Below are 144,179 nucleotides of genomic sequence, written 5' to 3' on the forward strand. Positions count from 1 at the left end.
ATCAGTAATGATTGTCTCTGAGATTTTTCTCACTATGTCTCCTTCTGGTCAAACATGTAGGTAAAAGAAAAATGCCTCTCAGGTAATCCATAATGGGATAAACCATTGGAAAAACTGGATGGTAGTCTGGCAGAGATGAGTTATAGACCAACACTCCACAACTTATACCAAGATAAGTTTCAGATGTGAACTTGATTTGGAGCATGACATCATAAGCAAATCAGAGGAGCATGGAAGAAATTACTTGTTTATGTAGATACATTTACAAACACACATATATATTAATATCATTGTTCAGTCATTTCAGTCTGGTCCAACTCATCATGAGCCCATTTGGAGTTTTTCGTAGGCTTAGAGACCATGTTTCTCTAAGTTGTACCTACTTACAAAGTTGTTAGGAGTAAGATTACATGAAAGACTTTGTCAACCTTGAACTACTATATAGATGATAACAATGATGAAGATAATGTGAGAAATGCTTGAATCATCAGGAATTGAAAATGTAACCTAGGCTTGAAGCTATTTTGCCTTCCTTAAGGGGTGGAGTATTGGATGACCATTCTTCAATGAGGAGAGAGAGTCTTATGAAACTGGGCTTGAGTCTCATATGTTACAAGAAAGAGTATTTTATTTTTTTAACATTTTATTTAATCGATTAAGAGAATTTTTCCATGGTTACATGATTGATGTTCTTTCCCTACCCTCCTCCTACCTCCTCCCATAGTCAACAAGCAATTCCACTGGGTTTTACATGTGTTCTTGATCAAGAATATTCCCATATTATTGATATTTGCCCTAGGGTGATTGCTTACAGTCTACATCTTCAATCATATCCCCCATTGACCCATGTGATCAAGCATTTGTTTTTATTCTGTGTTTCTGCTCCCACAGTTCTTTCTCTGGATGTGGATAGTGTTCTTTCTCATAAGTCCCTTGGAAATGTCTAGGATCATTGCATTACTGATAATAGAGAAGTCCATTACATTAGATTGTACCACAGTGTATCAATCTCTGTGTACAAAGTTCTTCTAGTTCTGTTCCTTTCACTCTGCATCAGTTCCTGGAGGTCATTCCAGTTCCCATGGAATTCCTCCAGTTCATTATTCCTTTGAGCACAATAGTATTCCATCACCAACATATACCACAATTTGTTCAGCCATTCCCCAATCAAAGGGCATCCCCTCCTAAGAAAGAGTATTTTAAAGCAACCAAGGTACTACCAGCTATATCTTGTCTTCCCATGGGATCTTTTATATGGACTTCCCAATGTATCTGTGTAAGATTTAAGCTCTTACTTAAAAAAAAAACACTAAATGGGGGGCAGCTGGGTGGCTCAGTGAATTGAGAGCCAGGCCTAGAGACTGGAGGTCCTAGGTTCAAATTTGGCCTCAGAAACTTCCCAGTTGTGTGACCCTGGGCAAGTCACTTGACCCCCATTGCCTAGCCCTTACCACTCTTCTGCCTTGGAGCCAATACATACAAGATGGAAGGTAAGGGTTTTAAAAATTAAAAAAAAAAAAAACATTAAATGCCCATGGACATTTTGATTTAAGGGAGCTTACGAGTAGCTTCTTGTCTAGGATTTCTGGTGTTATTTCTTTCTCAATTCTAAACACTACCAAGCTCTCTGAAGTTTATATGTGGAGTGTTTTTTTAAGGTCACTACCACATTAAAAGATATAGAATACCTGATGTGGTTTTCTTTAAGGGATAAATTTTAAAGAATGCTTAGCATGTGTTCTCTCACACACAAACATTCAGAGTCCCAGCAGGCTGCACCTGGCAAAGAGAACAGGCAAACAGATGCCCCCCAGAGCTGGAAATTATGCCACCACCAGATATAAGGCTTCAAAGAAGTAGAAAAACTAGAAAACTAATTAGAAAAGGAAGCAAGTTGGGAAAAAATGACCTTGAAGGGGAAAAAAATTGACAGATGAAAACACTAATTGAAGAAAAATAAACTTTTGTGGTGGAGTAGTATTTCCTGAGGAGAAGGAAATCAAGCTTGTCATACAGCAAGATATATTCTGGGGTATATGAGATATATGAGGTATACTTGTGAATAATGAGGATGAAATTGGAATCTCTAAAAGCAGTGGCATCATACTAAAAACATTATGAAAATCATACCATTCCTCTACCATTCCTTTACTATACATCCATTAGAGTTTTGACCATAAGCTGCCAGCCAGAATTTGCTAAAGAAGTTCCTGTAACAAGAGGAAATTTAGGATTTCCACAGAGAAATGCTTGAAGATAATAATTTTCATTCTGCTTTATAAGTAAAATAATTCAGGGTATGTAGGGGGAGTGAGTGTTATTATGAAGCCATTCCCATGGAATAGTGGGGCCTTAAAAAACTGCTACCACCCATAAACAGGAAAGAGGAAAAAAAGAGAAAATTTTGGCTTTATTTCTGTTATTCTAATCTCAAGCGCTGTTGTTTCATATTCTTTTTAAAACTGAAAATTAACAATACCAATATTTGGTATTTAGCCAGTTTGTTGCAAGAAGATGCCTTACTTTCTGACTACTTCTGATTATTATGTTGAACATAAACCTTCAGGCCCAGTGAGATAAGGATTCATTATAACCTCGAACTACATCCCTTGTATACTTAAAGATCCTTTAAATATAAAAAGTCAATCAACCAATAGGCATTTATTTATCATCTACTGTGCCTGACACCTATTATTTTGGATGCTAAGGATTCAAATAATAAATAGAATTTTTCCTTCATCAAAGTGATGGTAAGAAGATCTGGACATTTCAAATCTTGATACTTACTAGCTGTTGAATCCTGGCCAAGGCACTGATCTGTCCTTGTCTTCAGTTTTCTCATCTGTAAAATTAAAAGGTTGAACTTGATGATGGCCTCTAAAATCCCTTCTATTTCTAAATCTATGATACTGTGAGATTATGCAAAGATTTGGCCTATTTAGTCAAATGTTTTCTAGGAACAAAAGATTAAAAATAATTTTTATTTATTTAAAATTAATTTCATTAAATTTATTTAAAATTTATTTGCTATTATCTAAGGTTATAAGAATTATGACACTACCAAATAATAAAAATGGGATGGACCAGTGGAAAAGTAAGACTCTCTAAGCCTGTTATCCTATAAAGATTTTGTGAAGACAATAGGAGTGCATGGGGTGTGCTAGGAGGACCAGCATCTTTAGTGTTGTGTAATTAGAATTTTGTAACCTAAGACTATATTTCCCATCATTCCTCTTTTATCCCTATGTTACCTCCTTACATTTTGTAGATTTAGTGTAACCCTGCCCTCTAGCTCTTTTTTCCCACTTTTGGGTTCTGGGATACTATTCTTTGCTCAGGTTATACTTTTCCTCTACTTCAAGTGATTATTAAAAATCTTATAAAATATAATCCTTGGAGTTAGTGGATATTAATGTTTAATATTATAGTGTGAAGGCTTGCCAAATCCTTTTTAGGGCTGCTTATCCACATTTGGGGTCCACATCTCATCCAACTGTCATCTTTGGTTGTAACAAGTTGTAGCATGCATAGAGTCCACATCCCAGTAAAATGGACTCAGCAGATGGGCTAAACCACATAGAGAGTAACAAGAATCTCCAACCTGTCAGGGCGGTGGAGGAATATCTATCCCAAGCACATGAAGATTTCTCCCATTGGTATGAGAAAATGAGAATAATTTGTTCCAGTGGCCATGAAAGTGACTGAAGCAGACTCTGTGGAACACTTAAGACTTGGCCAGATGTTGAACATTCCAAGGTCGTCCATTGCATCCTGGGTCATTGTCAATCATCTTGACTTTTATCTTGCCACTAGACTTTGATGACTCTGGAAGAGAGAGTGAGACCAATGATTTTGTGCAACTGCTTCACTTAAATCCTTTAAAAATATTTTGTTTTCCATTCAATTACATGTAAAAACAATTTTAAATGTCTGTTTTTTAAAATTCTGAGTTCCAAATTCTTTCCCTCTCTTTATCCCTTTCTCCACCCCATGAGGCAGCAAGCAATTTGATTCAGGTTATACATGTGCAGTCATGCAAAACACATTTCTAAGCCTCACAAATCCAATTCACACACAAGTCAAGACATCACCCTGCGATGTCATTGATTCTCTTTAAAAATGAACAGGAGAAGGAAATAACTTTCCAAATAAAAATCATAAGAATTATCATCACTAATATTATTATTATTGTTATCATATGATTAACTAGAAGGGAAGTCAAGTTGTATTAGGAGTCATGAAAGGATGAGAGTTTGAATCCTGACTTTAAGACTTATGTGAACTTGGGGCAAAATCACTTAACCATTCTGGGTCTCAATTTTCACATTTATAAAAATGAAAGGATTGTTACTAAATGATCTATGAGTTTCTTTCCAGCTATGTGTATATGATTCTATGATTACCTAAATCCAGACTCTGCTAGGTGATATTGGACAAGTCACTTAAACTCTTTGGGCTTTCTTTCATTCAACTTAAATAGAGTAAAGTCAAATCTAATCATCCCTCCCTGTTACAGGGAAAATACTTCGTAAATTTATTTGTCAGTAATATAGTATCTAAAGGTTATTCTGTTATGTCTTACATGGCTGACTCTTCTTCCCACCCTCTATTTTCTTACCCTTTCTTTCAGGTAGTTGGGTGAAATCAGTGTTTGCCACTACCTGTTGGAGTAAGGAGGAGGGATCATGTTGACTCATTGCTCTGGAGGGACTGGGTTAGGGATGCCCAAAGACCTTTCAGCACCAGTCTTAAAGATTGCTTATGCCTTCTGTGTCTTGTGTGTGGAGTAGGTTAAGAGATTAGGATTACTGAGTGGGAGCTCTAATTATTTAAAAGCTATGGTTTTACTTCATGGAATTTTTACATTATATGTGAGGATTGTGGGGCAAAGAAAATGAGTTCTTTTTTGGATATGTTGAATTTGAGATATCTATAGGATGTTCAGCTTGATTTAGCAACTAATGAATAATAGATAGTTGGCATAGTGCTTAGTATTTCAAAGGACTGGGGAAGACATTCATTCCTTTTGGAGATAAGTAAATAGGCCTAGAGAAATAAAAGTGACTTGCTGAATGGAGCTTATTATTGAATCATTCTTATAGCAGTGGTAAATATGATGTGAATACATTATGGTACACTCTAAAAAATGACTCTACTCAGAATCTGAAAAACAAAAACAAAAAACAAAATACTTTTCCAATTTCACCTCTTTCTTTAGCTAGTTATATGATTTTAAGCAAATGACCTAACTTTTTTGACCTCAATTTCTTATCCTCTAAAATGAGAAGATTTGACTAGATGACCTCTAAAATGCTTTTTGGTTTTTAAATTCTTTGATTCTATCATATCCACCTCCTGCTCCAATTTACATGTATGGGTCTCAATCTTGTCTATTTATCCCAGAAATCTGGAGTCATAAGGATGTTTCTTGGGAGACTACTTGAAAAGAACAATGGGGAAAAGACTAGAGGGAAAGAAATAATGGTTGTTGCACTAAATGGGCTCCACAAGCTTTACTCTCATCTTTTTATGATGTAGCAATTATTAGTTCTTTCCCCCCAACTTGTTATTTTTGATGTTAGACTATAGTAGCTCTCTGAGAAACTTGCTCTCCAAATGGGAAGATATCACCCAAGTAGTACCAGAGAGAGACAGACAGATAAGACAAATAGAAAGAGGCAGAGAGGAAGAGACAAAGGCACAGAGAGAGACAGAGCCAGGCAGAAAGATGGGAGATTCTGGAAATAGGAAGAAAAGAGAAGAGATAAATTTGGAACAGTGGATTTCCTTTACCTCATTTTCTTTTCTTTTCTATAAAGCAGATGACTGAGATGATCACATTTTGGCTTGTCCAGGCAAGAGTTTTTTTTTTTTTTAACCCTTACCTTCCATATTAGAATCAATACAAAGTATTGGTTCTAAGGCAGAGGAGTAGCAAGAGCTAGGCAATTAGGGTTAATTGATTTGCCTAGGGTCTGGGCTAGGAAGTATCTCAGGTCAGATTTGAACCCAGGTCCTCCTGACTCCAGATCTGGAGCTCTATTCATTATGCTACCTAGCTGCCTCTAGGGGAAAGTTTTTAATTCAATTCAATTTAACAAGCACTTATACTTCCAGAAGGTACTATTGTAAACTCTCATGATAGAAAGGCAAAAAAAACTTATTGCATTCTGTTGAGGTGCAAAACACACACACATATACATGAATACATATACAAAATATATGCAAAGTAAATACAAAGTCATTTTGGTTGAGGGAGCACTGAAAAACTGGGAAATTAGGAAAACTTCATGGAAGAGGTCAATCTGAGCTGAAGTATGAAGGGAGCTAGAGATCACTGAGGGTAGAGAGGAGAAAGATGGGAATTCCAGGAATGGGAAAATAGCTAGTACAAAGGCAAGAAGTAGAAGATGAAATGTTAGGCATAAGGAATAGCAAGAACGTCAGCTAAGCCAGGATGCAGACTGCTTGGGGGAGGGAGGAAGTAAAGTGAAAATATTCTGAAAAGATAGTTTAGAGCTAGACTGTAAAGGACTTTAAATGGCAAACAAATTTAATTGCATTTAAGTGGGGACCAAGAAAACCCATGCTTAGGTCAGATCTTAGGGGAGTTCTCTTTGCATCACCAACAATTACATCTGGGAAAGTCTTCAAATATCTTTGTCTGTCTGAATTGTCTATCTGTCTGTGGCTATATCTAGATAGATATGGGCATATAGTTATATATCTATATATCTTGTGACTAGATGTGGATAACAAGTATAGGGTAAAAGCATCACTCAGATCCCATATAAGCATTCAAAAGTACTAATGCAAATATTGGGTATATGACAGTTATTTTTCATATTAAATAAAATGCAAAGGTTTTATGAGTATTCATTAGTGATGTAAAAACAAAAAGAAGAGAAAGAACATCAAGGAAATATACATAAAACAGCAGAAGAAAGTTCTACTGGGAATGAGCAAGTAGGACATTTTGTTACTATTATGTTAAATTTAATATATAGTTAAATCAATTGTATTAGAAGTTTATGGTTTCCTAATTATCTGTTCTTTGAATATGGAAATATACAGAAAGGATTTTGATATTTTTAAGATACAAATAAATTAAAACATTTTAAAGATACAAAGGACCAAAAATAAGATGTAAAGAATCTGGTAAATAATCAATCCAAGTCTTCCCATTTTTGAAAGAATCATACATTTCCACAGGGTTCTAAATATCTCCAAACTCAGTTGGGGCTCTCCAGAAGGGGAATGGACTTATGGCGGCCAATGTAGATATTCCCCTGAATTTTAATGAGTACTTTCCCTAGACTTGGAACACCATCCTGTGGGTTAGAATACACTTAAGAGGGGAAAGTGTGACAGAAGCTGGCACTAGGAAAAAGTGCCAGGCTGAAGAGTATGTGAAATTGATCACCTCGATGGGGGAGGGGCCCCAGGAATGGAATTGAGAGGAGGAGAAGACTGGCTGGAGGGGAGAGCAGTGAGGCCCTTAGTTGGGAGAAGTGGAAAAAGACTTTCTCTTGAGGGTTAATCATTTTTCCTGCTGGTGACTGGACATATTTCCCCCCAACACTTCCCAATTGAAGGGACTTTCTGAAGAGAAACCTGAGCAGACTTTACCTCAGCACCTGTTGCCCAGGGATGAGTCAACCTGACTTTCTCTTAGGGGGCTCAGGCTGCCAAGGCCTGAGTCCACCCCCAAACTTGAGGAGAGAGGAAAAGGGTTTAGATACAGACAGGGACTCCATTTTCCCTCTTTCCTTTTCCCATTCTTCTTGCCCGTTACTTCCTTTTGTATTATCTGATTAACATTAAAAGTTATCTGTTCCTCAAGCTGAGTGTGAGTGAACGGATTAAGGGGAGACCTTTTGGTCTTTGGTAGTGGAGGGGGGATAAGAGGGACAAGAGTGAATCTGGGAGAGCAGCTTTAGCTAAGGAGGGAAGGAAGAAGGGGGAAAATCTCCAAACCCCCTCTCCTCTCTCTGAGCCAACCTGTTACATCTGCTGTTTCCCTTGAACCCCGCTTTGAGAAGGGGGTTCTCCTCTCTTTTACCCTCTCCATACAAAAAGTACAAACTTCCCATGGGGTACAAACTTCTCTCTTTTATCTATTTTTTAAAACAGTTGGCACCCTGGATTTACAAGAACCCCTTTTACTAAAAAAACAAAAACAAAACAAACCGTTAGTGATGAACTGTCACCAACTGTCATCAACTGTCAGTTGTGAAGTTGTCGTCAATTACAACTCCTGAGGCCAGCAGCCTTTGTCATTGACTGCCTAGCAGTTTCCACACAGGATCAAAAACATCTTGATTCCTAGTGGTGGGGAGAACAAGTCAGTTACCAACTGCCCCTCTGGTCAGTTACAAAACTGAGGGAGAGAGTCTATTGTAAAAGGGAAGCTGTAATAGTGCTTGTGATAGTCAGTGATAGGATCTAGCCATCTTGTATTCTATCTAGCTAGATGCAAACCTTGTGGGGACAACAACCATTTTTTAACTGTTAAGTCCTGGCAGTTAGAGCCTAGAAAATATCTCATGGGAAACATGTTACAACTAATACTTTGGTCTTCTGTGTTAGGAATAATTGCCATTTATTGGGGCTACTGTATCATTTATAATACAGTGGCAGGGATAATAGACAATGTTCTGGAGACATTAACCAATATGACTATGGGATGGACACAGTTGCCAATGAATTATCTAGATGTAAATTACCTCTGGCAAATCATACCCCAAGTCTATGTTGTGTTCATGGTAGTAACTAACATCTTAAAGAATATCAAAGCTGGTGCCAACCTGATCTTCCAAAAGAAAACTATACATGCTCTAGTCATTGATAATAGATTAGAGACATTGTTTGGTCAGATTCCTATTATAACTGAGATGTACCAGGATTACATGCAGAGAAAACAAGGCATGGGGAAAGGAACTGACGAGGAGACTGGGGATGTGATGGGACAGATTTGTTACTAATACTAATACTGGGACACCATTAGGTGCAGTAGGGGGAAATGACCTTGCCTATAACATACAGTAACCAATTAATGCATCTGCCAATAATCTTGCAAATGCATCAAAGGCTCAAACGATTATGCCTTTGTGTGATATAGCTAAGGTCTGATAACTCTGGCATTTTACATGGAAAGGTTCATAAGTTATTCCCCACCAATGACTTGGAGTTTTTATGTAAACATATGCCTAAATTTTTATTAAAACCTCATCTCGCAATTAAAGAACTAAAGAGAGCATTTTGCCTCTATGAACCAAATTTTGAGGATGTAGAAATTCTTTTATCTGAACTTTTTACACCCCAAGAACATAAAAATTTTATTGAGCAATCTAGAAAATATTCTTCACTCACGACTGGCCAGAAGTTTTTGAGGATCTGGATTTTTCTAATCTAATATCAATGGCTTATCTAAGAAAATGCCGTGAGGACCTATTTCAGGGAATGAAGCAATTGCCTGAAAGACCCAATGCATGGGGAAAATTGGACAGATTATCCCAAGAAAATAATGAACACCCAAGCACATTTATTGATTGCCTTATCAAAAAAACTGAGGGACTTTTAGGTTTTAACCTTGATTCAAAAGAATCAGAAGTACATGTGAGGAGACAATTTCTCAAGGGCTGTGATAAACACTTGAGGGATTCCTTCAGGAACTATTGCCTAAATTTGACACCATCTCGCTTAATGAACTTAGAGATATTGCGACCTATCTTCATGATAACAAAGTAGATCAAGAAAAAGAAAAGAACGGTCTAAAGAAAAAGGTCCAAAAGACCTCTGAAATATTAAGTCAGAAAGAATTAGAGAAGTTTAAAAACCTGGCTACAATAAATACATTTAACAGACAAACCACACAGTATAGACAGGCACCCCAAAGTCAACAGAGGGTGCAAAGAGATACCAGAACTTGTTTTTTGTGTTCTCATCAAGGACACATAGTAAGAAACTGCCCAATGAAACATTGCTATGAACAGGGCCAAAATAAGAGAGATGGGAAAGGTCAAAATGCATATTATTGGGGAAAAGTATATAATAACAAAAACTATGGGAGACTCCAAGAGCAAGCAGTGTTGCTCTCACTGCAGACTTACAGAACAGGAGACCCCAGACCTGAAATCCATGGAAGTAGCAATAGCTTCTGGAGCAAAACCCCTTTATTCAGAAGTTGTAGTGAGAAAGAAGCATTAAACTGCATGATGCCATGCTCTAGAATTATCTAGTAGAAAAAGAGACGAATTTATAAAACTTTAAAATTTTATTGGTGGAGAAACAAATAGTTGGGCAAGATGCCAAGGGAAGCAACTTAAGTACAAAACAAAAGTCTAGACTTGAGGTGGAAAATGAAATTGCATAGATAATAGCATACATGAAACATGACATTTGTGGTTCACAATACATGGATACACAAAACTGCATGTAGAAAAGCAAGGAAGAGATTAAATCCTTTTTGGAAAATTTTTTAGCTTGCAGAATGGACCTAGACAGTGGAAAATCAAATGGGGCTGGAAAATCTTTCAAATAGCAACTTAAGTATCTAGACCATTCTGACAACAAAGCTAAATGAGACACTGTTACAAGAGACTTTGGAGCTGATACATTTCTATATCTGAGAGGGGAAAGAAAGGAAAATGAGGGGAGAACTAACTTAAACCCCAAAGCCAAAGACTTTTCCCCAAAAAATCCTATAACACTAAAAGATACCGGTCCTGGAGATGGGTCAATACAGATCAATACACAAACATCCAATGATTTTCTATTCCCTGAACCAGAGACTGCAAAACAATTTAAGGGAGTGGGAACAGAAGAGTCTTTGATAGTGAAACCTCATCCAAGCAGTTCTCAAACTGAAATTAATACAAACACAAAGTGATACCTAGTTAATAATAGTGGATTGAATGTGGGTGGAATAGTGGAAGAGGGGATGGTGGATTGCACTATAACATCTACAAAACCTGAAACATCTACTAGTTATACAAGTATATTACAAACCCTGGGGCAAGAAAGTAAAGATGATAATAGGAAATCTGTGTATGTAAACACCATAATAACTAATGTATAAGAAACACCAGAACCATGTCTTGGGACAGAAGTAGGAGAACAAACTGATATGGGGGCAAGTGGATCTGTATTTTAGTCATTCCCAGAAGATACCACCATAGAGGGAATGGTTTCTATGTCAACAGATTCACAAAAGAGAGTAAATACATAAGAACCTGATCCAAAAGATATGGTAGACCTGTGCACTTCAGTAACATAATAGCAGATCCACAGGAAGCAGTAAACCCACAAGAATCTAATTTGTTACCACAGAACACAGAATTAAAGCATATTACTGGTCAACAGCTAGAAAAAAATTGGGGAAATATAGAAATCACTGAAATAGGGTCAGACTAAGACACAAAACCTGATTTAACAACACCTGACACAGAATTACAACAGGTCATTGAACAAAAGCTAATGAAAGACCTAGAGAATACAGAAATCATTAACCAAGAGTCAGACTCAGACTCAGATGATACAGTACTAAATGGAACAATAATAGTTGACTAAAACAGTGATGAAGAACAGGAACCCTATGAGTGCATTAAACTTTATGATAAAGTTCACAAAGATTTAGATGAGTCGGACACATATTGGCATAGTGAACACCTGAATCCAGGACAAACAAGCTTTTCTGATTCTGATTCTGATGAAGCAATTGAAAACATAGGAAACTCTTTATCAGTAGAGGAAATACTATATATTGCAGGAGTCAGTAGTAATGAAGACTTTTGTAAGAAATATAACTTAGGGGACAGTGACACTGAATTGGAAGTAATATGATAGAAAACTTGGTTACTAGGACTGGTTTGAGTTCTATAGGGTAGCAAAAAACACAAAACCTTATAAGAACCCAGATTGGTACTAGGCATAGGATCTGACACATGACCCACAAAACAACTTTAATCAAATCAGAAAAAAACCCTAAGCCCATAATGACAAGCCTTGGCCGAACAAAAAAATGAGACAAGTCCATGAACACCAGTAAATGTAGATGAGAAAAATCTTCCTTCCTTCCTTCCTTCCTTCCTTCCTTCCTTCCTTCCTTCCTTCCTTCCTTCCTTCCTTCCTTCCTTCCTTCCTTCCTTCCTTCCTTCCTTCCTTCCTTCCTTCCTTCCTTCCTTCCTTCCTTCCTTCCTTCCTTCCTTCCTTCCTTCCTTCCTTCCTTCCTTCCTTCCTTCTTTCCTTCCTTCCTTTTCAATGAGAAAATATCCTTAAAGGGATGAGTAGAGATGGTAACAAGAATAAATAAAGAGGGTGGAGTTGTGAATTGATCCAACCATTCTGGAGGGCAATTTGGAACTATGCCCAAAGGGCGCTAAAAGACTGTCTGCCCTTTGATCCAGCCATAGCACTGCTGGGTTTGTACCCCAAAGAGATAATAAGGAAAAAGACACATACAAGAATATTCATGGCTGCACTCTTTGTGGTGGCAAAAAATTGGAAAATGAGGGGATGCCCTTCAATTGGGGAATGGCTAAACAAATTGTGGTATATGTTGGTGATGGAATACTATTGTGCTAAAAGGAATAATGAACTGGCAGAATTCCATGGGGACTGGAACAACCTCTAGGAATTGATGCAGAGTGAGAGGAGCAGAACCAGGAAAACATTGTACACAAAGACTGACACACTGTGGTACAATGGAATGTAATGGACTTCTCCATTAGTGACAATGCAGTGATCCTGAACAACTTAGAGGAATCTATGAGAAAAACCACTATCCACATCCAGAGGAAAAACTGTGGAAGTAAAAACACGGAAGAAAAAAACAACTACTTGAATACATGGGTCAAAGGCATATGGTTGGGGATGTAGACTCTAAATGAACATTTTACTGCAAACAACATCATTGAAATAGGTTCTGATCAAGGGCCCAATGAAATTGCATGTTGGCTGCAGGAAGGGTGGGTGGAGGGGAAAGAGGGAAATAAAGTGAGAGTTGTAACCAAAAAAAAAATAAAATTAAAAAAAAAAGAATAAATAAAGAGATCAGGCTTGAAAGAGAGATGGGCTACTTCATTTTCCAAGATTAGAACAAAGGATGAGTACAGGTGGAGATGCAGAAATGCCTTGCTGTGTGGAGTAGGACAGAAGAATAATTTCCATTTTCATAGTTAAATAGGAAGTAAGGTTACTTTTTCAGGCAGAAAGGATAAAAGATGATACTGAGGGCTTGAAAAGAAAATTTGGAACAGCCACTTGAGGGAATATGCTAATCAATTAGGAAAGTATAAAAAGATTTCTGTGCAATAGTGAGAACCTAGTTACATGACTTCCTCCAGTGGCATTCAACACTACAGGAGGAGGAGGAACATAGAAGGCAGATTTGGGGGGTAGAGGTGGCTGAGGGCCTAGGAAAGAAAAATCAGTAATGATGGAAGGAAAGGCAAAGGAGTCATGTAGAGAACAGTGCACTGTTGAAGCTATTAAATACAGGATCAAGGCTATCATGGGAGAGGGAAAGAGGCCAGAACAGAATTGATTGATTAAAGGGCAAAAAGATAGAATGGAGACTGGAGGACTGGTCATTATGGTGAGAAGAAGGATTAATATATGATTGTGTGACTTATACATCAAGCTTCTTCAGTTTTTGAAATCTGGATTCTAACCTCCTTATTCAACTGAAACTGCTATTGATGATGTTTTAATTGGAATATCTGCAGGCTTTTTGTCAGTCCTCATCCTTTTGAACCCTCTGTCAATCAGTCAAAAAAACATTTATTAAGTCCTTACCAATATTCCAACAATATGTTAAGAGCTAGGGATATAAAGGAAGACAAAAATGCTAACCTGGCCTTCAAAGAACTCACATTCTGATGATGGAGAAAGCAAGATATATACGGAGTTAATGGAAGTAATCTCAGAAAGAAGGCCCTTGAATGGGGCAAGGGAGTGAGGGTCCAGAAAAGCCTTGTGCAGAAGGTAAGATTTGAGCTAAGTCTTGAAGTCAAGGAAGTTTAGAGACAGAAGGGAGGAGGGAGGGTGTTGTAGGGATTGAGGATGGGGGAACGAGGGAGGGGACAATCAATAAAAAATCACAGAGTTAGAAGATAGAATGTCATGTTCAAGGAACACCAAAGATTTTGCTTAGCTTATGATCCCTCCCCTCCTGAGTGTTCTCATCTTTCTGCGTCTTCGTGCCACTGTTTTCTCTTCATTCTCTTTCTACCATTTTGGCTGCCATATTTTTAGTCTTCTTTTGGGTATTGTCCTCCCTTGAATATGAGGTGTTCTGAAGGCTCTTTCTTTCGGTCCTCTTTCCTTCTCTATACACTTCCTTCTCTCTGTGTATAAGGGCTCAAAGATCACTTCTATGCCAATAGAAAACATGTTCCAGTCCTCAAGATAGGTAAGTTGTGTAGTGGCTAAAGTGCAGGGCTTTGGTTCAGAAAGTTGTTATTTAGGCGTGCCTGACTCTTTGTGACCTTATATGAGATTTTCTTGGCAAAGATACTGGAGTGGTTTGCCATTTCCTTCTCCAGCTCATTTTAAACGTAAGGAAATTGAGACAGAGTTAAGTGATTTGCCCGAGGTCATACAGCTAGTGAGTGTTTGAGGTGATATTTGAGCTCTAGGCTTTCTGACTCCAGAACCCTTCACTGTGCCACCTAGATCATCAAGAATACCTGAGTTCAAATCCAGTCTCAGATACTCATTAGCTGTCAGACTTTGAGCTAAATCATTGTTTGCCTCAGTTTCTTCAACTATGAAATGGAGATAATAATAGCACCTTCCTCCTATATCTGTGAGAATCATACAAGATAATATTTATGATAAACTTAGCATAGTGCCTGGCACAAAATAAACATCATATAAACACTTATTCCCCGATTCCTTTGTTTCTCTCCAGAACTCCAGTCCTATATTACCAACTGCCTGTTGAGAATTTCCAGCTAGATTTTTTAAGGCACCTGAAACTCAGGATATCAAAAAAGAACTTATTATCTTTTCCTCTGAACCCACCCTTCTTCCCAACTTCCCTCTTTCTTTTGAAGGTACTTTTGAGGCTCCTCAGGTTCCAATTCCAACTCTTGACTTTCCCTCACTCCCCACATTCAATTAATTGCTAAGCCTTGTCAATTCTATCTCCACCTTCATCTAGGGCTTCATTACTTTTTAGCTGGACTATTGTAATAACTGCCCAATTATTCTTCATTCCTTAATCCTCACCTCCATATAGTCTCTCCTCCACACAGCTGCCAGTGGTTTTAGGTGTGACCAGGTCACTCCCCTACTCATTAAACTCTAGTGGCTCCTGGTACTCTGCAGGATCACATATTAACACTCCTATTTGTCTTTCAAAGCCTTTCCTTAACATTCTGGCTTTTACCTGTGTTTCAAAATTTATTACACAGTATTCCCCTTCATGGACTCTATTGTTCAGTCATTTAATTGTGTCCAACCCTTCATGACTCCATGGACCAAAACTGTCCATAAGATTTTCTTGGAATGGCTTGCCATTTTCTTCTCCAGTGGCTCTAGTGGATCTGTTTTATGTCAAGCGATCAGGGTTTTAATGACTTGCCCAGAGTCACATAGAAAGTATCTGAACCTAGATTTGAACTCAGATCTTCCTGACTCCAGGCTGGGTACCCTATCCACTGTGCCACCTAATTGCCTCTGCTCATGGACTCTGCATTTCTGTTTAACTGCTCCACAGAATGCCATCCCTTGCCTTTTCATTGTACATCTCTCCTGTTTGGAATACAGGTTCTCCTCTCTTCTGTCTTCAAGAATGCTTAGTTCATTTCAAGTACCATCTTCTACATGAGACATTTCCAGATCCCTCCCAGATTCCCTCCCCTTCCCAGATACCAGCCTCCCCTAGAAACTATTTTGTCCTTATGCCTATGTACATATTGTTTCCCCAAAGAGAACTTCTACTCCTTGAGGGTAAAACTAGCTTTTGTTTTTGTCTTTATTTCTGTCCTCAATGTATAACATAGTGCCTGAAATATAGTAAGTCCTTAATAAGTGCTTATCACTTGGTTGACATGTTTTGTTGTTCAGTCATTTAAGTCTTACCAGCTCTTTGTGATCCCATTTAGGGTTTTCTTGGCAAAGATAATGGAGTGGTTTATTATTTCCTTCTCCATTTCATTTTCCAGATGAGGAGACCGAACACTTTCCACCCAACTAAAACTAGATCTGAACAATTGGAAAAACACTGATTACTCATGGGAAGGACGAGCTAAAATAATAAAAATGACCATCCTTCCCAAATTAATCTACTTGTTAGTGCCATACCTACCAAACCTCCAAGAAACTTTTTTACCAAATTATAAAAAAACTATAACAAAGTTCATTTTGAAGAATAAAAGATCAGCAATATTAAGGGAAATAATGAAAAAATGTGAAGGAAGGTGGCCTAGCAGCACCAGATCTCAAACTATACTATAAAGCAGAGATCACCAAAACCATTTGGCACTGGCTAAGAGACAGAAAGGAGGATCAGTGGAATAGACTTGGGGTAAATGACCTTAGCAGGACAGTCTATGATAAGCCCAAAGATTCCAGCTTTTGGGACAAAAATCCACTATTTGATAAAAACTGCTGGGAAAATTGGAAGACAGTGTGGGAGAGATTAGGTTTGGATCAACATCTTACACCCAACTCCAAGATAAATTCAGAATGGGTGAATGACTTGAACATAAAGAAGGAAACTATAAGCAAATTAGGCAAACACAGAATAGTATACTTGTCAGATTTTTGGGAAAGGAAATAAATATTTTTAAGACCAAGCAAGAGTTAGAAAAAATTATAAAATGAAAAACAAGTAATTTTGATTATATTAAATTAAAAAGGTTTTGTACAAACAGATGAGGAGACTGAAGCAAATAGTGTGAAGTGACTTGCCCAGGGTCACACAGCTACTAAGAGTCTGAATACAGTTTTGAACTCAGGAAGGTGAGTCTTCCTGACTCCAGGCCTGGTGCTCTACTTTCTGTGTCACCTAGATATCCATTGGCTTGTTATATTCCTATATATCAATATAAGAAGATTCCCTTTTATTTAAGTTTTTAATGTGCCACAGAAAAATGAACTTATGCCATCTTTTTAAAGGTTTCCTACTCCTTCAGTGCCCCTGTTTGATAAGCCAAAATATTCAGGCAATTCTCAATGCCCATGAGATTCCTGGGTAGGAGTTGAGATCTACACAATGGAGTCATGATAAAGAAATCTAAGAGACACTCTATGTGTTACCTCCAAAAGCTTCTTTTGAGCATCTAGCCATGAGGATATAAAATAATTCCTCCTTTGTCCATAGGCTGGCTTTTGCAGTTATCAGAATGAGTCCTCTGGCCCCATTCCTGGTTTGCTTGTTAACCTATGGAGTAAGTCATCATAAAAAGTGGTGAGTGGAGGGACAAGATAAAAGGAGGAATATAATCAGTGTGAAGCAATGGCCCTGAGTCTAAAGAAGCACATGAACTAAGGAAAGAAGAGGTTCTCTTTAAAACCAGAGACTGCACACAATGCAAATGATCCCATATGCAGCTGCCACTGGCAGGCAGCCACTTGCCTCCAAAAAAGAACAAAATCAAAGCAACAATTCCCTGTCTAACCCTGAAGCTTAGTGACTTCAAACAAGAAAAAAGAAGTGACAATATTTTCCCGCATGCTTCCCCCAATGAATGCTTCCATCTCACTATTTTGTGCAGATGACCTCATAATATGCAGTTGTTAGCTTCAAGATGCCCTGCTCTTTCCAGAGTACCACATCTGGTGCAGGGAATTCCTACCTAGGGCTTACAACATCTGAAATCATCCATTTTGTTGACTTTGGGGTTCTTAACCTGGTGCCCATGAATTTGCTTAACAATTTCCTTTTCAGGCAACTATTTCAATATTGTAAGTTTCTTTTGTAATCCTATTTATTTTATTTTATGCACATAAAACATAGTCTGAGTGGGGTTCTGTAGGCTTTACCACATTACCAGTAAGTTCTATGACCCAAAAGAAGGTGATCATTGATGCAGAGAAAGAATAGTGGCATTGGAATCAAAGGATCACAAGATCACCGAATGATATAGAAATGGGACCTTAGAGGTAATTTTGTCCAATCCTTTCATTATATAGGTGAGGAAATTTCTCTACCTAAAGAAGTGTAGCCACTTGCCCAAAGTTGCACAGATATCAGGTGCAAAGACAGAATTATAACAGAAGTCCTCTGATTCCAAATCCATGGCCTGTTCAAATGAACTATTATGGTTAGATGGATTTGAATTCTGGCTCTTCTATATATTTAGCTGTATAACCACAGGTATTCCATTTAACCTCTCTACCTCCACTTCCTCATTTGGAAAATGAGGTTGGTAAATTCTAAATTTCTTTCAGCTTGATATCCCATGATCTTTTGAAGAATGGATATTTCTCATACACTCCCATGACTACCCTTTGTTATTATCTAGAGTAAATAAAGCCCAGAGAAGGGAGCCATACTGACTGTTACTATTTTAGTACAAAAAGCCCTGGAAATGGAAATGGCAGACTTGGGTTCAAGTTCCAGCTCTGTCTTTTATTAAGCTTTACTTACTCCAAAGTCCCTTTCCCTTCTTAGTCTGTTTACTCACCTGTAAAAATACTTTGTAAACAGCAATAGATGAATTACAATTTTTTTTTTTGTAGTATGCAACTCTTCCAAGTAGATCAGAATCAGATTATTTTAGAGAGATGCCCTAATGCAGGAATGGTGAAACTTTTATAGACTGAGTGCCCAAACTGCACCCTCATGCTACATGTGAGCCATCCCCTTACCGCAGACAGGAGAGGGAGGAAGCACTCCCATTGGGCTGCCGAGCAGAGGGGAGGGTGATGTGAAAAAAAATGTCCTCAGGCATAGTGGAGAAGGGGGGGGGAGCAGCCCTGCTTTGGCACATGTGTCATAGGTTTATCAACATGGGGCCAATGTAATAGAAAGACTGGTATGGTAGATGTAAGTTCAGTAGACATAAGTTCAAATCTCATCTCCCAAACCACCTGTGTGATTTTAGATATAATTAATTCTGATCCTTTATTTCCTCATCTGTAAAATAGTCAATAAACATTTGTTAAGCACTATGTGCCAGGAATTGGTGCTGAGCATACAAAGAAAAGCAAAAGAAAGGTCCCAATCTCAAGAAGCTCATAATTTCATGGGAGAAACAACATAGAAACAACTCTGGATGAGCAAGATATTTGCAAGATAAATTGGAAATGATCAAAAGAAGGAAAGCATTACCATTACAGGAGAGTCATTAAGGGTTTCTTGTAGAAAATGGGGTTTTAGTTGGGACCTGAAAGAATTCAGGAGGCAGACACAAGAAGGAAGAGTATTCCAGACACAAGGAGCAGCTACTAAAAAGGCTGAGTCTGGAGACAGAGTGTTTGCTGGATTGCAGAGTATGTGGGAGGCAGAGGTGGAGAGAGGAATGAGGTCTAAGAAGAGTGACAAAGTCTAGGTTATTAAGGGCTCCAGAGACCCAACAGAGGATTTTATATTTGATTGTGCAGATGACAGGGCCCCATTGGAGTTTATGGAATGGGAGGGGAGGGGTTATTGTGACATGTCTAGATCTGTGTTTTTTCTGAAGATCAGTTTGACAGCTGAGTGAACTGCCTACCTCAAAGAATCTTTGTGAGGAAAGCGTTTTAAGAATTTATAAACATGAGTAGTCATATTTTTTCATGAGAATTCTGGTCTACTTTGAGCTTTTAGTAAAGAGTCTTTCATACTCCAAGTGATAAAGATTTTTTTTGTTCATTTCTATCAATAACCAAGTATTCCTAAACTAAAATGTTTAGTCATCCTTGAGTCTTTGAGGAAATCAATAAACCCTCTTTTTCAATGTGTTCTTATTTTATGAAAAAAATTAACTAATTTACAATATTTTTCTATGGTTACAAGATTCATGTTCTTTCCCTCCCTCCCTCTCCCCCCATAGCCAATACTCAATTCCACTGGGTGTTACATGTGTCATTGATCAAGACCCATTTCCATATTATTGATATTTGTACTAGGGTGATTGCTTAGAGTCTACATCCCCAGCCATATCCCTTCAACCCATGTGATCAAGCAGCTGTTTTTCTTCTGTGTTTCTATTTCCACATTTCTTTCTCATAATGTGGATAGGGTTCTTTCTCACAAGTCCCTCAGAATTGTACTGGATCATTGCATTCAATAGGTGTTCTATCTGCTTTGTGTAATAGAGAGAACATATGACTGAGATCCGTATTCTAATGACCCAGGATAAGTTGGTTTGCCTTTTATGTTCCTTTGTTGTTGTTCAGTCATTTTAGTCATGTCTGACTCTTCATGACTTCCTTCGAGGTTTTCTTGGAAAAAACAGTGGAGTGATTTGCCATTTCCTTCTCTTGCTCGTTTTACAGATCGAGGCAAACAGGGTGAAGGGACTTGCCCAAGGTCACACATTAATAATTGTCTAAGATCAAATTTGAACTTATGAAGATGAATCTTTCTGATTCCAAGCTCAGTGCTCTATCCACTGTTTCACCTTCCTTATTTTCAATGAAAAAAAAAACAAACGATGCCAACTTATTAATACATGAAACCAGAAGTTACCAGTCTTTCTGCTATACTAGATTGTCTCTCTAAAGTGAGCTGACTCTTACCTACTTGGAAGGTTTCAATACCATATGAAATCTAATAGAGATGGTCCTTTATTTAACTTTTTTTAAATCTAGAATCATATGATTCATTTTTTAAAGAAAACCTGCATTAACAGAAACAATATAGTCTTTCAATATTCTTCTTCAGTCACACCTTGCCTGGAGAATTTGTGTTCATTTCTAAGGGCCACACTTTAGGAAGTCTTGACAAACCAGAAAATTTGCAGGTCTCAATGGCCACGGTGGTGAGAAGACCTGAAACTATACCATAGATAAATTAGTTGAAGGAGGTGGAGATGTTTAGTTTAAAGGAAAGAAAATGAAGGGAAGACATGAAACCTGTCTTTAAACATTTGAAGGATTGGTCATGTAGAACAGCAATGACACATTCTGCTTGGCCCCAAAGGGAAAGACTAGGAACAGTGCAGAAGAGAAGCAGTTTGGGGTTTAGTGTTTGGAAAAATTTCCCGTCAACTGAAACTGTCTAAAAGTACTGCCTTGAGTTCCCCATTATTAAGGATCTTTAAGTGGAGGCTTATTTAGATTTTTCTTCAGGCACTGGTGTTGGCTGAGATGAGTCCTGAAATCCCTTTCAACTTTGGGATACTATGATTCTATGAGATGAACTTGGTCTATTGCCAAGCTCCAGAACTCCTGAGATTTGTAGTAACTTGATCTTGACTAAATGTGCATTATGTGGAACTAACTGTTTGTACTTGAAGCAAGTGAAGCATCATTCTGTGAATGGGGGGGTATAATAAAAATAGAAACAAGGTGTTATTTAGGACTGCATATTCTTTTTTGGTGGGATACTGGAATAAGTTGACTACAAATAGTCTTTTCTCTAAAGGACTGTACTAATAGCTACATGATAGATAAATATAAATAACTGTAAAGTCAGGCAGGAATGGGTTTTTGGAAGACAGGAATAACTCCTTACCATAACATTAATAATAATTATTGTCCTCCTCAGGACTACCTTTTAAAATTAGAATTATTTTTCTTGGTTCTAAATAACTCCTTTGCAAAAATTTTAAGAAAGAATTCTCCACATTGATAGCAGGTACTGAAGAATGGTAGCATACTAAATTTGGATTGGTGGGACTTTGGAGTTCTAAGCTCAGCCCAAGTTCTCCAGTCCCAAGTGTCTTGGGTTCTGGAAGGATTGGCTGAACTTCCAGTTTTCTGAGTTCACACTGAAAGTCTGAGATCTCTGATCAAATGATTCCTTCTGGTCTGATGGCCAAGTGAGAATGAACATTCAGAGTTCACCTAGATTTCCTTATATTTATATTTTCCTTTAATTCTAAGACTGGTCTGGACAAGACCTGATCCATCTATTCCTTTTATCCATGCAAAAGATTTATTGAGTAAACAAATATTAATAGATAGCTTATTATATAACCCAGAACTCATCATTATTCTCCCCAAATTTTCTCTTCCTCTCATTTTCCTTATTTTTGTTGATGGTAGCACCATTATCCTTATCAGACTTCTAACTGTGAAGTCACCTTTGACTTATCTTTAGAGTAAGATTCCTTCCTCTTCAACTCTTCCCTTTTCTTAGTCGAAGTAGTTAGGTGGCCCAAGTTCTGGGCTTGGAATCAGGTAGATTGGAGTTCAAATCTGACCTCAGATTTTTACTAGCTTTGTGATCCTGGGCAATTTAATTTCTGCTTCAGTTTCCTCAACTATAAATTGAAGATAACAATAGCACCTGCCCTCCAGGGTTGCTGTGAGGATAAAATAAGATACTATTTGAAAACTGTTTACCACAAGGGCAGCTAAGTGATTCAGTGGCTAGAGAACCTGGTCCTGGATTCAAATCTGACCTCAGATACTTCTTAGCTGTGTGACCCTGGGCAAGTCACTTGCCTAGGTTTTACCACTCTTTGTCTTTGAACTGATATTTAGTATTGATTCTAAGACAGAAGGTAAGGTTAAAAAAAGTGGTTACCACAGGGAATGGCACATAATAGGTGCTTAATTAATACTCCCTCCCTCCTTCCTTCCTTCCTTCCTTCCTTCCTTCCTTCCTTCCTTCCTTCCTTCCTTCCTTCCTTCCTTCCTTCCTTCCTTCCTTCCTTCCTTCCTTCCTTCCTTCCTTCCTTCCTTCCTTCCTTCCTTCCTTCCTTCCTTCCTTCCTTCCTTCCTTCCTTCTTTCCTTTTTCAAATACATCTTAGCTTACATTCCCCCCTTTCTGTTCACTCAAATGCTACCTTAGTTTAGCTCCTTATTACCCCCCTCCTGGAGGTAATAAGCTTTTAATTGTTCTCTTCCCTTCTAGTCTTTTCTCTCTCCAGTTTATCTTCCATATAGTTATCAAAATGGTCTTCCCAATGTGTTCCTGGTCATGGCATCTTATCATTGCATCCCAGAGCCCTACCACAGTTCCTTGCACAAAGTAGGCATTACAAGTAGTTGTTGAATTTGAATGGCACAGCATAGGACCAAAATGAATTGATAAATTTATATTTTTAAGTATATACACACCTGATTTCAAAAACTTGGATATAAACTCAAGGATCATCTTGATGATGGAGAAATAGATTAAAGTGGGAAAAAAAATAAAAAAAATTAAAATTAGATACATCCTTATAAGCCTCCTCTACTTCTTTTGGTTCAAGACCTAGAGAGTACTTTTACCCTATTTAGGGTAATTATATAGTGCCTACTATGTGCCATCACTGTGCATATGAATCAACTAAGTGAAACAGAGGTCAAGTGATTTACTCAAGGATGCATAGCTAGAAAGGTTCTAAGGCCAAATTTGACTTGTTCATGATCATAAAACTAGCACATATCTGAGGTTTTGAATCTATGCATCTTCCACTCAGCTGTCAAATAGTTTTTCCTAAAATTCTAGTTTAACCATATCCCCCTCAATGCTTTCCCTTCTCCCAACCATTAAAATCCACTCCAGTGGCCATTTACTGCTGCCAGAGGCAAATAAAAAAAGCCCTCTACTTTCTGACTTCTTCCTACCTTTCCAGTCTCCTTAATTCTTACATCCTTCATCCCTCTATGCAAGAGGTCTTTCCTGATTCTTTTAAATACTAGTTCTTTCTCTTTGTTGAGTATCTTTAATTTATCCTGTACATGGCTTATTTATATTTAGTTGTTTGCAGTTGTCTTTCTCATTGGACTGGGAGCTTCTTAAGGGTAGGGACTGTCTCTTGTCTTTACTAGCACTAATCACAGTGCCTGGAACACAGTAAACACTTCGTAAATACTTGCTGACCAATTGATGAGGATGCCTATTTCAATGGACTGTTAGGGAGGCATCTATTAATACAAACTACCTCTGTAATTAGTGCCACACAATCACAGGGGAAGAAGTAAAATGATAGCTGCCTATTTCTTCCAGAGTTGTCGGTCACCGTCCTACCTAAAGGAGAATGCCTTGAGCATCCTCTTCTTCACCATGGAGTCTTTACTGTCCAGATTCTTGTTCATTACAGCATGGGTCTCTAGCAGCTACAGGAGAAAGTCAGGGTACAAAAATGTGACAGCTGTTACATGGATGTGTCTTCTAAACACTTCAAGTGTAAGGAATGTCTGGCGTGGAATCTGTCCCATGTGTGTTGAAAAAGATGGCAGATATTAATGCTATCTGGGTCCCATTGGAGAATCTGATCCCACTGAAAAGTATAGGATATGCCTACTTTGAGTCCATTTAAGAGACAAGAGTGCACATCACAAGTGATATTTCTGTAGCAAGCATGTACAAGTATCACCAAGAGTGAGAATTGAAGAGTGTGGGCTGCATGGAACAGTTTGTGAAAAAATTCATAACTGCCAGATTTTCAAAGTTCACATTCATTTCACATAATTTAAAATCTTATGTTGTATACTTTATGCTTTGGCAGCTGTTGCTTGCGAAAATATGAAGAGAGACATTAGCACAAACCCTGCAGGCATGGTGATGAGAAACAAGTTGTAATGGCGACCTGGTGCACCAGAGAATTGAATGTCATTCTGAAAAGGGGATATGGAATTATCAAAATTTGTAAAGTTTGGATGTTCTACAAATGTCCACAAATGCTCAGTTTCTTTATTTATGTGTACCTGCACTAGAGTTGGGAAAGTAGCAGATTTGGGGGATAGCTAGGTGACTCAATGGATTGAGAACCAGGTAGGTTCTTGATTCAAATTTAGCCTCGGATACTTCCTAGTTGTCACTTATCCCATTACCTTGCCACTCTTTGGCCTTACATACATTATCGATTCTGAGACAGAAGATAAAGGCTTAAAAAAAGAAAATCCAAGGTTTCACCAATTGGTGTAAGACAGCCTACTAGAAGGAAGCAATAAATAAAGGATGATGATACAAGGAGAATATAAAGGTTGGCTTCCAATGCAGCCATGTAAACCCTCCCAGGAAGACCAGATTGAAAATCTACTTTTGAACTTATTGTGGAATAAGTTTAATCAATAGATTATCCATCCATCTCTACCCCAACACCACCATTATGAGGAAACTTTTAGCACTTTTCAAGGATATTATTTCATCTTCATATAGGATTTCCTACCATGACTTTTTAGAGGGTGCCAGAGCTAGAGGTTGATGGAAATAATAGAAGGATCAATTCATGACATAAAGAACTTTAAACATCTTCAAAGCTTGCTTTGCTACTGGCTACTAATGCATGAAGCTTTCTTTACAAGCTCTTAGATAATTTATAAGAGCACTATGATCTAAATTCTGTGATTTTCATTAGTGAATTGGGGAAGTAGGATCCTGAGATTATTACCTAGATAATCTAGTTGACCAGCTAATTACAAGCAGGAGAATATAGATGGCACCAACTGGCTCCATATCATAGGCTTATAATACCTAGGATGGAAAGATTATTCTGAAAGTCAAGGAAATTACATCAAATTTTGTAAATAACATGAAAGTTAATATTGATAGCCTAAATTTCTTTTTTACTATTATACAGAGAGTGGGCTATAATGACATAGCAGAATGGCATTTGTGAATGATAAGAGACATTTACTGGATGAAAAAGGCTGTTGAAAAAGATATAACATGTGATCTATGAGAAATGGATAATAATTATGACTTTCAAAATATTCTTATACTCAGGAAACCTTTTCATGGGCAATATCCATTTTCATGTCTCTATTAGCATGTATCTGATATGGATCAATGCCATTTTACAAAAAATTATTAGAATTTTGCAATAATTCTCCTGAAACACTGGAAATATTGTTTGATATTCTAGCTTCTGGCAGACACTGTGTGCCAAAATTGCCCTGTATTACCAATTTCCAAACATCTTTTTTTGTTGTCTCCCCATGACATTTAATGATAAAGAGCTTTTTCTGTCAGTCATATCACTGAGGTGATTGTAGATGATTTAATGGATGTGACTTATAACAATGATGAGCTCAAAAAAAAGCTCTCACCAAATACATACCTCCAAATAATCTCAAATCTCAGTATGGTTTGTGTATTATTAACTTATCTTGTATATATACTGTCTCTCATGTGGAATATCTATCCATCATCTATCTCTCTTTCTATCTATTCTCTCTATCTATCCATCTATCTATTTTCTTATCTATCATCATCATTATCATATCTTTGCCAGTATAAAAGGAATTTTTAGCATATCTTTCTTTCTATTGATCATCAATCTATCTGTCCATTTGCCTTTAATTTATCATCTAGCTAGCTTCATCATCATCATCATCATCATCATCATCATCATCATCTCTATTCTGCCAGAGTAAAAGGAATTTCAACCTTAATCTGTGTACCAGATACATGATTTTTCTTTAAATCCCCATGACAAGTGACAAATAAAGACTGGTTCTACATATGGTTCTACAAACATATTCAACCTGGAAAGTTTCCAAAAGGCCTCAAAGAAACTCTATATTGGTATATTTAAATTCATCCGCACTCAAGGAATACTGTTTGGAACTGCTACATTTGCATCGTACTGGCCAGCTGTGTAAGTTCCCAGGGAACATCAAGTCAGCCTCTCAAAGTCCAAGAGCTAGATCTATGGCATTGTTCTCACAAGAGTCAGCATTTCAGTAAATATGTCCCAGTGAATATGATGAAAATGGAACTCTTGCTGTAATCCCACCCTTAACAGAATAAAGCCACACTGCCAGTGATTCTGAAGAGTTACAGTCTGCCATTGATTTCAAGATGCTGAAGGGGGATAGCCAACCATCACTGCTACAGAAATGTTTTTCAAAACTGGCTCAAGCTTATCAAAAGATTGAGTAATAAGTATATAACTCTTAAAAGATTCATTGAAAAATGAGGTGGTTCTCTGAGACTTCTGCTAAGTTTAGCAGTCCTTCTGGTTATTAATTTTTGGTCAAACACTGATGAAATATTCAGTGAGACTGTACCTAGTGCCTCTCTCTGGATGGAACAATTTAGGAATAAATCTATTACTGGTAAAGAAAACATGGTTGCCAAATAGATGTTGATATTGAAGATGCAATACTATGATTAGAATTTTATGATGATGAAAAGATAAGACCCTAAACTTGTATGTTTCATATTTATAAAGGGGAATAAGAAAATGAATTTTTAAGACTATTTCTATCTGTGTAGCTGGCATCACCAAAACCACCCATGGTAAAAAATGCCCTGGAATGGGACACTGTTGCCCAGGAAATTTTGAATAATGTCATCCACTACTATGTAAAAAAACCCCAGAATTGCTCTTGACCAAATTATGACAGTCCAAAATCCATTGTCATGCTTAGTATGTATTAAAAGCCATTGGTACATAGGTGATTGCTGTTTAGGCTTCAAACATGGTCTACTTGGCTTACCTTCCTGCATAGATTGATAAAGATTGGCCAGTTTTTATGAGGATACTAGTAAAGCTGTATACCATTTTTTTTTCAGTCTTGGGAACCATACTCACAGGATAAAACTACACAGGCTACACAGGCTGTCTGAAAGTCATGTCACTCAAATGTGACAGTGGTTGTAAATCATCATTACTAAGTGTCCTTCCCGGTATCCCTGAAGAGAAGGTGGATGGTGATTACACCTAACCTCTGAACAAAATTCAAGAGAAAATATTGGCGATCACTTATAGATCTTGTCTTTTCTTCCCATAAAGCTCATGATTTGGCTATTGGTAGTGTGGGTTTTAGGAGAGAAATAAGATGATTTTAGATTTTTGCTAGAGTGAAAAAATATGCCAAGATAATTAATTTCTAGTTGTTGGAAATACTTTATTATTCCTACAAATGAGGTTCATGACAAGATGAGTCTATAAAGGGTTTTAAATTGCTGACCTATTAGCCTAGCACATATACAATTCTATACAATTCTTGAAATCCATTTTATCATTTTGATGAGCCTCTTCAGGATATAGGTTTACAATTGTGTTAAAGAATAGCTTTCTAAACGTAGTGGTGCAGGGAAAACATAATGCTAATTACAGGTAACAAGACAAGCATTCTGTCTATTCTGAAATACAGTGTTTTTAGAATTTTTCTCAAGAAGGTTATGAGAGATTTAAGAAAAAAATAGGTTTTCTAGTGAGTGTTCATAGATGTCAAAAAATTCCCTCTTTCTGTTTTCAACTAAGTAAATGGTCTGCCACTGCTTTCTAGGTTTGGTATTAGAAAGGTTTTGATCATTATCCCCAATAATCTCTGGAATAACTGTCTTCTAGGCAGATGTAAGTCATTCAGTCAATAAGAAATAAATGCTTACTATGTCCCAGGCACTGTGCTAAGCACTAGGGGTAAAAGCAAAAGCAAAAGGACTAAGTGGAATTGAAAATAGCTTCCTGTAGAAAGTGGGATCTTAGCTGGGACTTGAAGGAAGCCAAGGAAAGAGATGAGAAGGGAGAAGATTATGTGCATGAGGGTTATAGCCAGGGAAAATGCCCATATCCAGGAGATGGAGATGGCCCTTTGGGGAAAATACAAGAACTGTCTTTGTATGTAGCATCGGTTCAATAAAAAGGTTGGAAGGTATTGCATGTCCATGGTCTTGTGCATGCTCTGTCTCAGGTTAATCTCTACATCACCAAATGCTCCCAATGTAATCATCGTAGCAGTATTAAGTCAGGGCTTTGACAAAATGTGTCTCTGTCTTCAAGCTCAAACATTTTTGTACAGGACACAAATAGGAAGGGAGAAGAATATAACATTGGCGGGATTCTACATGGTTCACTAGGAAGTCACAATCATTCATGTGCTTCCCAGACGTCTATACAAGATTATATAGTCTCTCAAATAGTTTCTGGCCTCAAAATCAAATGCAAGGACTTGATGGGAGCTTGTTGACTACCCACATACCAAGCCACAAAATTAATTACATAACATTTGAAGTTGAATAGAATTTTCAGAAACATCATTCCCACTAAAGACATCATTATTAGTAAACTTTAGAACTCCTTTCTTAGGAAACTGTGGGGGGAAATATTATCCTGATTATAGACCTGGTTGTCTTTTAGGATGCTGAGTGCTTTCATCAATATCCAGTCCACAGGATACCTAGAATTGGATATAAGCAAGGCTTATTTTTGCTCCAAATATATACTAGTACTGTTCAAATTCTTAATAAAGACAGATGAGAATTTAGTCAGATGCCTAAAGGCTATTCCCTTTTTGATGGCCCATACCCTTGGAATGTCAATATCATCAGATTTACCCAACCATGCCCTTTCTCTTACAGTTAGAGCCTACTATCTAGTCACTGCTCTTAGCTCCACCCCTATAGACCTCTTTGTGCATGAGTCCAGGACAGAGAAAGAAATAGAAATGTTGTTTTTTGTGACTCAGTAATTGCCTAGCAAACAGCAATGTCAATAGGCTCAACTTTTCATTCAAAGGGTAAATATCTACATACATATCTACATACAACTTATATCCCATTTTGAGACATTTATATAAAATGTTATAAAGGCTATAAATACCAATAATATTATAATAATATTATTATAATAGTAATATCTTTCTTGTTTAGTTCAGGAGCAGAGTCCTAATGATTTCATAAAAAAGTGTTCAAACCCTCCTCTTTTTTGCTATCTATCTTATTATTATTGCCCCTTTTTACTTTGTAAATCCCCATTCATAAATAATGAAACCTACAAACCAAAATATTTGTGGTCAGTGACTTCTTTATCAGGCATTCAAATGAACTAATCAAGCTTTTGAGAAAAGATAACTTTTAGCTTTAATATATTCTTTTCAAGTAGAATAATGTTGAGAAGGGGTAAGTAAAAACATCCTTCACTAGTATGAGTTCTTTCTAATGGAAAGATCAGATATATCTTTCACTCTTGCCTCACTTATCCCATCTGTCCATAAAGAGTGAATGCAGTGACATGTTGAAGTCCAGTTGCTGTCAACGCCATCCATACTAGCTACTATAACCTCCTCTCTCACCTCTAGTTCCTCTTTCCAGCTCTGTTTCATCCTCTCTCTTACCTGCCCAGCTCCCAAACAAGTTCTGTATTCTGTGTCCTCTCATTTATTTTTCCCAGTGCATATATCCCTCTCAAGATAGTTTCCTCTTGCGGTAATGGAGAAACACTGCTATCCATTCCATACTGTTTTTTCCAGAAATTTGTACATTCAGATACTGGAGACCTTTGTTTTTCTTAAGAAAGCCTTTGTCTAGTGCTAAAGGATTTACCACTTAGACTCCTGGGTTGCTTTAATGGCCATCAGATTGATGACATTCTTGTTACTTTCTAGCTTGATTTCCATATTCATTCCAAACTTTTTTGTAAAAGACAGGTGTGTCTGCTCTTGTTATCTTCTTTCAGATATTCTTGATTTGAAAAAGCATCATTATTTCCCTCCATTTTTATTACTTCATGATATCCTGGTATGTCTTAGTAAGACACCCTTCCCAGCCCAGGCAAAAACTGTAATGAGTGTGTCATTACAGTAGTCAGTGTTAATTTATTGAAAACCAAGTAAGGAAGGCAATTATGCTTTTGTTGATGAGACAGTCACTCAGGGTCAGTTAGTTGAAAACAAAGGTAACAGAATAATTGTTCAGTGACACATTTGTTCCTCTATCTAAATCTGTATCATCTTCATGAGGATATAGCTTGTTTAAGTTGGATTTTATTCAAATCTAAACAATCCTCATCTCTGCCAATTATGTAAAATTCTGGTCCAGAGGAGGGTATATTTGGATAGGATGGCTAATAGGGAGACTTGAACATTAAGCACTTTCTTCAATGCAAGTTTGAGTAGTCACTTGCTAAAGCACATTCCAAAAAGTCATGACAAATTCGTTAAAGCATCAGTGGACACAAGCCATCACTATTTAAAAAAAAAGGTTACTCAATTAAGCAAACATTTATTAAGCACCTACCATGTGCCAGCCATTATGCTAGGTGCTGGAAATAGAATTCCAGAATATGTCACAACCTCTACTCTAAAGGAGCTTACTCATGGTTAATACAGATTTTTTTGTATGATTTCATATTTGTAATAGGCTTTGTATTTCTATCCTTCTCAGGAGGTGGGGGAGGGAATGCTGGGGAGAGAGAATCTGAAGTTGAAAATAAAATAAAATTGAATAATAAAAAGAGAAAGGTGCTTATATTGTAAGATATAACGCCATCTGAGACTCTAAATTTTTCTTATATCAAATTATATTCTTCTGTATCTTTCTTTTAAAAAGTTTAGCTGGTGCAAAGTATTTGATGAACTTTGCAGTCAGTTGATCAACAAACATTTGTTCATGCCTTATTATATACTGGGTACTTTGCTAAGTTTTAGGAATATATGTAGAGAGACAAACACACGGCATTTGGTCTCAAGAAGCTCATATTCAATAGGGAATGTAACGTGAAAAAAGTTGTACATACAAGATAAATACAGTGAAAATAGAAAGTAAACTCAGAGGGAAGGTATCAGCAGTGAGGGTTGGGAGAACACCAGGAAAGACCTGCTGGAAAGGGTAGGATATTGATTTGAGTCTTGAAGGAAGTTAGGGAAAAGAAGAGATGGAGGTAAGGAGGGAAAACACTCCACACAGAGGGGGCTGCCAATGAAAAGGTATGAAATTAAGAGATGTAGTGTAAGAAATAGCAAGAAAATTAGTCTTATTGGATTGAAGAATAGAGAACAGTTAAGTTGTAATAAGACTGGACAGTTAGGAAGGGGCTAGATTCTGAAGGGTTTTAAAAATAGGGAAGATTTTATACTTGGTCCTGGTGGTACTAGAGAGCCACTGGAGAAGGAATAGTGGAAAGGTGTCATGGTCAGACCTCTGCTTTGGTGAAATTATTTTGGTAGCTAAATTAATGGTAAATTGAAATGAAAAGAGACTAGAGGAAGGGACTTTAATGAGAAGAGTATCGTAATAGCTTAGGTGATGGGCAATGAGGAACTGGACTTGGTGGGTGGGTACATCAATGGAGAAAAGGAAGTATAGAGTAAGAGAAAGGAAGAAAAGAAGGAATGGAGAATATTAATTCATAATTTTTTTATAATAAGTACTATAGGCCATAAATAAACATTATAAACTATAAAAAGTGTCTATTAGTGCCTACTAAGTACCAGATATGATACTAAGGACTTTTCACAATAACTGGAAGGTAGGTACTATTATTATCCCCATTTTATAGATGAGGAAATGGAGATAGATAGAGGTTAAGTGACTTGCCTGCATTACATACCTAGTAAGTGTCCAAGGCTGAATTTGAACTCAGACTATCCCATTTTCCACATAGCTGTTTCTGATAAGAGATGATATAAAGATTGAAATAATAAGATCTGACAACAGATTGGATATGTGGAGTGAATGAGGTGGGAAGAATTAAGGATGACACTGGGATTGTGTCCCAGGTGTTGGGGAGAATGATGGCTCTCTCAACAGCAATAGAAAATCTGGAAAAGATAGATTTGGGTTGAAAGATAATGAATTCTGTTGTAGATCAGTTGAGATTGAGATGCTCATAAAGCAACTAGTTCAATATGTCCAAGAATCAGTTGGTGATATGGAATTGGAGGTAGAGAAAGAGAGAGAGAGAGAGAGAGAGAGAGAGAGAGAGAGAGAGAGAGAGAGAGAGAGAGAGAGAGAGAGAGAGAGAGAGAGAGAGAGAGAGAGAGAGAGAGAGAGAGAGAGAGAGAGAGAGAGAGAGAGAGAGAGAGAGAGAGAAGGTCTGGATATATAGATTCATGAATCATTCTATAGAGATAGTAATTGAACTCACGGGAACTGATGAAATCACTAAGAGAGATAGTATAGTTAGTATAGTATATATGTATAGTATAGATAGTATAGTTCAGAGGAAAGAAGAGGGGAAAGGAGAGGAAAGGAGAGGAGGAGAAGAGAGAAGGCAAAAGAGGAGAGGAGAGGAGAAGAAAGACTTAGCAAATATCTATGGTTAGTAAGCATGACCTGGATTCACCAAAGGAGACTGAGAAATAGTGATCAGGTAAATAAGAGAAAAAATGGAGGGAGAGTAAAGAAAAAAATTACAAAAATAAGTACCTAGAGAGAGCATCAAGCTGAAGAGGGTGATTAATAGCATAATTAATTAGTAGTTACTAATATAGATCAAGAAGGATGACTGAGAAAAGGCCATTAGATTTGTCCATTAAAAGATTATTGATAATTTCAGAGAGAGTAGTTTCAGTTGAATGATAAAGTCATATTGGAAAGAATTTAGGAAAGAGTAAGAATTGATGAAGCAGGGGCACTGATTATAGCAGGATTTTCCTAAGGAGTTTAGTTATTAAAAGGAGAAGAGATATAGGATGATAGCAAGGATGATTAAAGTAGAAGAGGGTTTGTTTGTTTTTTAATGGAAGAGACATACATAGGTAATGCTTGTTGGCATAAGAGAAGCAACCAATAGGAGCGCCATTGAAGATTAGTGAGTGAGTCTGATAGAGGAGGTAATCTGCTGAAATAGGATGGAATAGGCATAGATACATGTAGAGGTGTTTGCCTTGGCAAGAAGGGTCACCTTTTTATGGTGAAGGAGATAATAGGGGAAGACATCTTAGTGATGGGACATGGAGAGGATGAGTGAAGAAGGAGCTCTTGGTGAATGGTTTTGATCTTTCAGTGAGGTACAAGGTAAGGTCTTCAGGTGAGAGAGTGAGAGATGGGGAGCCATAGGGAATGTAAGGAGGGATCAAAAGTCACTATGGTGAGTGGAATAGTGAATTACTTAGGGAGGATTTCTTCCTATAGATTTACATATAGATACATCTGTACACAGATAACATTTAAAAACAGACTGACCCTGTTCCTACAAACCCTGGAGATCCAGCTATTAAATTTTCAGGTCCCTCCCCTCTTTCTATCCAAGAAAATATTTTTGTTCTACCCTGACCCCTGATCTGGAGAATTTTTTTTTCTATTCTGTAAATAGTGTCTTTACCTGGATTTATTTTCTGTAATTCCTTTGTTTAAAAAGTGTCTATGATCTGTTCCCTATCATAGCTTGTCAACTTATAAACAGGCAGTTACCCCCTAGTCATCACATCTGGTACTATAAAAATCTCACTTGTTAAAGTCTGCTCGTATCCTGGTCCAAATTTCCCCTTTATCTTAGACACCCTCATGTGGTCACCTTTTGTATAGACAGGATTATTGATTTTGCTTTTGAGACTTTCACTATAGTTTTACAAACCTTTAAAGGATGTGTAGAAGTAGACTCTATAGGCTGCTCACGTATCACCCAAGGGTAAGAAAGGTTTAAGTACCTAAAAGACCTTAAATATATTAATATATTGGAATGTGTTATAAGCTCTACAGTAATGCCTCATTTTAAATGTCAATATATGTTTATTTTAAAAAATAATTTAAAAAACACTTTATCTTCGGTCATAGAATTGATACTAAATATTGGTTCTAAGGCAGAAGAGTGGTAAGGACTAGGCAATTGGGTTAAATGGCTTGCCCATGGTTACACAACTAGGAAGTGTCTGAGGTCATATCTGAACCCAGGACCTGTAGGTCTGGCTCTCTATGTACAATTGAGATGCTCAGTTATCTCTACCTTCTCAAGCAAATGGTAATTCAATATGACTTTTAAAAAGTTTCTATCAGAAAATTTTATTGATGTCTTTTAATTTTCTCTTTATTTCCCAGCATATCCTTCTTTTCTCTTGACCAGAGGCCCATCCCTTACAACAAAGAATAAAAGAAAAAGGAAGGGGCTAGGTCTAGAGACAGGAGGTTCAAATATGGCCTCATACACTTCCTAGGTATATGATGCTTAGCAAGTCACTTCAACCCCATTGACTAGCCCTTACTGCTCTTCTGCCTTGGGACCATAACACAGTATTGATTCTAAGATGGAAGGTAAGGGTTTAAAATGAAAAAGAAAAAAAAATTAGTTCAGCAAACTAACTAAAACATCAACCACATCCAACATAATATATAGGGTTCCATTCTCATAGTTTCCCAGCTCTGTGAAGATTGGAAAGAGGTATATCCTCGTGTCTTCTTTGGAGCCATGCTTGCTCAACTGGCAAAGCTCCTTGACAAATATTGAAAAATTATTTTCGAAGGTGTTTGTTTGAATCTTTACACATATACTGTCTGACTCAAAGGCTTAATATGCCTCTTGATCTGATTTAGCAAAGAATATTTTGAAATAACTTCAACTGATATGAATGAACTTTCAAAAAATGAAAGATGAATTAATAACTATTTAATAGGTACTTATTTTGTGCCAGGGACTGTGCTAAGCCCTGGGAAGACAAATACAAAAAGTAAGATAGCCCTTGCCTTCAAGAAGCTGACATTCTCATAGGAAAGACAGCACACATAGGGAAGTGGTGAACAGGGAAGGGTATTTTCATCAAGAAGCAAAGGGATGGTGAGTGGAGTAATAGGACAATTGATTGACATGTCCTATCTAAAACTTCTACTGTTGACTTGATTACTGTTTCCCGACCCATATTTGGAAACTTAGTCAGGGAGTGGGCGGGGTATGCACCAAAGCAACATGGCATGAAGTGTAGAGGGTCTGGATCAGGTTCAAAATAATAGAATTTCACAAATCAGGAGCCCAAAGTAGGAGCTGGAATATTGGGTTGTAGTTAAAGCTCAGGCAAGAATTAGGCTTCATGCTTGGGTTGGGTTTGAAATAGTGAAATCTCATCAATCAGAAGTTCGGGGTCCTACCATGTTCAGAAAATTGACTCACGACCAACCATTGAGCCTGTCATTGAACATACACTTTTGAAGTGATAGTCTCTTTGGAAACTGATTCTGACTTGTCTATATAGAATGGAAGCATCTTCGTCTCTCAGCCAATCAAAAATCTGCCCTTGATCATTCTTCCCAATCCACTTTAAGGTCTCTCGAATTGATAAATATCCACCCCCAGAGCATGTTATATCTCCTTTAACAGAATATCTATTCCAGAAATAACTGCTTGCAGCACCCCATCTTGGGAATTTCTCAAATTTTCACAGGGTGGCTATCCAGGAGGGTGGCTCATTAGCTCAGGTTATGGGGTAGCTGCCCATTCTAATGGTAGAACTCATAAGCTCCTAGTGGCGGGCTGCCCATTAAACAGTAACTAGTAATAATTAGCTTTTAATAAAAGCACTTTCTAAGAGGGCATAACAAGAACAGGAGATATAAAACATTGCCCCCCACAATCCTAGGGAATACCGTATCACAAAAATATACATTTCTGTTGGAATTGTGGGCAAGAATTTGAAGTACAATTGGGAACATATGTGGCTACTTCAGTTCCCAACTGTGGAACTAGCAGAGCTGTGATGTCCTTTCTCTTACAAGGGTTTCCCTCTTGTGCATTTGGGTAACTCACTAGGCTTCACCCCCCCCCCCCCATTCCCACTCCAGCCCCAGATCTGCTCCTCTTCTAGTATTATCTTCTCCTCTGTTATCAGGGCTAATTCTGTCAAGTAGAATTGCTCTCTCTTCTTGGCTAGCAGAGTTCACATTCTTTGTAACTATCTCGTATGATGGCTTCTGATATCCATATCTGCCCTGAAAGTGTATGTGTATGTATCTTTGTGTGCGTGTGTGTATGTGTTTGTGTATTCCTTCAACTATGCTTTATATTCTTTCAAACTAACTCTGTTCAATGGTATGTCTTCTGGGCAATCAACAGAATTGCTAGATGCCATGGCTGATGAAAGAAAGAGAGGTGAGATATGGCTCACTTTTTCTACAACTGCTGGTTCTTTCTTTAACTGGTCCAGGTTGTCCAACTCTCAAATATACTAATTTTTAGGGGCTACCTAGGACAGGTCCATTTTCTGTCAGCTAATGGGAAACTACCTTTCTAATTCAATAAAGGGCTTAGCACTTCCTAAAGTGTTAATAACTTGTTAAAGAATTAACTCATTCTTACTCTGATTAAATCCTGAGGTGTTAAAACCTCATCAGCTTGTAATGGCATTCTGAGCCTGGAAAGTGGGGACTGGGAATAGGTGGGTCAGATTTTTCCCTTCCTGTACATCTGTGAATTGTGCGGATTATAATATATATACACATTGACATAGAAATATTTTAAAAAGCCTTTACAAATCTTATTTACAAAGAAAGAGCTTCAGTTAGCCAGTCATAGTTGGTTAGTGCTACCAGGGTCACCACTGCATGTTGGAAGTTGGAATGTGTTGTTAAAGCCCTTTTTATAAAATGGTATGTAGCCTATTCCATAAGCTATTCTAGATTCTACACCTGTATAGGTGACTGTGACATTCTCAACTTCTGAATGAGTTAGCAGGGTTTGAGAAAGACTACTTATACTTACATAATAATGCACAACCTTGACTAATTCAATGAGATCAAGAAATTTTATTGGGTGGCATATATATATATACATATATACATTCATGTATATGAATATATATTTTCAATTTTTATTTAACATAATTTATTTATAGGTATTGCATTCCCATCAACTTCCTGTGTTCAACAAAAAAAAATAGGTGTATATATATTGTCTTTCTTGTTTCTATTTTTTAATTCATTCTCTGCAGGTATATATTCAAATATTAGTTCTATTTCTATATATAATACACTTGATTCACTCTTTGTTACTTCATGTAGATCCTTCCGAGTTTTAAAAAATAAAATGCTCATCATTTCTTATAATGCTTTAATATTTCATCACAACAAGATACCACAGTCTGTTCAGTCATTCTCCAATTGATGAACATTTCCTCAATTTTTAGTTCTTTGCCACTACAAAGAAAATTGCTATAAATATCTTGGAATATATGGGTTCTTTTCCTTTTTTACCTGATCTCCTTTGAAAACAGACCTCATAATGGTATTTCTGGGTCTAAGTATATATGTAGTTTTATAATTCTAAGCATAATTCCAAATTGCTCTCCAAAATGTTTGGATCAGTTTTCAATACCACCAAACAGTGTATTAGTATCCCCATTTTCCCACATCCACTCCAACATTTGTCATTTTGCTTTTTTATCATTTTTGCCTGAAAGATGTAGGATATCTCAGAATTATTTTGATTTGCATTTCTATAATAAATAGTTATTTAGAGCAATTTTTTCAAATACCTATATATGGCTTTGATTTCTTCATCTAAAAACTGTTCGTATCTTTTGCTATCAATTTGGGGATGACTTGTGAGCAAAGATTAAAAAAAAATCCTCAATAGACTCATTCCTTTCCATAATCTTTTCTGGAGAGCCTAAAGTTTCTGATCTGTATCATATGGGTCTCCAGAATAAATATAATGAGCACTTGAAGACATGGCTTGCTTGGGGATTCTTCATGATCCTGGCAAATAGTCTGTTGAATAATCTGATTTTTCCCTCCATTTATAACATTTCAATATTGGTCAGGCAGTATTTCAGATGAGTATTGTAAATCCTCCATCTTCTGGGGTCTCTCAGAGGTTTCTTCAGCTTTAAGGGATATTATGAGAATTTTCTGAGGTTCAGGTAAAAGTCATTGCCTACACTTGTGTTTGGATGGGGGATATGGCTTACCCAAATTTGTGATCTCTAGATTTGCTTGCAACTGGAGTAATTAATTTCTGTTAACAACCAACCCTCTCCCACCACCATAACATACTCTACTCCATTGAACTACTTCCATACTTTGTTTAAAGCCTCCATTCTAACTCAAACCAGACCTGTTATTTTCTATTCTGTTGCCCAAAGAAGACCATAATTTAAACATCACTTCAATATATACAATGTTCACACTTAGTTTTTTAGTTATTGTTCCCAACTGAGACAAGCTTTTAATTCTTCATCCAATTGATCAAAGCAGTTTCAAGGCAGCATGGTAAAGCTTATGAAGAGGTGAATTTGGCATCAAAGGACTTCAATTTTATTTCCTTTCTCTCCCATTTACTTTCCACGTGACTTTGGGCAAGACCTTTGCCCTTTCTAGGTCTTAGCTTCTTCATCTCTAAAATAAGACGGGCTGGGGCTAGATGAACTCAGAAGTAGATCCCTTCCAACTATAAACCTAGAATCCTATGTCCATGTGTTTTATTAAAGATTTTTACCCACAGAAAATTTGAACCAAAAAAGAAAAAAGAAACAATTTCTTTGTAGTTTACCTTTCTTGAGTATAGTTTTCATTGCTTAGCTGTGGTCATATCATTGCAAAGTTAATTTTATGAGCTCAAACACCTTCTAAGCTACCTGCTTTGGTTGAACAAATCCTGCCATTTCAGTTTCTACCCTCTTTTGAGAGTCTTTGGGAGAAAGAGGCAGGAAAAGTCCAGATGCTGAGCAGTTCAGCTGAAGGCATGGAAAAAATGAGGAGTTTTTTTAAAGAGACATTGAGTCTCAGAGACTCTTGGATCAATTGAGTTTTCTCAACTCATAGGTTAAAATTGTGGGATATAAGTCCTGTGGTGTTAGATTCAAATCGAAACAAAGCCCACTAATCTGCATGTAAGGCTCCCTGTGGGCTGCATATTGACTAAATTTTAAAATATTACATTATGTACGTTGAGTTGTATTTGAATTTATTTTGTTAAATATTTTCCAATTACATTTTAATTCAGTGCTTGCTTTACTCAGGAGTATTGTGGACCTGATGTTTCACAGCTGGGGACCAGTGAAAGAGACAATGAAATATGAATGTTCACCCTTCTGAAATTTCGAGGTAGCCCATTTGCCTCATCATAAAATTTGTCCCTCATCACAAATAAATTATGAAAAGGGGTATATAAGTTCATCTTTGCTCTTTTTCTTTGGGCAAGGTTCTCAATCAACTTGATTAAATTATAGGGTAGCTAGTCGTTGGCTGACTGAAGCACCAACCATGCCCCTGTTGGCCTTAAAAGGGCAAGTTCTAGAACCAGGAGAACCTTATACACAGAGACTGATACACTGTGGCACAATCGAATGTAATGGACTTCTCTACTGGCAGTAATGCAAAGATTTTTTGCCACCACAAAGAGCACAGCTACGAATATTCTTGTACAAGTCTTTTTCCTTATTATCTCTTTGGGGTACAGGCTCAGTAGTGTTATGGCTGCATCAAAGAGCCTTTGCTACTTCTTGAGGCAGCCCATTATATTTCTGGATAACTCAAAAGGTTAGGAGGGTTAAGTTAATAGATTGAGGGCAGCTGGGTAGCTCAATGGTTTGAGAGTCAGACCTAGAAATGGGTGGTCCTAGGTTCAAATCTGGCCTCAGACACTTCCTAGCTGTGTGACCCTGGGCAAGTCACTTAACCCCCATTGCGTAGCCCTTATGGATCTTCTGCCTTGGAATCAATACATAGTATTGATTCCAATATGTAAGATGTAAGAGTTTGAAAAAAAAAGAATTTTATTTGCCTGTTTTCTTCTTCTACTTATTGTTCCTGTTTCTGCCCACTGGGGTCAAACAGTTACTCGGGCATTTAATAAGCATTTGGATATGCATATCTATTGAAAACTTCCTTGAAGAGACAGAGATAGTTTTAGGGAAAGAAATGGCTTTTGATAGGATTAGCATCATTTCCATTGGTTTCAAATGTTCCTTTTGACCTCTGCTTCTGGCCTGATGAAGAGGAGATCTAACACAAGGTTACCTTGCTGAAACTTAACCCTGTACTTGGAAGAGGCAGAAAGTCATCTAGGAAAACCTATGGGGTAAAGAAGGATTGGTTCCAAAATATGGGGAGAACAAGCCTTGAGGGCTGTGACAACAATAGGGTGATGCCACCTAATTGGGTATAATCTAGGGCAGGAGCTATGATATCCCATGGTGGGCAAGCTTTAGAATGGGGCCAATGATGCCATTGGGTAAAAGGGATATGGGAGTGGGAGCAATGGCCCTATAATGCAGGGAGAGTTTGAGAATGATCGATGTTGGCTGCCAGGGTTTATTACTTTGACAGGTAATATAACTCCTTATTGCTACACTAGGAAGATGGACTTTCATAGACTCCTTCATGCTTTACTGTAGTGCTGAGGCTTTCTGACATTTCATTCACTGCTAACACCCTGTAATTTATATATCTAGTTCATAGGAGGAGCTGAGCTCCTTCTCCCATGCTTGCTGCTAACAAAACCATCCATCAACTTATATGTAATGTCAAGTGGATTTCATCATCCAGTTAGAGATAATGTTGTTTAAAATTTTTTTTCTTGTAAACCAACTCTAATGAAAATTTCGAAGTGCTTATAAGAGGGTAAATACTCCAGTTATTTATAGGCTTTGATTAAATGGTGAGATAAAAGTAACACAGAGAAGATAATGCCTATCAATTCTTTTCTTCATTACTTTCCCTCTTTTTTTAAATACTCTAGGCATGTAGGTAGGCATCAGCTATCCCCTTTCCCTATTCTGACCTCATAATTTACTTCTCCGCATCTACTTCATGAAGTTGCCATATTCAATGTTAATTGGTAAATCCCAGGGTAATTTTATAAATGACAAGGAACTTGTTCTTTTAGAGAGAGAAAAGGAGCACAAACTAGTGTGATTATAGTGTAGACAAATCCTCTGTTTATATCTGTGGGCATCAATATGTATTACCAAAGAATTTTGATCATTTGTGGAATGTTGTTGAGAGACACCCATAGAGTGGATAGAGTGGTAGGTCTGGGGTCAAGAAGACTAAATCTCAAATCCTACCTATGACACACTTGTATAATCTTGGGAAAAAAGTCACTGAATCTCTCTGAAACTTTTTTTCCTAATCTCTCAAATGGGGATAATAATTCTTGCAAGTTTTAGAATGGAGCCAATGATGCCATTGGTTAAAAGGGATATGGGAGTGGGAGCAATGGCCCTATAAAGTGGGGAAGAGTTTGAGTATGATCAATGTTGGCTGCCATGGTTTATTACTTTGACAGGTAATATAACTCCTTATTGTTACACTAGAAAGATGGACTTTAATAGACTCCTTCATACTTACCATATAAGTTGTGCTAATTAAATTAAAGAATAATAATAAAGACAACAATAACAATAATAACTAGAATTTATATTTTTAAATATTTGAAGGGCTTTGCATATTTAACTTAATCTTCACAATAATCCTATGACATAAGTACTATAATTTTCCCCATTTTATAGTCAAGGAAGCAAACTACAGTGATTATCACCTCAAGGATGAAACATGAAATTCTCCACTAATTACTCAAAGCCCTTCACACCTTGGCCTCTTCCTAATTTTACAAGTTTTTTTTTCCACCTTATTTCCCTGCAGACCTTCTGGGATCCACTGACATTGGATCACTTGCTGTGCCTCAAACACGACATACTATTTCCCAACACCATGCTTTTCACTAGTTGTTTCCCATACCCATAGTGCTCTCCCTTCTTGTCTCCATCTTTTGGCTTCCCTAGATCCCTTCAAACCCTAGATAAAAGCCCATCTTCTGCAAGAAATCTTTCTAGAAAACCTCTTCAATGCTAGTTTTCAAACATTTTTTAGTTATGTTCAACTCTTTGTGACCCCATTTTGGGTTTTTCTTGGCAGAGATACTGGGGTGGTTTGCCATTTCAATGTTCAGATGAAGAATTGAGGCCAACAGGGTTAAATGATTTATCCAGGGTCACACAGTTAACTAAACTGGAACTCAGGAAGATGAGTCTTCTTGACTCCAGACCCAGCACTCTCTCCACTATTCCACCCAGTTGCCCATTTATTGCCAGCACGTTGCCTCTAATAATTATCTCCAATTTATTCTGTATACATCTTATTTTTACGTAGTTTTCCTGTTGTCTCCCCATTTGACTGGGAGCTCTTTGAGAGCAGGGACTATCTTTTGCCTTTTTTTCCCTTTGTATCTCTAGTGCTCACCACAATATCTAGCTGATAACACTTAATAAGACTTGTTGACAGAGAGGCTAATTAGCTTCCCAGAGTCAGGCAGCTAAGGCAGGTCCTCCTGACTCCAAGTCCAGCCCTCTATCCACTGGGCCAGATAGCTGAATATGTGTGTGTGCATGCGCCCATATTTGTTGGGGGGGGGGCTGCTCTTTCAAATTTTGATAATTTTTGCTGAGAGGACTCTATAGAGGAAGGCAAATTAGGACTTGAGTATTTAAGAAATATTAAGAAAACATTCTAGTCTTAATTTCCAGCATCAAATCTGCACATGATTGATGGAGAATTAAGTTAGATTGGTAGCTAGGAAGCCTTGAGCCTCATCACTCTTTTGTAATTATTAGACAAACATATTATAGCTTGAATAGGGCATCTGCAGCTAGGTGGTGCAGGGGATTGGTAGCCAGGAAAATCTGAATTCAAATCCAGCCTTAGATATATATCAGCTGGGTGACCCAGACAAGTCATTTAGCATCTCTCAGCTTCAGTTCCTTCATCTGTAAAAAAAAAGGGGGGGGGGATAATATTTAGCATTTTCCTCCCAGGGTTATTGTGAGGATGAAATGAGATAATAATTGTAAATTGCTTAGCACAATGGCTAGTGGCTAAAAATATAAATAAATGTTAATGATCATTATTGTTTGATTTACCAGCTATACTCATTCCTTGCCCTTTGGGTGGAATATAGTCCCAACCTGTACTGATGCTGGCAAGTTTGGATGGATGATTTCTAAAGGGGAAGCTGGCCCTAGCCAGGGCCATATAGATATGACTCACGTGCAGAATCCTATGGTAATAACCCTGGCACCAGGGGATAGACACCTACAACTTCCCACTGTATTCCAAAGCCTTCTCTGGTATGTTTCTTGATAACATTAAATGAGTCATGTTGACATCATTGGTTCAAACAGGAAATATTTACTAAATGAGAAGACAAAAGCAGATGTAATTATAACATAAAATTTACTCATTCAAAGCTAAAAGTAGAAATGAAACTGTAATGAAAATTTAAGGGCAGTATGACAGTACAGAGGATAGAGTACAGAGCCTGGAGTCAGGAAGATTCATCTATGTGAGTTCAAATATGACCTCAGACACTTACTAGCTATATGACCCTGGACAAGCCACTTAATCCTGTTTGCCTCAGTTTCCTCAACTGTAAAATGATCTAGAGAAGGAAATGGCAAACATTGCAGTAACTTTGTCAAGAAAATCTCAAATGGAGTCACAGAATTGGGCAGAACCGAAAAATGAACAAAAAATAACAATAATTCACTGATAAACTTGAGTCATATCCTCCCACCTATGCACACTGGGTCTGAGGGTGGGAAGAGGAGAGAGAACATACATTTACAGAAACCCAGCAGTGAGATACATGAGTAAGGAAATGCGCATGATGAAGGTCTTGATCATAGGCTTGAAAGTAGGTGGTCTCATTACCCCACTGCCCTCACTACTCTATTGTTCTTCAGTTGTTTTTCAGTAGTGTTAATCTCTTCAAGACTCCATTTGGAATTTTCTTAGCAAAAATACTGGAGTGGTTTGCCATTTCCTTTTCTACCTCACCTTGCAGATGTGGAAACAGGCAAATAGGATTAAGTGACTTGTCCAGGGTCATTCAGTAAGTATCAGAGGCCAGATTTGAACCCCCTGAAGAGGAATCTTACTGACTCCAAGTGTGGTACTCCATTCCACTTCACTACCTAACCACCCTCACTACTCTACTATGGGAAAAAGCTGCTTCTCTGGAAATTTGGGGATGAGGAAACAGGGACATTGCATTCTTTCAGTGGAACAGCAGCCCTATGCCTGGCATCTGCTGCTTTCCAGATCTGTTCCCTTGACTGGGCACTAAAGGAGCTTTAAGACATTTTAGTGACAAGCAATTTCCTTAAGCTGGAGAATGGCACGGCTACTTAGATCTGCTCTTTGGTCTCTGAGGAGTTTCTCCCTCTCAAGCCAGAGAGCTTTATAAGGGACAATGTAATCAAGCTTCTTTTTTTCCTGAGCTGGAGAAGGCACTGAAGGGCAATACAACAAGCCAGCCAACTCTTCACACAGCAGGATTCTGTCTTCTTCAATGAGTTTCTAGGAGCTACGGAGCTTTCCTCTCATCCAAACATCTCCCAGAACAGTGAATGAGCCTCTCTAGCTTCAGTCAAGCTCTCAGAGTTGCCTGAGCCTGAAGCTTTACTCTGCTTCCATTCCTCTGATCCATTTCTTTCTTCTGGTGGCTACTGGGGTCTTCTCATCTGACTTCTCCTGTCCTCTCTGGCTTCTTATCCCTAAAGCAAGGGCCCCTTCACAACTAGTGAACCATTTAAAACCAGGGGCCCAAACCCAAGGGCAGGTAGGTAGGTAGCACAGGGTCTGAGATTGGGAGGTTCAAATCTGGTTTCAGAAACTTTCTGTCTGTGTGATCCTGGGCAAGTCACTTAACCCCAATTGCCTAGCCCTTATTGCTCTTTTTAGAATCAATACTAAGAGAAGATGAGGGTTACAAAAAGAGAATACAATAATGTCATCAAGGTCTTCAGTTCCAGAGTTCCAAGTTGACATTAAGATAAATATTCCCTGTACATGGGCGTCATTTACAAAAGTACTTCAGTTTGTGCCTGTCCTCCCCAACAGACACTAGGCAAATTGATGAAAGAGCATGCTCTGGGGTTATTGGCAGAATCTTATCTTATAATTATTTTTGTATCGCTTTCTATTTTGAAGATGCTTTGATGAAAAGTTAATGAATGGGCAGCTGAATAGCTCAGTGGATAGAGAGCCAGGACTAGAGACAGGAGGTCCTGAGTTCAAGTATGACTTTGGAAACTTCCTAGTTATGTGATCCTGAGCAAGTCAATTAATCCCAATTGCTTTTCTGCCCTGATATTATTAATTCTAACACAGAATGTAAAAGTTTAAAATAAAAAGAGTTAATGGAGAAGGTGGAACCAAGATGGCAAATTAAAGAAGAAGTAATTGTTAATGCAAAGGTTTGACCTACTTGTATTTCCCTCTTTTTCTTTTGTGGTTTTAAGGAGTCAAGACTGCTTTGCACTGGTCCCAAGAGTCAGGTGGAGAGAGGTGTCATCCCTGTTTCACGTCTAGCAATGGCTGTCTCTTATCTCTTTGGGTTTATTCTTTTTTCATCTTAGGTGAATGAGAATTCTCAGGAGGAGAGTATCTTGAACACCCGGGAGATTCAGTCCTATCAGAGGTCTGATGAGTGATTTAAATCTATAGAAGAGTCCACAAGGGTGATAGCAGCTAACAGAAATCTATATTTATCCAGCAGGAGACTGACCTATTTCAAAAGAGATGCCCTTTGAGGCAAAAGAGATGTGAATTCCATGAGGACTACATTAAGGGTAAAAAAGGACTTGCAGGGGCAGGAATCAGGAGGCATTCCTTGCCCACATGTATGACTCACTAGCACTGTACTTTGAGTTTGAGACCCCTCTTTGAGACCTCATGTATAAAAGGGAAACAAGATGGAAGTTGCGAAGGAATGTTTCAAGTCAACTGTTGTTGTTATACTTTCTCAATAAATCTCTTTAAAAGAAAACTACTGGAGTAAACTGATAGATTTTTCATGGAGAGCACACCAGTAAGGGCTCATACTTGAAATACTTGAAATTCCCAGCCCCTTAGGGTAATTTCTAGAACCCTGGGGGAAGTAGTATACAACCATCCTTGGGATTAATGAATTCACATATTGCAATGGGAATGCCAAGTTGGGAGATTGTTCCAGTAGGGGTGCTACACTAATTTTCAAGTCCCTCTGTAATATAGATTCACCCTGCTTATCCAATTTCCTTTCTTTTTTTTTAATTTAAATTTATTTCCCCCAATTTCATAGAAAAACAATTCCCAACATTTAAAAAAGAATATCAAGCATTGAATTCCCTCTCTCTTCCTTCCTTTATACTCCCTTTTGAGAGAGTAAGTAATTTCATATAGATTTTACATGTAAAATAATACAAAACATTTCTCATATTAATCCTTTTGTGGAAGGAAAATTGAACAAAAAGATTAAGAAAGTGAAAAAAGTTTGTTTTGGTTTGGATTCAGACTCCATCAGTTCTTTCTCTGAAAGCAGACGACATTTTTAAAAAAATGATGAGTCCTTTGGGATTGTTTTGGATCATTGTGTTACTGAAAATTGCTGTTAGTCACAATTGTTCGTTGTGCAGTATTTCTGTCACTGTGTAAAAGGTTTTTTTTAATTTTATTTTTGGTTCTACTTATTTCACTCTGTTTCAGTACCTGTAAATCTTTTCATGTTTTTTTTTTTCTGATTTCCTCCTGCTCATCATTTCCTATAGCACAATAGTATTCCATTGAAATGATACACGGTAATTTACTTAACCTTTCCTCAGCTGATGGGTATCCACTGACTTTCCAATTCTTTGCCCCCATAAAAAGAGCTACTTTAAATAGTCTTGTATATAATGTTTGTTTTTTTATCTCTTTAGGATTCAAACCTAATAATGGTAGTGCTGGGTCAAACGTCCAAATTGCTCTCCAGAATGGTTCAATCAGTTCACAACTCTCTAAACAGTACATTAATGTCTCAGTTTTCCTACATCCCCTCCAAATTTTATCCTTTTCCTTTTCTGTCATAATAGCCAATATGATAGGTGTGAGGTGATAACTCACATTTCTCTAATTAATAGTGATAGCATTTTTTTTTGCAAGACTATAAAAAGTCTTTATTACTTTGTCGGAGAACTGTCTCCTCATATCCTTTGATCATTTGTCAGATGGGGAATGATTTGTATTTTTATGCATATAACTCATTTCTTTATGTATTTGAGAAATCAGGCTTTTGGTGGAGAGACTTATAAAAATGTTTTCTACCATTATGATTACCATGTATTACTCTCCGTCTTATTTCCTTTTGTTTAATTTCTGACCACCTCAACCACCAATTTGCTCTTTTCTATCAACCCAATCCCCTTTTCTTATCTCCTTCCCTTCTTTCTTATATGATAAAAATAGATTTCTATAACCAATTGATTGTTTGGATTGGTTTTTGTGATCAGTTTTCCCAATTATATATTTAACATTTTCTTCTATTTTTTCCTTCTTTTGATTTTCATTGTTTCTTGATGTGTAATGGAGTCATTAATTTCCACTTGCCCAATTATAATTTTTAAGACATCATTTTCTTTAATGGACTTTTGTACCTCCTTTTCCATTTGGTCAATTCTAATTTTTAAAGAGTTCTTTTCCTCAATCACTTTTTTACTTCTTTTTCCATTTGGCAAATTCTACCTTTTAAGAAGTTATCTTCAGTGCAGTTTTGTATATCTTTTCCCACATAGCCAATTCTGCATTTTAAGAATTCTTCTCTTCAGTGCATTTTCATCTCTTTTTTTTAGCCATTTGATCTATTTTGTTTTTTAAGCATTAATTCATTCAGTATTTTTTGTATTACCTTTACCAAGTTATTGACTTTTTGTGATTTTCCTATATCACTCTCATTTCTTTTCCCAATGTTTTTCTACATCTTTGATTTTTAAAATCTTTTTTTGAGCTCCTCTATTAATTCTTTTTCAGCTTGTGAGAAATTCATATTTTGTTGGAAGTTTTTGATGCAGTAGTATTAACTTTGTTGTTTTCTTCTGAGTATGTGTTTTATTTTTATATATTTATAATTTTTTTATAAATATGTTATATTATTCATATACATCAAGCACCAAGATAACTTTTACTTTTGAGTTTCATTTTTTTACTTATTTCCAGTCTTTTTCTCTTATTTTAATTAAAAAAAACTGTTTAAAGTTTGGCTCTTAAACTGTGGTGAAGGGAACACTGTTCCAATCTTAGTGTAGCTGCCTTCAGAGCTAACTCTGGGGATCTATAAAGTTTTTTTTTTTTTCCAAGACGGCATGATGTCAGGAGAAGGGTGTTTAATATCTACCAGGCTGTGCTCTGGTCTGTGAGTAATCACAAGCACTCTTTCCTCCCTTGAAATTGTGACCAGGGTCTCCTGCTCCCCTGTAGTCATAAGCACTGGTGCATGCTAATGTTCCTCTCTCTAAGACCCATCATAGGACTTTGATCTGGATCTGACTAGTGCCAATGTGACAAGAGTCTTGCACCCAGAGTCACCAAAAGGAATCCCTCTAATCTCTATCTGAATAGTTATTTCCCCCTTACCATCTGTGACAGAGAGTTCCAGCAGCCTTTGCTGCTGATTTAGCTGCCCCTAAGACCTATTGTGGTGTGGGACAATTCTGGCATACTGCCTTGAGCACCACTTACAATCCTGTGCACTAGATTTTTTGTGTGAGCATCATTCTAAGTTGTTTGGGGGCTAAAAATTGTTTTACCTCATTGTTTTGTGTGGATTCTGCTCCAGAATTCATTTTGAGACATTACATAATAATTTTGAAGGGTAATTTTGTAGAGATAAGGTGTGTCCGTGTATCTTCTGTGACAACATGGCTCCACACCCAAACCCAATTTTATTCTTTATTATTCCCCAGGAAGCATCCTCATAGTTAGTCAGATTGGTGTCATCTAATTTAAGAACCATATGATCCTTAATCTTGTGTAGTGAATACTCTTCTCACTCATTTATTGCCAATTCAAGTCATTCAAGGCTCAGTCATATAATACTATAGTTGGGTCAAGTAGATCTGGGTTCCAATCGTGTCTTTCACAAATTCCTGTTGTGTCACTCTGGACAAATCACTTACCTTTCATTCCACCATCCATGCTTCATATAACATCCATAAATTCATCAGAATACCAGATATATCCCTCTGTTGGCATCTTGCCATTTGATCTACCATGGTAAATGCATCTAATAATTCTCCTCTGTCTGATGTCTCACTTCTTGTTCTTCTTCTGAGATCAATAAGCAGATAAATACTACCTTTGTCATGTAGAAGAGCATGATAATCTATTGTCCAACATTCTTACTCACAATCTTGGTGACAGAGTACAGCAAAACTCCTTTCCCTGACCATTTTTTCCCTTATTTGAGTTAAGTTTGCAGAACAGACCATATTGGCTAGACTAGAGAATGTATGAAGGGGAATAAAGTGAAAAATTCTGAGAGGTAAAATAGAACTAAATTCAAAGGGATTTAAATGCTAATAGGAATTTTTCATTTTAATATAGAGGCAATAGGGAGTTCTTGAGAAAGGGAGTCACCTGGTAAGACTTATGCTTAAGGAATATTACTCTGGCAGCTACATGGAGGATGAATTAATGAGGAAAGAGACTAGAAGCTGGGAGTCCAGTTAGGAAGTTGTTGCAATAGCCAATGTGAGAGGTGATGAAGGCCTAAACTAGGGTGGTAGCTATGAGATTGGAGACAGATGCAAGAAATAGAACAGTTGCTGTGTGAGATTGTATATCTGGAAAGATATGTTCTCAACAAAATTAGATAATTTTGCAGTTTGGGAAGATTAGGGAGGAAGATAATGAATTGAATTTTAGACATATTGAGCATGGTATACCAATAGGACATTGAGTAGGTAACAAGTCCAACAAGTGATGTGAACATTAGCTTAAGTGAGAGATTAGTTCTGGATATATAAACATGTAAAGTCACCTCTATAAAAATAATAGATCCCATGGGGTTGAGGTGAAGATGAAGAGTGATGGTATAGAGAAAGGAGAGGGGGGAAAAGTATAAGAACAATGCTTTGCAAGGGGGTGGGATACCCAGAACTAAGAGGCATGACATGGGTAATGATCCTGCAAAGGGGATTGAAGCTCAGACAGATAAGGGAAGACCCAAGAGAGAAGGTAAAATTACAACAATCATGAGAGGAGGGAGTATCTAGGCAATCAACTGTGAAATGGTGACAGAAAAGTAAAGAAGGATGAAGACTGAAAAAATGATATTAGGTTTGGCATTTAATATCTTTATTAGATCATTGATAACTTTGAAGAGAGAGGTTTTAGCTTAATGATGAAGTCAGAAGGCAAGAAATGAGTATATGTGGGGCCAAGGGGAGTTGAAGGGTAGTGCAGAAAAGAAAAGAAATAAATAAAAGAGCATCAAAGAATTAAACAATATTTGAAAGAAAGGAGAAAAAAGTTCAGAAAGGGGCACAGATAGTTTTGTTTCATTGTTGTCTTATCAAGTTGCATTTGTATTTTTAAAAACTATTAAAAATGGAAGTTCAGAATTTCATATACAAAAATTTGCATAGGAGGAAAGAGAGGAAATGTATTAACTATAATTTTCTTGAAATTTTTAATATTCTCTTTTTAAAAAAATTAATTAAGAATATTTTTCCATGGTTACATGATTCATGTTCTTTTCCTCCCCTCTTCTCTCCCTGCTCCCTAAGCTAATGAGTAATTCCACTGGATTTTACATGTATCATTGTTCAAAACCTATATCCATATTATTAACATTTGCAATAGAATGATAATTTAAAGTAAAAATCCCCAATTATATACCCATTGAACCACTGATCATTCATATGTTTTTCTTCTGAATTTCTACTCTTCCAATTCTTTCTTTGGATTTTTCTTGGAGTTATGCTGTGAAAGGGAGGAGATATATAAGAATGGTAGTTTAAAAGGATGGCAGAGTCAAGTGAAGGTCTTTTAAGTATGGGGAAGAACTGATCATATCTGAACGTGTCATGGAAGAATTTAGTAGATGAAGATTGAAGATGAGAAAAAAACGTAATGATTGAAAGATGAAGCTACTGGAGAAGAAGGGAAGGGATGGGATCAAGGGTGTAAATTGAGGAGCTAGTTTTTGGAAGAATGACCACCATTTCCTTAGAACCTAGTACTAAGGAGGGAGCAAATGGGTTGGTGTTGAAAGACTGAGACATGAGATAGGAGAGATGAGAGAGCTTACACTGTTTTCCCAGTAAAGTAAATCTGGTTCTTTGGTGGGAGGTGAGAAGAGAATATGGTGATGAGAAAAAACCTGAGAAGAGGAGAGAAGGTTTGAAACAGGTGTTGTAGAACATGTGGATAGACAATTAGGGCAGAATAAAGTGATTTCTGCAGAATAGTGAAAGCCCAGTTGAGATGGGCTAACATAAATACTTTTGTGCCTTCTTCCTGAAGTGTTCAGCCACTTGTGATCAGATCTCAAGAAGAAGGCAAATGGTACCCAAGGTTGGTATGAGAAGACACTAGTGGGGATAGGAAAGGCAGCCAAGGATTTAAGGACAGAAGCTAGTGTATGAGGAAAATGGATAAGAATAAGGTCAATATTGTGAGAAAAGTCAAGGGAGAGCAAGGGTAATAGACAGAGAGAAGAATGAGGAGAATGAGAAGAGGTAGCAATGAAGGTGAAAATGAGGGTAATAATGAGGGCACCTACTTCACAATTGTGTTGCAATGATTCAGTGAGATAGTGTAAGTATTTTGTGAGCCTTGAAGTATTATACAAATGTTAGTGGTTATAAGTAATTTAGTAGTAGTAGTAGTAACAGTGTCAGCAGTAAAATAATTCCCATATAGTTCTCATCCCCAAGAGAGTGAGAATGCCACCTCTTGAAATGAAGCTGCTTAGACAGTTTCCACTTGAGTGGCTTTGACACTTGTTCCTATGTGGTTTCATTTGCTAATCAAGAGAAATCCTCTCAGGGAAGATCTGCAGAAAATGGAAAAATAAAGAATGAGAAGGCTTGGCTTAGTTTAGAAACTAGGTCAACCTGCCAACGTTAAGAGCTAAGAGCATCGGTGTCTTTTTATAGAAGTGCCCCATTCAAAGTCATGAAGGTAAAGAATGAAAATAGTGGTGAGGGTTTGTTCTCTCAAGCAGAAATAGGATTTATTGCTATCAGTTTTGATAATATCTTCCTTTAGCTCTCTGGCTGAATTAACGGAATCAGGACAGATTCATTCACATCAGCATCTAATAAGACCCGGAGGCTGCTGGTATGTTATGTTCCTTCAGAAAGTGGGCACACTGTTCCTATTGCATTATTTCCACATCTTTGATGTTCTTGTGGTGTGTGTATGTGCATGTATGTGTCTGTATGTGGTGAACTAAGGGGAAGAAAAGCAAATAAGCATTTTATGGTGCTTACTTAGTAAAGTGCCAGACACTTTACTAAGAGCTTTACAAATAATTCATTTGGTCCTTATTACAAGTTGATTATCCCCATTTTACAGTTGAGGAAAGTGAGGCAAAAAACAATTTAGGGTCTGATTAAGTGTCTGAGACTGAATTTGAACTCATCTTCCTGACTCCAGGTACAGACACTTCATTGTACCACCTGGCTGCTTCAGGTTGTCTTTTCTTTCTGTTATTTGGATAGCTTGCTTATTGTCATACCTGGCTTTATTGTTCACTTTAATATTTTCAAAATATATTAAAATATTTTAAAAAATAAATTTTAATATTTTCAAAATATATTTAAATGTTTTTCCTGTTATCTACTCAGGTTTTTTCATTTCTGATTAAGCATTTCATCATTCTAAGTTGAGTTAGAGAAACCCATAATTTCTAAAAATTACATTTAGTTTATTACTTTCCTGCTCTTCTCTAGAGTGAACTGGCCAATCAGAAGATCAGAACCTGTTATTTGGACTCAGAAAAAGGACCATTTGGGGATGGGTGTTAGTGGCAAGCCTATCTCAGACCAGAAACCTGTGGGTTCAGGTTCAATGTTGGCATGAAAGGAGACGTTCATGAATCATTCAACAGTCAAAACTAGGAGGTTTACTTTGCAAAGAATATTCAACAAATATACTCCACCACTTAGTTTGGGTAGATGGAGCCCCCCTTCCTCTCTAAATGGAAACACATCTGGTCAGCAGGGCAGGGTGTGGTAACTTACAAGGTCTGGAGACATTTGTCAAGTCTGAAGGGCCCCAAAAGCATGTGGCTGAGCCTTTTTATCCCCTTAGGTGATCAGAAAGCCATGTAAATATGGCCAGAGGCTACCAGGAAGTTGCATTGAAGTCGCAATTACAAGGACAGCTTTGTTAACTTTTGGGGGAAAACTAGCCTAATCCATTTTTCAGGGGAAGGAAAGAGTCCTGGTATACATTAGTGTCCTATTTCATACCACTCCATGGTGACAACATTCTAAAGATTTCCTATAAAATCTTCTACCATTGAAATGTTTTTAGGGATTTTATTGAACATCCTCCTGGCTTAGGAAAAAGGGTTGAAGGAGGGGGAAAAAAGGCACAGAAGACCAATAACAAAAAAATTTTTTAACAGAACTGTACCTCTACTTTTGCCCTCCAAGGAATCACCATAAAGAAAAAAGAAGAAAAAATGGAAGAAAATCCTTGACTTTTTCTCTCCTCCTTTTTGAAAAATCTTGACTCCAAGCTCAACAATTTAGTCAATGCAGTGAGTGATGCCACATCTCTGTAGTTCATAATTCCTGACAAAAGGAGGCTACTATGAGCAGGAGCAGCACCAGATGTATCCTGGCATGGCATAGATGGATGACGACACCCCTATAAAGTGCTTAGAACAATGCCTAGTACCTAGTAGGTCCTTAGTGGCTGCTTGCCTCCTTTCTTAAACCATCTTAACTGTCCTACTTTCTCATTCCGATAATGCAAATCCTACCTACCCATCAAAGGCCACCTCCAATCCTAATTCTCCCAGAATGTCCTCTCTGAGCTCCCTCACTGATCTTCCCATTTTTCTGAATTCTATGACAAATCTAAAAACATTCTAGATTCCACACAACTCTGTACTGTCACAATATTATTATATATGTTATATTTTCTTGTTATTTGTTAGTAATTATTTATAAGTTGTTTCATTATTTGTTCTTCACTGTCTTTAGCCTCTTGTTATGTCCCCAGGGCTTAGCAGAGTGTGTGGCACATAGTAGGAGCTTGATATATTTTATTGACTGACTTATCTCAAGTAGATTCTAAAATCCTCTTAAGAATTTCTGTTTTATAGTTCACTGTATTCTGGTATCTAAATAGTAGAGTGAATTTCTAAATCTAAAATTTTGAAATCTCAATCTAAAATATCAAAATCTCAATCTAAAGTATAATGTTATGCTGATCATATTTCAAGTGCCAAATAAATACTTGCTAATTTGTTTGAAAAAGTTGAATTAGTTTGTTTTCATAAAACATCCATCCATTTCACTTTTCACCAGTAGTCTTATAAACTTATAAACTCAGGACCTTTTATGCTAAATCCAGTACTGTTTTTCACTGCAGTACTACATCATTCTTGGAGACCAAAACAAGTCTTGTTAGAGGGTTTTAAAAAAAATTGTTCATAGCAGTGTGACCCTGGGCAAGTCACTTACCCCTAATTGCTTATTCCTTACTGCTCTTCTGTCTTAGAACCAATAGTTATTTTTGATTTTATGGTGGAAGTTAGGGGTTTTAAAGGGAAAAAAATGTTTGATTTCTCCCTCTTTTTTTTTTATTCTTCCAAAGATGTTGAGAAGTAGTTAGCTTTCACTTTTTCAATCCTTGTTCAGGAAGCTCATTTTCAAAAGCTTTACAAATATAGAAATTTGAGAAGTAAACAATTCATGGTTTGTTTGCTAATCACTAAACTGAGAGAACTTATATACAGAGGTGCAAAGTTTCTGTATTTCCTTTAAATAATATTCAAGTAACTTCTATTGTATTTAATTTTTCTTCTTACACAGTGATATATAATATTATGCTGTGACTTTCAGTCTTTTCAAATAAATATTTATTTTATTCTTTCTCAAATTATTATTTTCCCCAAACACTCAGACAAACCACACATGCTTGGCTTCTGCTCTTTTGCTAGGGCTTGGGAGTGGGTGTGGAAATATTACATTTACTGTTACAGACAAAAAGAGTAAACTATAGAAAGATAGGCTTATTAAGAGCACATCTTGCTTTGTAATTTCAGCAGAAAAAGAAATGATGCCAAGTGCAAAAAGTAAATTGAAAACCCCAGAAACCCTTCTGCCATTTGACTAACACTGACAGATTTGCTTTTTTTTAGAAAAAACAAAAAAACATGTTTCCTCATACCCTATAACTGCCCCTTCCTTGGCTCGTAAAAATCACAAATCCCTGCTCTTTACTTCTTTATTGACTTTCTTTTCATCCTCAGCCAATAACCTACAACCATTTCTTTTCCCCTCTTTCAGATCAGTCCTAGCAGATTCTTTGCCATTCTTTCCCTCTATCTATACTGAACTTCCCAGTCCCCTCTTTCCTGGCATCCACTGGTGTACTCCCATGGCAACATTTGCCATATCAGCATGTGCACGAATCCCCTGTTCTTTAGATGCTATCTGATTATTATTCTTTTTTATTCATTGAATAAAAAAAACCTGCTTCTTTATGTGAAAAAGAAGGACCAAGCCTTTTAAATAAATTTAATCTAGTACGTCATCTTGTACAACCTCCAGAGAAGTACTTGATAATCAATTTGTCAACAAAGACTTACCGTTAATTCTATAAAAAACGATTTTTAGGATCCCAGAAGTCCCCAGACTCTTTATAGAATGATAGGTCTTGGAAGGGACCTTATAAAACTTGTAGCCAAAAAGTTCTTAACCTATTTTAGATTCCTTTGACAGTCTGGTGAAGCCCATGGACACATTCTAAGAATAATGTTTTTGAATAATTGGAGATGTGCACTTAGAGGTTAATGACAAATATGTAATCCCCCTGCCCCATCCGAGTTCAGGAACTAGGTAAGAAACCTCTGGTCAACTCTGACTTCCATATCCTTATTTTATAGATGATTGACTAGGAAAAAAAGCCACCTAGTTCCACGGTTTGTTCTGTCTGGATTTGTTGTAGAATCTTGATGCTGGCATGTGGTTTGCAAGGATTCACTGAGACCATAAACTTGTTTTCCTTGGGTATTCCAGCTTATTATTTATGAGCCCATGGTAGAAGACATGATGAGATGAAACCAAAAGGGAAAGAGAGCAAACAAAAGTCAGAATTAAGGTTTGGGTAAATAATTAGTAATATTGAAATTGGATTTGAGAAGGTCTTGTGCAGAAGGGGCAGGATTTGAGACTTCAATAATATCCCTTCAGAGGGTCAGCACCCTGGGAAGTTTGCTCCAGGCTGAGTTGTTAAACTACTGAGTTTAGTACCATGAAACAGGACATGTAGGAATACACCACATTTTCCTTCAGTGATCCCAGAAAAGGGGTAGAATGAATCAAAATACACACATATTCACAATAAGTTGTGTACTCCACAGTGTTTGGCATAAAGTAAGCACTTAAAAAAATGCTTGGTGAATCCAAGTTCTACATGGAGACCTCCAGTGCTGTGGAAATCATAACCTTCTGAGGTGGAAAGTGAAATAGTATAATAGGATTGAAGAGATTTTGGGGGAGAAATGTAGAGGGAACATATAAATATTTTGATGTAATTAAACAAGGAAAGGGAAGGTAAAAAAAGGAAGTAGGGGAAAGGGAGAGATCTTACTTATTTTACCCTCTAAATTATAAGCTATCTGGCTAAAACTATCTTATTTCTTATTTCTAAGTACATTATGGGCAAAGTCTTTAGGGATTAGTAATCGTACAGCAGTCTTTTTGTGGGCAAAGTCCAAAAGTCCCAAGAGAAATAACCAAAGGTGGTCTGTTCTATCTGTCTAGCAGAAGAGTGAAGACTGCCTTCTTTTCCACAGCCAAAGATATTCACAGGCTTGTAATTTGAAGGTTTCTCAAGGTGCTCCAGGAATACTCCTCCTCCTTCATCCAAGTCCAAAGAGATTGTCAGTTGCTTAACTGTTTCTCTGGGATTCTATTCCATCAGCTCCAGGGTAGATTCTAATCCCATGCCCTGTCAATCACTCATGTCCTAAGTCTTATTTCCTATTGTAACAAAAGGAAACAGGAAATGTCAATCCACTTTGAATAGTTTTCATTGTTGGAGGTTTCTTTTTATCAAACCAAAATCTGCTTCTCTGAAACTTTCTCCTTTTGTTCCTAATATCTTCTACAATATGTAGAACAAGTCAAATCTTCTTCCACATGATAGCCTTTCAGATACCTGAAGGTAATGTAAGGGGTAGAAATGTGTGAGGGGTTTAAATAAAGGTTAGCCTGGATTATTCAAGAGTAGAGTCACCAGGAATTTTAATTAATTCCAAAGAGATTGCAGGAAGCCTCTCTCCTCTGAGGCTAGTCCTTTCAGAAAATCCAAGGAAAAGGGAAGTCAGCCTTTCACTCACCTCCCAAAGGGAAGCAGTCTGAGATCTCAAGCCCAAGCTCTTCCAAAGTCAAGTCAAAGATGAAAGACCAAAGACAGCCATCACAGGAAGTTCTTGGCATTTTTAAAGATCATTCCTTTTCATCACTTCCTGTGACCTTCTTCCATTTGACATGTAACAATTACAGCTAAAGCTTTGCTTAAGACTGTCCAGGGGGCAGTCAGTTGGTTCTGATTCATCACCCACTATGGCACGTGTGGGTCACAGACCTCCCCCACTCAAATGTGAGTGGGGTGTATAAGCTTTTGGTGATTAAATCTGAAAATGGGCAAGGGAGAGTTAATTTAATTTTCACAGTAATTATTACATCTCCTAAGAATTTTCTTCTCCAGGTAGAACCATCTACAGTTCCTTCAAATAGCCTTAGAATAGTAAAGTCACTTTCTTCTGCATATGCTCCAATTCATTAATAACCATTTTTTTCTTTTAAAAAAAATCCTGAATTTCCCAAACAATCCACACTACAAAAGAAAATGTTTATATACAAAGTAGAACAGAAAAGAAAAAAAAATTATATGTGACTGAATATTATGTTCAGGTTGCTTTTTAAAAGATCTAATATATTTAATATGTTACTTTCAAAACTATCCTTTTTGTCTGTGTTTCCTTCCAAACTCCCTTCTGTGTTTTCTTCTGTGGATTTTTAAAAATGCTCAAATGGGCCTCTTCTTTCTTTTTTTCTTTGGCAACATTATCCTTAGTTCTCGTCTCCTTTGAAAATGTATCTTGCAGGGGGCAGCTAGGTAGCTCAGTGGATTGAGAGCCAGGCCTAGAGACAGGAGGTCCTAGGTTCAAAGCTGGCCTCAGACACTTCCCAGCTGTGCAGTCCCAGACCAGTCTCATAGTCTCTCCACTATGCTTAGACAGTCTGACAAGATGGAGATAGTTTGGCTCTGTCCATCCATGAACAATTAATATTTCTATAATTCTTTAAATCTGACTTTATTTGTATAAAAAGGGAAGGAGGGAAGGAGGGAGTTACTTGGAAATTTAATGTAGTAAATAAGTTTAAAATTTTAATTAAAAAAGAGCTAATTTCTATATCTGCTAACCAGAGATTTGTTAATCCTGTTCATAATGGATTCATTTTGAATCTTAGTGATTCTTAGTGATTAGTGAAACTGTTTTGCATTATAAGTATTCACAAATCATCTATATTAGAAATCTTCCAGCAATTGAAGTTTGAACTCATTGATTTATAGTTTGCAGAAATTAACTTATTCTGTTGTTGAAAATCAGGGCAATATTGACATACACCATATTGACTCCAAGATGGAAGGTAAGGGTTTAAAAAAAAGAATTAATACGGTTTATGGGTTCCAAGGCAGAAGAGTGGTAAGGGCTAGGCAATGGAAGTTAAGGGACTTGCCTAGGGTCATGCAACTAGGAAGTATCTGAGGTCAAATTTGAACCATGTTGAGACCTGGCTCTCAATCCACAGAGCCACTCAGCTGCCCCCAATTTTTTTCTCAAATTTTATAAAACCAAACAAAAAAAGCATTTCCATATATAAAGAAAAAGAAGATAGTACACAAATGAAATCACAAATCTACTAGATGTTTAGCTTACTTTTCTTCATATCTACATAACAAATCCCAACCACAAATGTCCTAACCCCTCTCCCCCTCCCACCTCACAGAAGATAATGGGGAGACCAACATATACATATAAATCATGCTGTACCTTTCTGTTCATTTTCTGGAACTAACATTCACAGTTCATTCTTCCAGCATTAATTCTGTGACTGTGTATAATATTCTCCTGGTTCTACTCACCTTGCTCTTCATTATCTCCTGTGGTTCTTTCCAAGTTTTAAAAAATCATTCTGCTTGTCTTTTCTTTTTATACAGTTAGAATTCCATCACAATCATATACTATAGTTTGTTTACCATTCCCAGTTGATGGATATCTCCTCATTTTCCAATTCTTTGTCATCATAAAGAGAGCTATAAGTATTCCATAACATATGGGTTCTTTTCCTCTTTTCCTGGCTTCCATGGGAAATAGACCCAGCACTGGATCTAAGGGTATACACAGTTCTCCAGAGCTCTGGGTTTAATTCCTAATTGTTTTCCAAAAGAGTTGGATCAGATCACAGCTCCACCATTTTTCTCATCCCCTCCAACACTTGTCATCTTGTTCTCTTATCATTCTAGCCAGTCTAATATGTGAGGTGATATCTCAGAGCTGAAGTCAGTTACCTGATTTCAAGGGTGGTACAGTGGATAGTGTATCTGCTCTGGGATCAGGAAGACTCATTTTTCTGAGTTCAAATCAATCCTCAGCTACTTACTAGCTCTATGATCCTGGACCAATCACTTCACCCTGCTTATCTCAGTTCCTCATCTGTAAAAAGAACTGAAGCAGGAAATGGCAAACTACCCCAGTATCTTTGCCAAGAAAATCCCAAATGGTATCATGACAAGTCAGAAATGAAAAATGACTGAACAATGCTGAATATTTCAAATCCCAACTCTCTTATTTACTCCTTCTGTGGCTTTTGTCAAGTTACTTAAGTTCGTAGGCTTACGTGTTTTTTTAATCTATAAAATTTAGGGTAGGAATATTGTATATCTAAAATATCTTCCAGGTTTAGACCTATAGTTGTAGCTAAAGGATCCTATTAATAATTTGCTAGATCCTTTTGAAATCTACATGCCACAAATCTAGGGAGTATATCAGGATGTACCTGGCTTTCTTCTTCCTATCTATTCTGAATTTTCTAAGACTACTTCATCACTTTCTCTTAGGTTTCCCATTATCTCTACTTTAGCAGCTTCCTTGTCCTTATTGGTTAAAATAAGATCCAAAATAGTAATTTCCCCATATCATTTAAAAATATTGAAGTTATCATTAAGTGAGATGTATTGTGAGAAGATATCAGAAACTTTCTTGCCCTATTAATGCCTCCTACAAACAACCAAAAACAACTCCATAGAATCAAACCTAAAAGTGGCAAAAACAGACAGGAGTTTGGAGTGAAGCTGAAGAACCTGGGGAAACTAAGGAGGAAGGTTTCTGACTTCCCTGGCCTCAGTCCTACTGTAATAAACCCTGGGGGCAGGAACACAGCAAACAGAGTAGAATCAATATGATTATTCCTGGGAACAGGAAGAGGAAACTCACCTTGTTTGCCTATATTCTGAGGATACCATTGGAATCCTCAGACAGAGGGCCCTGGGAGTAGCTGTATCTGTTGTCCTCTTGGCTCCAGAGATCTCCTCTGGTCCATAGCTAGGGATTGAAAGAGTGGAAACTTTGGAGTCTATGGGTGCTCAGGTCTTGCTTTTAGTAAAAGAGGGACTTTGGAAGTCCAAGGAATGTGGACTGGATATTTGTTCTGTCCCAGACTGAAGAAGTAGGAAAGGAGTAAGGAAGGAGCACATACCCTGTGACTTGTAAACCTTGAAATTTCTCAGACTTGTGAATGTTAAAAATTTCCCCATTGGACTGGGAACATTCCCCATTTTGATGAGAAAACTCCTTGCTATGGAGGGAGGACCTCTACTCCACCCGTATTTAAGACTACTTTAGGGGAGAAAAATCCTTGCTAAACAAAGAAAGTACTTGGACCCATGCTTATAATAAGGCAAGGAGTTCTTTGAGCCATGCCTGTTTTTTAGAATTGATACAATGAGATGCTAGGTACCTAAAAGGATCGGGCAAGTTTTCTCTTAATGAGATTAGTTGACTCAGCTGTGTTTTCACTGGTTCAGACTAACTGAGGAGATTAGTCGACACAGCAGCATTTTTTCTGGTTCAGACTTACTGAGGAGATTTGTCGACTTAGCAAGAATTCAGATGGGCAGTCCTTTGGAAAACGTCTACAGTGATTGGTAGATGTAAGGACTTAGGGGAGGTGACATAGGAGAAAAATCCCTATATAAGAAAAAGCAAAATCTCTTGAGAGAAATCCTTTTGGAGGATCTCTGATGAGGATCACTTGGGAAGAATCTCTTGAGAGAGGCTCTGGAGAAGGGAAGCTCTTGGAGGACAATCTCTAAGGAGGTCTCACTGGAGCTCCTCTGAGGGGACTCTGTCCCTCTGGAGGCTCTGGAGAGAGGCCCTTTGGAACAGTCTCTTTCTGGAAGGCTCTTTAAGGAGGACTCTGGCTGGAACTCTCTGGTGAAGTCAGCTGAGATGGAGCTGGCCTGGTGTCACTAGAATCCTTGCTTAGACAGACCTTGTGGTGAGTGTTAAAAGACTGACTGACTGATCTCTCTCTCTTAAGACTCAGGTCTAGGCCATGTTGGCTTAAGGCCCTTCATACTTATTTCCTTTCTCTCTCTTTCTCTCTTTTCTTTAATTCCACATTTGTATTAATTAAAATCTCTATAAAACCCAGTTGATTTGGATAATTGCATAATTGGGAATGTTTCCCTGGCGACCACCTTATATTTGATTTAAAAACCAAGACACTGTAGTGAAACATATTTTCTGTGGTCAAATTTACTTACCCTCTCTTATATCTATCACAATTTATATCTTCCACCATTTTAACTCACTACATTTTATAATATGACTCTTTTAACTGTTACAGTTTAAGGCCTTCAACCATTTTAAATCTAACAGACTGTGGTTACTAAAGGCCTAGGACCCTGTCAAGCTGTGGTCACTCCCATTATAGAGGAGTCCCTGGTTGCTGCCACAGGGGCAGGTGGACTGGTTGTTTTTAGTAACAGTGGCAGAACTGTTCAAGGCCTGTGGTCAATCCTAGACTAGGAATTGAGTAGAGGACCAAGGATTATATCAGACCCTAGACTATGAAAATTGGAATAACTAAATAGGACCAAGATAAAAGCAAACACAAAAATCCTGAAACCTAAGGTTATACACTCCAGCACAACAAAAACCCTGGGAGTTCAATAAAAAGCCAATTATTAAATCTATTAGCCCAATCACTAAAGTTATAAAAAATAAATAAAAATGAGTAAGCAAAGGAGAAATAACCAAACTGCTGATAGCTATTATGGGGACAGAAAATATATCATCAGCTCAAACTCAGAGAACAGTGAAGTAAAAATACCTACTTCAAAAACAGCAAAGAAATCAATAAATGACCACAAACTTAAAAAAAAGAGTTTTTAGAAGTGCTTTAAAAAGAACTCAAAAACCAAATGAAAGAATTTGAAGAAAAATTAGAAAAAAATTAAGGGCAATGCAAGAAAATCAAGAAAAGTATGGAAGAAAGATCACCCAAATGGGAAAAGAGATCCATCAACTCATGGAAAAAAATACTGTATTAAGAACTAGAATTGAACAAAGAAAATTAATGATTTTATAAGACAACAAGAAATAATAAAACAAAATCAAAAGAATGAAATAATAGAAAAGGATGTGAAGCATCACCAAAACAACTAGAGACAATATAAAAATTGTTGAACTCCTATAAAGTTATGATAAAAAAAAAGAAATATCCAAGAAATCATCAAGGAAAACTGCCTAAAAAATTCTAGTATCGGCGGGTAAAATAGAAATAGAAAGAATACTCTGATCACCATCTCAAAGTGATCCAAATATGAAAAACAAAAACAAAACAAGGAACATCATTGCTAATTCCATAGTCCACAGGTAAAGGGGAAAATACTACAAGCAAAAAGGAAAACTAATCGAAATACTGTGGAGTTACAGTCAGAGTAACATATGATTTAGCAACCACAATATTAAAAGAACACAGAATATGGAACAAAACATTTTGTGGAGGAAAAGAACTCAGCTTATAACCAAGAATAATGTATCCAGCAAAGATAAGCATAATTATCAAAGGTAAAAAAGTGGATATTTATTGAACTAAAAGAGTTTCAACTATTCCTGTGGAAAAACCAAGAACTCAGCAGAAAAAATTGATTTATAAGAAACATAAGAAAGTGAAAGAAAGACTCATCATAAGCAATCCAAAAGGTCATATTGTTTGATTCTGGTAATGGGAAAATGTTATCTATGGCCCTGGGAAATGGCATTATTGCCTGAGTATTTTGAAGGGGCATGCATGAAGGAAAGTCTTGAGATTGAGGTGAATTTAATAGAATGAGGCAAAATTGTCATGGAATAGATCAAGAGGAGGTAGGGTAGAATGACTGTCTCATCTGGAGAAGTATGAATGGAGGAACTGACTTGGAGAAGGGGATTCACATAAGAGTTAAGATAAAGACAGAATCAGGAAGGGAAACATTTTTTAAATGTATAGAAACAGGAGGGAAGGGGGATAGGATAAAGGAGAGCCTGGGAAAACGAGTACATATCAAGAAACTAAGTTTTACTTAGTACATATAAGGAACTAAGTCAAATTTACAAAAAATCAAGTCATTTCCCAATTGACAAATGGTTAAGTGATATGAATAGGCAATTTTCAGATGAAGAAATAAAAACCATCAATAATCAAATTAAAAAGTGTTTTAAATCCCTCCTGATTAGAGAAATGCAAATCAAAACAACTCTGAAGTACCACTTCACTTTTCTTAGATCATTAGTGGACTGGCCAATATGATGGTAAAGGAAAATAATAAATGTTGGAGGGGATGTGGCAAAATTGGGACACTACTACATTGCTGGTAGAGTTGAGAACTGATCCAACCATTCTGGAAGGCAGTCTGGAATTATGCCCAAAGGACTTTAAAAAGACTACATGTCCTTTTTTTTTCTGATGGGACAACAATGGCTTAGAGAGCATAAATATTCTGGAAAAGTCTTACTTCAACATTCATCATACTATGGAGATAATCCTGCTTTTCTGAAATTTTGTGGTATTGAAACAAAAGTTCTACTGTATATGATCAAGTTGGAAAGACCTGGTTTTGGAGAGTATGGTACTAGCAATAGATTGTGTCTCTTGCCTAAGGACAAATTTTGTTAAATATAGTCCTGGTCATGTATGTGTAAAGGATAATTTATAGTTATGACTTAAAATCTAAGTTAATTTGGTCACCAGGGAAAATCCCAAATAATAAAATAACCAAGTCAGCTGGAAATTATGGTGATTTTAATTATTATATATAGAGGGAATTAAGGAGAAGAGAGAGGGAGAGGAAAGAGTTAATTTAAACTGCTCTGGCTTAGGCTGAGCCAGGCAGAAGTTAAATGCCTTTGCCAAAGAAGCCTCCCTTGAGAGTCAAGGAAAGGGAAGTCAGTCTTATCACTCACCATGTGACCATCTCAAGGAAGCTGTCTGAGTGAGCTCCTCCAGGCTGAGTTCCAGGATCGAACTGGCACCCAGGCTGATAACAGGAAGTGATTAGCCAGATCCACCTCTCTAGGGAAAGAGCATAAAGGGAGGAAGTGATGTGCCCTATATAGATGGTTTTACATCATTTTCCTTCATCTCATCTATACCAATGGTAGCCTAGCTTGACTTAGGACAGCCCAGGGGTCTGTCAGATGTTTCTGCACATGTATATCAAAGGCCACCCTCCTAGATACTTAATCCTTAAGTATGGGTACAGACATGCGTGACCTTGTTAGACTAAGTAGGGTGGAGCAATGTAAAGTTCCCAAGACATCCCTGATCAAGTATCCCCATTGTTACAATCAGGAAATAGCTAAATCAAATCTTTTAAAGTACGGTCTGAGTAGGGTTCAGTAGTTTTAAAATCCACATATGTTCTCTGAGGCCCAAGCAGTTTAAAGTGATCAAATTAAATGCTGATATGAAAATGGAGAAACAGCCCTAATATTACATTGCTAGAGCAGCCAGGAATTTTTTTTTTTAGAAAACAAGATGGAAATATACATTAACAGTTATAAAGCTGTTTGTGCTCATTAACCAAGGGATCCTATTATGAGGGTTATGCAACCTCCCGGCCTGCAAGAGGCTGCAATGGGGGGGAAGAATTTGAGAGGATAGAGATAGAGAAGAAGTTTTTACCCGCGAAGGGCGTGAACGGGCCGACTTTAGAGATGTGAGTAACCGAGTCAGTAGGCGAATATTATTTGTATGAGCCACAGCTAAGCTCCGACCACTGGGTGTGAATATTCAGGCTGAAACCACCCAATGATCCTCTTTTAACACCGTACCGGTCAGAGGATAAAGCTAGTGCAGATGGAAAGGAGACTAGGAACTACAAGAGGTAGATAATGCTAGATAGCATTAGGAGAAAGAGAGGAAGTAAGGCAGGCCTGGTCTAAGGACCATGCCTTAGTAAGGCAGGCCTGGTCTAAGGACCAGGCCTTAGTAAGAAAGATAGAGAAGAGGGACAGGGGAGAAGTTGCTACTTGCCAGACCCGGGAATCCTGAACCAGTGGGCGGAGCTTAGAGGAGCTGGTTTATTTATAGTCATGCCAGCTCAATACATATTGAACAGTTATATGATACCTCAATACATATGGATGAGTTATCTGGGGTACCCCTATTGGATAATACAACCTATGACAAGGTGAAGGTGGGGTTTTACTCCTCAGGTGAGTGGGACACAGGAAAGCAAGGTTTCGCGCCTAAACTTCAGCCATGCTGGCAATAAAGTTCATTGCCATGCACATAATGGCCATGTGCTCACTCACATTCCTTGCTTCCCCACAACGTCTAGGGCTGGGCTGCTACATCTCCCCCTTTTTGTTTGACACACAAATGAATAGAGTGATATCAAAATGTAACTCAACACACGCTAAATATAAACACACTGGTGCACAATCATAACAATTCACAGTGAGAAAATCAAACCCGATTATAAAACTCAAATATAAAAATCAAGTGTGAACCTTTTTTTTTTATCTATGTGCTTAACAAAATAATTATATAAAATATAAAATGTCAAAGAGAAAAATAATTTCCATAACACTGATCCTGGTTTCATGAGGTAGAAGTTCTCTGTCTGACAAGATAGGTGCTTCAGTTAACTACGTCACTCTTCACCAGTCAGAACCATGAGAAGCTGTCAGATCTCATCATGATTAGCAAAACTGACCTCCTCTGGACCTGAAGGATAAATGCTTTCCTTCTCTTGAACTGATTCTGCATCTTTGGGATCTATCCGCTCTCACTGCCAGATGCCTGCCACCTAAGAAACTGGTTGGAAGGACGATGCCAGGACCTCCAGTGACTGAGGGCGTCAGTGCACTATGTCTCTGCATTCCCCAACCTCAAGCATCCATTTCACATGGAAAATGCATCACCGTGGCTTAGGCTGTCTGGTATTCATCATGATTCCCGTTGCATGCAATCAGACATCACTCTCCAGAATGGTCAACTGAAAATTAACAATTTCTGTCATGTTCTCATGCTTACTGACCGTAAGGTGACTGTAATTCTAGAAATCTTGGCACCTTCATAATTCTGGATCAGAGCATTAACAGTACCTTCTTTATGCTTAAAGTTCTGGCCTTAATAGTGTAAAAGAAAAAATCAAGGTTGATCAATCAAGAGTGACTTTAAAAAGTGTCCTCTAAAATATAAATACTGATCTTAGAGCAAAATACTGATCTCTGTAAGATTTCTTAGAAATACTGATCTCTATAAGATTCCTCTCCCTTTTCTTTTTGATCGTGTGGTGGGAGAGATTCCTTTAAAGAAAAAACATCCTCTCTGAACAATTCAGGAGGGACAGACGTGTGACATAGCAAACATGCCTTCACCTTCTCAGTATATATCAAAGATTGGAATGTAAAGTATCATTATACTCTGGTCTTTCATAAAACGGTTGTGTTCAATTCAACATTTTCAGGCACCAATTGCCTATTGTGATAAGACCTTGCCAATTCTGGCAGTATGCCTCGAATGTAGGCTCTGTTTTTACAGCTTCTGCTGCAAAGTATAATCAAACCAATAGCCAATAATATGAATAAAATGATAGTACCAATGCTGGTTAAATTAGCTCTACCAAACCAATTTTGGGGATCTAGGGAAGATAAAGTTGCCTCCCAATTTGCAGCTATATTTGCAGCTTCATTCTCATATACAATTTGGTCTAATTTGTTGATCTGCTGTTGCAACTTAATAATGTCCAAGGTGCTGTTATGACTTCCCCAAGCACCCTTGATGTGCTGAACGACCAGTTGCCATTCATATGACACGTTATCATATGGCAACGGAGTAATACAATAACCCGTTTGATTGTAATGACAGGGATAAGTAATCCTTGTGTGTAAAGCTTCAACCTCTTTACCTAACCAAAACACAGCATCTTTTAAACTGTCCAGCTCATCTCTGTAAGCTAAGTCAATACTCTGCTGAGTGTGCCATAATTTGGAAGAGTTAGACACCACTTCCTGTATGAACTCATGGTTCTGGATAGAGGAAGTTAATGCCAATGTTGCCGTGGTTAGTGATGTGATCATGGCAATTACTGAGACTACGGCTCCTACAAGTGCAAAGACCATTCTCTTGGACCTATGTATAACCATGTTAAATGCCTTTTGAACAATGTGCACAGTAGGCGTAGATGCCCACGTCTCTGTCAAGTTGACAGGTACCCACATTAAAGGTGGATGATACATAATAGCAACATATGAATCTTGGTGTTTAGGACTAAGACATTGATGTAGTCGGCATTTTGTGCAGTTGATCTCATATAGACCTTTGTCATTTTTAAAAATTCGAAGGTTGTTACCTACTAGCATTACATAAGGAGCAAAAACACATGCTGTGACATTGATGTGACTGTCATACTCAAGATCAAGTCCTGAGTTCTTCACCTTGACCTTAAACTTGTATATCGGCTGCGTGGCAGCCACTATCTTCCACTGCGTGTTCTGTATTGGACCTGCTTCAATAGCAAGTCTAGAACCAGCCATGTCTACCTCTAGTAAGTCCTCAATTTTCTGAAAATTCTGACATGGCATGTGCCATTTCTCATAGTCAGTGTATTTGTCTAACCGTGTCAGTTGTTCAGAGCGACCACAACGTAACCTGGGTGCCCAATTGTAAATGTTAAAGTCTGTGGTTGCCGGCATCTTAACCTTTCTGGGAACTCGGACAGAACAATCTGTCCATGGCAACTCCTTTTGTACCGTGCCTATCTGATTTGGACATAGGTACTTGTTAGCAGGGTGTTTAGGTTGGAACGTCTTACGTGCTAACTCATCTCCCATTCCTATCACACCCATGCCAACCCCTACATAACTGTTGTCAGTGGCGTTTTTGACAATCCACGCTTGATGTCTGCGTGGTACACAGAAAGAATTACCAATAAACGAATTTCTAAAAGACATACAAAATGGAGGATACACAGTAGATCCTGAATAATTGTACAGAGCCCCTTCAGACTCTAGAGGAACACGTTTGGCTAGAATAGGGTGTGGTAGCCAGTCCGTGTTGTTAACATATACCAGAGGGGGCTTGTCCATCCAAGTTAACATTCTCAAAATAGGAGGTTTGGGCACGATGGACCAGTAGACTTCAGCATGACAGATGTTCAGCAAAGTCAAAAGAGTGACTGTCATCAGAGTAAATGTAATGTCAGTGTTCAGAGTGCGTGCATTCACCAGTGTTGCCTTCGATCCCGGTGCCCTGCGCTTGACCATCAGGTAGCTGACTGGAGACAGCAGCGATGCTCGTCTGCTTCTCGTCCTGGTCTCGGGCAGCCGGTGCGGTGCTAGACTGGTGAGCCTGCTGCTCTGCTCCCCTTGCATCTGGAAGCGGTCCCTTCCACGGTTTGAGATGCTTACTGGGAGTCCAGATCTCTCCATTATCTGTGGAAACACAAGCATAGCCTCGACCCATCGTTATTAGCCTGTTCGGCCCTCTGTAATCCTTGTCTCCTGGCAATCTCCAAAAAACCCAGGGCTGCTGCACCGTGTCCATTGTATCATGACACTCAAAATGCGTCTGCATAGGTGTAGCATTCAGCCCTTCTGGGATGGAGAAATGATTGAGAGTTAAAAGTACTATCCTTAACAGTTTGTTAGGGATAATAGGTTTGGGTTTAGAGATGTCACCTTCATAAATTGTCAGGTACTCTCCTTTTTGTTTTTGTATCTGGTTCTTGAGAGTCCTGTTAGCTCTCTCCACTATTGCTTGACCAGTGGAGTTACCTGGAATTCCAGTTTTGTGGTTTATATTCCACAGTTTGCAAAATTCTGCAAACCTTTTGCTGGTATATGCAGTACCATTGTCAGTTTTTATCTGACTTGGAATCCCCAAATGCGCAAATGCTTCCAGCAAGTGTGCAATGACATGAGAAACTTTTTCTCCCGTTTGTGCCGTGGCCCATATGACCCTTGAGTATGTGTCAATTATCACATGCACATACTTCCACCTTCCAAAAGGAGCATATTGAGTCACATCCATCTGCCAAAGCTGGTTAGCTTTGAGTCCTCGTGGATTAGCTCCTGGGGGAAGAGGTGTAGAGGAGAACTGGGCACACGAGCTGCATTGCTGGATTATCTCCTGTGCCTGTCTTTTAGTAATGTCAAATTGGCATTTGAGAGATTTTGCATTTTGGTGCAATAAAGAATGTGATCTAACTGCATCTTGAAAAGCAGATGCCACTAAGGTATCCACCTTAGCGTTTCCCTCCGAGAGAGGACCAGGGAGGTTAGTATGTGAACGAATATGTGTTATAAAAAATTTGTTCTGCCTCTGCCATATCACCCTCTGGGTGGTACGGAACAAGAGATATAACTCTTCATCAGGTACAGGTTTAATCTTTGCTGTTTCCAGCGAATTAACCAAATTAACCACATATAATGAATCACAGATTATATTACAAGCTTGTACTACATCCCTTAGCACACTGCGAACTGCAGCTAATTCAGCTTTTTGTGGAGAGCCATAAGTAGTGTCTAATAACATTGTACTATCCTGGACTACAGCTCCTGCTCTCCCATGTTTTGATGCGTCCGTAAAAACGTTCACAGCATCTACAAGAGGATGCATGGATGTCATTCTTGGAAAAATAATAGGAGTCAATTTTACAAACTGCAGTATCTTATTAGCAGGAATGTGATTATCTATCTGTCCTGTATAATCTGCAAAAGCAATTTGCCATGGCAAAGACTGTGCAAATAAATTCTGAACTTGCTCTCTTGTTATAGGCACATGAATTGTACTAGGATCTATGCCAGTTAACTGTCTTGCCCTTTTTCTGATCTGAGTTATCAGTAAAATGATAAGTTCTAGATAGCTAGTGAGGGATTTAGTTTGTTGATTGGCTAAGTGAATCCATTCTATGATGTGTTGATCCTGATGTAAAGCACCTGTGGGAGTATACCTGGTCTGTAGAACAGACGCTATTAAAGGTAATGATGGATCAATTCTATACACTCTGGCTTTTGATACCGCTTCTTCCACTACCTTTAACTCCTCCTCCGCTTTGGGAGACAGTGTTCTAGGGGATGTTAAAGCAGCATCTCCCTTTAAGGTGGCATACAGGTGTTCTAACTGTCCTGTAGAGATTTTTAGAAAAGGTCTGAGCCAATTAATATCACCTAATAACTTCTGGAAATCATTCAACGTATTCAGGGAATCTCTACGAATCTCAATTTTCTGTGGACGGATCTCTTGATCATACACTAGTGTTCCTAGGTACTTGTAAGGGGGCGTGGTTTGAATCTTTTCCTTAGAGATCACCAGATTCGCCGCCGTTAAAGCTTTGGTGGCGTCTGCGAGCAATATCTCCACTTCGCCACTAGATGGCGCTGCTAACAGAATATCATCTACATATTGAATTATGTGACATTTCCCGTGTTTCTGTCTAACCTGTTCCAGTGCATTAGCTACATATTTCTGACATAAACAGCTGCTTACACGCATGCCTTGTGGAAGGCACAGCCATTCGAATCTTTTGAAAGGAGTACCATAATTTATTGAGGGTACAGAAAATGCAAATCTGTGACAATCTTGTGGGGACAGGCGGATATTGAAAAAACAATCCTTCAAATCTATAACTATCAGCTTCCAGTTTATGGGAATCGGACCCGGGGAAGGTAATCCCGGTTGCCTTGTCCCCATGTCCATTAGCTGTTCATTGATCTTCCTAAGATCATGGACTAGCCTCCACTTCCCTGCCTTCTTTGGCACCAGAAAAATCGGGGTGTTCCAGGGACTGTTTGATTCTCGTATGTGACCTAATCTCAATTGTTCCTGTATTATGGCCTCTAAATGTACTAATTTCTCCTTAGATATAGGCCATTGGTTAATCCAAATGGGTTTGGAACTTAACCATGTGATAGGGTCGGCAAATAGTGGGGCGACGCTAGCCGCACCCACAAATTCCGTGTGCAGTCTGTCCGATGTAGTCAATGTTATGTTCATTGCGGACATCACCTCTCTGCCCCACAGAGATTGGGCAATATCTAGTACATAAGGTTTAAATGTACCTCTATGTCCTTCACTATCAGACCACGATAAAGTATTCGCTGATTGGAGAATGTGCTCAGGAGTGCCTATGCCTACTAACTTCTGGTGAGGTTCAATGACTTCCCATGACTCTGGCCAATCCGTAGCAGAGATCACCGAGATGTCTGCTCCAGAGTCCAGGATGCCTGATATAACCCTGTCTTCTACAAACAAAGACATTACCATCCTATCCTGAGTCACTTTTTGAGACCAAAACAATCCATGGGCTGTGGAGTCAAGGCTGCTTTTTTGAAGCTTGCTCTTTAGAGAGAAATCAGCCTCAGGGAATATGGTCAGATAGGCTAGATTATTGTCCTTTGAAATGCAAAATGCTGGCTTTGCAGCAGCCAGGATGTGGAGCCCATTGGTCTCCTTATCCTGAAACAATGTGGGAAAGATTTCTAAACCCTTTGCAATGAGGTCAGGGTCGCCTAGTATTAACCCTTTAGCACCTTGAGGTACTGGGAAACGAAAGCTAGCTGGAATCCAAGTAGGTTCTGAGTTCTCTTTCAATACTATGCTTTCGGTTGCTATAATAGGGAAACGAAAAGAATACCTCATGGTCCTGCCCTGATTTGCTCCTGGGCTCAAGGCTGGCCCGAAGTCTAGTTTAACTGGGTGTTAGATCCTGTGTTGGGAAGACTTCGCTTATTGCTAGCTCTGCACGTGGAAGCCCAGTGCCTGCCCTTTCTGCATTTGGGGCAGATACCTGGAGTCTTTCCTGGTCTTCTATTTGGACATGCTTTACGATAGTGACCTTTCCTGCCGCATGCATGGCAATGCCCTGTGAGCATTCCCTGCTGCTCACTCACTGTTAAAACAGTTCGTGTCTCACCCATGCCTATGTCTTGGCAGGCTCTTAAAAAATCTGTCAGGGTCCCTGTAGCTTTAATGGGAGCTAAAGCTGTCCTGGCCTGTTCATTAGCATTTAAAAAAGCAAGGTCCCGAATGAGAACCTTGGCTGCATCTTCGTGAGGGATATGTCTGCGGACTTCTGTACTGAGCCTATCCACAAAGTCAGCAAAAGATTCGTTCTGCTTTTGGATAATCTCTGTATACAAGCGCTCTGAATCCTTCCCGGGTAGGGCTCTCCATGCCCTAGTGGCCGCGCTGGCTATCTGGTTAAAAATCTGCTCTGTGGCTGCGATTTGCCTAGCAATTGGTTCGAATTCTCCTTGCCCTACCAATTGTTCAAAGGGCACGTTGATTCCTGCCTGCCTGTTCTCGGAGGCCTGCAGGGAACATAGATCATGGAATTTCAGTTTCCAGGTCAAATAGTCACCTCCGCTGAGGGCGGACTCGGCTGCCAGGTACCAGTCAGCCGGTGTGAGTGTCTGTTGAGCCAGGTTACTGAGGAGCGCTAGTGTGAATGGCGCGATTGCCCCGTTTTTCACTACGCTGCTTCTGAGCATTTTCAAGACCTTACAGTCTATGGGCTTATGCTGGGCAATGCGTCTGTTGGCATCCTCAGGGTTCTCTATATACCTGACTGGGAAAGCAGAAATGCCCTCCTTGTCCTTTTGAGTAGGCGTGATCGGCTCATTCCTGGGTGAATAAGGCTTAGAAACTTCAGGTGAGCAAGGTGGGGGTGGGGAGGCCACGAGGGAGACTCGTGAAGCCAACCCGTAGTCTGGTGGAGGAGTGGGAGGGGGAGGGGTCAGAGTGTCTAAGGAAGGATACAGCTTTGGAGTTGCAAATGACTCTTTTGTTTTACTCCTCTTCCAGCTATAGCCTGGGGCCTCTGGCGGATCCCTAGACCACTCTGAACACTCTCCTTCCCTTCCCCCATCAGTCTCCTCAGGAGCAGTGCCTTTGAAATCCTGCTTTTTTAATTCCTGAGTCTGTGGAAATTCCTTCTCCCCTGCAGTATAGGTACTAGTAGCTAAATCCTCTAGAATGGTTCTGATAATTGACCAGGTGTTAAATACCGTCTTCCTGACTCTGTTACCTTCCTTTTGATAGTCCTTTAAAGACTGTCCGATTAGGTCCCATTGCGCAACTTCTAGCGTCCCCTTGGCTGGGAAGGCTGGGAAAGCCTTTTGAATCACCTGTAGCAAGGCTTTGATCTGCGCTTTGGAGACCTTCCTACCTCCCTGTTCCACTAACGACATGAGGAGTCGTATATAGCCCGCGTGGGAGGAGATAGTCAAACCCATCTCTGAGACCAACTCACCTTCCTTTTTCCAGACCTGAAGGGAATCGTCTTTTGGCTTCGTTCACGCGAGCCTGAAGAATTCCTTCACGTGTTGGGGCGCGCCCTCCCAAACCGCTGTGAGAAATGAAGGTAGAATGCCACGAGAGTGCTAGGAGTGGGCCTTAAGCACGTCTGGGCGCCAGAATGCAACCTCCCGGCCTGCAAGAGGCTGCAATGGGGGGGAAGAATTTGAGAGGATAGAGATAGAGAAGAAGTTTTTACCCGCGAAGGGCGTGAACGGGCCGACTTTAGAGATGTGAGTAACCGAGTCAGTAGGCGAATATTATTTGTATGAGCCACAGCTAAGCTCCGACCACTGGGTGTGAATATTCAGGCTGAAACCACCCAATGATCCTCTTTTAACACCGTACCGGTCAGAGGATAAAGCTAGTGCAGATGGAAAGGAGACTAGGAACTACAAGAGGTAGATAATGCTAGATAGCATTAGGAGAAAGAGAGGAAGTAAGGCAGGCCTGGTCTAAGGACCATGCCTTAGTAAGGCAGGCCTGGTCTAAGGACCAGGCCTTAGTAAGAAAGATAGAGAAGAGGGACAGGGGAGAAGTTGCTACTTGCCAGACCCGGGAATCCTGAACCAGTGGGCGGAGCTTAGAGGAGCTGGTTTATTTATAGTCATGCCAGCTCAATACATATTGAACAGTTATATGATACCTCAATACATATGGATGAGTTATCTGGGGTACCCCTATTGGATAATACAACCTATGACAAGGTGAAGGTGGGGTTTTACTCCTCAGGTGAGTGGGACACAGGAAAGCAAGGTTTCGCGCCTAAACTTCAGCCATGCTGGCAATAAAGTTCATTGCCATGCACATAATGGCCATGTGCTCACTCACATTCCTTGCTTCCCCACAACGTCTAGGGCTGGGCTGCTACAGGTTAGGCCCTAAGGGCAATATTGACAAGTTAAAAGTTGTGTTTATACGAAAATATTAATGGAAACTTTGTTAACAAAGTCACTGGAAATAACACAAATACAGTTAATGTGAGAAATGATTGAATAGACTGTGATATTTGGATGTAATTAATTATATTATACTATTAAAGTGACAAATATTAGAAACAAAGAAAATAAGGAAAGCATATGAAGAGATGAAAAATAAAGGAAATAGAATAAGAATAACACATACTATGATAATCACAACATCAAGAGAAAAAAGTATCCAAGTAAAGCAAATCCAAAAGGGAACTCAAAAGCATAGGATGTTTATATTAGCATGTAATATTAGCATTGTAAAATTAGCAATGTAATTTACACATTTTTAAACAAATTATAAACTATGTGGAGTTTTACATGTTATTTTTAATGCATTAGTTTAAATGCTTTTTTGTGTTTGTTACTACTAAATAAAATTTTCTAATAATTGTTTTAAATTAGAAAAGAAGTTATCATTAAGTAAAGCCAGACAGTTGTTCATTTTTCTGGTATAAAAGAGGAAAAGAGGACTGTCTTAAATATTTGGAAAGTTGAAGTCCTAAATCATTATTATATTGTGACTCTTTGACAGGTTTATGAAGTATGCTTATTCTAGTAATTAGCATTAATTTTCCACCCTTTGGCTAAGTGGCTATTATAGGGTGTGTTTCTTCCCTTTTCTGATTAAATTCTCTTTACTCTGGTTCTTATATTTTCTCATATCTGTCTATCTTTGTGATATTCTATTACCCTTCTTAACTAATCTGTTCCTTTCAAATAATGTATAACTTTCAGTTAAAAGAATTGATGTTAGAATGAGAAGGATGTATATGTAAATTATATATTAATTTGCTTGCTCTCAGGAAGGGAGAGGATTTGAACTCAAGATTTAAAAAAAAAAGATTGTTAAAAATAGTTTTTAAGCAGTTTGGGGTTAGGGATGGAGCCAAGATGGCAAAATTGAAGGGGGGAAAGCTTGAACCACTTGAATCCTTTTCAATGAATCTTAAAATAATGCTTCAAAATGAATCATGGTGTGACAGAACCAACAAGGGGATAAAGTAGAGCAACTTTCCTGCAGAAAACAACTAGAAAGGTAGGCAGAGAAAATCTGGTTCACTAGGGTGAGAGGAGAGAGCAGCTCCCAGCAAGGCCCCACCAAGGAGTATCTGCACAGGCCAACAGCAAGCCCCCCAAACCCCCTTATCTATAGTTCCAGGTTCTAAAGTTGGCTCTTAGCCAATATCATGACCCTGAGACTGCCCAAGTCAACAGCAGTGCAAGCCCAGGTACATCCTTTAAAGTTCCAAGCTCCAGTCCAAGGCTGCAATGAGGCCCCAAGACCTAGTGCAAGGCAGTCTGTGGCATGCCTGACTGGTACATGCCCAGAAGGAGATTTGAGCCCCTGTTGAAACCCAAACCAATGCCTCAAGCCCTCTCTCAAGACAGTTGACAAGATGCCTAGTGAGTACAAGCCCAAAGGGAGATCTAGAGCCCTCACCTAAGCCTGCAGTGAGGTCATAAATCCCAGCACAAAGTAGTCCACATAGTATATACCTAGTCTTATATAAGGCCAAAGGAAGGTCTAGAGTTCTAGTCCAAACCTACAGTGAGGACCTGAACTCCAGATCAAGGAAAGAATGCAGGGCTGGTTTAATATTAAGAAAATTATCAGTATAATTGACCATATCAATAACGAAACTAACAGAAATCACATAATTATCTCAAGAGATGCAGAAAAGGTCTTTGACAAAATTCAATACTCATTCCTATTAAAACATTAGAAGGCATAGGAATAAATGGGTGATTCCTTAAAACAATAATTAATATCTACCTAAAACCATCAGCAAGTATCATTTGCAATGAAGATAAGTTAGAAGCTTTTCCAATAAGATCAGAGGTGAAGCAAAGATGTTCATTATCAGCACTATTAGTTAATATTGTGTTAGAAATACTAGCTTTAGCAATAAAAAAAGAAAAAAGAAATTGAAGCAATTAAAGTTGGCAATGAGGAAACCAAACTATCACTCTGAAGATAATATGATGGTATACTTAGAGAATCCTGAAGAATTAATTAAAAATAGATGAAATAATTATTAGTTTTAGCAAAGTTGTAGGAAATAAAATAAGCCCATATAAATCATCATATTTTCTAAATATTACCAACAAAGTTCAGCGGCAAGATACAGAAAGAGAAATTCCATTTAAAACCACCCTGGACAAATGTAAATTACCTAGGAATCTACTTGCCAAAACAAACACAGCAATCATGTGAACACAATTTCAAAACAGTTTTTACAAATAAAAATGAATCAAGTCAGATTTAAACAACTGGAAAAATATTAATTCCTTGTGGAAAGGCCACGCTAATGTAATAAAACAGATAATTCTACCTAAATTAGTTTACTTATTCAGTTCTATACCAATCAAACTACCAAATAATTATTTTATAAAATTAGAAAAAATAACAACAAAATTCATCCAGAAGAACAAAAGGTCAAGAATATCAAGGGAATTAATGAAAAAATAAAGGAATGTGATCTAGTAGTACCAAATGTCAAACTGGACTATAAAAAAGTAATCAAAATAGTCTGGTACTGACCAAGAGATAGAATGGTGGATCAGTGGAGTAGATTAGATACACAATATACAGAAGTAAATGACCTTAGCAAACTAGTGTTTGATAAAACCAAAGACTCAGATTTTCAGACAAGAACTCATTATTTGACAAAAACTGCTGGGAAAACCAGAAAACAATATGACAGAAATTAGATATAGACCAATATGACACATCCTATACCAAGATAAGGTTAAATGTGTATATGATCCAAATATAAGGAGTGGTACCATTGTAAGGGGGTAAATTTAGGGTTGAGACTGAATATAAATTTAGTTGGTCACCAGGGATTTAATTTCTAAATCCCAATAAAAATACTCAAGTCAATTTTGGAATTTTATGGTGGTTTAATTTACAGAGGGAAGGAATTAAGAAGAAGAGAGAAGGAAAAGGGTACAAGATTTTTCCAACCTAGCCTGTGCCAAGGGGAGTTCAGAGACCTTCCAGCCACAAGGCCTCCTCTGAGATGAGGGGCCTCCTAGGAGGATGGCATTTTAGGAAAGGTAAAGGAAAAAAAAAAGGAATCAGCCTTAACTCTAAGAGAGTTCAGGGAAGACTCCTCACCTGATCCATAATATTGAGTTTCTCCCAGTTACTGCACTAAGGACGCTCACTGCCATTCCCAGACACAGAGCTTCAGGCATGTCAAGACCCCAAGACGCCAAGATTCCAAGCACGCTGCCACCAGCCACGTCTCTGCCACAAAGAGCCACCTCTCCATGAAAAGAGAGCAGCAAGAGGAAGTAACGTGAATATATAGACTTTTTTTTTTACATCACTTACTGCATCTCACATGTATCAATGGTAGCTTAACCTTGACTTCAGACAGCCCAGGGGAATCTGTCATTTGTTTCTGATTTGTCTAGCACATGTCTATCATAGGCTATTCTCAACACTTAAAACTTAAGTAGGGGTGTATACATTCCTGTTTGCTAGACTAAGCAGGGTGGGGTAAATCTAGAATTCACACCTTTAGTAAATTAGGGGAATATAGAGTAGCTTACCAGAAAGTTCTGTGGAGAAAGGAAGAATTTATAACCAAACAAGAGACAAAGAGCATTCTAAGTTGTTAAAAAGAATAACTTTGCTTTTGTACAAACAAAACCAATGTAGCTAAGATTAGACGGGAAATGACACATTTGGGGAGAATTTGGGGAGAAGGTAGAGAATTAAGTCAAATTTACAAGATTACAAATCATTTCCCAATTGACAGATAGTCAAAGGATATGAACCAGCAATTTTCAGATGAAGAAATCAAAGCTATCAATAATCATATTAAAAAGTTCTAAATCACTCTTGATTAGAGAAATATAAATTAAAACAATTCAGGCACCATTTCATACTATCACATTGGCCAATATGACAGTTAAGAAAAGTGATAAAAGTTAGAGGGAATGTGGCAAAATTAGGACACTAATGCATTCTTGGTGGTGGTGTGAACTTATCCAACCATTCTGGAGGGCAATTTGGAACTATACCCAAAAGGTTATAAAATTATGCATACTCTTTGATCCTGTAATTCCATCACTGGGTATATATTCCATCTATTTTATTTGTTTTTTTGAAATACCAGCTCCTAGTCTTATTTTTTAGTCCAATTGTTCTTTTACTTTCAATTTTATTAATTTCCCCTTTGATTTTTAGGATTTCCAATTTGGTCTTTATCTAAGAGTTTTTAATTTGTTCTTTATCTAGTGGTTTTTTTTTTTACTTGCATGCCCAAATTTGTTAATCTCCTCTTTCTCTTTTTTGTTAATATGGGCACCCAGGGATATAAGTTTTCCCCTGAGTTCTGTTTTTGCTTTACCCCCCAAATTTTGATATGTTGTTTCCTCAATATCATTCTCTTCAATGAAATCAGTAATTGTTTCTATGATTTGTTCTTTAACCCACCAGTTTGGGAGAATCAAATTTATTTAATTTCCAATTAATTTTTAATTTGCCTTTCTATGTACCCTTACTAATTATAATTTTTATCATATTATGATCTGAAAAAGTTGCATTTATTATTTCTGCTTTTCTGCATTTGTTTGCTATGTTTTTATGCCCTACTATATGTTAACTTTTTGTGAATGTGCCATGTGCTACTGAAAAGAAGGTATATTCCTTTTTATCCCTATTTATTTTTCTCCATATATCTACTAACTCCAATTTTTCTAAGATTTCATTCACATCTCTTCTTTATTATTTCTTTTTTGGTTTGAATTATCTAGATCTGATGGAGGAAGGTTGAGGTCTTCCACTAGTATAGTTTTACTTTCTATTTCCTCCTTAAGCTCCAATAGTTTCTCCTTTAAAAATCTGGATGCTATACCATGTGGTGTATACATGTTGAGTGCTGATATTTCTTCATTGTCTATATTGCCTTTTATCAGGAAGCAATTACTTTCTGTATCTCTTTTAATCAGAACTATTTTTACTTTGGCTTTGTCAGATATCATGATTATGACTCATGCCTTCTTTTTCTCAGTTCATGCCCAATAAATTCTGTTCCAGCCTCTTATCTTTACCCTGTATCTGCCTCATGTGTGTTTCTTGTAGACAACATATGGTTAGACTCTACTATCTGCTTCCTTTTTATGGGTGAGTGCATCCCATTCACATTCAGAGTTTTGATTACCACCTATGTGTTCATCATCATTTTTATTTCTTCTTTTAGTACTGCCCTTTTTTCTTTCACTATTTCCTTCCACACCAGTGGTTTGCTTTTAACCAGTCTCCCTTTTTTCCACCCTTATTTTACTTTCCTTCCCACCTCTCCCTTATTATTTCCCTACTGTTTCTCTTTAAAGTCTATTAATTCCCCCCCTCCATTACCTCTCTTTTAATACTCCTCACCCCACACTACAGCTTCCTTATTCCCTTTCAACTTCTCTGTAGGGCAAGATAGAATTCTATACCCCAATGGATCTGGCTGTTCTTCCCTCTTAGAACTGATTTCTCTGAGAGTAAGGATTAAGTATTTCCTATTACCACTCTCTTCCTCCCTTTTTAATAATAGTATTCTTCCCCATTTGCCTCCCTATATGGTATAATTTATCCCATTTTTACTTCCTCCTTTGAGTTTCTCTTAGTAACATCCTCTTTTTTTTGTCCCCTACCCCATTTTTTTTTTACATATCATCTTAAACAGCTTAATTCCACAACCTCTTCCTCTTGTAAAGGGTTAAATTTGGGGGGTTAGAGTTTGAACAAAAGCCAGTACACAGTTTATTAAAATCAAAACAGCTTATTATTAGGAAATACAAAGAAGAAATAGAAAAGAGGAAAGTGAAAGTAATCTTATAATAGATTATAACTATACCCAAAATCCCAATCCTAACTAAATTTCTCTAAAAAACCCTACATCTGCTAGGCCAAAGCCCTCTCCTACTCTCCTATGCTATTTATCTGATAATATAACCACTATCTATCTACCTTATCTACCCAAGTTAATTAATAATCAATAAGGCTATTAACACCTTAATTCAGTTCTCTGTCTCCAACCAGAGAGAGTGCTAGCAGCACAACCTCTCCCCACCATACCCAGAGACCAAAAACCTCTTCCAACAGTCAGCAACTTACTAACCACATTCAGCCATGCCCTTCTGTCACCAACTGCCAAGTGGCAGGGAGTCTCTAACTGACAACCTGCACAGTAGGGGGTCTCTTACTGAAAAACATTATTGCTCCTTTTCCTCTTAAATACAAAAAAGGAGAAATGAATAAAAGCCCTCTTAACACTCTGAATATTTCTTCTATCTACTAGGACAATGAAAACAAATTTTAAATAACAGATATTATTTTTCCATATAGGAATATAACCAACTTGATCTTATTGAAGTTATTAAAAATCCCCCCCCTTTCTTGTTTACCTTTTTATGGTTCTCTCCAATTTTGTATTTGGACATCAAATTATCCATTTAATTCTAGTCTTTTCTTTAGGAATATTTGAACATCTTGTTTTATTGAATGCTCATATTTTCCCCTGAAAGTATGTTTTGATGGGCAGGTGATTCTTGGCCTTCTTGAGTATCATATTTTCTTGCCTTCCTGAATATCATATTCCAAGTCTTACAGTACTTTAGGGTGGAAGCTGCCAGATCCTGTGTAATCCTGACTGGGGATCCTTGATATCTGAATTGTCTCTTTCTGTCCATTTGCAGCATTTTCTCCTTGGCCTGGAAACTCTTGAGTTTGACTATTACATTCCTGCAGAATGTCTTTTGGGGATTTAATGTAGGTGGTAATCTACCGATACTTTCAGAATCTATTTTGCCCTCTTGTTAAAGAATATCAGGACAATTTTCTTGGATAATTTCTTGTAATATGATGTCAAATATTTTTCTTTTGTTCTAGGCTTTCAGGTAGACCAATCATTCTCAAATTGTCTCTCCTGAATCTGCTTTCCAGGTAAGTTGTCTTTTCAATGAGATATTTCATGTTTCCTTCTATTTTTTAATTCTTTTGATATTGCTTTATTAATTCTTTCTTTCTGGTGAGATGATTAGCTTCTATTTGCCCAATTCTAGTCTTTAAAAACTGATTTTCAGCTATGATCTTTTGATTTCCCTTTTCTGTTTGGCCTATCCTGCTTTTCATGGCTTCCGGTGGGTCAATTCTGGTCTCCAATTTGCTTCTTACTTCATTTTATTTCAGTGCCTCTTTTTCCATATGGTCAATTTTGTCTTTTAAACTGCTATTTTCTTTTAGTATTACTTTCATTTCTTTCCCCCACTGTTCTTCCCATTTTTATTCTATCTTTCTTACTTGGTTCTTGAATTTCTTTTTGAGTTCCTCCGGATCTTGTGACCAATTTCCATTTTTTTTTTGGAAAGTATTAATGCATTTGCTTGTTTTTCATTTTTTGCTGTTGCATCTATTGTTTGCTCTTTTTCATCATAGAAATTATCCAGGGTCAATAGCTTTTTTTTTTTACTATTTCATATTCTTTTCAACACTAGTGGACTGGGGTTCCTGCTTGTTGGTGGTGCTTTCTTAGCTTCTGTCTCATAGGACTTTGCCTTGATAGTATCTGCCCTTCCCTGTCAGAAGACTGAATGAGAGAAGGTAGATCTGTGATGTTCTTTGTGTAGCTTGGGCATTAAAATATTTTGCCCTGTGGCTATCTTTCCACCCCTGCTGCCTTGGCTGTGGTCAGCCATGTTGCCCAAGATCTGCCTCTGTTGTCCAAGCTCTGCCCTGTTCAGCCTCTAGTCTTGCTGCCAAGGTCTTGCATTCCCTTCAGGGATAAGTTTGTGGTACTTTCAGCCAGCCCCTGAGAATTTAGAGATTGCCCTGGCCCTCACTCTAACTCTGGTGTAGAAGATGGTGTGGAGGAGTGATCAGCTTGAGTTTTGATTAGTGCAATTTTGTCCCCTTATAGCATAGGAATCTCCACTCACTGCCCACCTTTAACACTGCATCCAATGGGAGTGCCCCTTTGTTCATCTGGTTTTTATTTTTGTTTTCCTGAGACTCTTTGTAATGGTTGGTTGGAAAGATATTCAGAAGGCCCCTGTTACTATGCCACCATCTTGGCTCCACCCCTCCTGGGTCTATATTCCAAAGAGATTATAAAAAAGTGGGAAAGACCCATTTGTACAAAAATACTTATAGCAACTCTTTTTTGTGGAAAAGAATTGGAAATTGAGGGGAATTCCATCAATTGGGGGCTGAACAAATTATGGTGTATGTTGGTGATGAAATACTATTGTGCTATAAGAAATGATAAGCAGGATGATTTCAGAAAAAGCTGGACAGATTTTTATGAACTGATGCAGAATGAAATTAGCAGAACTAGGAAAACATATATAATAACAGCAATATTGCATGATGAACAACTGTGAAAGGCAGCTATTTTCAGCAGCATAATGATCTGGGGAAATTCTGAAGGAATGATGACAAAGAATGCTCTCCACCTCCAGAGAAAGAACTGTTGGAATTAAATATAGATGAAAGCATACTATCTTCCACTTTGGTTTATTCATTGTTTTATTTTTGGGTTTCGCTTTTAAATGAGTATTTTCTTACAACAATGACCAATAAGCATGCTTTGCATGATAATACATGTATATCCAGATAAAATTGCTTACCATTTCAAAGAGGAAGGGACACAATGTAGGTCTTATAATTTTGAAAAATGTATTTTGAAATTTGTTATTACATGTAATTGGGAAAATAAAATATCTTTGAATAAAATTGTTTTTACATATAATTAGAAAAAATTAAAATATTTTTAAAAGAATAAGGAGGAGGGTTCTAGTGGAACTGGGTAAGAAACATAGAGGGAGAGATAGCATAAAAATATTTAAGTCTATACTACCCACACCATTATGAGACACATTCTATGAAATTGTAGTGATACTTAGAAGGTAAATTTAGGTTTTTGGATTAAGATTTCTATTGCTAATTGACCATACCATGCCACTCTCTGTATATATATATATATACATATACAAGCATAGATACATCCATGCAAATATATGCACATGTGTATATGTAGATATATATTTTGGGCGATAAATTTTATTATTGCTTTTTTTCTTCCATATTGCCTCCTATGAATTAGTAGTTTCTCCTCTGATTTTCTTATTATATCAAACATGTAGTGAAGTATCTGTATTTGTAGATGTGAATGATCAGTTTCCTCACTTCTCCATTTTATTTTTGTTTAAAATCTTCTGAATTAAATGGTAACTTCTGACTCAGAGATTCTGTGGTTCCTTGAAATCCACAACTCCCCAGGTATATGTATTTTATTGTTCCTCATTAGATGCATTCTGTCTCTGGCTAAGAGACCATCATTACTATGGTCCTCTAACTGTGTAACCACTCTCCTCTCCATATGCACTGTTGGGAGAAGTTTGTGGGTAGAATGTTGTGTAATTATAATTTTTGCTTTGCCTTTTGAATAAATGAGTTTGTTACAAGTTAAATAAATTGACCTTATTTTTCTTGCTTTAAAAATCACAATATGGCTAATATGGAAATAATGCTTTGTATGAATTCATATTTTTAATGGTTATTGTATTTCTGGCCTTTTCAATAGATGGAGAGTGAGGAATCCAAAGGGAGAGAGAATCTGGAACTGAAAATAAAGATGAAAAAACCTAAATGAGTCAACTGGCTGATTTGTTCATAGGAAGCATATTGATGGGGGCTCAGGAGCTATAGAGTTAGAAGATTAGCCACACAATTGAGTTGCCCCTAGCACATGGAGAGTTGTAGCAGCTGTCTTTATAAGACCCAACTGACTAGTAGGGATATATTTTGGGGGAGGGAAGGAGTCCAGAGAGAACAGAGATGAAAGGGGGCAGTACCAGATATAATGTAATTTGGCATGGGCAGAAACATAAACATGGCTCAATTTCTACAGATCACTGGCAGATTCCCCAAATCCTCCCTCCTTCCTAGAAGCAAGATTCTCAGTTAACTGTAGCTCTTGTAGCGAACCCTAACAGCCCAGTGGCAAATTGCCTGTTTGCCCTACTATTCCTTGCACCTGGGGCTTCTGAGCTAGGTTTCTGGCTTTTCTCTAAGGATTTCTTGGCCTTTTATCTGAGTTACTTGCTCAGCTGTGTTTGATCTGCAATGACTACATTCCTGCCAACTCCATAATACAAACAATAGCTTCCCTCAGCTGTTGCCTGTGAAATGATGTTAAGTAGAAATCCAATTTCCAGTCACTTGCAGACCTATTCCTTATTCCTTTCTCTTGTCATCATTGATCCGTCTTTGGATAACTTTTGTCCAGTGTAAGATATGCCCACAGAAAAGCAGTTTATTCCTGTTGGAAAATGTGGAAGAGTCCTGATTGCCATCCTGTTCTTTCCTCTCAAATAAGAAGTATTTTTGAATATATGTATAGTATCAACTTACCTATACCCCTTTAACTTGGTGAAATTTAAATAATTAAATATTTATTGATTGCCTGCCTTTAATTTAGCAAAATTCCCTACTATATGAAAGGCATTGTAATACAAAGATAGAAGAACAGTTACTGCCCTCAAGAAACTTACTTGGGGAAAGGCAGTATGGCAAGATACAGCATGTGTGGAGCTAAGTAAATACAAGGTAATTTGAGTAGAGAGTGAAAGCTAGCACTAACAAGTGAGTAAGGGGAAGCCTGAGATGGAATTAGATGATGGCAGAGCCTTAAAGGAAGCCAGAATTGCAAGAGGCAGAGGGGTTTGGCTATAATGCATAGAGCATCTGAAAGAGAAGAAGCTGAAATAAACTGGATGTGGAGGACCTCTAATATGGGGGAGGGGGGAAAAGAGGGAGGGAGAGAGAGAGGGGGGAAGGGAGGGAGAGAGAGAGAGAGAGAGAGAGAGAGAGAGAGAGAGAGAGAGAGAGAGAGAGAGAGAGAGAGAGAGAGAAGGAAAAAAATCCATCAGGTTGAGGAATTTGTCTTTTACCCTAACAGCAATGTGGAGGGTTAAGGGCTGAAGGGTTTTAAGCAAGTGTAATAGAGTCAGGCCTAGGTACTAAGACACCTTCTAGAAGACAATATGGTAGAAAGCTGGGAATAAAATGAGTAAGACTCAGCTCTAGTCCTTACAGAGCAAATCAGAATCTGAAAGCCTTGGCAGCTCCTCCATGCAAGGCTGTAGGTAAAGGTTTTCATTGAATGCAAACACTTTAGAATGCCTGTCTCCTGAGGGAATACCAGTCTGTATTCCTTCCTTATATAAAACAGGCTGGAAATTTCAGCAGAAGCTCAGAGGGAGGATGGAAGTATCTGAAGTTGGCTAAAGGCAGTTTTGTTTGGTATGTGTTTGCTTTCTTAAGCCTGAGTCATCGTCCAAACTGGACCCAGCTGTCTTTCTTCAGGGAGAAATCAGGGCTCCCAGGGCTGGGAGGTGGAGGGTAGGAAGGGATACAGGATTTGGGTAAGTTGTTTAATCATTCTAGGATTCAAATGGTTACCCTGAGGCAGGGAGGGAGGTTAACACCCCATTAAGATGAATGGGGAAAGTTCACACCTTTTCTTTTGCTATTCTTTCCATCTGCCTGCAAATTCAAGGAAGCTGGGCACATTCATTATATAGCCTGTTTTTATATTCCCTGGGCTGCAAACCTGATTTGCAGAAGAGCTGGGCTTTTCCAGGAAACTGGTACAGTCCTTGGAGAGATCTGAAACTCTCAAAATAGGAAAGGATTATCAGTGGAACAAATAGCCAGTGCCAGATCCTTTAGTTCTTCAATTGGTTTCAAAAGAGGTATAAAAATCATAAAATTGTTTGGGCTGCTCTTTGGACTTTATAGTGTTGTCTATGTTCAATATGTAATGAGGAAATAAAAATAATACTGCCTTCTCCAAAGACTGGGTTATTATATACATAATTTTTTGTGGTCTTTAATAATTTTGTTGTTCAGTCATGTCTGATTCTTTGAGACTCCATGTGGGGTTTTCTTGGCAAAGATGCTGGAGTGGTTTGCCATTTCTTCTTACAGTTGATTTTACAGATGAGGAAACTGAGGCCAGCAGGGTTAAGTGACTTGCCCAGGGTCCAGTCTTCCTGACTCCAGGTCTGACTGCCCCACCTAGCTGCCCATTACAGTTTCTCTTTCATTCCTTTTAAGAACTTGAATACCATTTGAAATTTTCTTCATAGCTAGGTCTATAGCCACCAGTCAATTGACTGGTCAATAAATTCATTCCTTTAACAAATGATTTGTTGAAAGCATAGGACACTGCTAAGTTCTATCAATCAATCAACACACATTTATTAAGTGCTAAACATTGGATATAATTGGGTGGAAAAAAAACAGTCTCTTCCCTCAAGAAGCTTCCTTTCTAATCAGGAGGGGGGCAGGCAACAGGCAAATGACTAAATATATAGGATTAACACAGAAATACATAGGGTAAATGGAAAACAATCTCAGAGGGAAAGCACTAGATCCATGTAGGAGAACCTATGCCATGTGTACCAGCACATGCAGGAGGGGGCTGCTCTCTTCCCCCTCTCCAGGAATGCCTAAGGATATTTCTCCCATCACCTACCCCTCTGACCAGCAGCCCAATGGAAGTGCTTCCTCCCTCCCCTGTCTGGGGTAAGGGGGACGGATCACATGTGGAGTGAGGGTTGCAGTTTGGCCACTCAGTCTCTAGAAAGTTTCCCCATCACTGCACTAGTTTGAGAGAGACTGGCTCAAACCTGCATTAGGAAGATAAGATTTTAGCTGAGACTTGAGACAGGAGGCACAGAAAAAAATGAGAGAATACACAGCTCCCAGAGACTATTTTAACCTGGGATCTGTTTGCATTTTAAAAAATATACCTTTGGATAACTATATTTCATATAATTCTGTTCTTTTATAATCTTAGATATTTTATTTTGTACATTTAAAAATATTATCCTGAGAAGGGATCCATAAGTGTCTCCAGAATATCAAAGGGGCCTTGGACAGAAAAAAAGATGAAGGAACCTGAAATTTTTAGTTAAATTTCCCTAAAGAAGAATCCTCCACTACAACATATAACATCAGTTGCTGGTGAAATCCACCAGTGCTTGTTTAGGGGATGCAGTCCCTTTCCCTTTGAGGCTTTTGAAGCTATTAGGAATTTTTTCCTACCTAAATCAAATTCTCTGTATTTTCCACACACTGATCCTACTTCTTCCTACCAAGGCTAATCAGAACATATCTAATCAAATCACTCTCCCCAGGACAGCCTCTCCAATATATGAAGTGATAAAGAGGAATATCAAATTCCCCTTAAATCTTCTCTTCTCCAGGCTCAATATTCCCCTTTCCGTCAAGCAGCCGCCATATATCACGCATTTGTGTTCTTTCTCCATCCAGAAGCACTCTCCCCTCCCACTTCCAGCTCACTCTAGAGACTTCCCAGCTTATCAGTGTCTTTTCTAAAATATACCACCCAGGAATGTTTTTTTTTTTTTCCATCAGATATAGTCGATCTATCAGATGATGTTGCTAAAACTGCTTTCCTTAGCTACAGTGGAGAGTTCAGTAAAGGTAAGGGCATAGCAGACAATGACTTTATGGTAAAAACAGTTAAGTGGATAAAAGGTCTTTAAAAACATGGCACTCAGAACTGAACAAACCTAACGTTACTAGGGCTAGATTGTAGGGCAGCTAGGTGGTACAATGGATAGAGTTGAACCTGGAGTCAGGAAAAACTGAGTTCAAATATTACCTCAGATACTTAGCAGTGTTGGGTCACCCTGGGAAAATAATTTAACTATTGTCTGCCTCAGTTTCCTTCACTCTAAGATGAGGAAAATAGAACCTACTTCACGAGGTTATGATCTGGATCTCTAGGATATCTTTAGGATACCTTTTGAAGTAGAGATTAGTTAATATCTAGAAACAAATTATGGAAAGGCAACATCACTTGACCAATAATAATAGGTCATGCCCTTATTTGATAGGGATGGCCTTGATTTTAGTATAAGGGTAGGATAAGGCCTATTTCAAATTTGGCCCTCTTCAGACCTTGAGCAACAACTCAAGTGGCTTATTCAAAGCTAACAAAGTGAAACTTGGATCAACGTATCTCAATATGAAAAGGTCATGAAGCCTGGAAGATTGGCAAAGACTCTGGGATTTGCTAATGACTTTTCTCCAGACTAGAGAAAATGGGAGAGATGGAAAATTTTAAAGCAAAAGAACTAACAGTCCCAGGGAGTCTAGTTTCTGGGTTGAGGCTAGTTGGAAAGATGAGTTCATAGTGCAGAGTATGGAGCTGGCATCTTTCTTGGAAGATGGCAGGCTTTAGAACTGAAAATCCTTCTGGTCTTAGGATATCCTTGAGACCCAAAGCTAGAGGTGGTGGGGATTAAAAACAGCTTCCATCAGAGCAGCATCTGGCTTCAACTGTTGTTGTCCAATTGTTTTAGTTGTGTCTGACTCCTTGGGATCACATTTGGAGTTTTCTTGGCACAGATTCTGGAGAGATTTTCCCATTTCCTTTTCCAGTTCACTTTATAAAGAAATGGAATCAAACAGGATGAAGGGACTTAGCCAAGTCACCCAGCTAGTAAATGTCTGAGGCCCAATTTGAACTCATGAATATGAACTCAGGCCCAGCACTATCCACTGAGCCACCTAGTAGCCCTGCCTGGCTACAACTTGGGAAGCATTATTGCTAGTGGAGACTAGTGTTGGCAGGAAGAGTGTGGGGACAGAATGCTGATTCTGCAGACCTGTAGCCTGTGAGGTGGCAGTTTTCCCTCCTTCTATCTGCTTTGGACTTCCATGTTCCCAGTTTGCAAGTCTTACATTTGTGAAGTCTATGTGTGCCCTTTCTTTGGACTAACATTGAGTGAGGTGGTACTGTCCAAGCTGATAGGTGTAAGTTTTAAAAATTAATATTCAATACTCCAAGTATTATATTTAATAATTATTATTAATATTTAACATGAATCAACAGAAAGTAAAAAGCTAGAGAAAACCACGAGAGCTTTCCACATGGAAAAGAGAGAGAAAAGGCACAATTATTGCAAACTTATTAACAATAATGTGACCGCGCAAATGTGCACAAAGGGAAAAACATTCTGGGTAATACAGAAAGAAATTTTGGGTAATGTAGTTTTAGGGGTTCAAGAATTTCCAATTATACATAGTGGAGGAGTTTTGTTGTTATACTTCTTCCTAAGCCAATTCTGTATATGCCTTTTCTTTAAGTGAATTATGTCCTTCGGATAACTAAGATCACCCATGTAGGTAAACCAAGCCAAGCAGGGGCTTAAAAAAAAAAAAAAACTTGACCATAAAAAGTATCTATTCCAAGGCAAAAGAGTAGTCAGGGCTAGGCAAGGGGGAAGGGACTTGCCCAGGATTAATCACATCAATTAAGTCCTATGTGCCACTTAAGTAGGGGTTTCTGAGCTATAACTTCTAGCATCATAGAGGTAGAAGTAAAAGGAATCTTAGAGTCCATCTAGTTCACTCCTTTCATTTCACAGATGAGGAAACTGAAGTCTAGGTAGGTACTGACTTTTTCAAGATCATAGAAAAAGAAAGCATCAGAAAGAAAAGAGCCTACTTAGTGATTGGGGTATAAAAGCAGGTGAAGTGTAAAATAGTTAATGAGCAGCCCTGTTGTAAATGTGCCAACAAGGTTTGAAGAGTAACTTTACAACTGATCCTAATTTTTCTATTATCCTTGCCTAGCAGTCTCTTTCTGACTGAGAATAAAATTTTTGTTCTTGTTCAGTTATGTTTGACTCTATGACCCATTTGGGTTTTCTTGCCAGAGGGACTGGAGTGATTTGCTATTTTCTTCTCCAGGTCATTTTATATATGAGGAAACTGAGACCAATAGGGTTAAGGGACTTGTCCAGTGTGACACCACTAGTGTCTGAGGTGAGATTTTGAGTACAGATCTTCCTGACTCTATGCCCAGCCTGCACACACACACACACACACACACACACACACACACACACACACACACATCACACACTGTAATAAATTATATTAGAATAGGTAATCTGTGTTGAACTATTTCTGGTTGTGGTAAATGGATACTCTGGCTTGTGACTAGAGAGCTGCTAGGGGAACCCTCAGGGTGCCTAGTTATGGAGATAGAAGTATTTCTGAGAGATACATGGAGAGATGCTGCTAGAGGGCTTACTCTGGAGTACTCTGTTGCTAATTGATCACTGCTGATGACTAATTGATTAATATTTTTCCTACCACCCTTCTTCCCTCCCTCCCTCCTTTTTCCACCCTCTCCCTCCTGCCTCCCTTCACCTCCCCCCTCTTAGTCAGTCACCTTTCTATATAACTCAAAGGTGAACTGAGAGATTTAGAGATGATACTCTTGTTCTCTTTCTCAGGTAAGGAGGTTTATTGGGAAAGATAGGACAGGATGGAAATTGAAGGTGAGAGGGATAGGGGTGTCCCTAGTCTACAAGGAGAATTAGGAGGGTTTGGGAAATGTCAGTGCAGTCACAGCTGTGACTCAGGGACAATCAGAGAGTTTGGAAGACAAGTATCTTTCTTCCTTTCTTCTTTCGTTAGTAAGATAATCTCTGCGTGAGTAATTCAAGTCCAGACTCTTGTCAAAAGCCACAAAGGTCTCCTTCTCTGTCTAAGTCAGGAAAAAACAGTCTCTCCCCTTTGGTCAGAAAACCCCAAAGAGAGAGCAAATCTCCTCAGTTTATCTCCTCTGGCCAGCTCCAACTGACTCTCCTGGGAACATTCTGTTTGGAATCTTCACCTTGATTGGCAGATCAAGTCCTTTACTTTGGTTTACATGCTTGGCTTGGTTTGACTCGTAAGTCCTCTCTTTCTTTATGCCTCTTCCACAACATACATACACACACACACATTATATCTATATATACATATATAGTTACAGTCAGAGCTAGACAGACAAATAGGTACTTGTTTATAGCAATAGATTCTTGAATTCTTGTGGCTAAAATTATTCCTCCTGTAAAATTTAAATAATATCCAATAACTCCAAGTATTATATTTTATATGGTTTATTAATAATCACTTGAAGTAGAAGAAATAAAAAAGGACAAAAGTAAAACCTGAGTAAAAAACACTTGAGTAAAATTCTCCTGTCTCTCACCTCTCCCCATCTCCACCAGCTGAGTTTCTGAGAGTGAGAGTGGAGCTACACAAAACTTATATCCTCCCTACATTAGCATGTAATATAAGAAGGAACATGAGGATCTGGGAAAGAGAATTCTGGGGTTCAAAATTCTAATTGTACAATCCCTAGAAACCTGTCTTCTGAGTGCTGGGTGTGGCTATTGTATCTGTCAGATAACTAACATAATTTAACAGGAGGTCCATTTCCAAGCATTTCCAGCTTGTCCAAGCCTGAGTTTTATGGACTCTTTCCACCTAATTGCCTTACTGCCTTAGAGAATACCTACCTTTTCAATGGTACCTGATTTTTACATAGATAGTTCATAGATGATAGACAGATAGATGATAGATAGATGGATAGATAGATAGATAGATAGATAGATGGATGGATAGATGGAGAGATGGATGGATGAATGGATGGACATATGGATAGATAGATGATAGATGATGGATGGATAGATAGACAGATAGATGGATTAATAGAAGATATAGAGCTAAAGATAGAGATAGACAGATAAATAGGTAGATAGTAGATGGATGGATGGATGGATGGATAGATATAGAAATAGACAGATAGATTTAAATATACATATACATACATATCCATAGCTACATTGTTAAAGTTAAAGCTATTTTTCAGATAACTTTTTCACTTTATTTCCCCCTCCCACCCCTGTTTATTCCAGGGTTGAAGGTTAAACACAGGATAGTTCTCTTCCAATTCTTCAGATTCTCTGTCTAGAAAAGGGGATTAAACTTTCTTTCTTTGAGTCTAGATGTTGCAACTAGTAGCAATGAGTGGAAATTACAGAGACAAATTTAGACTTTGCTATAAAGCCTAATGGTGTTAGCAATTAGAGCTTTTCAAAAGTCAAATAGGTTCCCTAAGGAGAGAGCAGATTCTCTCTATTCAAGCAGAAGATGAATGACTGCTTCAGTATGCTAAAAAGGGAATTCTTGTTCATGTGAGGATTTTTATAGTATATTGCCTTTGTAGTTTCTTCCTACCCTGGAATTCTGTGATTCTATTGTTAAGTACCTATCATGTGCAGAACACTGTAGTGTTTTATATATGTCTATTAATATATACATATATGAATATATATACATATGAACACATATGTGTGTATATACATGCTTATATGTATATAAACAGAGATAGATAATAAGAACAGTAGAAAGAAAGAAGGAAAAAAGAGAAAGAAAGAAAGAGAAAGGAAGAAAGAGAGAAAGAGAGAGAAAAGAAGAAAGAGAGAGAAAGAAAGAAAGAAAGAAAGAAAGAAAGAAAGAAAGAAAGAAAGAAAGAAAGAAAGAAAGAAAGAAAGAAAGAAAGAAAGAAAGAAAGAAAGAAAGGAAAAAAGAAAGAAAGAAAGAGAGAAAGAAAGAAAGAAAGAAAGAAAGAAAGAAAGAAAGAAAGAAAGAAAGAAAGAAAGAAAGAAAGAAAGAAAGAAAGAAAGAAAGAAAGAAAGAAAGAAACTGATTGATTCTTTTTTGTATCTATAAACTTTTGAATTCTTGTGGCCAAATAATTCATCCCTAGAAGCCTGTTTTCTTGCTGCTTAGTTTAGTCATGCTAGTTTTCAAGTGACTGACAATTTTTCAGGTGGCCCATTTTCAAGAATTTCCCCCTTGCCAGTGACTTAGCTTTGCTGGTTCATTCCAGAACCTAGGGTCACCTCAATCCTTCAATGAGACACTGGAGGGGGGCTTTATTAGAGAGAGTATTCATCTATCTATCTCTTATAAATTGAAAAGAGTATGCATACATATATATATATATATATACATATACATATATGCAATATTTTAAAGTGACAATATTCCACAAATGACCACTATGGAATTGGTGGGACTTTCAGAGGTAACCAAACCCATTTCTAACTTAGTTGTTGCATTGTTTCAGTCATGTCTAATTCTTCATGACCCTGTTTAGGGTTTTCTTGGCAAAGATAATGGAGTGGTTTGCCATTTCCTTCTCCAGTTCATTTTAAAGATGAAGAAATTGAAGTCAATAGGGTTAAGTGACTTCCCCAGGGTCACATAGCTACTAAGTGTCTGAGGCTAGATTTGAACTCACTCATGAAGATGAATCTTCCTGATTCCAGGCTGGTTACTCTTTCTACTATGTCACCTAGTTGTCCTTGACTGCTACCCTATTTCCTACTCCACCTATGCTTGGTATGGTGTGATTAAACTTGGGTCCTGGAGTCTTTTGACAATCTGGTGAACCTTGTGGGCCCCTACTCCAAATAATTTTTTTAAATATGTAAAAAAAATTACATAGGATTGCAAAGAAAATCAATTATATTGAAATACAGTTAACAAATTATCTTTTTTTTTTAAACCCTTACCTTCAATTGGCTCCAAGGCAGAAGAGTGGTAAGGGCTAGGCAATGGGGGTCAAGTGACTTGCCCAGGGTCACACAGCTGGGAAGTGTCTGAGGCCGGATTTGAACCTAGGACTTCCTGACTCTAGGTCTGGCTCTCAATCCACTGAGCCACCCAGCTGCCCCCCAACAAATTATCTTTTTAAATGGCAAGTTTATGGATCAAAAGTATCTGATTCCTAAGAACTATTAGTCATTATTATGCCCCAAAAGTAATATTGATAAATGGTCTTTTAACTAGTTATGTTAAGTAATCATTCCCAAAATGATCTCGATTTTCTTGTTGATCATTTCTATTCACAGATACAACACATAAGATGCAACACATCTGAAGCACAGGCCTGAGAGAGTAGAAAGAAGTACCACATCAGCAATATGACTACTGAAAGAAGCTGCTAAGCAAACACAATGGTTCTCTGTATTAGTGAAAATTCTTTTACTTCCTTTTATTGAATATCTTCCTTCTTTAAAAAAATTATGAATGTGCTTTATTTTCACATTATAAATATTTATGGATTATTCCTACTTGGTGAGAGGTCTATTGTAACAAAGTAAAAATGTCAAACTGATAATAAAAGGAAAGGTCTTCTAAAAGATCATGCAACATTTTAGGTACCACCACTTCCATTGTCCATTAAAAAAAGAAAGTGAGAGAAATCTATTTTCTAATTCTCTCAATTCTACTCTATAGAAAAGAAAAACAAATTTCTTGTGATAAATATCCATACTTAATTCAAATAATTTCCCCCAATGGTTGTGGAGAAAAACAGATTTTTCATTCTACATTCTAAAGTCATCACCTCTCTGTCATAAATAACATGTTTCATTATTGGTCTTCTTGAATCATAATTGTCATTGTATTGATCATAGCTCTTACAATTTTCAACAGAGTTTGTTCTTATAGTGTTGTGATTGTATAAATTGTTCTTCTGGATCTTTTCATTTCAACTCATCAATATAAAATCCTCAAATTTTTTTTATTTTTATAATATTGATATTATAGTATAAATCATTCTTCTGGTTTTGCTTACTTCACTCTGAATTAGTTAATTTAAATCTTTCTATGTCTTTTTGAAGTTAACTATTTCCTCATTATTTAGAGCACAATACTACTACATCATATTCATATATTTTAACTTCTTCAGCCATTCTTCAGTTGATGGACATCCCCTTAGTTCATGATTTTTTTCATCCATGAAAAGAAGTGATATGCATATTTTTGTGCTAAGAGGACATTTTATTATCTTAGGTATAAAAGCCAACAGAAGTGCAGCCCATTTGCTGATGTTCTAATTGTGATGGTGAACCTATGGCATGTGTGCCAGAGACAGCATGCCAAGGACCCAGTACACCTGTCCCTGCAGCACAGTCTAAAGGGAGTGCTTCCTCCCCACACTGAGTTAAGTAAGGGGGGAAGCAACGTATGCCCAGCGCTCAGTGGGGTGAGGGGCACAGAATGTGGTCTCTGGAAGGGGCATGTGAATGGCACTTCGTCTGGGTGGTGGGGTGGGGGTGAGGTGGGAGTGGGGCCTGGCATTCCATCTCTAAAAGGTTTGCCATTACTGGTCTATACCATTTCTTCTAGCATGTCAGTGCGAGTTATTTACAGTGTTGCTGCTGTTTTTATTATCTCAATGAGTAAATAAAAGGTAGAATCCTTGGAAATTTCTATTAATCAAAATTTTCTGTGAGTTCCTTTCTTGCCATTATATTTTTGTGAGTTTCAGGTATCTTGTTGAGGTCTGTAGTCACTGGGTTTGAACATCAGGCTCACCTTCCTGATATATGGGTAGTTTAGAAGGTTGAATTGCTCCAGTAGGGCCACATGCTCAGAAGTCAGTGTCCCTCTGTAGGTAAGGGGGAGAACCACGGAAGTATCCTCATATCCATCTCATATTGGAGCTGGCCACAATCACACAACATCAAAGTAGTGATAAAATGAGCAGCACATTGCATTTGTAAATATTTTGTTAGTGTGTTTCTGAATCCTCCTTTCTCCTGCAGAAGTGAACATTCTCTTAAAGATAAAGTCAGTGGTGCATTGCCATAGAGAGACTGAGTGAATCTCAAAATGTAAGTAAATAATTTTCAGCAGGAGAGCCAAATTTTAAAATGAAGTTGAGTAAAATAATCTGATTATAAATATGATCAGAAGAATTTCTAACTACTTCTATTCACCTCCCTGGGAATTTGCTAGGCAAATTTCTTGATTATTTTAGAATAGATGAATAGATATGGAAGCTTTTTATGGAAACAACAAACAATGGAAGTTTAGGGAAAAATCCAAAGAGTCATCTGAGTTGGTTCTTTGACTCTGGGTGAGAAGATTTAACTTTGATTTGCCTTTTCCTTCCTTTCTTGTTGTTGGTCTGGGACTATATTTCATTCTCAGATGTGACTTTTTTTTTTGTTGCTGATCTGAATTTCTGTTCAGAAATGAGGGTAACATCTAAATAGAACTGGGCTTCTAGGCTGCATGTAGATAGCCCGTGTGGCTTTATCGACATCGTTTTCCCCCCACACCCCATTGTCAATATATTTGTTGTTTAGTTATATTAGTCATCTGATTCTTGATGACCCCTTTTGGGTGTTTTTTTGGAGAGATACTGGAGTGGTTTGCCATTTCCTTCTCTAGCTCATTTTTCAGAAGAGGAAACTGAGGCAAACAGGATTAAATGGTTTGCCCAGAGACACACATTCAGAAATGTCTAAGACTGAATTTGAATTCAAGTCTTCCTGATTCCCACACCAACACTATCCACTGTACGACCTAGTGGTCTTCAATATATTCCTCATGTCAAAAATGTGACTTCTGTATTACCACTAATGTAGCATGTTTATATAAGGAAGGAACCTAATTTCTCATCATTCAAGCTTGGAGTAATGCTATTTGATGGGAGATAGGCTCCTTGTATAGCTCATCTGAAGCTAGAATTATTCTTTCTAAAAGGCACAAGTGACATTTCCTAATACCCATGTATATGTATTTTATTTATCTTTGCACTTAAATCAAACCCTCTCTAAGCCTGCTTCCACAGCTGCCACATACCTCATCTGAAAGATATTTTCTTATGATCTACTCATAATTCACATCCCCCTTCTTTTGGGAAATGGTCATCTGTCTTTACTGAGTAATCAAGGGCATGTTAGAATCTCCTTCATTTCAAAAAGCAATTGGTACCTAGTTTTTGAATGGAACCTTTGGTAGTTTGTTGTTTATCTTCCCTCTTTTCAAATTGATGCTTTCCCTTCATTACAGACACTGTCAGCTTTCTCAAATTTATAGTTTTTGCTCGAAAGACCTTTTTAAAATGTTAATTTACCTTCCTCTTTTAATAAGTATTGTGGAGGGAATAGATTATAATTTTTTTGTCAGGGATATTGGAGGACCTAAAGGTTACCATTCTGAGCATCAGTTCTCACTTTTTCATGCTATAAATGTATATAAAGGGACTAGGAAAACAGACTGAATGTGTGCTGATAATTGAGACTTATATGGGAAATAGCTGAAGGGCTGTGATGCATTGGTTATATTTTGTTTGGCTAAATCCAAAGTGGGAATTAGTTATCTTATAAGTTCCCTTTCTTTTATAAGCAGAGTGATGAAAATCCAGTTAGTTGATCAAGGTTTCATTGTGCTCTTATTAATGACAAGTGGAGGATGAAGGTGAGGCATGAAATCCCAATGGAGGCATTATTTCAAAGATGGGATAAAATGTTATGTTAATGATTATATGAAACAATTTCTCTTCTCCTGTGAAAATGTCATCATATTAGGGAATTAGCATCCTGTGTCAATTGTCTTGCCAAGGAAGATTATTTCTTCCTTCTTCCATCTACCCATGTACCTCACTTCTTCTTTCTAGCCTGGTCACTTAACTATTCCAGTTTTACTTCAGCACTTTCAAATAGTTTTCTAGTTTTCCTCCTAGAGCAGCCAGTGGTGTGAACCCTGTGGTTTGTCAAAATGAATAACTAAATAAACATTTCCTTAAACCTCAGGAGTGCAAGAAGCCCACAGGGAGCATTGTCCCATTTACAGCCATCCAAGCTCAAATAATTTTTCCCTCATCTCTGTGACAGATACTTTCATTCCTATCTGCCCCATAACTATTTCTGAGTTTCCATTAGTACAACATTCCTGAGCTCTGTCCAAGTGCTATTCAACGCATGAGACAATGCTTAAGCTCTGCCTACACACATGGTCTTTCGCTTGTGAGTTTATAGCACTGATTGTCTAGACCAATGATCTCTGACCATTTTAATCGTGTAACTCACAGTAAAGTATTTAAGTATGCCCATCCATATATGCACATTTCTAAAATGGATAAATAATCCACTGAATTTATATATATATATATTATAAAACATAAATTAGAGTAGTAATTAAAGAAGGATATCCTAAAGATGAGTGGTATTATAGATAGAATGTTGCATTTAGAGTCAAGAAGACCTGGGTTCAAACTCTATATCCAGACACTTACTGCCTCTGTGTCTCTGGGCAAATCACTTAACTTCCTTGGACCTCAGTTTTCCTCTTCCCCAAAAGGAAAGGATTAGTTTTGATGACCTCTAAGGTTACTTCTAGCTCTTACACTGTGATCTAAAAATCATATTTTATACAATTTAACTTTATAAACAGCATAGGACCTTTTTCTCTCACTAAATTATTGATGTTATACTAATTGTTACTATTATATTTATCTAATACATAATTATGTTATAGTTATTATTATTAATCATTTTATTGAGAGCAATGTGAATTAACATACTACATTATTTTTGAGATTTTTGGTTTTATACTTTGTTACTTTGATTCTAAAATTTGGTTTTGTTGTTTCTCTATATACTTGGGTTTAAAGGCTATCATAACTGAAACAGGAAAGTTTATAGACTAATATCACCAAGACTCACAAAATATTAGAGTGTTGTCTTCAGAACTGAGAGGTTAAATTTAGAACCATGCCCAAAGGGCTATAAAATTGTATGCCTTTTGATCCATCAATACCACTACTAGATCTGTTTCACAAAGAGATCAAAGAAAGTGGTAAAGGACCTGTTTGTTTAAAAAATAATTATAGCAGCTCTTTACATGGTGGCAAAAAATTGGAAACTAAGGGGATGCTCATCAGTTGGGAAATGGTTGAACAAGTTGTGATATATGATTATAATGGAATGCCATCAGAAATGATGAATAGGATGATGATTTCAGAAAAACCTGGAGGGACTCATATGAACTGATGAAAGTGAAGTGAGCAGAACCAGGAAAACATTATACACAGTAAAAATAATAATATACAATGGTCAACTGTGGATGACTATTATTAGCAATGGAAGGTTCCAAAATAACTTCAAAGATTCATGATGAAAAATGCTATCTACTGCTCTAGAAGGAACTGATAGAATCTGAATGCAGACAGAAATATACCATTTTAAATTTTATTTCCTTCATGACTTTTTTTCCTGAATGTGATATGTGTCTTCTTTTACAACATGATAAATGTGGAAATATATATTATGTGTTAGCACACGTATAACCTATTTCAGCTTACTTGCTGTCTTAGGGAGGGGAAAAGGGAGAGAATTGGATCACAAAGTGTTGGAAAACAAAATGTTAAAATTGTTTCTACACATAATTGATAAAAACCACAATAAAATATTACTGGAGGAAAATTGCTTGTTGAATTCAAATAAAGGATCTATTTTGTATATCCTCTTCTCTATAATTTACAGCCTTACCTTCATCATATATTGGAAAACAAGTGACTGAATGGCAAGGACTTTTACTGGTTTTGTAAGGGACAGTTCTTTCAGAGATCCCACCAACAGAACCAAATAAGCAAAAATGCTTAGGCTGAGCTTTGCTATGTCATTTCCATTCCTTAAGCTTATACTTTGTTCAGCCCACTGTTAACAATTATTCCATCACCATTGTCCACCACCAAAATATACCCCTGTAGTGTCCACTGGTGATAGAAAACAATAGTTTTTTATTACTTCATGGTCTTTCACTGACCAAGATAGAAAAGGTTACCAAGTTGCCAAGATTCTAATAGAGCAAAGAGAGTCAAGTTTATATTTTGTAGGTTTCTGGAGTCATTTTATATCTTCATTTTATTTATCCAGTAGTAGTATTTTTAAATTTAAATTTTTTTAATTGTGAATTTAACAATAGTAAGCAAACCCAAATATTTTAATATCCAAAGAACAATAAAAAAATTTTTTTACAAGAAACTGTGAATTGCTCTTAAAGAAGCATGTCTATATTAAATTTAACAAGGTAGAAACAAAACTCTTCTATTTCGTTCTTTCCTTTTTTGTTTATTCTATGAATATTTTAAAAGTATTTTATTCACTGTTTCTCTATCTTTCTTTCCACTAATCTATCTCCTACCCCAAATAGCAGCCTGCCTTTGTAACAAATGTTTTTTGTCAACTCTGTATTTACCCCTTTGGCCTTATGATGATTTCTGACTTCAATATTTTCTCAAATGCTTCCCTTTACATATATTAAGCGGTCTTTATGCCTGTCAGGTAGTTATTGCCACTGGATTTTTATTTTTATAATTTTTCTTCTCTCTCTCTCTCTCTCTCACTCTCTCTCTCTCTCACTCACTCTCTCTCTCTCCTCTCTCTCTCTCTCTCCCTCTCTGTCTCTCTCTCTCTGTCTCTCTCTCTCTCTCTGTCTCTGTCTCTCTCTCTCTCACTCTCACTCTCTCTCTCTTTCTCTGTCTCTCTCTCTCTCTCTCTCTTTGCCAAATCAGCTTCCCCTTTCCTGTCTGTTTTTAACAGGGTTGCCTTTTCTGAAAGCTTTGAAACTTGTTCTCCACTAATACCCTCTTTATCTACAAACCCAGTAAATCCTTTAGGCATCTTTTCTCTTCCTAAACTTATTTGATTCATATTCATATGTGGAAGAGGCATGGAGGAAGAGAGAATTTCAAGCATACAAGAAACAAAGCTGGGGACACCATCTGTCAATCAAGGTGAAGATTCCAAACAGAATGTTCCCAGGAAGGCAGTTGGAGCCTGGCCAGAGGAGATGAACAGAGGGACTTTTTCTTCTCTGGGGTTACTGACCAAGGGAGAAACTTCTTCTCTGGGGTTTCTGACCAAGGGAAACTGACTTCGTCTGTCCTAGATTGAAGGACCTTGGGGGGGGGGGTCTGAAATTAATCTGAGAAGAAATTAACTTTTGTTGGTGGCTTTGTGTAATTGGAAGAAGAATGAATATTTAACAGTTGACCTCCATCTCTCTGACTGTCTCTGTGTCACAGCTGTGAAAAGACTGACATTTCTCAAAATCCTCCCAATCCTCCTTATAGATTAGGGACATCCCTATCCCTCTCACCTCAATCTTACCTCAATTTTCATCCTGTCCTATCTTTCCCAATAAACCTCCTTACCTGAGAAAGAGAACAAGAGTATCTTCTCTAAACCTCACAGTTCACCTTTGAGTTACATAGAAAGGTGGCTGACCAACAGGGGGGAGGGGAAAAGAGGCAGGAAGGCATGGGTGGAAAACTGGGAGGTGAAGGGTGGCATTAAGGGAGGAGGAGGGTATGAAAAGTATTCATCTATTATCCATCATCAGTGATCAATAGGCAAACCCAGAGTAATCCCTCTAATAGCATCTCTCTATCTCTGAAGAAATACTTCTATCTCCATTATAACTAGGCACTCACAGGTTCCCCTAGCATCTCTCTAGTCACAAGCCAGAGTACACCATTCACTGCAATTAGAAATAGCCTCAAAGCTTATCTATTTTTAATAATTGTATTTTAATACAATTTGTACCTTGAAGTTTGACTAAACCCCAAAATCCTTATACAGGCAGAGTAGTAAAGAAAGAAAGAAACAATATTCAGACAAGTTATTTGTGGAACTGTGATTGTGGCTATCATTGCCTGTTTCTGGGTCTACCACATATTGTACAGCAGAATGACCCATAAGGTCATAGAAACTATTGATTATATTGGCAACATAATGATGCTCTTGCAGTTGCCATTCCAAACAGACCCTATACTCTGGCAGGCCCTATTTCAAGTGTATGTGATCTTTATGACTGTCCTGCAGACTCTCTAACCCAACTTAAGAAGATCTTTAGATTTGTGATTCTCCTTAAGGAAGAAAAGATATTGGCTATTGATAAGAACCTGGAGAGCATGATTAAGGCTGTGTTTGAGCAATTGATTAAGGAAAAAGGGCTAGATCTGGTTATGGGCAAGGACAATGGGCACTCAGAGAATGTACCTCAGGAACATGAAGGTGACAATGAGAACAAACCTGGCTGTGAACCTGAAAAATTGTTCATTAAAAGAGGTCTCCAAACTATCCAGCTCTGCTGGTGTAAAACACTCCAAAGCCCATAGACAATTCTCAACACAGGAACTTGAATCCATAAAGACATGTTTCCCAAAATTTATAGAAAATCCTTTCAAATCTCAAAAGGAGTTGAAATGTGCTTTCAGGATCTTTGATCCTGATTTTGAAGATGTCGAATTCCTACTATCAGAACTATGAGATTTCAGAGAAATATTCTTTACTCTTCTTTTCTCAAGTAAGGGGATTTATTGGGAACAACAGGATGGGGGTTGAGGTGAAAGGGATAGGGGTGTCCCTAATCTATAAGGAGAATTAGGAGGGTTTGGAAAATGTCAGTCCAGTCACAGCTGTGTCACAGAGACAGAGAGATGGAGGACAACTGTTAAATCTTCTTTCTTCTTTCAATTACCTAAAATCTCCAACAAAAGTTAATTTCTTCTCAGTCTAACTCTAGAAGCTCCTCCCCCCAAGGTTCTTTCAGCTTGGGATAGACGAAGCCAGTCTCCCTTGGTCAGGAACCTCAGAGAAGAAGTCTCAGTTCAATCCCCTCTGACCAGGCTCCAACTGCCTTTCCTGGGAACATTCTATTTTGGAATGAACACCTTGATTGGCAGATCAGGACCCCAGCTTTGTTTCTTCCATGCTTGAAATCCTCTCTTCCTCCATGCCTCTTCCACATTGAACATATTTGATTCATATTTCTTTTATCCAGTTCTCCTCTAATCTTTTTCTCTAAGCCAATGTTGCTTGATTTCATTTAAATGCCAAAGATGGTGCCTCCTATTTTTGTTGCATCATTATTGCCTTTTACACAAAATTGTATCCATGCTTTTTGGTATACACATTCATTTTTAACAATATCTCCCTCCATCCCCTTGGCTCACTAGTATGATTATTCCAAGTTGCTTTGCTTTAGTATTAGTATTAAGCTTTTTTGTGAAGCTCACTTTTAGCATAATTCTTTCACCCTCAAGCAGATTTATTTATTTATATTTATGCAGATAAATATGTCACTTTTCCCCCTTGGTAGCCTTTTGCATGCTTTATTATTTGACTTCTTTCTTTTGTTATACAGCTTTTTGGTTCTAGATTTTGAACTAGCAGACCAAGTAGTATTCCAGTGGCTTTTCACTTTTTGAAAGCTTTTTACTTGATTCTATTGGTCTGTAGGTGAGGTCCATTCAGTCTGACTTTGTCAATTTTTTTATTTTATTTTTTGAAAAATTTATTTAATTAGTCAATTTAGAATATTTTTCCTTTGTTACAAGAATAATATTCTTTCCCTCCCCTCCCCTCACCCCTTCCTGTAGCCCATGTGAAATTCCACTGGGTTTTACGTGTACTTAATCAATACCTATGTCCATATTGTTGATGCTTCCACTAGGTTGATTATTTAGAGTCTATATCCCCAATTATATCCCCACTGACCCATGTGAGCAAGCAGTTGTTTTTCTTTGGTGTTTCTACTCCCACCGTTTTTCCTCTGAATGTGGATAGTGTTCTTTCTCATAGATCTCTCCAAATTGTTCTGGATCACTGCATTGCTACTAATAGAGAACTCCATTACATTATATTGTACCACAGTGTATCACTCTCTGTGCACAATGTTTTCCTGGTTCTGCTCCTCTATTCCAATTCACATGGAATTCCTCCAGTTCAGTATTCCTTTCAGCACAATAGTATTCCATCACCAACATATACCACAATTTGTTCAGCCATTCCCCAATTGAAGGGCATCCCCTCATTTTCCAATTTTTTGCCACCACAAAGAATGCAGCTATGAATATTCTTGTATAAGTCTTTTTCCTTATTATTATGTCTTTGGGGTTTAAATCCAAGAGTGCTATGGCTGGATCAAAGGGCAGACAGTCTTTTATCGCCCTTTGGGCATAGTTCCAAATTGCCCTCCAGAATGATTGGATCAATTCACAATTCCACCAGCAATGCATTAATGTCCCAATTTTGCCACATCCCCTCCAACATTTGTTACTTTCCTTTGCTGTTTTCATGTGCTTATTAATAGTTTTGATTTCTTTATCTGAAAACTTCCCATTCATGTCCCTTGCCCATTTATAAATTGGGGAATGCCTTGATTTTTTTGTTCAAGCGATTTAGCTCTTTGTAAATTTGAGTAATTAAACCTTTGTCAGATGTTTTTGTTATGAAGATTGTTTCCCAATTTGTTGCTTCCCTTCTAATTTTGGTTACATTGGTTTTGTTTGTACAAAAACTTTTTAATTTAATGTAATCAAAATTATTTATTTTACATTTTGTAATTTTTTCTAACTGTTTCTTGGTCTTAATATCTTTCCTTTCCTAAAGATCTGACAAGTATACTATTCTGTATTCACCTAATTTACTTTTAGTTTGCTTTTTTATGTTCAAATCATTCACCCATTCTGAGTTTATCTTGGTGTAGGGTGTGAAATATTGATCCAAACCCAATCTCTCCCATACTGTATTCCAATTTTCCCAGCAATTTTTGACAAATAGTGGATTTTTGTCCCAAAAGGTGTGATCTTTGGGTTTATCATAGAATGTCTTGCTGAGGTCACTTACTGCAAGTCTCAGCAGCAAGAATTAGAAAGAAAAATCCCATTTAAAGTCACCTTAGACAATATAAAATACTTAGGAATCTATCTGCCAAGACAAACACAGGAACTATATGAACACAACTACAAAACACTCTTCACACAATTAGTACTAGATCTATATAATTGGAAAAACATTAATTGCTCATGGGTAGGACTAGCTAACATAATAAAAATGGCAATCCTACCCAAACCTATTTACTTATTTAGTGCCATACTCATTGAATTACCAAGAAACTTTTTTAGTGAATTAGAAAAAAAAAAAACATAACAAAGTTCATTTAGAAGAACAAGAGATCAAGGGAAATAATGAAAAAAATGTGAAGGAAGGTGGCTTAGCAGTACCAGATCTCAAACTATGCTATAAAGCAGTAGTCATCAAAAAATATGATACTGGCTAAGAGACAGGAGAATCAGTGAAATAGACTTGGGTTAAGTGACCTCTTTTAGTCGACTTTTAACTTTGACATTTTTATGTATTGTGCTATGACTTGTCAGAAGTCTGTCTACTTAGCTGTTATTGGTAATATCCTAATCACAAATGAGTCCCAAATTTCCTTTTATCTGTTTCAAATGGGGTAGGAGTGTGAGAGAGACAGAATTCCTCCCTTCTCCACTAATGCAATAAACAGCAATTCCCTTGTGCTTTTGGGCTTCTTTGGGACATGTTTCCCAAACAACAACAAATCTCTTCCTCGTTTCCCCTCCTTGCTAGATTTTTTGTTAGAAGAATGTGGGTAGTGTGTATTTACTAGTCTTTGTACTCTGTTTTCAAAGAGTAAGTGGTAGAGAAAATTAGGTAGCCTCATTTATAGGTTTATCTATTTTTTCCTAATACAGCAATAAACAAAAGTTTTAAAAAATGGTTGTGAATTAAAGCTCCTCCAGTTTTAACCTTAAATATCTCCAGTGTGACTTTACTAGTTGAATCTGTCACTATGCTTGCAAATTTTAAAAAGTCTGTGATCTTTAATGCTTTCTACTTATTTTCCTATTCCTCCTTCACTGTCATTGAAGAAGCAAAAGAGAACAACCTAGGACTGTAGATCATTTTCTATTGTTTTTGTGTGTATGTGAACAAAGAAAGTACTTCATCAATGAGTCTATTAGTGATTACCTTTTCTATACTTATCCAGGCTGTTCCTCAGAAAACAGAAACAATCTTTCCGTCATGGTAGAGCTTTCTAGAGATTATATTCTATCATCATCACCTTCAATAACCAAGAGACAACTTCTTGATGATGAATATATAATAAAAGAATAGCAAATACCCCAAATATAGAAAAGATCTTTAAGGTATTTTAAAATTAACAAAATCCCCAAAATTCATTTTTCTACTAAGGATGGTAGAGTGACCATGTTTGGCTTCTAAAATCAAAGTCCCAGGTGAGCTTTTGGGGAAGTGGGCAGATGAGAACAATTTATTCCAACAGTTATGAATGTAGCTGAACAAGAGTCAGACATGAAAGATGCCAAGGACATTGACTACTTCATGGGTGGTGACCTACCATCTTGACTTTTGTTTTGCCACTGGACTATGTTGACTCTGTAAGAGAGAGTAAGACTGATGATAACTTTTCCTCATTTGTGCCCAATTCACTAGTAAATGAAGACATCTTTCCATGATTCAATTTGATCCCTTCAAAAATGAAGGACAAACATCAACATAGGCAAATGGGGAATATGAGGGAGAGGGGAAGCTGGGCTAGACCAGAGGTATTCTACAAAACTGATGACATAATTCTGAGGTTGCTTAGGACTGATTCTCAAGGTGTTTGAAGAAGACAAATATATCAAAGGCACAGAAACTATTTCAACTTCCATAATTCTGGATATTATTTTACTATCAGTGCAATCTTGACTTTCACCTTTATTATAAGTCACTTGACCTTCCTGTATCTTACTTTCCCATCTATAAAATGAGGGAGTTGAAAGAGATGATTTCTAAAGTCCCTTTTAGCTCAAAAAATCATTGCTCTTATAATCTTATTATCAAAGAGTATGAAGAAGAGTAAAGGAACTGTCAATCTAAAAATGCCCACTTTCCCATATCTATATTTTTAATAAGAATCATCTATAGGAAGATGAAAGCAACCTTGATGAGGGCATTTGAAGGGAATAGGTAAGCTTATTGAATAGGCAAGAATATTCTAATTCTTTATCATCACATAATTTACTAGAGAATATAGCTAATATAAGATCCCACTGTAGTTTTTATTTGCTACCAAAAAAAGCATTTGATTCAATAAAGTAAAACCCCTACCCCCAAAAACTCTCTTCCACAAAAAGGTGATTCCATGCATATATTCAAATTATATAGGATTCCTTAAAATATATGGAATCAGAGATAACCCTTCTCATTACTCTTTGGTCATTTTTATCAAGTGAAGTATGAAAGGGGAATTTGCATGGTATTTACCCACTGTTACAGACCAGAAGTTCCTGAGGCTTGATGATCTTTACAGAAGTAGTGAAATTAGAAAAGAGTGTTTAGGAGGAAAGGTGATTTGGTGATAATGAAATTGAAATGCCTACAAAACATGATGTTGGACTGGAGTTCAAGAAAGAAACTAGGGCAGATCTATAGATTTAGGAGTCATCTGAATAACAATGGTAATTGACCCAATGGGACCTGATAGGGTAGAGGGAAAGAGAAAAGAACACCAAATATAAAAAAAAATAGCGACTATTTATGAGCTCTTTTCTTCCCTTTACTAAGCCTCATAGTTTTAACATTATTTCCCAGTTCTTTCCTTTTTTTATTTCAGTCTCTAATGAAAAGGTGACCCTGTTCTTTGCCCAGGTTAATTCCTTTATTCCCTTGGCATCATTCTAGTTCATTTTTTACAAATTTCCCCTGCTGTTATCCCATCTCCTCCAATCTTCAGTACATTCCTATATTTCTTCCCTATTGCCTAAATCTTCATCATCCTCAAGAAACTCCCCAAATATCTACCATTTTCTGAAGGTATCCTTCTGAGTTTTCTTTTTTATAATTCAACTCAGAAAATTTGTCTATACATCATCTTCCTTGGTTTCTTTGCATCATCTGATTTCTAACCACATTCTTTTCTTGTTTACTCTCTTTGCTGAGTTTTTGTAACACTTCTCTCAGTCCTCTTTCTCCTTGTCTCTGCTCCCTTTCTTTCTCTTTACTGGCTTATAATTCATATCAATCAATGAATCAGAATATATTTATTAAGCACTGATAGGCAGTGTGCTATGTGCTGAGGATACAAATAAAGTAGAAGGGTACTCTCTGTTTTCCATTTTTAAACTGAAAAAACTAAGCCCTGGAATAGTAAAATAAATTTCCCAAGGTTACAAAAGTAGTAAGTAGTTCCTCTGATTGATATGTTATATTTTTCTATTATAAACATTTGTAGATTTCTCCCACTCTGTAAAGAATTTTTGTATAACAAAGCAAAGCAATTAAATAAAACAAATAATAGTGACCTCATCTGAAAGTAGGCACAAAGATTTCACATCTAAAGCATCGCTCTGTCCCCCATTAAAAAAATAATAGAAACTTATTTTCTCTTCATCCCACCCTATCTGTTTAGAAAAACAAATAAACAAAATTTTCACAGCAGATATCTCAATATATGTCAAGGAAACTTTGTCAAAATGGTTAAGCAAAACAAGTTCCCTAAATGATTGTAAATAAGTATATGTGCATATATGTATGAAAATATATCTGTGTGTGTGCATACAAACGTATCATCCTGCCTAAATCCATTTCCTTCCAATTATAGATTGCATATTTCATTAGTCTTCAGGAGTCATGATTGGTCATTGTATTGCTCAATGTTCTATGTTTTTCCAGTTGTGTTATTATATAAATTGTTTTCCTGATTTTATTCATTTCCTTCAGCATCCGTTTTTAAAGTCATAACAATTGCCCATTTTTATAATATTGGTATTATATTGGACTGATTCTGCTCCCTTCACTCTGCATCACTTCATAGAAATCTTTCCATGTGTTTTTAAAATCATCTATTTGGCTTCAGATCCAATACTCTTTCCTGGCTGGTAGACAATAATGAAAAGGGTGGGAGAAAGTGATGTAAGTGGATGGTATGGGCTTCAATAGAAGAGCGGAGAAGAGATGATGGAGTAAAAGTGGCTTGGAAACAGCAATGGAGAGAGAAAGGAATTTTCCAAGGAGGATTCAGTCCAAATTCTTGGGTTCAAGGAAACCACTCTCCAGACTTCTTGCATCAACCCTCATTTAAGCATAAATAATAGTAGAAGTATTGTCAGATGACGGCCTGGATCCCCTGGGTCATGCCACCAAAATCTTCTTTTCATAACCTGACTCCCACATTCCCTCTGAACTTAAATAATGAATTTTGCTGTGCATTTCAGCAAACTGACCAAAACACAGTCCTACCCCCACCCTAAAGGATGCTGACAAGCTTTAAAGGAGTTTATACCCCCCAACGCAAGCAGGAAAGATGTGTGGCACACTCATGTTTCCAACCATGCAGTTGTGTTGAGTTAGCTAACATCCATATAACAGAAGGCAATGTTTGTTTTCCCTGTCTCTGCTCCAGATTTATTGGGTTATCCATCTTACTTTGACACTTGAGTGTTTAAGGTTGCTGTTCTAGGTGTCTAAATACATAAAAAAATTATGTTACAGTTTACATTCCTGCCATTGGCTTTGACACATGCTTGCTGAAAGGTTCCTATCTGCCAGCAGTTTAGGAGAAAGGCCATGAGGTGTATGTTTTCATAGAGAGTTTAATAATCCATAGAGAAAATCACCAAGAATGGAGAGTTTCTTTGGTCTCCTTGCCTCAATCCATCCTCCACACAGCTACCAAACTGATATTCTAAAAACACAAATCTGATCATGCTACTCCCCTGACTCAAGAAGTTCCAGCAACTACCTACTGCCTTTAGGAAAAATGCAAACTCTTTTGGTCCATATTTAAAATGCTTTACAATATGGCTATAATAAAAAAAATAATAATAATAGCTAACATTTGCACAATGCTTTATAACAAGCACTGTGCTCAGCTCTTTATAATTATTTGATCCTCACCACAACCCTAGGATGTAGGTACTCATTATTTCCATTTTACAGTTGAGGAAGTTGAGGCAAACAAAAGTTAAGTGATTTGTCCAGGGTTACCAGCTAATAAATATGAGGCAGGATTTGAACTCAAATCACTCTATCCAATGCACCACCAAATTGCCCATTTAGTCTACCTTCCCAAGCTTATGACCCATTATTGCCCTTAGTATACTCTACATGGCACAGGGTCTCTTTTACTCATTCTTCTTTGTTTAACACTTTCCATTTCTTGGGGGCAGCTGGATAGCTCAATGGATGGAGAGCCAGACCTAGAGACGGGAGGTCCTAGATTCAAATCTGGCCTCAGACACTTCCCAGCTGTGTGACCCTGGGCAAGTCACTTGACCCCCATTGCCTAGCCCTTACCACTCTTCTGCCTTGGAATCAATTCCAAGACAGAAAGTAAGGGTTTAAAAAAAGTTTTCATTTCTTGCCCTTTATCTTTGCACTGGCTGTTCCCATGCCTAAAATACACTCTTTCCTCACCTTCACCTCTTAGAATACCTAGCTTTATTCAAAACACAATTCATCTGCTGTTTCTTTGTGTGCCATTTCTTGATAATCCAAGTCATTTGTCCTGCTCCCATAATACTTTGTATTTTCTTAAATGCGTATAGGCTGTTATCCTCCAGTAGAACATTTGTGTTGTTGTTCAGTTGTTTCAATGTTGATTCTTCAAGACCTTACTTGGGGTTTTCTTGGCAAAGATTCTGGAATGGTTTGCCATTTCCTTCTCCAGCTCATTTTATAGCTAGGGGAAGAGTATAATTAGAGTATAATCCAATTCAATTCAAAACATTTATTAACTGCTTTTTGTGTGCCTGGTACTGTGCTACGTGCTGGGGATACAAATAATAATAATAATAAAGACAGTTCCTGCCCTGATGGAGTTTACAATCGAATGGGGGAAGACAATGCACAGAAGGAAACTAAAAATCAAGGGTTGAGGTCTGGTGACCCGGGGTACCCAGTGCCAGAACACGATGATCTTTGGAGTGGAAACCAAGCAGAGTTGCTGACGGAAAACAGTTACTTACACAGTTCTGAGCCTGCTATAAAGGAACGCTTTGGAAGGAATTTACTTTTCCACCTTGTAGCCCTCCAATCAGAGGAGAGATCTAACTGAGAGAGTTGGCAAGATATTGAGTATCAGAGATTGAGTCAGTCTGCATGGTGATAAGATTTCAGATGATCATTTTATCCTGGAGGAGGCCTGGTAGTCTGTCAGATAGAAAACAAGGAGAAATACAGATAGAAAATTCACAGTTCCAGGAATAGAGTAGGTACTTAACAAATACTTGTTCCATGAATGAATAAATTATCGGATGCTCTAATTTTCTTCTCATTTTATTGTTGTTGTCTAACAAATCATGTGCATTGATCACTAGAAATATTCTACAAAGGTGGAAATAATTCCATAAAGGTGGACATTATTCCCATTAGAAAAGATATAATGAGATGGGATATAGTCAGATATGCTGAAAAATAATGCTAGATAAAGATTCAGGAGATGTCATAAGGCAGAATATTCTAAATGGGAATGTCTCCTCTTAAGGAGAATATGAAATGTGCTAAAAATTATTTGATATTTTCAGTATGGCTTGAATAAATGCATATACTTTTATAATCAAAAATAAAACCAAAATAAACAAAAACAAATCTAGCATTGTGAATTATCTTTGAAGGCTAATTAATATTTCCAGGTATAGACAATGGGGAACTAATTCACTCTTCCTCACCTTCCCTCTATACCAATGGTGGCTCTGTACATGGCTTAAAGAACTCTCTTTTCCTTCTTCCATTAGTAGTAGGGTTTTGATGGGCAACTAGATGGTGCAGAAGTCTGCCCTGTAGGGAATCAGGAGGACTTATCTTACTGAGTTCAAATCTGACCTTGGACACTTACTAACTGTGTGACCCTGGACATGTCACTTAATCCCATTTGGCTCAGTGTCCTCATCTGTAAATGAGATGGAATAGGAAATGGCAAACCACTTTGATTTCTTGGCCAAGAACCCCCACCAAGGGGTCATAAAAGAGTTGGACATGAATGAAAAAATGACTGAACAACAAAGAAAAATTGGTTCATTCCAAATGAACCAATGACATTCCATGCTAAATGCATGCTACTAGTTCTACCTTGCAGCAATTGGAGTCAGAGTCTAAATATGCCCTGTAGACTTGGAGATGTCTGGCTGTTCTTCCTAGGTTCTACTCCTGGGCTTTCTATATCCCCCAATGTGAAAGAGAGTCTTGGGAGTGCCAAGGACCAAGCTGGGAAGAGATTTTGGATGGCTGAGGTGCTAGACAGCTTTGACACTGTCTGATCAGAATTGTGGTGATAACCCAGTTCTTCCCTATTTTATTCCCACCTTTTGTGACAACAAAAGTTGCTATTATGAATATTTTTATACTTGTGGGTCCTTTACGTTTGACCCTGACTTCCTTGGGAATCCATGACTAATAATCATTTTGCTGGACATTTTGGGATAAAGTTTTGAAGTGTTTTTCAGAATGGTGAGCCAGTTCACATTTCTACCAAAAACACTAATGTGCCTATTGGGACCCTATTTGAAACCATACTATGCTGTAGTCACCTATGGAAATAAGGGTGTTTGTCCAGGAAAAACAAAGGCTGAGGTAGTGGGAGGAGTAAAATGACTGATATACAGAATCCAACTTTTGGGGAGATGGGGGTTGGGGAGGCTGAACAGAGAAGAGAGTCAGAACCTGAGTAGAAGTTTCAGAGTCAAAATTTAGCTAAAAATTAAAGGAATTCACTAGTGAATGAGGGGACATCTGGGTAGCTCAGTGGATTGAGAGTCAGGCCCAGAGATGAGAGGTCCTGGGTTCAAATTTGGCCTCAGACACTTTCCAGCTGTGTGACCCTGGGCAAGTCATTTAACTCCCATTGCTTAGCCCTTACCACTCTTCTGCCTTGTAACCAATATACAGTATTGATTCCAAGATGGAAGATAAGGGTTTAAAAAGAGAGAGTGAATGAGTTGCCTCAGGAGGTAGTGAGTTCTTTATCATTAGAAATATTCCAGAAGAGCTCTGTGACCATTTCTTTAAAAGCCCACTACTTGGGGAATGACTGAACGAATTGTGGCATGTGAATGTAATGAAATTTTATTGTACCATAAGAAATGAGGAATATGACATAGACAGAGAAATATGGAAAGACTTTAATAGATTAATGCAGAGTCAAGTGACCAGAACCAGGAGGAAAATTTACACACAAACCACCACAATGTGAGGGAAAATGACTGTGAAAAACCTTAGAATTTTGACTGATGCTAAAACCTATCTTAACTTCATAATGTTGATGATGAAGCTTATTTAGCAATAGAGACACCTACTGGACCTAGGGTTGTGGTTTATGTTGGTAGGAAGGGCGAAGTACTGAAACAGTTTCCCTCCCTTTCTCCCACTCTCTTTCCCCTTTTCCCCTTCCTCTTTCCCACTCCCTCTCCTTCTTTGCTTTCCATCTCCCATCTCTGTCTCTATTTTCTTTTTCTTTAAAAGATCTCTCCGCTCTGGACTCAAGTACATTATCTAGACCAGGTTTAGTTCTGGAAGAGCTTGAGTATCTAGGAGGAAGGTCAGTCTCCTTTTTCTCACACTCTTTGGCTCATTCTGTCTCCTACTTTGGGAGCCCAGAAGAAAATTGCTTAAGGCTGAGATATTGGCTAAATGCTAGGATCTTCCCAAAATGGATACAGAAAGGAATTGAATCAGGTATGGGAGAGATATTTATTTCCACACCCAAAAGAAATGCAAAAATACTTTAAAAGTTTGCATTGAAAGACTTGAAACAGAATCCATGAACTTCTAACTACTCTTATTTTTATGGCATTTGATACGTCAGCCTCTATAAAACATAAAACAATTGGTGGAAATGTTGAATAGGCATTCCACATGGCCGATGTCTTTTGGCAAACCATTCTTGAATGCATCCTTTGTCTAGTTGTCACTTTCTCCAAAAATTCCTAGAATAATTGTGATGGATTCCTCTTTCTGCTTCCACATATCTCACCAAAGGATCTCAAATTCACACAGTAGTCTCCAAGCCTGGACATATTAACCTGGTGATCAAACTTACACACTAGAGGAAATGCAAAGTTGAGAAAGCAAAGTAATTTCAAAAGTCATGGGCTTTAGCTGACATTCACTCCACAGTTTGCAACTTCTGCTATGTCAGGAAGGATGGCTCCCTTCCCAACTTGCTCCCTTATCCCACCCCCCCCCCAACCCCATGTTACTTGTCTCATGAAGTGTCCAAGGAAGAACAGTGACTTAAAAGCTTTCTCTTCTTTTTCATCAATATATCCCTCCTGTTACTATCATGAGGAAGAGCAGGGACCAAGGAACCACTTAGGTTCACCTCATCATACCAAAACCCCAAGTCCCCTCAGTTTAGATTTACACATGTGGCCCAAGAAAAGCAGCAAGGAGCATCTTTTGCCCAAAGAATCCAGTCTCTGAGCAAACATACCTATATATTCCTATGGAATCAGTAAGGGTAGCTCTGCAAGTTCTCTTGCAACCCCCAGTTCTATACTCTTGGTAGAAAGATAATTGAGCTGGATGTATAGAACGAGACAATGTGTTTTCATTTGTGGCAAAATATTGATTATATATATATATATATATATATATATATATATATATATATAGAGAGAGAGAGAGAGAGAGAGAGAGGGAGAGGAGGGAGAGAGAGAGGGGGGGGGGAGAGAGAGAGAGAGAGAGAGAGAGAGAGAGAGAGAGAGAGAGAGAGAGAGAGAGAGAGAGTTTGTTTTTGTCCTGTTCCATTTTCCATGACCTCATTTGGGATTTTCTTGACCAAGACACTAGAGTGGTTTGACATTTCCTCCTCCAACTCATTTTTCAGATGAGGAAACTGAGCCAAGCAGTGTTAAGTGACTTGTCCAGGGTTCCATAGCTAGTAAGTGTCTGAGACTAGATTTGAACTCCTGACTCTAGGCTTAGCACTGTATCTACTTTGCCATCTGACTTCCTTCTATCCATCCTATATTTGTGCAAATGAATATTTTTAAAAACTCAAATGTAAGCTTTTATATTTTCCCCATTTAAATTTCATATGGACAGAATCATTGACTAACACTGGATTATTAAGTTAATTTGCTTCAATATATTGTACTCTTAATCTATTTTTTATTCATTTGGGTTCTTTTTTTGACAAATGGCTATTTTTTAACCAATTTTAACCAATTTTTTAACCAACTTTTTCGTTTTACTAAAACTGCTTTATTGATTTGTGATTTGTAGAATAAGTTGAGATTTGATACTGCTAATCCCTTTCCTTTCCTTTTTTAATTATTATCGTCCTTTAGAATTTTTTTTTCTTTTGCTCCTCCATATAAATTTTGTTGTCATTTTTTCTACTTCTATAATATAATTTGTAGTATGATTTGTATGGCCCTGAATAACTAAATTAATTTATATAGTGTTATAATTTTATTATGGTGACTTTAGTCTACCCATGAACAATTAATATTTTATAATTATATGTCTATTTTTAGAAAGATCATCTTTGTAAAGAATATTTTGGAGTTAAATTCCTGTTTGTCTTCCTAGATACGTTCTAGTATGTTGTAAATTCTGCAATTATATGAATAAAAATCTTTCTATCTCCTCCTCTTGTGTTTTGTTGGTAATATAAACGTGCTCATTATTCAAGTGGATTTATTTTATACTCTGCAACTTTTCAATTGCTTTTAAAGTTAACTCTCTAGGATTCTCTAAGTACACCATTATTGACACCCACAAAAAGTGACAGTTTTGAGGCTTTTTTGCCTGTGGTTTTCCCTTCCTTCCTTTTTCTTATCTTATTGATACAACTAATAATTTTAGTGCTTTGTCAAAATAGTGGTGGCATACTTTACCTCAATTTTATTGGAAAGGCCTCTAGTTTATATCTATCACATGTAATTTCCACTCCTGGTTTTAGACAGATACTACTTAACATGTTAAAGAAATGTCCACATATTCCTATGTTTTAGTTTTTTTTTTTTAGTAGAAATAAGTGTTTTATTTTTGTCAAATATTTTTTCTACATCTATTGATCATCACATGATTTTTGTGGTCCTAGTTCTCAGAATAGTCAATATCAATAGTTTTTATAATATTGAACCAATCCTGAATTCTTATTATAACCTAGTCATATTGTTTAATATTTGTAATATGTTCCTATATCCTTTTTACTAATATTTTATTGGAATTTTTACATTAATACTTTTTAATTTATTAATTGTTTTGTTTATTAATGAATTTTTCCCTTTAAATTAAAAACTCTTCTTTAATATTCAGGATTCCTATTTTGGGGTTTAATTAGGTTTTATAAAATTGTTGATTTTCTAGTTTGTTTTTAGTTGCATGTCCAATTCATTTATTTCTCTTTTTTGTTAATGAAAGTGCTTAGGGGTAAAAGTATCCACTAAGGACTGCATTAGTTGCATCACAAACATTTTGGTATATCTTCAGATTATTGTTGTTTCTATGACCAATAATTTTTTCTTTGACTCATTAATTATTTAGGATTAAGATACTTAGTGTCCACTTCATTTTAATCCTTTCTTTGATGGTCTATTATTCAATATGATTTTTACTGCATTCTGTTCAGTTAAGCATGTAATTAATATTCTACCTTTCTATATTTGTTTGGGAAGTTTTTATGTCTAATAATACTTGGTCAATTTTTGCAAAGATGTTATTTTGTAAAGGCACATCTGAAAAATAAGTATAGTCTTTGCTCCTTTCGTTCAGTAAATGCTTGAGAGCTATCATAACTTCTAAGATTCTATTCTGGTCTCTAAATGCTTTCTTATTTGTATTTTGGTTAAATATATTTAGGTCTGAAAGGGGTACATTGATGCCCTCCAATATTCTAATTTTACTATCTCTTTTGTAAGTCATTTTAGATTTTCTGTAACATATTTTAGAGTTGTTTATATGCTAGGTCATTTGGTACACAGTTGTTAAGTATTGAACTTAATTCATTGTCTGTGTTAGCTTTCAGCAAAATGTAGCTTCCATGTTGATCTTTCTAAATCAAGTATTTTTTACTTTTGCCTAGTCTAAGATCATGATTATCATCCCAGCTTTAAAAAGAAATTTTCAACTGAAGCATAATAGATTTTGCTCCAACTCTTCATGTTCACTTGTAGGAACATAATGTTTCTGTGTGAGTTTTTGTTTCAAGGATGTTTCTTATAAATATATTATTGGATTGTTTTCTAATCTCACCTGCTAGCATCTTTCATTTTATAGGTGTTCACCCTAATTCATATTCACAGCAAAGATAATTAATTGTGTATTTCCTTTTATTCAATTCCCTAATACATTTTCTTGCCTTTGCTCCTTGCTTAAAAAGAAGCCAGTCATGAGACAAGATTATATCAGCAACCACTAAGTGCTCTGTGTTTGACAATCAGCTTCCTCTCCTCTGGATTCTTCTATTTCTTTCATACAGACCTTAGAGTTTATCTTTTCTTTTTTTCTTTTAATTACCTCTTCATAATCTCCACTCTAAACTCAGTGTTTGTTTTTCTTGTGGTAAGCCCCTTCCTGATTCTGCTCTTATTTTTCCTTTTCCCTTTTGTTCCTTCTTATTTTCCTGCTGAACTGAATATATGTCTATATCAAACTCTACCTGTGTGTAGGTTCTGTCCTCTTTTGAACCAGTGACATGAAGGTGAGGATCAAGTGATACCTATTACCTTTCCTACTCCTTTTGCATTTATATAGATTCCTATTTCTGCATCCAGCTCCAGCCTCTGACCCCCACCTGACACCCAGCTCTCACTTGTGGCTCCCAGTAGCTGCTAGCATGCGGCAGCGGCCACACCCTGGGCAACGGCTTCGACAGGCTGGCTAAACCTTGTGAGGGTAGCCATCGGGTCATTGACACCTGGTGAACCAGGGCTTTGCTCACCCAGCATGTGAAGACTGCTTCAGCGGAACAGGCGGAAGAAACCAATAAGAAGGTTCAACGGCTGAGATGGCGATGCAGCAAAGCACTGTGGAGTGCTCAGGGCGTGTTGGAGCACAAAAGACAACACGGCCATCCAATGCAGCTGAGGAAGTCTCCAGGTGTAATGACTTTTCGTGCCACTGGACTCAGGCTTCCAACGCTGAGAGAATGGGACTGCCTCTGTGCATCAACTTTTCCACTTAAATCTCCTTCATGCACAAGTGTCTTTGTGCACACTCATCTATCCTAACCCCGTCCACCCTCTTTAAGACCTGTGGCGATGGGGGAGTGGCGATGCAACAGGTGGAGGTGACCACTGGCAGTTGTAGTCACAATCCGCGGTCCACGGACCAGTGGTTGCTCGGCTCTGTAGGGCAGCAGGGACGTTCGGCAGCATCCTGGGCGACTGAGCAGCCCTCTCTAGGATAGCACTGCTCACCCTAATCAAGGGAGGGGACTAGAAAAGGTGTCCCAAACATTGCCTGCCCTACAAACACCCGGTCAGCACACCGATGCTGGCGGGTTGTCCCTTTAAGCGATCTTCCCGTAACAACTGGCGTCCCATGCCCCATGTACCACAAACTTTGCGCCTCAGTCTTTGGACTTCAAAGCCATATGAGGGTACATCAATAGATGATAATGCAAAAAGTCATTCTAGGTCACCAAGAGACTACCACTACTATCTTCTCTAGGGTATTATTTCCTTCTCTTTTCTTTCTTCCTGTAGGATCAATAAAATTAACAAAACTACACCTAGATACTCTTTTTAAAAAAAATTTTACTCCCTCTTTAAAACTTGATGATATTAGAATTCTGAGGGGATAATTGTATCACTCTTTCTTCCTTCCCTTCCATTAGAATGCAAATACTTGATTCTTATAAAGTCCTTTTCAGTTGTTAAAATGAGTATATCTAGGAACATGTTCACTAAAACAAATCCAGAAACTATATGAATATGATTATAAAATACTTTTTATACCAAAAAATCAAATTTAAATAATTGGAAAAATATTGATTGTTCATGGGTAGGCAGAATCAATATAATTAAAATGAAAATCAATTCTAAACTAATCTACTTATTCAATGTCATGCCAATTGAATTACCAAAAAATGTTTTATTGAACTGGAAAAAACCCCCAACAAAATTAATTTGGAAAAACAAAACATCAAGAATATCAAAGAAATAATGAAAAAAAATATTTTACAAAGGGGGTCTAGTAGCACCAGATTTTAAACTGTATTATAAAGTAGTAATTATCAAAACTACTTGGTACAGGCTTAGGAAATAGAAAAATCGATTAGCAAAACAGAATATTATAACAAACAGCCATAAATGATTATGGTAACATTGTATTTGACAAAGGTAAAGTTCCAAGTTTTTCAAATAAGTCACAATTTGGTAAAAATTGTTGGGGAAACTGAAAGACAGTTTGGTGGAAACTAGATATAGACCAACGCCTTTTACCATTTACCAAGATAGGACCAAAATGGATACATGACCTAGGAATAAAGACAGATATTATAAAAAATTAGAAGAACAAGGAATACATTACCTATCAGATTTATGGAGAAGAGAATTTGTTAATGAACACGAGATTAAGAGCATTGTAAAATCTAAAATAGATAATATTGAATACATTAAATTGAAGAGTTTGTACAAATAAAACTCATGTAGCTCTGAATAGAATAAAAGCAATAAGTTGGAAAAATTTTTATGGATAGTTTTTTGGATTGAGGTCTAAGTCTAAAATAGATAGAAAACTTTGTCAACTGTATAAAAAATATGAGCCATTACCCAATTGATAAATCGTCAAAAGATATGAACAGTTTTTAGATGAAGAAAACAAAGCTATGCATTACTATTATAAGGGGTAAATTTAGGGTTTTTTGACTGAAATATAAATTTAGTTGGTCACCAGGGATTAATTCAAAACCCAATAAAAATACTAAATTTAGTTTAGGAATTTTATGGTGATTTAATTAATATAGAGGGAAGGAATTGAGAAGAGACAGGGAAAAGGATATAGGATTTCTCCAGCCTAACCTGAGCCAAGGGGAGTTCAGAGACCTTCCAGCCAGGAGGCCTCCTTGGAGATGAGGGGCCTCCTATGAGGACAATGGCACTTTAGGAAAGGTAAAGGAAAGAAAAAGAATCAGTCTAAAATCCGAGAGAGCTCAGGGAAGATGCCTCAACTGAACTACACTACTAAGCTTCTCCCAGTATTGTGTCAAGGACACTCATCACCAAATCCAGACAATAGCTGCAGCCATGCCAAAATGCCAAGATGCCCAGCATGCTGCCACCAGCCACCTCTCTGTCAAAGAAAAAAAATCTGGCAAGAGGAAGTGTCATGAATATATAGACTTTTGTTTACATCACTTCCTGCATCTCACAAGTACCAATGTTAGCTTAAACTTGACTTAGGATAGCCCAGGGGGTCTGTCAGTTGTTTCTGACTTGTCATTTGCTAGCACATATCTGTCATAGGCCATCCTTCTCAACACTTAATCCTTAAGTAGGGGTGTAGGCATTCCTGTTTTGTTAGACTAAGCAGGGTAGAGTAAATCTAAAATTCACACTATATGGAAAATTGCTCAAAATAATTATTCATTAGAGAAATGTAAAATCAAAACAAGAGATATCATCTCAAACCCATCAGATTGACTAAAATGATAAGAGGATAAAATGAGAAATTTTGGAGATGTGGAAAAATAAGAACATGAATACATTGTAAAACTGTGAACTGATGCAATCATTTTAGAGAGCAATCTGGAATTATATTCAAAAGGTTATAAAAATGTGTATCTTTTGACCCAGTAATACCAATCACTATTAGGTTCATTTCCCAGGGTGATCAAGGAAAAAGGAAAAGAAACTACATGTTCTAAAATATTATAGAATCTCTTTTTTGTAGTGACAAAGAATCGGAAACTGAAGGGATGTTCATCAATTGGGTAATGGCTGAATAAGCTGTGGTATATGATTGAAACAGAATACTATTGTCCCATACGAAATGACAAACAAAACGATCACAGAAAAACCTGGACTTACATGAATGTTGTATACAGTAACAACAATAAAGTATTATGATCAATTGTGAATGATTTAACTATTTTCAACGAGGCAAGGATACAGGACAAGCCCAAGGGACTCATGATGGAAAAGGCTATCCACCACCAGAGAAGGAATAGAAACTGAATGTAGATTGAAACATACTATTCTTCAATTTATTTCCTCCATGAATTTTTCTCTTGTGTAATGCAATATGTGTCTTCTTTAACAATATGCTGAACATGGAAATGTCTTAAATGATAATATGTGAATAACCTCTATGATATTACCTGCATTCTTTTGGAGGGAAGGGGCAAAGGGAGCGGGGAAAAAGAATGAGACAGATTTTTGGACATAGGTAATGTTGGAATTTTTTTCTTGGAAAAGCATATTTATTATAATTTATACATATTTATAATGAATCATATGTATTATATTCTTATTATATTACATATCATTTTGCTAAATACATAAAGAAAAATATGTATATATATGTATATATGTGTTTGTATATATGTATTCATTATGATTTCTCTTGACTCCCATGTTTATAATTTCAAAGTTTTTCCTTAGTTCTAGACTTTTTCATTGAAATGCTTGGAAGTTGATTGAAAATTTCTTTTCCCATTTGTAAGATTATAGTTAGTTTTTGTTTAAGTTTTTTCTGTGTTGTGTTCCTTTTTTTTTTTTTACTTTCGGAAATCTTATTCTATGCTTCCTGCTCCTTATTGTATAGTTGTGAAATTTTCTATGATCCTGACTCTGGTTCCTGAGTGCTTGAACTTTTTCTTTCATTCTTATTGCAGTATTTTCCATTATCTTATAATTTTTGGATTCTGACTATGATGCTCCTGGGAATTTTTATTTTAGGTCTTTCTTAGGAAATTTGTTGCAATATGTCAGACCAGTTTTCTTTCAAGATTTGTTGAAATAAGATGTCCAGGATCTTTTTTATTTTTTGATCATGGCTTTCAGATAATTGGAAATTTCTTTATTTTTTTCCATATGGCAATTGTTTTTGATATGAGATACCTTATAATTTTCTTTATTTTTATAATTTTTTCAGTTTGTTTAACATTTTTTGTTTTTATTAACTTCTGTTTGGTCAAATCTAATTTTCAGGGAATCTGTTATTTAGATAACTCGGTCTTCTTTCCTTTTCCCATTATCAATTATCCCATCTTTTCTTTGCTCTTTCTCTTTTCTCTAATTCAGCCCTAAAATTCCTATAGATTACAGAGAGTTAAGGAGAAAGCAGCTAGTGAAAAAGTAGAATGCTCATTAAAGGGTTTGTCAGTAAAAAAAAAATAGAAAAAAACTGGTGAAACAACTATAGGAGTAGTGATGATTTGCATAATATTTAAGAGACTTATATATGTTTAAAGGCAAAGGGAAAAGGAAGAAGGAAGTGTTACAGATTTAAGTTTCTGGAGAAAGTGGGAAGGATAAAACAAAGGAGTAAGATCCTGAGAATGATGAAAGGGCATTGGATTAACAAGCATCCACAGTGGAGTTAACTTTGGAAATGTAGGCTTATTCTTCCTTTAACCAAAAGAAAAGGAATAAGGGATTGGAAAAGAGACAAAGATATTTAAAAGTAGGAAAAAAGAACTTGAGACTATTCATACTGATCTCAATAAAGTAAGAGATGTTACCATTTGTCATTTGTTATGAGGAGTAACTATGTGTAACAATAGATAGAATGCTGGAACTAGAAAGAAGACTTCTCTTCCTAAGTTCAAATGTGGCCTTAAACACTTATTAGCTGCAAATAGTATGTTTGATCCACTGAATTATTCAGGATTAAGTTATTCAGTGCCCATTTAATTTTAATCCTCTTTTCAATGACATTACTGAATACAATTATTTTGAATTTTATTTTATTACTTCTCCAATTACGTGTAAAAACCGTTTCCAAAATTTTTCAAAGATATTGAGTCTGGAATTCTCTTCCTCCCTCCCTACTTGAAGCTGCTTGCAGAACTGGCTCTGGGAATCTATTTGCTTTTAGTTCTTCCAAGTCAGTATTGATGTAAGGAGACACAAGTTTAATAGCATCCAGGCATATGTTGTGTTCCAGGGGAAATCCCAATCACTCTTTTCTACCTTGGAATTGTGACTAGGTTCCCCTGCTCTCTTGTAGCCATAAGAACTGGTGCTCCTCCTCCCACTGAGAGCAAGCCCCAAGACTGTTTCCTGGATCTGAATGTGGCAGTGCAACATGAGCCTTGCACCCATAACCAGCAAAGGAACACCTATTATATCTTTTTGAGCAATTGTTTGACTCCCTTTATCATCTGTGATGGAGAGCTCCAGAAGCTGTTGCTGCTGCTTCAACTGCACCCAGTGTAATAAGGGATTATTTGAATGATAAATGATAATTAAAGTTCAGATCTGCTAATCTCCTCCCTTCCTCCCTCTTTTTCTTCAAACCCTGGTTACCTCCCTCCTCTCTTCTTGTCCCTCTTTGTCCCTCCTCCCTTCCTCCCTCTTATTTCCCATTGATTCTTCAGTTGGTCTCTCTCAATCAACTCAGAGTGATGTATCAAATAATTCACTCTTTTCTCTTTTCTAAGATAAGTAAGGGACTTATTAGGGAGGAAGGTAAAGGTAAGAAAATGGAGGGAAAGAGGGTTTGGGGTTTCCCTAATACTAGGATAGTTCCCAGGTAGAAGGATAGTGGAATATAGTTCAGATTGAGAAAATGGGTTAACAGGTCTGGAAATTCAGTCACTGTAACACAGCAGAGAAATCAGAGAGAGCTGGACTTTGTCCTTTCTTTCTGTCCCCAAGCCAAGAGACCCCTTCTCCTTTCTGTCTCAAAGGCAAGGAGACCTCTTCTTCCTTTCTGCCTCAAAGGCAAAAACAGACCAAGAATTTCAGTTTGACTCCTTCTTCTTGACTGTCTTATCCAGTCCCCATTCCAAATAGAATGTTCTCCTTGACTGACAGTTCTGGAGTCTTTGCTTTTCCAGCCTTGTTGAAGGCTTTTCAAATTCTCTCCTCCACACCAGGGCCCATTCCTGACACACTCCTTTGCTCTCTACCTCTGACAAGGCATACTAGATCCTTCAGGCCAGTCTTTTAAATTGTTTTGAACTGAAACATTACTTCATTTTGCCTTTTTGTGGGTTATACTGCTCCAGAATTCATGCTGAGATTTTATGTCATAGTTTTTTGGAGGGTAATTTGGTAGAGCTCAGATGGCACCAGGTATCTTCTCTGCCATTCTGGCTCCTTGAATACAATTTCTGCTGTATTCTGTTCAATAAAGTAGGCAGTTAATAGTCTACCTTTCAGCATTTGTTTTTGATGGTTTTGTATCTAATAATATATAATCAATTTCTGTAGAGATGCTATGTACATCTGAAAAAAATATGTATACCTTTTGTTCTTTTTATTCAGCAATTGCCAGAGACCTGACAAATCTTCTAATATTCTGTTTGAGTCAATTAACCCTGAGGTTTGCCTCAGTTTCCTCATCTATAAAATGAGCTGGAGAAGGAAATGGCAAACCACTCCAGTATCTTTGTCACAAAAACACACAAAGGATCACAAAAAGTTGGACACAATTGAAACTACTGAATAATAACAATGAGGAGACATGTGATAGAGGAAGGATATTAAGAGCTTGAGAATGAAGGAGACTTGGACTACCAGTGAAAGAAGTATGCTTGGTAACTAAGAAGTAAATGAAAATATTCCCCAAAAGGAGTAAAGGCCCCACTAAAGTTCGGTGTAGAGCTCTGGTGCTCACCAAGTCATCTTGGGGACAACCAAGGAAGAGGAGTTCAGAGGCATATGTGATCCAAGCTTGGGGTCTGTAGTTAAATGTATTTGGGATTTAGAATATTAGTGAGGCTAGTATTGACGAGGTTAGGTAGAGATTCCAAGTGAAGGAGATTCAAGGTAGCTGGAGGGAGTACATGGCCTGGTAAACATGTCAGGGGAAAAATGGTGGAATCATAGCACTTTTCAATTGGCATGAAGGCATTTTCTTTGTAAAATGCAGCAATGGACTAAAATCTAGCTATCCCTGGATGTGAATTCACTAATCACACACAAAAAAAATCTATCCAGGTGCTTGAGTGACATATTTTGATTTAATATGCTTTAAGCTGTGACTCTAGTGCCTTTCAAAACTCACTGAGGCAGTGCTGGAAATTTAAACCCTGCCCCTCAACTTGTCTGGCAAATCCTCCAAACAAATAAACCCGCAAACACCTGAGTCAGCTTTGGTAGCAGGAAAAATAGCAGTTTAACACCAAATAAAGGACATCTAATGGCTGGTGATTCAAATTAAACTCCAAGCAAATAACTCTCCAGTCACATCTCTGTCCATTTTAGAATCAATCCAAATAATTTATGGTACCTAACGGGTGAATTTTCTTCTCATGTGCTGGGATTTATACACATAACTACCATTTACCACTAATAAGCAAGAAGCATAAATCCCTGAACAGCAAGATAGGAAAGGACCACTTAGTCAGATTACCAGTGAGTATCCGCCATCTTTTCCAAACAGAGGCAAACAATGGGTGCACTGGAGAGAAAGCATTTACCATTGCTGTTCATGTAAGCGCTAACAACCTTCTGTGTGAGCTTCAGTTCCTTTTACTATAATAGCTCTCTAGTGGGAATAACCCTTCTGGGGTCATATTTTGCCCTCAGACCTAACAATACTGATTGAGGTTGTAGTTACGAAGACAGAGAGAGGAGGGGTAGACACTGAGCTGTAAGGCTGGGGAGGCTTTGTCTCTAAGGAATAACCCTTATTGTTTATTAAAAATGAGGATAGTGTGTGTGGTTATTTTTTATGGAGGATATAAGGATAATTAAGAATATATACTGATTGATGAATTGATCTGTGATGGCATCAATGTATACCTTCTTCCCTCTACTACAGCAAATCACAACTCATTTAAGGACAACCTTTTAGTTGGTGCCATAGTGGCTGGAGCACCAAGCCTGGAATCAAGGATGTCTGAGTTTAAATCTGATCTTAGACACTTTCAAGCTGGATAACCCTAGGCAAGTCACTTAAGTTCTATTTGCCTCTGTTTTTTTTTTTTTCATTTTAAAATGGGGATAATAATAAGTGTCTAAATTTGAACTCAGGATTCTTCTTGACTCCAAGTCCCATACTCTATTCATTGTACTACTTAGCTAATGAATATAGTAGGAAAAACACTGGTTATGGAATTAGAAGCCCTGTGTTCAAATCCTACTTCTGATGCTTACTACTATGTAATTAGGATCTGCTCCCCATAAATTCTCTCTCCCCTCATTTCATGTTTCTTCTGACGTTGTGTGCTAATGTAGGGAGGGCATAGATTTTGCATAGCTCCATCTCACATTCTCTTCCTGTAATTGTGACTGCTGAAGCTGGCTTTTGGGGTCAGGCAAGAGAATTTACTCATGTGGTCTTATTTTTGTTAGATAATGAGGTTTTACTTCTATTTCTTTTTCTTCTACTTCAAGTGATTATTGATAAACTTTATAAATATAATATTTTAAGTTATTGGATATTAATTTAAGTCTTTCATTACCTGTGTGACCTTGGGAAAGCCATTTAACTTCCCTGGACCATGGTTTTCTTATCTCTAAATTGAAAGGGGTTGGACTATGGCCTCTGAGGTCCCTGATCTTTCCCTTTGTCTTTCCTCCTCAATCATTCCTATAGCCCCCAGTCACTTAGAACCCATGGAACCTTCTTTAATGCTCTCATCACTTGGATGAGATGGAAGTTACCAACTCTGCTCTTTCTGGGGAGATGGAGGACCAGAAGTCCTTAACTTTTGCTCAACCACTTCCTACTGGGGTTCCAGTCTTACCACCTACCCTATCTTTATGTCTTCTGGACCCCTAGCATTATGGACTGACCTATGTAAGCTAAGGCTTTCAGAGACTCCCTTTACACCCTCCTGATAAACCTCTAGGTTTTTTTCTAGTTTTTTCCTATTTGTTCTGCAGCAACTGAATTGTAGGAAAAAGCAAAAAGAGAACAGGAAGGCAGAGGATGAGATGGATAAAGTGTCATGGAAACAATGAGCATGAGCTTAGAGAGACTTTGGAAGATGGTGGAGGATAGAAGGGCTTGGAGTACTATATGGGGCCATCAAGAGTTGGACAAGACAGAACAACTGAACAACAAGAGGCAGCATGGTGCAATGAATAGAAAAATGGTCATTGAGTCAGACCAACCTGAACCCAAATCCTCATTCTGACACATATTTAGCTGTGTAGCCCTGGACGAGTCATGTAATCTTTCAAAGGTCCACAACTCTCAAAAATTATAAATTACAACAATGTCTCCTGCTTTGCCAGAAGGAATTTCTTTACAATGGAAATTCACAATGGTGAATGGTCTGCCCCATCACTCCTAAAAACTCCACATAAAACTCCAAAATATAGTTGTACTACCTACTTCCTAGGGTTGTTGTGAAGATCATATTAAATAGTGCTCTTTAATACTCAGTCTTTAAATGGAGACTGTTACCTTCTACATATCTTAAAGCCATATAAAGGTCAGTTATTGCTATTTTAATTTTGCCTTCTGTTTTTACTTATTGCAAATAAATGATGATGATGATCAGTGATTTTTCACTTGTCTTCAACTTCTTCTGACTCTATTTGGATTATCTTGGCAAGGATATTGAAGTGGTTTGCCATTTTCTTCTCCAGCTCATTTTACAGATTAGGAAACAGAGGCCAGCAGAGTTAAGTGACTTGCCTGGGGTTCCACAACTACGAATTGTCTAAGGCCAATTAAAAAAATTTTTTTCATAAACATTTTTCCTTGGTTACAAGAATCATATTCTTTCCCTGTTCCCCCTCCCCTTTTCCTATAGCTGACATGCAATTCCACTGGGTGTTACATGTGTCCTTGATCAGAATCCATTTCCATATTATTGGTGTTTGCATTAGGATGTTCATTTAGAGTCTACATCCCCAACCATATCCCCTCAACCTATGTAATCAAGCAGTTGTTTTTTTTCTGTGTTTCTACTCCCACACTTTTCCCTCTGAAAATGGATAGTATTCTTTCTCGAAAATCCCTCCGAGTTGTTCTGGATCACTGCATTGTCTAAGGCCAAATGTCCACTTCACCACCTAACTGCCTCAAGTAAGTTATAGAGTTCTAAAATTTAGAGCCAAATGAGATCTTAGAGATGATTTAGCTCAACCTCTTTTTTTTTGTAAACAATAAAACTGAGGCCCCCACAGGCTTGCCCAAGGTCTCAGACTAGGAATCAAGATTTCAATTCAGGATTTCTGATCTCCAGATCCTATAGTTTGGGTATTGCTTTGATAGTATCCTTATATCCCTCTTCTCTAAAATAAGGTGGAGAAGGAAATGGCAAAACACTCTGATATCTTTGCCAAGAAAACCCCAAATTGGATCACAAATAGTGAGACATGACTGAAACAACTGAACACCAACTCATACCCATCTAAGGCCTCTCCAATTCACATCTCCATTGCTTGTGGGGATTTGTAGTGCCAATGCTTTGGAATTCCCTGAAAATATAAAATAATATTTGGATGAAGAAGATAAACACTCCTTGTCTCTTAATCTTGCCTCTTTCCTTGGGATGATAATCCATTTCATTGAATTATATGATGATCAGAAATTGATTATAACCTAATCAAAAGAACCAATAGCCATCCTGTTTGCTGAGATGTAAGAAAAAAAAAGTGATACCTTTCTATCAGAGACATTTCTTTTTGATGCATGTTGGGCATTTTCTGGGCTGGGGACAACTCTGCTTATTTTTTTTTCTTCCTTTAAGGATAATTCAGAGTCTGGATGCATTATATGGTAATAGACTGGTGTGTTAAAGTTTAACTGGGCAAGAAGATTTGTGGCATAATCATGAACAAACTTTTTAAGGAACAGCAATATACTTAAACTCTCTGAAGTCACCCAAGAACTGGTTCTCCTTAAGTATGATGAAAGTCAGTCCCTATCTGAACCTTTGAATGAGAATTTCTTTTTTCTCATGATTTTAGAAGACTTAAATTTAGAAGAACTTTACTTAAAATGACTAGGGAAAATAAATATGTATTCACAGGCTTCGGATGTTTAGCTCACAATGGTGGTTAGTAATGCAGAATAAATTCATTTTTCATGCTGAAGATAAACCTCTCAAGGGGAAAGGGACAGGGAGAGAAAGGACTTCTGTGCTTTCACATTCCTTTCCTTCAAATAAAGCTGAATTCTAGAGAAAAGAAAAGGAAGAGCCTTCTGTGTCCCACAATCTTTGGGGAGTCTGCATGAAGAATGAGCCAACATTTTATTATTCTTGGGCAGGTTCCAACAAAGAGGAAACCACTAGCTGAGAGTAAACAGCTCTTCCAAGTAAAGTGAATAAAATCTTCCTGGTTAATAAGGTAATATAGAATAGCCCAGAAGAAGTAATTTCCTAAATGAAATTTAAGTACCCTGGGAGAATAGAACACCTACCCAAGTTGATGATGAATTGGGGTATTTAGCATCCAAATAAAGGGTAATGGTCAGAATGGATTGAAGTGTGGCCTTGGAATCTAGAAGGTCTAGAGTTCTTTCAAGATCTCTTCCTGACAAATTTAATTGTTTGACCAGGGGCAAATAAGTTATCTCTGTTTCTTGGAGACATTTTTTCAAAGACTATAATTTGCAGGCATTTTCCATTTCATTTTCACTATAGATATTTTTCATTTCATTCATGGAGGAAGTTTCTACACTAGGACTTCCTCATGTGGATGGACTTGAGATGGTTGAGATTTAAAATGTCAAATATAGGTTATACTCCTAAATGAGATACTTTTGAAAAAAAATTTAAAATATATGCGCACCCACACTGAAAAAATAATTGTACTCTTTTTGTAGAACCTGTGATTTAACTTGGACGGGGATCTCTGTGAAGCATTCCCTCTAGAAATAACAGATCAACACCTGTTCTGCAATTTATTGTCTTATAAATTATAGTTGTTTGAAGGCAACAAGAGATTAAGTGACTTGCCTAGGGTAATATAGCTGTTATGTGCTAGAGGTGCGACTTGAACCTAAAGCTTGCTGGCTCCAAGGTCAATTCACTATTTCCTCTTCTATCCTGTTTTTCTATTTGAAAGACATATTTCACTAAAATTCAATTTAATTAAAAAAAACTTTATTGTGAAAGATTTTTTCTTTCATTTATTTCCATTCAAACAAAATTATTTCATTATGAATATACTCCTTGGTCATTTTTTGTGGTCATTCTGTAACCAAGAGTGGAATTATAGGCCATATTCAGATTTTATAGAATCCAGATTTTGTAGAGAGAACATGTGCAGCCTTACACTGGCTGATTCAAGAGTCTTAGTGAAGCTTTAAGTCTTTACGAGTTCATGCTGCCCTATGACTTTGGGTCACTCTGTATTGGACCAGTACAGTGCATCATTTGAGAAGGAGGGGATAGTCATTCCTCTAACATATACTGCCCTTCTTGGATAGAAGAAGATACATTAGGGATAGGCTTATTGAATTTGTTTTCATTCAGCTTCTTTTCACCCTTTCAGAGGTTCTACATAGGCAATAAAGACTGAAAATAAATTGAAGCAATCCTAAAATGAATAGAATGCCAAATAAAATGAATTAAAGAATTCAGGATCGTTAAGTTAGAATCTGATTTAAATTCCTGGGGTTTGGAATTTTAACCTGTCATTTTTGGGGTCCAAATTTCCTAAAGACAATTCCTGTTTGGGAATTTGATTTAAAAACAGTTTCTGGAGGCTTATTAAATAAGCTCAAAGGACCCCTGGGAAATAAAATTGCTCCTAAAATCTCAAACTGCATTTTAAAGAGCAAATGAATAAGAAACATATGGATTAAATTTCCCATATTTGAAAAATAAAATGACCAAGTACGTTTAGGATTTTATTGAAACTGGATTATTTGAGAAATGGTCGAGGAAATCCTAGAAGTCCCAGTGGGCTTGTCCCATATCTGTATATGGCCTAGATTAAAAACAAAACAAAACAAAACCAGCCATCATTAGAAATAGTTTAGATTGGAAATTGAAAGAAAAGGGACCAAGATCCTAGACCAGGTGTGTCCAGATTTTTTTAGTCTCAGTTCATGTGATCAGAAACCTATATTCCTATGTAGATTTTTTTCCCTTAGAATTTTTTATAGTTTAAAATGACCAACTAATTTATCCAGGCCTGTTTTAGTGTAACATCTGGCCCCAGACAAGTTATGTAACAGAAATGATGGGCTCAAAGTTAGGTCCTAGGAATTTATTATATAAATGAATAAGAAGCATTTATTTATTTATTTTAACTAAAAAAATAACCATCACCTTTTGTCTTAGAATCAGTACTAAATATTGGTTCCAAGGCAGAAGAATAGTAAAGGCTAGACAATTGGAGATAAAAATGTTTTGCCCAGATAAGTGTCTGAGGTAAAATTTGAACAAAGGACCTGTCTAGGTCTGGCTCTCTATCCAATGACCCACCTATCTGCCATAGAAGCATTTTTTTCTGGGTTATACATGGATTATCATGCAAAATATATTTCCATATTATTCGTTTTTGTAAGCGAATAAGCTTATAAAACCAAGACCCCCAAACATATACCCAAATAAACAAGCGATAAATTATATGTTTTCAGTGACATTTCTATTCCAACAGTTCTTTCACTAAAGGTGGATAGCATTCTTTGTTTAAGTCCCTCAGTATTGTCCTGGATTGTTGTATTGCTGATAATAGCTATCACAGTTGATTGTTCCACAATATTTCAGTTACTGTGTACAATGTTCCCCTGGTCATAAGAAGCATTTGTTAAGCACAATGGCTAAACAGTGTGCTGTGTTGGGGATATAAACACAAAACCAAAGACAATCCCTATCCTTAAGGAGCTTATATTCCGATGGGGGAAGAGAACACATACAGAGAAATGGTGATCAAGGAAGACTATTTTGGTTTAGAAAGTTACAGGGAGGATGATTAGAGACATAAGAAAATAAACTGCAGACCTATTCTTGGGAAAATGGCAGAGGTGATTTACGAATGATTCTAGAACGGGAAGAGAAAGGGTGAGGAGGCAGAGCACAGGGAATGTGGGTAACAATCTCTAGGGCTTTGTTTCTGGTCTGGATAGCATGGTGTCTGGAAAGATGGCTGGGGAGCCATTCATTTATATGTTAGAGCCCCCTTATCTGTGCTTTTGCTTTCCACTCCAGTTATCCACAGTGAACCACTAAGTGCTAGAGGTCTGCCCCAGGCAGTAGTCTGATCCCAGTGGAAGCTCTTTTGATTTCAATTTCTCTTTTTTTTTCTCTTTTACTTTCACCTTTTACAAGAGAGAGAGAGAGAGAGACAGAAACAGAGAGAGAGAGAGAGAGAGAGAGAGAGAGAGAGAGAGAGAGAGAGAGAGAAGAGAGACAGAGACAGACAGAGACAGAGACAGACAGAGAGAGATAAGAGACAGAGACAGAGACAGACAGAGAGAGAGACAGAGACAGAGAGAGAGATGAGACAGAGAGAGAGAGACAGAGACAGAGACAGAGACAGACAGACAGAGAGAGATGAGAGAGAGACAGAGTCAGAGAGAGAGAGAGAGAGAGAGAGAGAGATGAGAGACAGAAAGAGAGAGGGGGGAGAGAGAGACAGACAGACAGAGACAGAGACAGAAACAGAGAGAGAGAGATGAGACAGAGACAGAGAGAGAGAGAAAGAGAGAGAGAGAGAGAGATGAGAGACAGAAGAGAGAGAGAGAGAGAGAGAGAGAGAGAGAGAGAGAGAGAGAGAGAGAGAGAGAGAGAGAGAGAGAGAGAGAGAGAGAGAGAGAGAGAGAGAGAGAGAGAGTTTGGAATGGCTAAATGCAGAGCACAAAACTGAAAGACAGGAATGGGGACAAAGAGCATTTATATATGGGGTCAATGGGTACTAACTTATATCCACAGTTTGGTAGGTCTTGGAACGTATCCCCTATGGATATGGGGGCCCTACTGTAAAAACTAATTAGGTAACTTTATCCCTGAAAATCTCTGAGGGGTTCCAACCCAGTTCCCTAAGACACCTGATAGAGAACTCCATCTTAGATATTTATCATTTGGATGGTGCTCATGGAATCAGAGGATCAGAGATTTTGAAATAGGAAGGACCTCAGAGGGCATCTAGTCCAACCTCCTGAGGGCCAGAGGTGTTAAGAGATGTCACCTAGGTGGCAGAGAAAGGAACCAAACACTAATGCCAGATCTAGTACTCACTCTTCATATTAGGACCTGATGGCTTCTTTGACATGGTTGACAGGACAGAAGCAGGAGGGAGTGAGGGAGAGACTTACATCCAGGCTCAAAGTTAGTTTAAAATATTAGTTAATAAAACTATTTTTTCTGGGGGGGGGTGCACAGAAGCTGGTAATCCAGCACCTATATGTGAACAAATTTATATATATATATATTTTTGTTCTCCATTTACTTGGATTGGATTAAAACTTTGTATTTAAGTTCCTCAAACACTGTACATCCCTTGATGTGTATGAATGGCAGACACTGTGTAAATTAAAGAAATGTTTAGCTGCTCTCAGCCATGCAATGATCTGGAACAATCCTGATAGACTTAAGACTGGGAATGCTCTCCACCTCCAGAGAAAGAACTTTGGAGTTGTCTTTCACATCCGTGTATTTTTGGTTTATTTTGGAGTTTGGGTTATGTGTGACTTTGCTCTTACATCAATGACCAATCTGAAAGTGTATTTTGAAAGAATAAAATATGTGGAAAAAAACAATTTTTTAAAATTTAAAAAGAAATGTATAAATAAAGCTTTTTGATGGGGGGGATGGGGGTGAGGAAATGTACTATGCTGCCAAATATGAAACAATAATAGCTATTTCTATACTGAATTAAGATATCCAAAGGATATTACATTTATTATGTTTTGGTTTTAATAACAATTATGTGAGGTAGATTCTATAATCTCTTTTATAGTTAAGAAAATGGAGGCAGTCAGAGGTTAAATGTCTTGCCTAGAATTGCACATGGCTAGTAAATGTTTAAAGTAAGATTCAAACTCAGGTCTTCCTGACTAAGATAGTTTTCTATTCACAGTGGAAAGAAAGAGTATTGAATTTTAGTCAGTAGACTAACATTCATATCCTGGCCCTGCCACTTGCTTTCTATGTGATGTTAGGCAAGTTGCCTAACCTCTCTGAGCCTTGGTTCCTCATCTTCAAAGAAAAGGGTTTGGACTGGTTCACATTGAAGATTCTTTCCAGCTCTGAATTTATGATACTACAACTGGCTAGTCTACACTCTTAAGTTCCTCTATAAACTCAAGTCACTGTCTTTGACAAATGGAGCACATTTTATAAAGAAAAATAAATAATTTGTGGTAAACTTAGAATATGTAACATTGTGATTCCTGTGGTGTTCTTTCATTTAATAAATAAACTGTGGTGAAATTTCTTAGTGAGATTTTTAAACTGTAAGTTTAAGTTCAGGGTAATTATGATACGACTTAAGAAATATTTTCAAGATGAGTGAATGAATAAACTCAAAAAGAAATAATAAACTCATTTAGTGAGAGAATAAGACATAGAATAGAGATGCCTTCTCAGATGCTAGTCCATCCTGGATGCTGTAACTGTTGGAGTAATGGTTACCTGTGTCAACCTGGAAAAACACAGAGCCACTAAAGTAGTCAGCAAAACCAAATATTTAATCAGGAAAGAGACAGGTCTTTAAATATCAGCTGCCACACAGAGCCAGGCACTAAACAGCACACAGAGTCAAACCCTGGGGGCTCTGGGGACAGTGTCTCTGAGAGGATCACCACACTAGATGATTTTCCAAAGAGTAATAGAACTTGGGGATCTTATATACCTTTGGGGGAATTAAGCACAGAAAACATACACTGCCAGGTTGTAAACAGGCTTTGGAAAGAGGCTGTAGAAGTCAGGGGCTGGGGTTTCAGGGAATGGTCTACTACAATGGACACAAAAAGGATGGTCCCTGCATAGGTGTTGGTCTTCTTGGGATCAGATCTCTGATACAACGGGGGAAACTTCTTGGACTAAAGGGGTGATTCAGCATTTGAGCATTTCTGTTACTCCTATCCAGGACACTTACTGGGCACTGGGCATTCCCTTATTCAGTCTAAGACAAAGTCACTTGGGGACTTCCCTTAAAGTAAGTTAAAACTCAGGGTCACCAGATTTCAAGTCGATACCTGGTATGACAAAATCAGAATAAATATAGACATGGAGGCAGCTAGGTGACTTAGTGGATTGAGAACCAGACCTGGAGATGGGAGACCCTGGGTTCAAATCTGAACCCACTGCCTAGCCCTTCCTAGTCTCCTGCCTTGGAACCAATACACAGTATTTATTCTAAGATGCAAGGTAAGGTGTTTTTTTTTTTTTTAAAGGAATAAATACAGACACTATAGAGATAGCTTTATAAGTAAATGCTGGCTGGCCAGTGTAAAGAAGGTCTCTGTGGAGATTTAGAGGTGCTCTTTGGTTCTTCAGTCATTGCAGTTGTGTTCAACTCTTCATGAACCCATTTGGAATTTTCTTGGCAGAAATACTGGGGTGGTTTCACATTTCCTTCTTCAGCTCATTTGAAAGCTGAGGAAACTGAGGCAAACAGGGTTAAGTGATTTGTCCAAGACCGGATTTGAACTCATGGAGGTGAATCTCCTGATTCCAAGTCCAGTGTTGTATCCATGACGCCCTTTCAGCCCTTGCATGAGCTGTAAAGCCTTACTATTCAATGGGCAAAAGGCCAGAATGTCATCTATTCAGGTGACTCTTTTCAAAGTAACTGATGGGCGCCTCCAACAGCAGAAATAGAAAGAAAATGGTTCATTGTTTTGCTGGGAGAATTTTCAAAAATTGGACTCCCGGCTGCTTGGAGGTGTTTCACAATTTCCAGAGGGGATTTCCAGATTCCTGGGCTAGGGTAAGTCATCTTTGAATGGTCTGCTGCTCCCCAAGCAGCAGGTGTGTCTGAAGACCTGGAGAGTTTTAAAAGGCAGGTACAAACCTTGGTCTATTTGACATCTGCCAAGGACACTTCCGAGTTAATAGAATCATCCAAGATAGCCCTCATGTACATTACTTGGAGTTCGTTTAACAGTGGAGTATCCAAGACAACTGGGTGGCTCAGAAGATTGAGAGCCAGGCCTTGAGACAGGAAGTCCTGGGTTCCAATCTGATTTCAGATTCCTGTCTGCGACCCTGGACAAGTCACTTAACCCCCATTGCCTAGCCCTTGCTACTCTTGTGCCTTAGAACTAATATACAGTATTGATGCTAAGATGAAAGGTGAGACTTTAAAAACAAAACAATGGAGTATCAACTCTAATTCTCCTAAAATTTGCTAAGGAACAATAAGAGGCAGAAAACTATTCTAGGAACTGGGGGAGAAAAAAGTGTCCATGGGCCTTTCCATCTATAGCACTTTGGAAATGAGACAGCCCTGATACCCAGATATGAAAGCAGGGTAGTATGTAGAAAGAAGAGATGTGCTATTTATTAGTCATGTAAACCTTCTGGGCCTCAGTTTCCTTATCAGTTAAATGAACAAAGTGGTCTCTTCCTCATGAAATAGGAGCCATGGCATGAAATATAGCCATGGAATGAATATCACACATAGCCAGCAAGGATTTATTAAACTACTTGCTGTGTACCAGGCACTATGCTAAGTATTAGGAATATAGGGAATTGGCTCCCCTGGAAGAATGCTCATCACTGGGATATAATTCTGGTATTTGCTGTACTTCCATATGCATGACTTACTGGTGCTTGATGGGAAGTCAGAATACTCCTTACTCCCAATGGGCATTTGAGGACTCTCCATCTTCCACCATCCCTCAGCGACCTCTCTTTCTTTGAGTTGCACTCTATTCAGACTTACTATCTAATCCAGGTCCTGATGACTGGTATCCATTAAGTCCTAGGATAGTCTTTCTTTACTCAATGAATTCATTTCCTGGCCCATAGTGTCCTCCAGCTCTTGACCCTACAGTAGGAGGTTTCAATGTCCATACTGGAGTTTCTTTAAATATCCTACCCTTCTTATTCTCAATCAACTTTCTCTTCTCTTCTACCTCAGCTACTCAGAAGAAAATATGACAAGATAAGACGCAGGACACCAAAGTCCTTTCTTGAACTAAATTGCCATATGTTCAAACTCTGCTGCAGAGAGCACAACTCTGATGGATTGGCCATATGGTTCAAATGACAAATAGATGTTTGCCTACAATACTTCATTGTATTTTTTTTAAACCCTTACCTTCCATCTTGGAGTCAGTACTGTGTATTGGCTCTAAGGCAGAAGAGTGGTAAGGGCTAGGCAATGGGGGTCAAGTGACTTGCCCAGGATCACACAACTGGGAAGTGTCTGAGGTCAGATTTGAACCTAGGACCTCCCATCTCTAGGTCTAGCTCTTAATCCACTGAGCTACCCAGCTGCCCCCTACTCCATTGTATTTTTATGAAGAACTTATCTAAGGCAAGTAGTCACAGGAAAAGAATACAAGAACACTCTCAAGGTCTCTCTGAAGAGTTTTGGCATTGATTTTGAGATGTGGAAGGCACTGGCACAGACCTATCCAGTATGGTACACCCGCATCAAAGAAGGAGTGTGCTCCAAGAGTAAAGCAGAATTGTAGGAGCTCAAAAGAAAACTGATATCCATGAATTTAGTGACATCTCCACCTCAAGTATTGATATGAGTTATTTGTGCCTGATCTATGCCTGACTTTCTGACCTCATAGTAGTTTTTACTGGCCACAGTTGGACAAACACAAACAACAGAGTGATGTAATTTCGGTTCTCTTTGAGTACAAGGGACAACTAACCTTAGCCAAATAAGGATGGTCATACCCTTCATCTTGCCATCATTCACTTCTATGATCTAAAGTTGTAGTTCCTTTAGCTAATCGTGGTCTCCTATCCTCCATCGTCCCCTATGCCTTACTCTTCTTAAACCTATGCTTTATTCTCACCTTGACCTCCAATTCCATACTAATAATTACTTTCACAGGAGATCACTCAGAAACTAGCTACATTATCCTTCCTTCCTAATTGCAACCTGGTAGTGAGTTAATTCCAGTTTAACTCTATAATATGCTGTTTTTTAAAACCTTTACCAACTGTCTGCCTTAGAATTAATATTAAGTATTGATTCCTAGCCAAAAGAGTGTAAACTCTAGGCAACTGGAGCTAAGTGATTTGCTCAGGATCAGCTAGGAAGTATCTGAGACCAGATTTGAACCCAGAACCTTCTGTCTCCAGGTCTGGCTCTCTATCCACTGAGCCACCTAGCTACCTCTACTTATACTATTCTTTACTCTTGAATCTCTTCAAGATTCTCTTGATATCTTCTACTCACTGAGATATTCTGTATATTGATTCCTCAAATTTCATTTCCAATGTCCTTGTCTTTTATACATTTAACACATTGAGGAATAAGATGTTAGAGTTCAAACACTATTATTTCTCTGTAAATAATGAGGATAACACATCATTATAAAAATATCCAAGAATTTGTTTCACTATCCAAAAGGTGAATCCTCTTGGAATGATATGGCTCATTTGGGCTTCATGAAAAGTTTTCGAGAAATATAGTTTTTCCTTCACTCCTTTTACTTCTTATAAGGCAATACATCTACCATACTGTTTTACAAATGAGTTTGTACTCTAAACAAGTACAATATGTATATGTATATATGCATATATATGCATATATATATCTGTATGGGGAGAGAGAGAGAGAGAGAGAGAGAGAGAGAGAGAGAGAGAGAGAGAGAGAGAGAGAGAGAGAGAGAGAGAGAGAGAGAGAGAGAGAGAGGGAGAGAGAGAGAAGGAGAGAGAGGGAGAGAGAGAGAGAGAGAGAGAGAGAGAGAGAGAGAGAGAGAGAGAGAGAGAGAGAGAGAGAGGAAGCAAACTCATTCCATGCATGTGTATAGATCCTCGATTTGCAGTTTACTACCTTTGTGACCTTGGGCCACTCACTTTACTTCTGTGTCTTAGTTTTCTTATATGTAAATGACAATTGTGCTCTAAGGTCTTATCTAGCAGACATTCTAAGAGTCTATAATTTACTAGGACTTTTGTAGTCTGAGGCAATAGTGTCAAACTCAAGTAGAAATGGATTCCTAGAGGCTGCATATTGGCTGAGAAAGCCACACATTACCATTATTTATTTATGTTGTATTGGGTTTTTATTTATTTTGTTAAACATTTCCTAATTACATTTTAATCTGGATCAAACAGAACTCAAGAGTGTTTCAGGCTGCTGGTGGTTCCAAGACAGAGTTTGATATCTCAGGTCTAAAGCAAATCTTTGATCAAGGTACTAATGGAGTTAGTATATTCTGCCATGATTTGTGAGACATATAGGTGGTATAGTAGAAGGGATGCTAGACCTACAATCAGGAAGACCTGAGTTCAAATTTAGCATCAGATATTTACTACTATCTCTGAATCAAGACAAGACATTTAACTTTGGCAGAAAAGTGATGCAGTGGATAGACCATTGAACTTGGAATCAGGAAGACCCGAGTTCAAATTCTGCCTCAGATCCTTAATACCTGTGTGAACAAATGGACAAATTGCTTCAATTCTCTTTGCCTTGATTTCTTCAACTCTAAGATGGGAGTAATAGAACCTACCTCACAAGGTTATTGCAAGGATGAAATGAAAAAAGTGTTTCACACAGTACCTGACACGTATGTTTAATAAATGTTTATTCTTTTCTTATTTAATTTTTCTCAGACTCAGTTCACTTATTTATAAAATGTGGATAATAATTGTAGTTACATCACAGGGTTGTTACAGGGACCAAAATAAGATAATGTATGTAAAGGTCTCTCAAACTTTAAAGCTTTATATAAATTCTAGGTATTACTATTATTATTATAATTACAAATATTATCTGAGCCAGCAAATCTATTGGTTAGTCAATTCAGACTACAAAAGAATATCTTAAGCCCAGTAAGGTATGATGTATTCAAACAATAATTTGTTTGTCCAAATTGTAGGACGTTCCTAGGAGGGAAAGTCTATAACTAGTTTAACTTAAATTAGAAACCCATGGGAGGTCCTGATGTAAGTACAATGGAAACAGTGTAGACTTCCACAAAGTTGCAGAACATTTAATTGGGTGCTAAATATGCAAACTTTTATGTGGTTTCTAGGAATATGAGTTAGCAAAAGCTTTGACCTTGAACCAATTAGTCTTTGGCATCAAAAATTAAAGAGATGCATAATAGAGCATTCTAATGATGGGTAAATACTATCAAATTCTCTAATGGGGTTTCTCAAGTGAGAAAATTCTAGTGTAGTTGTGTTATTAATCAATCAGTGAGAAGATAAAATTATAAGAGAATCAGATTATAGAATTACAACCCTTCAACCTTAAGGGAGAAGTAGCCTTGTGGATAGAGTTTTGGTCTTAGTATTGAGAAAACCCAAGTTGAAATCCAACTTCTGGCACTAGCTGTGTGATCCTGGGTAAGTGACTAGGTATCCCTTAAACATGTCCTTTACACTAAGTTATAAATCACAGATGGATTGGGATTGTACTGATGGAGAGTTCTGGTCAGATTCTTCATGTATTTATATACACTTATTTCAAGTTATAATAGTCACCATGTACCTTGGTCTGGAGGTAAGAATGATTATAGAAAAGGGAAGCAAGCATAAGAAGGGAACCATTTCAAAAAGTGGAAGGGGATAGTTGAATGAGTTCTAGATTAGGAACCAAAGATCTTGGATTCAAATCCTATGTCTACCACTTACTGACCAATTGACTTTGGGGAAATCCTTTAGCCTCTCTGGGTCTTAGTTTCCCTTTCTGTAAAATGAAAGGGTTGGACTGGATGACCTCTAAGGTCAATTCCTGCTCTAAATCTATGATTCCCATCATTCCTCTGACTTATTCTGATGTGAAAATTCAAATCAAACTCAGCAACAATGGGAAACCATATCATATGAACCAGAGAATCAACAATTTCAAAGAGAAGCACTAGTATTATAATGTACCTCCTACTCCCTACCCACCAAAAGCTAACTCAACAAATGACTCAACTATGATCCAGGTCTGAAATGTGTTTCCCGAGTCTTCCCTCCAATGTTCCATCCAGAACTAGGTGAGTAGCCATTGTGAAAATAATGGACCATCTGCCTCAGGGTCTAGGCATCTTCAAGTGCTAGCTTCTCCAACATCTTTGGGACTGCAACAGGTTGAAGCAGACCTAGCTTCCAGGATGGTGGCAGGGCATAGTGTTCTAGCCCAATGAATGATAGTGAATAGAGCCTAACACCAGCAAAAGTGTTTCTAGAAAGGGGCAACAGTAGGATACTAATCCTGAATGAAGCTACTCTATTTGGGACTAGGAAAAAGGTAGAGCCTTGACTTGGCATAAGGTCTCAATCCAGAATTATAGCAAGAAGGCATATATCCTTGGAAGTCACCAGGATTCTAACTCTACTAGGTCTGTGTGACAGGGAAGAGGATGGACACTAAAAATCTAAAGGTCAGATATTTTCACCATCCTTTGGACAATTCTGAGGGAATTGCAAGAAAGTACACTATCCACATTCCGAGAAAGAACTGTGGGAGTAGAAACACAGAAGAAAAACAACTGCTCAATCACAAGGGTTGATGGACTCTAAATGATCACCCCGATGTAAATATCAATGGTATGGAAATGGGTCTTGATCAATAACACATGTAAAACCCCAAAGGAATCATGTGTCAGCTATGAGCAGGGAAAGAACATGAATCTTGTAACCATAGAAAAATATTCTAAATTAATTAAAGAAAATTTTCAAAAAAATAAAAATAAAACCATCCTTTTCCTGGGTCTCCAAGACTAAGAGTGTTGGGGTACATGAGGTCAACATGTATTATCCATGAGACTAGCTAGTTGCTCCTCTCCAGGTTTGGTAATAAGAGCTTATAATAGTTTCTTACAACCCTCCACTCCTACCTGTGTCTGTCACTGGTATAATGATAGCTCCAGCAATTTCAGAGCCAAGAAAGTTTGAAAGAAATAGCAATGAACAGTATATCTGTTAGGCATTATTAGTGGAGAGGCAACAAAAATGGGTAAATAAATATAATACAACAAAGAGATAAGTAAGAGAAGTTAAGAGAATCTCAAAATAAAATTCCACAAGAAGATGATTTCAAAATAATGCTGAATGTAACAAAAGGCAAAGAATGGATCAGTCACAAGGAATCTAAGTATAAAAAGAATAAATAAAGCAAGAAATAAAGAACAAAAGTAGAGATCTTAAGGAAAGTTTTAGAAAAAGGATAAGTTACTGAATACAGAAAATGGAAAACCATATCAGAGCAGTGGACACTTAAAAATAAGATGGGAAATGAATGATTATACATAAGCATTTAATAATACAATAGGAAATATTGGGACAAAGTAAGGAGACAAAATTTGAATCTGTGTGTGATGTCTATCATAAAAAAAAAACAAATGATATGGAAAAGTTTAAGGAGAAAAAAACTTAATAATCATCTGACCACCTGAAAGCCATGCCCAAGCAAAATTTTGGATTCCATATTTCAAGAAATCATGAAAGAAAACTGCCTAGGACTAGTGGTACTAAATGGAAAATAAAAATAGAAAGAATGCATGGGTTCTGAAAGATATGTTCAGTTTAACGCACTTGGAAATATGATTGAAAAATACAAAGGAAATCAAGTCAAAGAAAAAACCACAAGGGTAAAGAGGGAGGGAGAAACAGACAAAACAGACAGACAGGCAGAGAGAGAATAAGGCAGAAAGATTGAGACAGAAACAGAGAAAGAGAGAGAGAGAGAGAGAGAGAGAGAGAGACACACACACACACACACACAGAGACAGAGAGAGAGAGAGAGAGACAGAGACAGAGACAGAGACAGAGAGAGACAGAGACAGAGAGAGACAGAGACAGAGTAGTGGTGTAGATTACATATTAAGAAAGCATAGTTGAAGATCACACAAGATTATGCAGCATTTATAGATTTGGGAAGGAAATTTGAGAATATGAGCATTCCAAAGCAAAAAATAAAAAAGGACATATAAACAAGATTAACATTTTGCTAAACTAAGAATAATCCTAGAGTTTCACAGATTTTTAATAG

At 37.5% G+C, this 144,179-nt stretch overlaps 1 protein-coding gene across 1 annotated transcript; it reads right to left on the reverse strand.

Annotated features, from left to right (window-relative positions):
* Nucleotides 1-26,347: 26,347 nt before the first annotated feature.
* LOC107649491 (endogenous retrovirus group K member 6 Env polyprotein-like) lies at nt 26,348-69,423 on the reverse strand. The gene is made up of 2 exons (XM_016423663.2): nt 67,900-69,423; nt 26,348-26,401 (listed from the first exon to the last, which is right to left on the reverse strand). Exons 1-2 carry the CDS (start codon nt 69,421-69,423, stop codon nt 26,348-26,350), a joined length of 1,578 nt encoding a protein of 525 aa, XP_016279149.2.
* Between the last annotated feature and the right edge of the window lie 74,756 nt (nt 69,424-144,179).

This window comes from Monodelphis domestica, chromosome 7, assembly GCF_027887165.1.
Source record: "Monodelphis domestica isolate mMonDom1 chromosome 7, mMonDom1.pri, whole genome shotgun sequence".
In the NCBI taxonomy this organism is placed as follows: domain Eukaryota; kingdom Metazoa; phylum Chordata; class Mammalia; order Didelphimorphia; family Didelphidae; genus Monodelphis; species Monodelphis domestica.

Bases quoted from the DNA above. Each gene is read 5' to 3' on its own strand.
- LOC107649491 (XM_016423663.2), bottom strand. From the start codon at position 69,423: ATGACAGTCACTCTTTTGACTTTGCTGAACATCTGTCATGCTGAAGTC. The intron at 26,402-67,899 runs GCAACTTTATCT...TTACTCTGGCAG, and splicing joins ATATAGCTGCAAATTGGGAG to AATAGAGATGATGATGATGA.